Raw genomic sequence first — 144,179 nt, 5'->3', positions numbered from 1 at the left:
CCCTGTCTGTTTACGTGGGCGACTGCCGTGATGTTTTTCCCACTGGATCAATACCGGCTGACCTTGAAGCAGAGGTCTTGCTAAGCTTAGAGCATTATAAATTTACCCTTAGCTCCAGTATATTTATGTGGAGAAAAGTCTCCATACTTGATCACACTCCCTGGAAATTTTTCCCTTGTGTGACTGCTCCCCAGCCTCTCGGGCTGGGCTCCGTGGTCACCAGCATCCAATCCTGAATGCCGAATCTGCTGCCCTCTAGAAGATGAGCACTCTATAACCACCACAGGAGAGACACCCTTGTCCTTGGATATTGGGTTATCCGCTGATGCATCTGAAGATGCGATCCGGACCATTTGTCCAGCAGATCCCACTGAAAAGTTCTTACGTGAAATCTGCCGAATGGAATTGCTTCGTAGGAAGCCACCATTTTTACCAGGACCCTTGTGCAATGATGCACTGTTTTTAGGAGGTTCCTGACTTGCTTGGATAACTCCCTGGCTTTCTCTTCCGGGAGAAACACCTTTTTCTGGACTGTGTCCAGAATCATCCCTAGGCACAGCAGACGTGTCGTCGGGATCAGCTGCGATTTTGGAATATTTAGAATCCACCCGTGCTGATTGTAGCAGTATCCGAGATAGTGCTACTCCGACCTCCAACTGTTCCCTGGACTATGCCCCTATCAGGAGATCGTCCAAGTAAGGGATAATTAAGACGCCTTTTCTTCGAAGAAGAATCATCAATTCGGCCATTACCTTGGTAAAGACCCCGGGGTGCCGTGGACAATCCAAACGGCAGCGTCTGAAACTGATAGTGACAGTTCTGCACCACGAACCTGAGGTACCCTTAGTGAGAAGGGCAAATTTGGGACATAGAGGTAAGCATCCCTGATGTCCCGGGACACTATATAGTCCCCTTCTTCCTGGTTCGTTATCACTGCTCTGAGTGACTTCATCTTAATTTGAACCTTTGTAAGTGTTCAAAAAAAATTTTTTAGAATAAGTCTCACCTAGCCTTCTGGCTTCAGTACCACAATATAGTGTGGAATAATACCCCTTTTCTGTAGTAGGAGGGGTAATTTAATTATCACCTGCTGGGAATACAGCTTGTGAATTTTTTCCCATACTACCTCCTTGTCGGAGGGAGACCTTGGTAAAGCAGACTTCAGGAGCCTGTGAAGGGGAAACGTCTCGACATTCCCATCTGTACCCCCGGGATACTACTTGTAGGATCCAGGGTTCCTGTACGGTCTCAGCGCCATGCTGAGAACTTGTCAGACGCGGTGGAACGCTTCTGTTCCTGGGAATGGGCTGCCTGCTGCAGTCTTCTTCCCTTTCCTCTATCCCTGGGCAGATATGATCTTATAGGGACGAGAGGACTGAGGCTGAAAAGACGGTGTCTTTTTCTGCAGAGATGTGACTTAGGGTAAAAAACGGTGGATTTTCCAGCAGTTGCCGTGACCACCAGGTCCGATGGACCGACCCCAAATAACTCCTCTTCCTTTATACGGCCCTACTGTGCCGTTTGGAATCTGCATCACCTGACCACTGTCGTGTCCATAACATCTTCTGGCAGTTATGGACATCGCGTTTATTCATGATGCCAGAGTGCAAATATCCCTCTGTGCATCTCGCATATATAGAAATGCATCTCTATAGTCAATAAAATACTGTCCCTGTCAAGGGTATCAATATTTTTAGTCAGGGAATCCGACCAAGCCACCCTAGCTCTGCACATCCAGGCTGAGGCGATCGCTGGCCGCAGTATAACACCAGTATGTGTGTATATACTTTTTATTATATTGTCCAGCCTTGTCAGCTGGTCCTTGAGGACGGCCCTATCTATAGACGGTACCGCCACTTGTTTTGATAAGCGTGTGAGCGCCTTATCCACCTTAAGAGGTGTTTCCCAACGCGCCCTAACTTCTGGCGGGAAAGGGTATACAGCCCATAATTTTCTATCGGGGGGAACCCACGCATCATCACACACTTTATTTAATTTATCTGATTCAGGAAAAACTATGGTAGTTTTTTCACATCCCACATAATACCCTCTTTTGTGGTACTTGTAGTATCAGAAATACGTAACACCTCCTTCATTGCCTTTAACGTGTGGCCCTAATAAGGAATACGTTTGTTTATTCACCGTCGACACTGGATTCAGTGTCCCTGTCTGTGTCTGTGTCGACCGACTAAAGTAAACGGGCGTTTTAAAACCCCTGACGGTGTTTTTGAGACGTCTGGACCGTACTAATTGTTTGTCGGCCGTCTCATGTCGTCAACCGACCTTGCAGCGTGTTGACATTATCACGTAATTTCCTAAATAAGCCATCCATTCCGGTGTCGACTCCCTAGAGAGTGACATCACCATTACAGGCAATTGCTCCGCCTCCTCACCAACATCGTCCTCCTACCTGTCGACACACACGTACCGACACACAGCACACACACAGGGAATGCTCTGATAGAGGACAGGACCCACTAGCCCTTTGGAGAGACAGAGGGAGAGTTTGCCAGCACACACCAAAAACGCTATAATTATATAGGGACAACCTTATATAAGTGTTTTCCCTTATAGCATCTTTTTATATATAAGCATATCGCCAAATTAGTGCCCCCCCTCTCTGTTTTAACCCTGTTTCTGTAGTGCAGTGCAGGGGAGAGCCTGGGAGCCTTCCCTCCAGCCTTTCTGTGAGGGAAAATGGCGCTGTGTGCTGAGGAGATAGGCCCCGCCCCTTTTTCGGCGGCCTCGTCTCCCGCTCTTAATGGATTCTGGCAGGGGTTAAATATCTCCATATAGCCTCCGGAGGCTATATGTGAGGTATTTTTAGCCAAAATAGGTATTCATTTGCCTCCCAGGGCGCCCCCCTCCCAGCGCCCTGCACCCTCAGTGACTGCCGTGTGAAGTGTGCTGAGAGGAAAATGGCGCACAGCTGCAGTGCTGTGCGCTACCTTTAGAAGACTGAGGAGTCTTCTGCCGCCGATTCTGGACCTCTTCTTACTTCAGCATCTGCAAGGGGGCCGGCGGCAAGGCTCCGGTGACCATCCAGGCTGTACCTGTGATCGTCCCTCTGGAGCTGATGTCCAGTAGCCAAGAAGCCAATCCATCCTGCACGCAGGTGAGTTCACTTCTTCTCCCCTAAGTCCCTCGTTGCAGTGATCCTGTTGCCAGCAGGACTCACTGTAAAATAAAAAAACCTAAGCTAAACTTTCCTAAGCAGCTCTTTAGGAGAGCCACCTAGATTGCACCCTTCTCGGCCGGGCACAAAAATCTAACTGGCTTGGAGGAGGGTCATAGGGGGAGGAGCCAGTGCACACCACCTGATCCTAAAGCTTTACTTTTTGTGCCCTGTCTCCTGCGGAGCCGCTATTCCCCATGGTCCTTTCAGGAACCCCAGCATCCACTAGGACGATAGAGAAATGGCTGCTGAGCGTCTCTGAGTGGGAGGAGAGTGAAGACGGAACAGCTCAGATGTGGGAAGCCGCAGTGGAATCACCCTTTGAGCTGGGGGAAGGGCTGCCGGAGGAGTGGTGACCTCCCCTTTGTTGTCATTAACCTTCAGGGGCCACCGGCCTCTAAAATACCCCAGTGCCAGTATTCATTTGTCCTGGTGGACTAGTGGGGCAGTGGAGAGACTGCAATAGAAGATGCACAAGCGGGAACCCGCCCTACCTGTCCCCTCATTCTCTGACTGCAGCCTGTGGGTCCCCAGGGAGCTTGCTAGCTGGGCTCCGTCACGACTGCCGTAATCACCAGCCCACTCACTGGTGTTACTGTGCCGGGGAGGTTGAAGGGGCAGCATAGGTGGCATCCTCAGGACAGCCTAGCGCTGCCTGCTCTAAGTTGCAAAATAGGACAATAAAATAACTCCTAAAATAAAAAGCTTGGGGCTGCTTTAAATGATGCATCTGGCACCAAAGCAAAACTGGAAGCTTGGGCTGGGGGCGGGACATAGGGGAAAAGACCAGAGCATCCTGGGAGCTTAAAAGCTTAAACGGTTTGGTGCCCAGACCACACTGCAACCGCCTACACCCCAATGTCTTCCCTGTGGAGACTATGGACCCTGTCGAAGTCAAAAATATTACATAAAAAGAACATACAAACTACACACATAAGTCACTATACTTGAATACTTGCAGCGAGCACAGCAATATATGGTAACACACGCATTTACACGGACATGCCACAGAGATGTATTCGAAATTTATTTCATACAGTACATAACTGTAATAATATCAAGCGCCAGACATCATGATGATTTAAAATTACATATATTGAAGTAATGTCATGTATGTGTATTATTTGAACAAAACCAGATAGACCTGTCATATTAAAGCAACCAGATTATTGTGTAGATTAATTTGATACTTGTTATTAAGTTATAGGACATTGCAACAAATAGTTATGATTACATGTATGAAAGCTAAAAATCACTCTTATTAGGACAGTGGACAGGAAGCTCAGGCCAGCCCCTTTGGATGTCTTCAAGGCTGAACCCGATTAGCACATACAAAGAGACTAGTGACTCATCATGAATGAGAGAGTCCCCTCCCCCAAACTAGATAACACTTGCTGATCACACAGGAGGGCAGTTCCTGTTTTGGTCTCAGTGGAAGATGGAGTCCCAGCATTACTTTACAGAGAGAGAGAGATAAGATACATTGAGGGAATGGTATTGTATGCTGGCATGTAACTGTAACTGTATGTAACTATGTTTTAACTGCTTACTGTGTGAGTGTAACCATGTAACTATAGGTATACTGTACTTTGTAATATATTGAATCCATATCCTTTTAATAACAAATATATACATCAATGAGCTTTGGAATTCAGATAATGTGTGGGTGTATTGTTTTCTCTTATGGGATGCAGTGTTTTGCTATGTATAGTGCACATTCATGGCACATGGTAATAAGAGGTGCAGGCGTCTGCAATATATATTAGAGCGGGCATTTTAAATATTTGTGAGAAAGCAATTTGGCATTCACAGATGGGGGCTCGTCCGGGATATCAGGGTCTTAATGATGCACCGTACATTACAAACTCGGCTGTAATCGACCGGCTCCGATGGACGCATCACGAAGCTGATGAAAATAACATCCACGTGTATTGTTGTGGTATCAGTAAGCCAATGATATGAAATTTCAAGGGACAATGCGTTTCTCATAATATTTAAGATGCTAAAATGTATTTTTATTGTTGCAAAACAAGGTTCAAATAAACAATCCAATCTGAATCACACAATATGACTTATCTGTTAAGTAGGTTTAAAAGTTGCTGCATAGCCTTGATATAGTTTTTTTTTTAACTCAGGCCTAAAATAACTTCTGGTGCTTGTATGGTGTGTGATTTCTTTGTGACGAAGGAAGCTGCATGGTCTGTCCTCCATTTTGGACTAACCACATGGCCTGTTTACCATTGTGTGTAACCCTCATGGATGTGGAAGGGGGAGGAGCAGTGGCCATTTTAGGAAGGTATTTTCCTAAATGGCTGATATTCACTCTGCTCAGAATAATCAGCTTTCCTTGGTCACATCAAGCACCATTTATGAGTTACCAATGCATTTATTTAACCCATGCCATAGTCAATTACAAATAGTTTCAGTTGGGCCTAATGAGAGTAAATGGTGAGATAGATGCTTGGCTTGGTTTGAGAAATTGCACAGATAGAAAAAGGAAAGAAAGGGGTTTGGTTTTTTCCCCCCTCTTTTTCCTTGCAAGACTTGTAGAATCTGCTTGCTATAAGATAGCCATTGAAATGCAAATTAACCTGTGTAACTGCTTTTTCTTAGCAGTGAAAATCCACTTTTACAGGCAGGCAAAAGCACATAGCTTTGATATGCAAATTAGAAGCACTGAATGGGTAAATGAGTCTCATAGGAAACCAGTGAATGGTACATATATATATTATAATTATGTGTATATTTATATCAGTGTATGTTCTGCAAGATAGCTGTCCAATCTGAATCATATCATTTAAATTATTGATTATTGCTAGAGTCATTATAGATCTGTGAAATAGGATACATTTGTTGCTATATAGGTAAATTTGAAATAACAGTATTTTAAGGAAGTAAGTGTAAAGACACAAACGCAGGTCTGCATCAAAGTTTATACAGAACAAGTTGTGTCTAGTGGGCAATAGTAATTAGTATTGTTCACATTTATAGAGCTGGGTGATTTGTTTTATTGCGGACGCAGGGTTTTGTACAAGTGTCTCGGACAAAGTAAAGGACTGCGCACGCAGCGTAAGAGACACGCACGGTCGCGTGTGTACGCAAAGTGCGTAAGAGTTGGGCGCTAAGTACAAATTACACAATAGTGTCGTTTAGTTCAAAGGTGGGATAGTAGACATTTAATACAATAGCACATAACTATCAGATTTCAAAAGCAGATTAGTATAAAAAATTTTTAGTTTAAACTGTATTGCCTCTGGGGTAGGGCTGCCTATCTGAATGAATTAAAATTTTCTGTACAGAAAAACCAAAGTGTATTTGAGTGAGCGAATGTAGGAGTGAGTGGATATTCGAACCCAGGGAATTCGGGATCCCGTGGTGTGGTACACCGAGTGAGTGGAGGCTTGGTGGCGTGAGGCGGCTGACTCACGTTAGTATAAGGTTTAATACGTAAGTCGTGAGGAGACTTACACAGGAGCATGGTAGGGAATTGTGAATTGTGTTGTGACCCATATAGTTTTTGATACGCTCCTGCTGAGGTTTTGCAGCTTGTGATTCAATTCCAGTGGGGTATGGCAGATAAGTAACAAGTACCTATATGCTGTGCAATTGGACCGTGCGTTTGTGGGTGCAATATATAGCGCAACGGGATATCCTTTTTACGAGCTTTTGCGTAAAATCGCGGTATCATTAGCACTGTATAGAGCATACGCAAGCGTGATTTGTGTATAATAAAGCGCATAGGGAGTTTTCGCTGGTCTCTCTGGAAAATCTCCAACGACAGATACTTTACTGGAAAAGGTAAGTTATTCCTAAAAACTTCCAGTAAATATAGGTCAATAGGGGCCCTAAGTTGGGTACATTGACTTCGCTATCGACAATGTATGGTAGTACTGGCCAACGTGGGCGTGAGCGGGTGAAGAGCGCTCGGAGAACTTTCACCGTCACCTTATATTGAGTAATTTGGTGTTTGTGGGAAAAGGCCCACAATTATGGGAGCCAGTTGCTCAAGTAAGGGACGTTTAACCAGGGTTCAGGTTGAAGAGCCGCGGCCCAGGGGGTCAGCGAAGTTTAAAGTAAAAAGTATTATGTGTGGGAAATATGGTCCACACTCTGAAGACTTTTTGTCTGAATGGGAATGTATGACTGACAAAGATAGGGTACCATTCCCTAGGGTGGGCAGCTTTGAACCAGAGGTATTGCAGAACTTAAGGACAAGGATATGTCTGATAAAATCCCAAAATCAAAGGGTCAGACATACAAATTGTTTAAACCTGTGGCAGCAAGAGGGGTTGGGGAGTTTGATCCTAAGGTATTGCAGGTGGTATGTCTAACCAAAGTCATATAAGACAAGAATGGAAATATAAGAACTGTTTGAACTTGTAGCAACAATAAACAAGTAGGAAGAAAAAAAGAGAATGCAAGTACACCGCCTTATGTAGATGTGGAAGCAGTTACGGCCAGCATACAAACTATAGAAAATAATAAAAATATGAAAAATATGACTGTAACCTATATATGTACTAATGAATGTTGAAGTTTGATTTAGGAGGAGAAGGTGACCTGATTGTTTTCAGCCATTTCTCATGCACCCAGAGGAGTATCCAACCGGTAAAAGAAGAGCAGTAGCCTGTGGGGGAAGTGGCTGAGACCAGTGGAACAGGTAAGTATGGTATCATTCGTGTACATATATAGTAAAACTCAAAAATAAAACAAAAAAATCAAGAAAGTAACGTCAGAAATGGAGAAAAAAAAAACCTGTCCGCACATTAGTATTTGCCAGTAGGAAAGCGGACAGAGACAAGGTAACCCCAAGGTATTTCTTTCAGTTACCATATAAGAAGTATTCATTCCTAGTAATGCCCCTAGTCAAGATGAGCTCGGAAATGTTTGTTGGACCATGTACAGACCCTTAATACGGGATGAGAAGGATTGAATGAATACTTCGCATGACCAGCTTGTTAAACTTTTTTTTTTTTTTTGTCTCTTGCAGTAATAGAAAACTCTCCATTTGGATAAGACCACTGGTAAACACTAATTCGGCAAATGGGAGGTGGCTGTCTCTGTGCAAATGGACGGGCTCAATAAGGCATTGAGTGTCAGGGTGCAGACTTCTTTGCAAAATTGGAAAGGGGTCACAGTAGCTAATCTTAGATAGTGTGCTATTGAACATCACAAGAATAGTGCTAGGCGCAGAGAACAACAGGTGGAGAGGTTGAGGACGGTAAGTATACTGGCACATACAGGAAAGACCCATCAGTCCAAACCCCAGATCCCTAATGGTCAATAATATGTTACACTTGTAGGAAGGAAGGGCATTTTGACAGAGATTGTAGGAGTAGTAGGACACATAGTCAATATAGATCCCCTAGACAGAAAACACAAGCCACATTATTAAACACATAGACGGGACATATAGTAAGGAATCATAAGCCATATAGGAAACACAGATTCGGCTAATGGGAAGAACAAAATAAATGCAACATTACCCTTTGACAAAACTTGAAGACTAATGTCGCATTCTGCTGTTCTAGGTGCATGTCCATCACAGGTAGAGGAAGTTATCTCACAGATACCGGGTTCCCTATGAATTTAGGATGGACAGGACACTGGATTGATAGTCCCAGAAGAGATAAGACACACAGAATTTTTTTTTTAGGGGTATAGACCAAGTAGAGAATCACTTCCCCGTAGTGCCCAATCCAGTTGTCAAATTTTTATAAAATCTTCTTCACCTCTACAAACTCATCTGTCACCAACCTCTATTCTGTTTCTCTACAGTTTCCTCTTCATCTTTTGCGTTCACACAGGGTAGTACAATACATGGACCCAAGTACAGTTCAAACTCCACATGCCTAGGTCCTTCAGAGTTCTGCCCAAACCCAGTATATCTCAACAGCACGATGACACCAGTATTACTGCAGTGTGCCTTGTCATGCACAAAGGGTGGAGAATGGGAATACTGGTGAAGGGAAATTTTGTATAGACACTGATATGCCTGTTGGTGAATGGCAAACCTGACATTTTCTTTCATTTTCTTCTTTCTCTCCTCTAGAGAGGTTTCTTTTTTTTTTTTTTTAATTATGCTCATGGTACTCTACATTGCAAACACACGATAGTTAAATAAAGATACAAAAAAAATTGTGTTCCCTACAGGAAAAGGCAGTCTGGAGGACAAAGGGGTATGGCCAGGAGTCCTTAGGACTGTGGGCAGGTGGACACGGTAAGCCAGTAGCCCACAGAGCATACCTTCCAAGTCTAGCTGAGGTGGCACACGGTCCGACTCATCTAGGCAAAGAGGGTAGGTGCAGGCTGATGAGAGCCTACTGGTGTGCGCCAGGATTCTATTCTCATGCAGGTAAGAGAGCAATGACCTGTCTGGCTTGCTTGAGGAAGAATATTGGTAAAGCAATACCAACAGAGCCATCCTATATCCCTCCTGCAGACGTATCTTTTCAGGAAATACAAATCGACTTTGTACAGTTAACACCCTTTAGGAATTATTGTTATGTATTGGTGTGCACTGATGTTTTCTCAAACTGGGTAGAGGCATTTCCTGCCGCCTGGATGCTGCTGTGTTTACCGCAAAGAAAAATTGTGCAGAAATTTGTGTGTAGATAATGGTACCCCTAGAAGTAGGAGCAAAACTTGAAATTGTACTATTATGATCATAGATACTGCCACTAGTATTATGTAGCTTCGGAACCACTCCCAGATCTTCACTCAACGAATCACCCTCTTCGAAATTTGTTTTTGTTTTGGTATTTGTGTCTTTTTGGTTGTTTTTGGAAGACAACCTCATGTCATGATTGATCCGCACAATGATCAGTAATACACCAATGAGGTGACAGTACAGTACCTTACTGAGATGAGCCAGCATTTGAGAACTTGACAAAAGAACTTGAAACTGTTGATTGCTGGTATGCCAAATGCTAACTGTCTTGATTGTGAACCAAGAGACTGTGTGATTGCTCTTACGCTCAGGTTGCCTAATAGACAGGTGGGAAGGACCATACCAAGTTTTGTTGACCGCACTATCCCAGTGAAAGTAACCGAGAGACTTGGGTCCACAATTCCTATTGCAGGAAAGTCGGTAGTCCGGAAGGAACTTGTAAATGGAGTGAGATTGCAAAAGTATCACCAGAGACTCTGTTCCGTGAAGACTGAGAGGCGGCACTGTTGAACACTACCTGAGTGTACTAAAGGATTGCAGAAAGACCAGTCATTGTAATAGATTTGTTATGAACAAGAGTTGTTTTGTTCTATTTCTCTTTTCTTTCTTTCCCGCTGACAAACATTTATTTTTCAGGATATTCTATTTTTGCGCGTTTTATTTATGAGGAGTCGAGTGTGGGACTGGAACTGGTTCTGTAGAAAGGAGTGATCTCCTTATAGGATCCCAGGATTAGCCGATTAGTTTGTTAAAGTCAGAGAAAAATCAAAGTTCTAATAGTTATGGAGTTCAGAGGTAATCAGGAACAATCAGACCATGGCTATTCACACATTGCAGACAAAGAGCTCATTAATATATGTGGAAGAAAGGTTTATGAGTGGCTCTCCCCGAACTACGAAGGTTTATGTTATTTAGGAAGGACACTACTTATAACCCTTGTTCAATGATTAAACAGACCTAGCATATGTTCCAGAAATGGAAACAATGTTCAGAAAATGATAGGAATATGTAGATTGTGAAAATTTTATATGTCACTGTCACGATTTGTTTGTGTCTTCTTCATCTACCCAGCAGAACCTCAAATCGAATCCAAACATCAGTATACAAAGACGTAGGTACATGTATGTGTGAAATGTTCGGCGCAAATCAGACATTATAGGCCAAAGCACTGTCCCAGCATACTCTATAGGTTGAATGTTGTCCCACACCCAACCAGTAGTCCGGTGACCGCCGAGTGCATATAGAGGATGTCTCGTCCTCCTCCCTGTCTTCCCCAAATATAGTCAAGTGTCTGATTTGTGAAATGCATACATACTTGTGTCTAGATCACCGATTAATGTATGAAATATTTTTTCTTATGTTAATAATTGATGGCAGTTATTGTTTGCTGCCAAAGGGTGGACTGTCGAAGTCAAAAATATTACATAAAAAGAACATACAAACTACACACATAAGTCGCTATACTTGCAAATACGCACAGCAACACACGCATTTACACGGACATGCCACAGAGATGGATTCGACAATTTATTTCATACAGTACATAACTATAATAATATCAAGCGCCAGACATCATGATGATTTAAAATTACATATATTGAAGTAATGTCATGTATGTGTATTATTTGAACGAAACCAAATAGACCTGTCATATTTACTATTAAAGCAACCAGATTAATGTGTAGATTAATTTGATACTTGTTATTAAGTTATAGGACATTGCAACAAATAGTTATGATTACATGTATGAAAGCTAAAAATCACTCTTATTAGGACAGTGGACAGGAAGCTCAGGCCAGCCCCTTTGGATGTCTTCAAGGCTGAACCTGATTAGCACATGCAAAGAGACTAGTGACTCATCATGAATGAGAGAGTCCCCTCCCCCAAACTAGATAACACTTGCTTATCACACAGGAGGGCTGTTCCTGTTTTGGTCTCAGAGGAAGATGAAGTCCCAGCATTACTTTACAGAGAGAGATATAAGATACATTGAGGGAATGGTATTGTATGCTGGCATGTAACTGTATGTTTTAACTGCTTACTGTGTGAGTGTAACCATGTAACTATAGGTATACTGTACTTTGTAATATATTGAATCCATATCCTTTTAATAACAAATATATACATTAATGAGCTTTGGAACTCAGATAATGTCTGGGTGTATTGTTTTCTCTTATGGGATGCAGTGTTTTGCTATGTATAGTGCACATTCATGGCACATGGTAATAAGAGGTGCAGGCGTCTGCAATATATATTAGAGCGGGCATTTTAAATATTTGTGAGAAAGCAATTTGGCATTCACAACCCTTTAGAAGAAAATCTTTTTATCTATTTTTATTTAAAAAAAATAAGCTCAACAGTTCAATTATATAAAATATCCAAAGTTCTTTAAATATTTGATAACATGAAGTTCTATAGAGTTAACACTTAAAAAGGTCATAACAGTCTTGGAAGAGCAATAATTATAGGTCTCGAAGTCTCTTTGCTAATATGCTTTGTACAAGTGTCAAGTCCTCTCCAGTAATATCACAAATTAACTTTTTGTACAACAACTTCATTATTGGCTAACAGTAACAGTATGTTTTTATTTTAAACTTACTAGGTGTTTCATCGTGCCCTACGGGCGCTCTTCACAGCATCGTAAGGGGCTACGCCCCCTTAACCCTTGCATGCCCTTGTGGCGTGCAATATTTTTATTATATGGAGTATTACGTCCAAACATAATTGTGTGAGTGGTTAAATATTGCATGGACAAAGGGTGTGCAATGGTTAAGGGGTCGTAGCCCCTTGCAACGGCGTGAACAGTGCATGCAGGGCCTGATGAATCACCTAGTAGGTGCTGTGGTATGGGGGAGTTGTGGATGGGCGGTTGTGGGGGTGCCGCGCGTGGGGGAGGGGGTCCAGTGCCACCAAGGGTGGGGGAGGAGTAGTTGTAGGAGTGCTGCGGGTGGGGGAGGGGGTCCGGAGCCACCGCGGGTGGTGGAGGGGAGTGTGAGGGGGTGCCGCGGATGGGGCGGGTAATGCTTCTCATGGAAGCAGCTAAGCTGATGTCCTCCCTTTGGCAGTGGCTCTCCCGGAGACTCGTACAGCAGCTAGTCACTATTGTTAGCCCCAGTGTCCCAACGCGCCGCATTACAGGGAAGAAGATGCACTCAAACTACAGCTCCCAGCAGCCTTTAGCGTGGGAATGCTTCGGCGCTAAGGGCTGCTGGGAGCTGTAGTTTATTTAGTGTGTCTACTTCCCTATAATGCGGCGTGTTGGAACACAGGGCTGAAATCTGGACCTTCACAGATCCCAACCTCAGACCCATATCAACTCCTGCTTGCAGAAAAAGAAGAAAACGTCCCAGTTGAATTCCACCACAGGAAATTTCTTGTACTCACACCAAGAGACATATTTTTTTCCAAATATGGTGGTAATGTTTAGACGTTACCCCATTTCTGGCTTGGATCAGGGTTGGCACAACCTTATCCAGGATCCCTTTCCAGGCTAGAATTTGACGCTCAACCTCCATGCTGTCAAACGTAGCTGTGGTAAGTCTTGATAGACGAACCCCACTGTTGGAGAAGGTCCTTGCGACGAGGGAGAGGACACGGGTCCTCTAGGAGCATCTCCAGTAGATCCGCATACCAGGTTCTTCTTGGCCAGTCCGGAGCAATGAGAATTGCTTGAACCTTTTCCCTTTTTATTCTTTTGAGAATCTTTGGGATCAATGGGCGTGGTGGAAACATGCACACCATCTAGTAGACCCATGGAGTCACCAGAGCGTCCACCGCCACTACTTGCGGGTCCCTCGACCTGAAACTATACCACTTGAGCTTCTTGTTGAAATGAGGCCATCATGTCGATTTGTGGCATTCCCCACCGACGTGTCAAGCACCCAAACACCTCCGGGTGAATGCCCCACTCTCCTGGGTGGAAGTCGTGTCTGCTGAGGAAGTCTGCTTCCCAGTTGTCTACTCCCGGAATGAAGTTCGCAGACAACGCCACAGCGTGTCTTTCTGCCCAGAGGAGAATACTTGTTACCTCTGACATTGCTGCCCTGCTCTTCATTCCGCCTTGTCGGTTTATGTACGTTACTGCCGTCACATCGTCCGACTGAACCGGAATGTCTTTATCTTGAAGAAGATGCGATGCCTGTAGAAGGGCGTTGTATATGGATCTTAGTTCCAGAATGTTGATTGGAAGAAAGGCTTCCTGACTTGACCATTTTTCTTGGAACTGTTCCCCCTGGGTGACTGCTCCCCAACCTCTGAGGCTTGCGTCTGTGGTTAGCAGAATCCAAATTTGAATCCCAAACCTTCGGCCCTCGGTCAGGTGAGAAGTCTGAAGCCACCACAGAAGAGTGATCCTGGCTTTTGGCGACAGACAGATCCTCTGGTGCATGTGAAGATGCGATCCAGACCATTTGTCCAACAGATCCAGCTGGAAGGGCTTCATGTGAAACCTTCCATATTGCAGCGCCCTGTAAGCGACTACCATCTTTCCCAGAAGGTGAATACATAGATGCACCGATGTCCGGGTTTGTCTCAGAACATCCCGCACCATTGACTGGATCACCAATGCCTTTTCCAACAGAAGGAATACCCTTTGTGCCTCCGTATCCAGTATCATTCCCAGGAACGGAAGCCTCAGTGTTTTTTTCCAGATGAGATTTTGGTAGGTTCGGAATCCACCCGTGATCCTGGAGTAGTCGGGTTGAGGGGGCAATGTTGAGTAACAACCTCTCCCTGGATGGAGCTTTTATCAGCAGATCGTCCAGGTACGGTATTATGTTCACTCCCTGTTTGCGGAGGAGAATCATAATGTCTGCCATTACCTTGGTGAACACCCTCGGTGCCGTAGAGAGGCCAAATGGCAGGACCTGGAACTGGTAGCGACAGTCCTGTAAGGCAAACCTTAGATAAGCCTGATGAGGCGGCCAAATCGGAATATTAAAAGGTACGCATCCTTGATATCCAGAGACACCAAGAATTCCCCCTCTTCCAGACCTGGGATCACTGCTCTCAGAGACTCCATCTTGAACACCCGTAAGTACGGGTTCAACGACTTGAGATTTAAAATGGGCCTCACCGAACCATCTGGTTTCGGAACTACAAATAGGTTGGAATAATAACCCTGGTTTTGCAGTTGAAGTGAACTGGAACAATGATCCGAGTCTGTACCAGTTTTTGAATTGCTTCCTGTAAAGTCATACTTGCTTCTTGAGAAGCTGGTAAGCCTGATTTGAAGAATCTGTGAGGTGGGAGTTCCTGAAACTCCAGTCTGTAGCCCTGGGCTATAAGATCTTTGACCCAGGGATCCTGGCATGACGTTGCCCATATGTGACTGAAGAATCCTAAATGGGCTCCCACCTGCCTGTCTTCCAGGCAGTGCGGACCACCATCATGCTGAAGGCTTAGACTAAGCAGAACCGGGGTTCTCTGCCTGTGAACCTGCAGGTGCTAGTTTTCTGTGTTTACCTCTGTAGTCTTTGAATGCCATAGAAGAACCTTTGTTTTTAAACTTCTCTGTCCAAAAGGACTGCAGAGTTGGAGCAGTGTAGGATTTTCTAACCGGGGAGCTGCGGAAGGAAGATATGTAGACTTAGCCGCCGTAGCCTTGGATATCCACGTATCCAGGTCATCTCCAAAAAGGGCTTCACATGTGAAAGGTAGACTTTCCATGCCTTTCCTGGAGTCCGCGTCCGCAGTCCACTGGCGTAGCCACAAGCCCCTGCGTGCTGACACTGCCATGGCAGTGGTGCGTGCATTGAGTAAACCAGTTTCCTTTATGGCCTCCAGCATAAAGTTAGCAGAATCCTGTATATGTTGTAGGACTAAAATTATCTCCCCCATGGATAAAGAATCTAACCCGTCAATTAGATTACCTGACCACTTTGCAATGGCCCTAGAGATCCATGCACAAGCTATAGTGGATCTCTGGGCCACCCCCGCAGCTGTGTACAGAGATTTGAGAGTGGTCTCATTCTTGTGGCCTGCAGAATCCTTCAAGGAAGCTGCCCCAGGAACAGGTAAAACTATTTTACGAGACAGCCTAGAAACCAAAGCGTCAACTATCGGTGGATTTTCCCATTTTTTCCCCATCATCCTGAGGAAACTGAAAGGATGTGAGTAACCGTTTTGGGACCTGAAACTTCTTGTCAGGATTTACCCAAGTTGCGTCAAATAGGGAATATAATTCCTTAGATGAAGGGAAAGTAGCTGAGGATTTCTTTTTCACATTAAAATAAGATTCCTCCTCGTCCTCTGACACCTTATCAGGAATGTGCAGGACCTCTCTAATAGCTTCTAGCAGGGCCTGTATTCCCTGTGACAAAGCTGCATCCCTCTCCTGAGTCCACCTCACCCTCCTCTGGGTCTGATGCATCATCATCATCGGTATCAGCCTGCATGATTTGGGCCAGAGTACGCTTATGTGGACAAATGGCAGGGGTCCGAGACGCTGGAATGACCACTGAATCTCTATTCACCAGGTCATCAACTGATTGCCATAAGTATTGCGTCTCCTTCTCATTTTGGGATAATTTATTCAAAATATTTTAAATAATCCCTTTTAATGAATCTAACTGGTTCAGATCCACTAGCCTGAGAATGTATACTATCCTGAGTACACGGTAATGATCCCCCAGATTGAGAAAAACACTCTGATGTGCATGATACACACTCTTTAGACATAGTAAATGTGAAAGAACACACACACACTGGAAATAGGTTAAGAACACAGTAACCCACACAGAGCCCTCCTAGGTAGACACAGAGAATAATGGAGCCAGCTACACAGCGCCCCTATAGCTAAATAACCAGTGTAGCTGGGTCACAAACTTAAGTACCCTTAATAAGGCTTAGTACACCAAATATTGCTTCCCCCCCCCCCCTCTGCTATGATCCCCTGGTACTGCTGAGGTGTTTTGGAGTCCTTGTGGAGGAGCTACGCTTCCCTGTCAATCTGCCTGCGTATAGCTGCAGAGGGAAAATAGCGCTGGTGAGATGCTGGATCCCCTCAGAGTGAAGCCCCGCCTCCTTAATGGCACGCTGTCTTCCCGGGTTTTTATACTGGCTGAGGTAATTATTCTGTTCTACAGTGGGTTAAAACCCCTGTAATGCACTGTCAGTGTGGATATCAGTAGTGGCTTCAGCTTGCCCCTCACAGCGGTCACTACAGTGTCTCTGAAGCCTGGAGCGCAGCCTGCATGTCAGCGCTGAGCTCTACACTTGTGCCGCCATTACAGCCAACAACCCGCTAACCGTGACGCCGGCTTTCTACTCACCACTCTTCTGACTCTATTAGGGGTGATGGCGTGCTACGGGTCTGTGCGCTCGCGGTGGTGGGGCTTGTAAATAGGACCCTCAGGTGCTCAGTGTCCTGTCAGCGGGGAACGGGACCATTAACCATAGGGAGGTTGGGCCATTCCACCCCTAAGTCCCACGAAGCAGGCAGTCTGGTCCCAGCCAGACCTGCCTAAAAACAATAAAAAAGAGAAAATAAATGCAGAAAACTTCAGGAGCTTCTCAAGCTTGACCGGCTCCTCCGGGCACCTTTTCTAAACTGAGTCTGGTAGGAGGGGCATAATAGGAGGAGCCAGCCCACACTATCAATTTCTTAAAGTGCCCATGGCTCCTAGTGGACCCATCTATACCCCATGGTACTGTGGACTCCAGTATCCTCTAGGACGTAAGAGAAAATGAGCGATATAGTTCACTATATCGCTAAGTGTGTACTCACTTTAAGTTGTGTGTGTGTGTGTTCAGGATAATAAATATTGTTTTATTTGTATAAAGAGAAGCCTCCTTTCAATTTTATCAATAAGCAGATATACAGCAACAATATTTTGCACAGTATTTTTCACCCTTTTCAATGTGTTTTGTGTAGGGACAGTCAAACAGGCCATCAGTCTGTCATTATAAAACTATTTTTTAAGATACGGATATTCTATACCACGGCCGGCACCAGGAATAGATGCTACTAGTGAGCAATGACTTGTTGCTCTTGATCTCTGCGTTGCACCCCCTGTCCATTATTATGCCCCACCCACCCCCTCTGCCCATTTTTAGCCCCCTTCTGTCTATTATGTCTCCCCCCTCTCTGTCCATTATTAGTCCCACCTGTGCCAATTATTAGTCCCGTCCCCCGTGCACATTATTATTTTCTCCCCCCACTCTGAGTCCATTATTAGTCCCCCCCTCTGTGCCCATAATTATACCCCCCTCCCTCTGTGCCCATAATTATACCCCCCTCCCTCTGTGCCCATTATTATGCCCCCTCTGTCTACTATTATGTCTCTCCACTCTGTGCCCATTATTAGTCCCCCTACCTCTGTGCCCATAATTAGTCCCCCCTCCCTGTGCCCATAATTAGTCACCCCTTCAATGCCCATTATGCTGCCCTCTCTGTCTACTATTATGCCCCCCCACTATGTGACCATAAGCCCCCCCCCCCCTTTGTGTGCATTAGTACTGTATGTTCTCCCACACTGCTATGTCTATTATGTATTTCTCCCCTCCCCCTTTCTGTGTTTAGTGTGTGGTCTCTCAACCTTGAAGGTTACTTACGTTCTCAGGTCTTCTCTCCACTGAAAAACGCTTACAGCCGGGAAGGTCAACTGCTGCCAGTGGTACAGCAACACACACCACTCCGGCAGTCAGGGGCATCCAGTGTGTGGCTGCTCCCGTCCTCAGTCCTCCCCCATGATCTTCAGCGTCACCCATGCAGAGCCCTGCCCAGTGGCACCTATGTGACGCTACCCGGAGTGCCGCAACATCACATGGCGCAGAAAAGGGGCTGAGGCAGGCACACTAGTATGCGGCGGAGGGAGGGTCTTGTGAAGTCTTCCGCTGTGCCGCCCTTTGAATGTATGTTCGGCCACCGGGACTCAGAGGTTCCCCAGGTGGGGTGCGGAGGCGCTTTTGGAGGTGGGGTTTGTATGGGCATATTTTTTCCCGTCTCCAGCAGATCCTCCTTGGTAGTTTGGGCCTATTTTCATGGGGGGGCCTGCAGCTCCAACCGCCCCATTGGTAATCCAGCCCTGGGGCTGATGGAGCTGCAGCTCCAGGTCCACACCCCAAAATAGGCCCACTGCATCTGCAGCAACATACCCTCCAACAATTTACATAGAAAAAGCGGTACAAATTCGAAAAGGGGACGTGGCTACAGGTTAAGAACCGTGGCCACGCCCCTTTTCCTATACTTTCAATGGAAGTTTGGAGAGCCTAAAAACGGTACAGACCATAAAAAAAAGGTACTGTACCTGGCAAAAAGGTACAGTTGGAGGGTATGCCACTGCATCTGCAGCAAGTCTCTGCGCTGCAGATAGGGGGAAAAAAAGAAGATTTTAAACCTACCCGTAAATCTTTTTCTCCTAGTCCGTAGAGGATGCTGGGGACTCCGTAAGGACCATGGGGTATAGACGGGCTCCGCAGAAGACATGGGCACTCTAAAGACTTTAGATGGGTGTGCCAAGGCTCCTCCCTCTATGCCCCTCCTCCAGACCTCAGTTAAAGAACTGTGCCCAGAGGAGACAGACAGTACGAGGAAAGGATTTTTGTTAATCTAAGGGCAAGATTCATACCAGCCCACACCATCCACACCATATAACATGGAATATACGCAACCAGTTAACGGTATGAACAAAACAGCATCAGCCAAAGACTGATCTTAACTGTAACATAACCCTTATGTAAGCGATAACTATATACAAGCCTTGTAGAAATATGTCCGCACTGGGATGGGCGCCCAGCATCCTCTACGGACTAGGAGAAAAAGATTTACCGGTAGGTTTAAAACTTATTTTCTCTTACGTCCTAGAGGATGCTGGGGACTCCGTAAGGACCATGGGGATTATACCAAAGCTCCAGACCGGGCGGGAGAGTGCGGATGACTCTGCAGCACCGATTGAGCAAACACGAGGTCCTCATCAGCCAGGGTATCAAACTTATAGAACTTTGCAAAGGTGTTTGACCCCGACCAAGTAGCAGCTCGACACCGTTGTAATGCCGAGACACCTCGGGCAGCACCCAAGAAGAGCCCACCTTCCTGAGATAAAGCCGCCAATTCGGACACCCGCCTTGCAGATGCCAAGGCCAACAACATGACCACCTTCCAAGTGAGAAATTTTAATTCAACTGTTTGAAGAGGTTCAAACCGGTGAGATTTTAGGAACTGTAACACCACGTTTAAGGTCCCATGGTGCCACTGGGGGCACAAAAGGAGGCTGGATGTGCAGCACTCCCTTTACAAAAGTCTGGACTTCTGGAAGAGAAGCCAATTCCTTCTGAAAGAAAATTGATAGGCTCCATTAAGGTACAGCTTTCGGCCCTAACTTTAGGCCCATATCCACTCCTGTCTGTAGAAAGTGGAGAAAACAGCCCAGATGGAAATCTTCCGTAGGAGCATTCTTGGCTTCACACCAAGATACATACTTCCTCCAGATACGGTGATAAATGTTTCGCCGTCACCTCCTTCCTAGCCTTTATTAGAGTAGGGATGACTTCCTCCGGAATACCTTTCCCAGCTAGGATTTGGCGTTCAACCGCCATGCCGTCAAACGTAACCGCGGTAAGTCTTGGAACACGCAGGGCCCCTGCTGCAACAGGTCCTCCCTGAGAGGAAGAGGCCATGGATCTTCTGTGAGCATTTCCTGAAGATCTGAATACCAGGCCCTTCGAGGCCAATCTGGAACAATGAGTATTGTCTGCACTCTTTTTCGTCTTATGATTCTTAATATTTTTGAGATGAGCGGAAGAGGAGGGAACACATAGACCGACTGAAACACCCATGGTGTCACCAGGGGCGTTTACCACTACTGCCTGAGGGTCCCTTGACCCGGCACAATACCTCCGAAGCTTCTTGTTGAGGCGAGACGCCATCATGTCTATTTGAGGAAGTCCCCAATTACTTTTTATCTCTGCAAAAACTTCTTGATGAAGTCCCTACTCTCCTGGATGGAGATCGTGTCTGCTGAGGAAGTCTGCTTCCCAGTTGTCCACTCCTGGAATGAAGACAGCTGACAGAGCACTTAAGTGATTTTCCGCCCAGCGAAGAATCCTGGTGGCTTCCGCCATTGCCACTCTGCTCCTTGTCCCGCTTTGGCGGTTTACATGAGCCACGGCTGTGACGTCTGATTGAATCAGAACCGGTAGGTCGCGAAGAAGATTCTCCGCTCGTCGTAGGGCGTTGTATATGGCTCTCAACTCGAGTACGTTGATGTGTAGACAAGCCTCCTGGCTTGACCAGAGTCCCTGAAAATTTCTTCCTTGTGTGACTGCTCCCCATCCTCGCAGGCTCGCATCCGTGGTCATCAGAACCAAGTCTTGAATACCGAACCTGCGACCCTCGAGAAGGTGAGCACTCTGCAGCCACCACAGGAGAGAGAGACCCTGGCCCTGGGGGGACAGGCTTATTTTCTGATGCATTTGTAGATGGGACCCCGACCACTTGTCCAGAAGGTCCCACTGAAATGTCCTCGCATGGAACCTGCCGAAGGGGATGGCCTCGTAGGCCGCCACCATTTTTCCCAGTACTCACGTGCATTGATGGACTGACACTCTTATTGGTTTTAGCAGGTCCCTGACCATGTTCTGGAGTTCCTGGGCTTTTTCCACTGGGAGAAAAACCCTCTTCTGTTCCGTGTCCAGAATCATGCCTAAGAAAGATAGCCGAGTCGTTGGAATCAACTGTGACTTTGGTAAATTTAGAATCCAGCCGTGCTGCTGCAGCACTCTCAAGGAGAGCGACACGCTTTTCAGCAATTGATCTCTCGATCTCGCTTTTATCAGGAGATCGTCCACGTACGGGATAATTGCGACTCCCTGCCTGCTCAGGAGCACCATCATTTCTGCCATTACCTTGGTGAAAATCCTTAGGGTCGTGGAAAGCCCAAACTGCAACGTCTGAAACTGGTAATGACCGTCCTGTACAGCGAATCTCAGGTACGCCTGATGAGGAGGATATATGGGGACGTGAAGGTATGCGTCCTTTATGTCTAGTGACACCATAAAATCCCCCCCTTCCAGGCTGGAGATAACTGCCCGGAGCGATTCCATCTTGAATTTGAACTTTTTCAAGTACAGGTTTAGGGATTTTAGATTCAGAATGGGTCTGACCGAGTCATCCGGTTTCGGGACCACAAACAGGGTTGAATAGTACCCTTTCCCCTGTCGGACCAGGAGAACCTTGATAATCACTTACTGTTGATACAGCTTTTGAATTGCAGCTAAAACTATTTCCCTCTTTGGGGGAGAAGCTGGCAAAACAGACTTGAAAAATCGGCGCAGAGGCACCTCTTCGAATTCCAGCTTGTAGCCTTGGGATATAATTTCCATCGCCCAAGGATCCACGTCTGACAGAACCCAGACCTGGCTGAAGAGTCGAAGACGTGCCCCCACCGGCGCGGACTCCCTCAGTGGAGCCCCAGCGTCATGCGGTGGATTTAGTAGAAGCCGGGGAGGACTTCTGCTCCTGGGAACTAGCCGTAGTAGGCATTCTTTTCCCTCTACCCTTACCTCTGGCGAGGAAGGAAGAGCCCCGACCTCTTCTGGACTTATGCAACCAAAAGGACTGCATCTGATATTGTGGTGTTTTCTTTTGCTGTGGAGGAACATAAGGCAAAAAAGAAGATTTACCCGCGGTAGACGTGGAAACCAGGTCCGCGAGACCCTCCCCAAATAAGACCTCACCCTTGTAAGGTAAAACTTCCATATGTCTCTGAGTCGGCATCACCCGTCCATTGGCGGGTCCACAGGGCTCGCCTAGCAGAAATAGCCATGGCGTTGGCTCTTGAACCTAACAGCCCAACGTCTCTCGCAGCATCTCTCATATATAAGGCTGCGTCTTTAATGTGACCCAAGGTCAATAAAATGCTCTATCTAGGGTGTCAATGTCAGATGACAAGTTATCTGCCCATGCTGCTACTTCGCTACATGCCCATGTCGACGCTACTGCCGGTCTGAGCAAGGCACCCGTATGTGTATAAATTGATTTTAAGGTAGTTTCCTGTCTGCGATCAGCAGGATCCTTGATGGCTGCCGTGTCCGGGGATGGTAGCGCCACCTTTTTGGACAAGCGCGTTAAAGCCTTGTCCACCCTGGGCGAGGATTCCCACTGTAACCTGTCCTGCGCTGGGGAAAGGGTACGCCATAAGAATTCTCTTGGGAATCTGCAGTTTCTTTTCTGGAGTTTCCCAAGCCTTTTCAAATAAAGTGTTCAGCTCATGAGACGGGGGGAAAGGTTACCTCAGGTTTCTTTTCCTTACACATGCATACCCACGCGTCAGGGACAGAGGGGTCATCTGTGATATGCAAAACATCTTTTATAGAAATAATCATATAATGAATACTTTTGGCTACCCTTGGGTGTAACCTCGCATCATCGTAATCGACACTGGAGTCGGGATCCGTGTCGGTATCAGTGTCTGCTACGTGGGACAGGGGACGTTTCTGAGACCCTGAAGGGCCCTCTGACACAGCCAACTTTGTTCAATCTCTTATGTAATAAAGACACATTTGCATGTAATACATTCCACATTTCCAACCAATCAGGTGTCTGCGTCGCCGACGGAGACACCACAATCATCTGCTTAACCTCCTCCTTAGATGAGCCTTCCGCTTCAGACATGCCTACACACACATACCGACACCCCCACACACTCAGGGATATATATCTATATGGAGACAGTCCCCAAATCAGGCCCTTAGGAGAGACAGAGAGAGTATGCCAGCACACACCCAGCGCCACTGGACCCTGGAATAAAATCCCAGTCAGTACAGCGCTTTTATATACAGTGCCGTCAGTGTGTGTGAATGTGGGAGCAATGGCGCGATGCGTTACCGCTGCGCGGTACCTCAGTGAAGATCAGAAGTCTTCTGCCGCCTTTGAAGTCTTCTTTCTTCTTATACTCACCCGGCTTCTATCTTCCGGCTCTGTGAGGAGGACGGCGGCGCGGCTCCGGGACGAACAACGAGGGTGAGACCTGTGTTCCGACCCTCTGGAGCTAATGGTGTCCAGTAGCCTAAGAAGCAGAGCCTATCATTTAAGTAGGTCTGCTTCTCTCCCCTCAGTCCCACGATGCAGGGAGTCTGTTGCCAGCAGTGCTCCCTGAAAATAAAAAACCTAACAAAAGTCTTTTTCAGAGAAACTCCGTAGAGCTCCCCTGCAGTGCATCCAGTCTCCTCTGGGCACAGGATCTAACTGAGGTCTGGAGGAGGGGCATAGAGGGAGGAGCCAGTGCACACCCATCTAAAGTCTTTAGAGTGTTCATGTCTCCTGCGGAGCCCGTCTATACCCCATGGTCCTCTAGGACGTAAGAGAAAAAAAAAAACCTTTCCCCCTCCTGAGCGACATAGTTTATTATATCACCCAGTGTGTATGCTGCCGCCGACGAGCGATGTGCAGCCCAGTGGGTTATCGACCCTTGGTCTCGGCCGTGCATGCAGCTCAATTTGGACTCATCGGCCAAAGCTGCATGCTCCGACCAGCCGCGGCATGACGTCACTGTGCAATATCATTAGTGATATCGCACAGTGTGTATGCCCAGCGTCGGGCAGCCTGGCCTAGGAGGGGAAACCCTAGGTGATGACACTCAGCCGCTCCGATCATTCGCAATTACAGAATGATCGCAGTGGGTGGGCGTTGGGTAGCATACTGGGCGGCCATGTCCTGCAATGGGCGGGCCCCAGGATGCATTTGAAAGGATTGCAGATTGTGCTAATAAGCAGAATCTGCAATCCTTACTCAATAAGGTCCATAGTCAGTTACTATTACTTGACCCCATTTACCTTCATTATGAGATGTTTTGAGGTTAATATTAATATTTTTTGAATACGTAGCCTTTATACTATTACTACAATCATAATATATATTATTTTATTTACGTTTTCTTATATAGCGCAGCAAATTACGTTGCGCTTTACAATATTCCCCTGTGTGTATTTATATACTGTATATGCATTTTTTTCTTTTACCTTTTATGAGCCCTCCTTGTCCCAGGCCAGTGTTGGATAACAGCAACAGCCCAAACTAAGAAGCATCTGTGTAATACATCCGGCGAGAGGATATATGAACAACAGGTCCACTGAGAGGTAGGGTCATTTAATTAAAGAAAATTTAAATATTTTTACATATTTCTTTTGGTGTTTTTTTTTTTTTTTGTGAGATCTTGGAAAGGGTATAAGTGTATCTGTTGTATGGTCATTGCATGATGGTGAGCCAGGGCTATATGTGTGTCTGTTATGTGGTCAGGGCATGATGGTGAGTGAGGGATATATGTGGGTCTGTTGTGTGGTCAGGGCATGATGGTGAGAGGGATGTGTGTATGTTGTGTGGTCAGGGCATGATGGTGAGAAGGATGTGTGTGTCTGTTGTGTGGTCAGGGCATGATGGTGAGAGGGATGTGTGTGTCTGTTGTGTGGTCTGGGCATGATGGTGAGCAAGGAATGTGTGTGTGTCTGTTGTGTGGACAGGGCATGATGGTGAGTCAGGGATGTGTGTGTGTGTCTGTTGTGTGTTCAGGGCATGATGGTGAGAGGGATATATGTGTGTCTCTTGTGTGGTCAGGGCATGATGGTGAGAGGGATATGCGTGTGTCTGTTGTGTGGTCAGGGCATGATGGTGAGAGGGATATATTTGTGTCTGTTGTGTGGTCAGGGCATGATGGTGAGCGAGGAATATGTGTGTGTCTGTTGTGTGGACAGGGCATGATGGTGAGTCAGGGATATGTGTGTGTCTGTTGGGTGGTCAGGGCATGATGGTGAGTGAGGGTATTCGTGCGTCTATTGTCTGGTCAGGGCATGACGGTGAGTGAGGGGTATTTCAGTGAGTCAGTTACAGGGTCAGGGAGTGGTGGTTAGAGGAATTACAGATGGTTACAAATGGGGTTGGGGAGTGGTGGTGAGTGAGGGGTATTTCAGTGTCTGTGGTATGGGGTCATGGAGCGATGATGAATGAGGGGTATTGTAGCGTTTGAGGGATGGTATCTGTGAGTAGTAGCAGATAATAGGTTCTGTATACAGGACTGATGGTCGACAAAGATTTAAGTGGGTGGTGAGTAAGGTAGTGTAGCACAGGCAGCAATACTTACCCCTGTGCCTACACAAAGGTGGTGTAATTTGTGCCTATCACCATAGGTGACTACCATCAGCCTACCAGAATATGTTTGCCGGGCCATATCTATCTATCTATTGTATATGTGTGGATATATATGGCCATAGCCCCATGAAGCTAGTCACACCCCTTGTAATGGCACGCAATAGGCCCTTCATAAATTTCAGCTCCAGGCCCATGTGGACCTTAATCTGGAACTCATCAGCCCCATTGTTAATCCTGCTCTGGGAACACACAGCAGCCAAAGGGTACAGCCTCCCATTAGATGTAACCTGTGTGGGAGGGCGTTTCTCGCCCAATCAGCTGTGGACTGGTTGTGATAGACCTGCTACTAACCTAATGAGAGCTCCTAGCCACGCCCAGCATTATACACACAGTCACTCTGGGCTATTAAAAATGTCTGATGGACTGACTGCTGCAGGTGGCTAATCAACTATGGTGTCACATATTACAGAGGTGTATGCGGACGTATGCACTCTGGAGGCCAGGCCGTTTTCACTAACTAGCAGTGTGTCACTTTCAGCAGGAATAACTTTGCCCACCCAAGTTAATCCTACAATTTTTATTTGCACAGATAAGGTTTAATATCATCTTTAAATAACTTTCATTTATTGACATTCTATAGGGAAAATATTTTACACAAATATTTTAACTCACAAAATATACTTAAATTCAATTCTGCAACTTGTACGGATTGCAATTAAATACAAATATTTGGTATTCTGTGTTTCAATTTTGTGCATGGCTCATAATAAAAAGAAAGCACACACAATTTTTCAATGTGCGCATATTTTTTTCCTTATTCTACAGTGAAAATGTTATTAATGTCCAGTGGCACACCTGTTACAAAATACTCTTGGGTGTCAGGGACATCTAAACTGTGTTAGCTCATGTTAACACTGGGGGTGATGTGGGAGGCTGCTCTTTGAAAACTAGCACCCCAGCAATTATTCCTGTTGTAGAAGACAGGGCAGACTAGATGGGCCATGTGGTTCTTACCTGCCCTCAAATTCTAAGGTGATCAGTGTTTTAACCATTCATAAAACAAGACGTGTAAGAACCAGTTTCCGCATACTATTGAAAGCTGTGGCACTGGCTGTTGTTGATTTAACACTCACAGCATTCTTTGCCAGCCAATTCTCAGTACAATTTCACCTTGCCAGCTCTCAGTGAAAAGTAAAAATAGGATTTTAATTACCTACCGGTAAATCCTATTCTCGTAGTCCGTAGAGGATACTGGAGTCCACATTAGTACCATGGGGTATAGACGGGTCCACTAGGAGCCTTGGGCATTTTAAGAAATCAATAGTATGCACTGGCTCCTCCCTCTATGCCCCTCCTACCAGACTCAGTCTAGACACTGTGCCCGAGGAGATGGACATATCTTGAGAGGATTTAGAAAAAGATAGTGTTGAGATTCGAACCAACACACACACACACACACACACACACACACACACACACACACACACACACACACACAAAGAAGAAAACCATGTTAACACAACATGAACAAGAACAGCAACAGCTGATCCAACAATAATACTTAACCAAGTAACCCTGCAGGAAACACCAAGCACTGGGCGGGCACCCAGTATCCTCTACGGACTACGAGAAAAGGATATACCGGTAGGTAATTAAAATCCTATTTTCTCTTACGTCCTAGAGGATACTGAGGTCCACATTAGTACCATGGGGATGTACCAAAGCTCCCAAACCGGGTGGGAGAGAGCTGAGGTTCTTGCAGAACTGATTGACCAAACTTAAGGTCCTCAGAGGCCAAGGTATCGAACTTGTAGAACTTCGCAAACGTGTTCGAACCTGACCAAGTAGCTGCTCGGCAGAGCTCTAAAGCAGACACACCCTGGGCAGCCATCCCGGAAGAACCCACCGACCGAGTAGAGTGGGCATGAACTGATTTAGGAACCAGCAAACCTGCCGTAGATTAAGCATGTTGGATAGTCAGTGTGATCCAGCGAGCAATAGACTGCTTATAAGCAGGACACCCAATTTTGGGGGGATCATAGAGCACAAACAGCGAGTCCGATTTTCTGTGACGAGCTGTCCGTTTGATATAGATTCTCAAAAGCCCTCACAACACCCAGGGGCTTTGAAGTAGAAGAGGTGTCGGTAAGCACCGGAACCACAATAGGCTGGTTGATGTGAAACACAGACACCACCTTTGGAAGAAATTGCCGACGAGTTCAATCCTCATGAAAAATCAAATAGGGGTACTTGTGAAACAAGGCCCCCAATTCCGAAACACACCGTGCTGAAGCCAAGGCCAATAGTGTGACGGTTTTCCATGTAAGAAACTTTGCATCAACCTCCTGTAAAGGCTCAAACCAATCCGATTGCAGAAAATGCAACACTACGTTAAGATCCCAAGGTGCCGTGGGAGGCACAAAGGGTGGTTGTATTTGCAGAACTCCTTTCAAGAAGGTCTAAACCTCAGGAAGGGACGCCAACGGTTTCTGGAAGAAAATAGACAAGGACGAAATCTGGACCTTTATGGAGCCCAAACGAAGACCCACATCCATACCAGACTGCAGAAAAAGCAGAAGACGACCCTGCTGAAATTTTACCGCAGGAAATTTCCTGTTCTCACACCAAGAGACATATTTTCTCCAAATCCGGTGGTAATGTTTAGATGTTACCCCTTTCTTGGCTTGGATCAAGGTAGGAATTACCTTGTCCAGAATCCCTTTCCGGGCTAGAATTTGACGCTCAACCTCCATGCCATCAAACGTAGCCACGGTAAGTCTTGATAGACGAATGGCCCCTGTTGCAGAAGATCCTCCCGAAGAGGCAGAGGCCACGGGTCCTCCAGAAGTAGTTCCAGTAGATCTGCGTACCAAGCCCTTCTTGGCCAATCCGGAGCAATAATAATTGCTTAAACCCTTTCCCTTTTTATTCTTTTCAGAATTCTTTGGATCAACAGAAGTGGTGGAAAGACATACACCATCTGGTAGACCCACGGAGTCACTAGAGCGTCCACCGGCTGTGAACTCTTGACCTGGAGCAATACTGCTGGAGCTTCTTGTTGAGACGAGAGGCCATCATGTTGATCTCCGGGTGAAGGCCCCACTCTCCCGGGTAGAGGTCATGTCTGCTGAGGAAGTCTGTTTCCCAGTTGTCCACTCCCGGAATGAAGATTGCGGACAGTGCCACGGCGTGTACATCTGCCCAGAGGAGAATCCTTGTCACCTCTGACATTGCTGTTTTGCCCTTTGTTCCGCCCTGTCGGCTTATGTACATCACCGCCGTCACATTGTCCAACTGAACCTGGATGGCTCGATTTTGAAGATGATGAGACGCCTTCTGAAGGGCGTTATATATTGCCCTTAATTCCAACACGTTGACTAGAAGAATGGCTTCCTGACTTGTCCATCTTCCTTGGAAGCGTTCCCCTTGGGTGACTGCTCCCCACCCTCTGAGGCTTGCATCCGTGGTTAGCAGAGTCCAATTTTGTATCACGAACCTTTGGCCCTCGGTCAGGTGAGAAGTTTGTTGCCACCACAGAAGAGAAATCCTGGCACTTGGGGACAGACAGATCCTCTGGCACATGTGTAGATGTGATCCGGACCATTTGTCCAGAAGATCCAGCTGGAAGGGTCTTGCGTGAAACCTTCCGTACTACTTTCCCAGGAGGCAAATGCACAGATGTACCGATATCCGCGGCGGCCGTAGGATGTCCCTTGCCATTGACTGAATTACCAATGCCTTTTCCAGAGGAAGGAACACCTTCTGTACCTACGTATCCAGTATCATCCCTAGGAACGGAAGCCTCTGTGTTGGTTCCAGGTGAGATTTTCCCTGGACGGTGCTTTTATCAGTAGATCGTCCAGGCACGGTATTATGTTCACTCCCTGCTTGCGGAGGAGAAACATCATCTCCACCATAACCTTGGTAAACACCCTTGGTGCCATGGAGAGCCCAAAGGGCAGGGCCTGGAACTGGTAGTGACAGTCCTGCAACGCAAACCTTAGATAAGCCTGATGAGGCGGCCAAATCGTTATATGAAGGTACGCATCCTTGATATCCAGAGACACTAGGAATTCTCCCTCCTCCAGACGCGAGATCACCGCTCTCAGCGACTCCATCTTGAAATTGAACACCCGTAAATACGGGTTCAGTGACTTTAGGTTTTAAATGGGTGTTACCAAAGCATCCTGTTTCGGTACCACAAATAGGTTGGAATAGAAACCCTTGTTTTGTAGGTGAAGTGGAACTGGAACAGAGTCTGTACCAGTTTTTGAATTGCTGCTTGTAAGGTGATACTTGCTTCGGATGAAGCTGGTAAGCCGGATTTGAAGAATCTGAGGTGGGAGTTCCTGAAACTACAGTCTGTAGCCCTGGACGATAAGATCTTTTACCAATGGATCCAGGCTTGAGGTGGTCCATACGTGACTGACATATCGTAACTGGGTTCCCACCTGCCTGTTGACCAGGCAGTGCAGTCCACCATCATGCTGAAGGCTTTGCGGAAGCAGAACCGGAAGTCTGATCCTGTGAGACTGTATTTGCAGGTTTTCTGGGTTTATCTCTATTGCCTTTAAAGGCAGTAGAAGAACCCTTGGCCTTACCTTTAAACTTCACCGTCCGAAAGGATTGCAACGTTGGCGCAGAATAGGATTTCCTAGCCGGGGGTGCTGCGAAAGTAAGGTATGTAGACTTAACGGCTGTAGCCTTGGATATCTACGTATCCAGTTCATATCCAAAAAGGGCTTCACCTGTGAAAGGTGGGCTTTCTATGCCTTTCCTGGAGTCCGCAGTCCACTGGCGTAGCCACAAGTCCCTGCGTGCCGTCACTGCCATGCAGTGGTGCGTGCATTGAGTAAACCAATTTCCTTTATGGACTCCAGCATAAAGTTAGCAGAATCCTGTTTATGCTGTAGGAGTAAAATAATCTCCCCTCTGGACAAGGAATCTGACCTGTTAATTAGATTACCAGACCACTTTGCAATGGCCCTAGTGATCCATGCACAAGCTATAGTGGGTCTTTGGGCCACCCTCGCCGCAGTGTACAGAGATTTGAGAGTGGTCTCATTTTTGTGGTCTGCAGCATCCTTCAACGAAGTTGTGCCAGGAACCGGTAAAACAATCTTACGTCACAGCCTAGAAACTGACGCGTTCACTATCGGCGAGTTTTCCCATTTTTTCCTGTCATCCTGAGGAAACGGGAAGGATGTAATCAACTGTTTTGGAATCTGAAATTTCCTGTCAGGATTAACCCAAGTTGCTTCAAAAAGGGAATTTAATTGGAAGCAGGAAAAGTAGCAGAGGATTTCTTTGTTTTACACTTAGAGGACGAGGAGGAATCCTTTTTTTAACACCTTGTCAGGAATATGCAAAACCTCTCTTATATAGCTTCAATCAGGGCCTGCATTCCCTGTGCTAAAGCTGCATCCCCACCCCCACCAAGTCCACCTCCCCCTCCTCTGGGTCTGATACATCATCTTCGGTATCAGCCTGCATGATTTGGGCCAGAGTACGTTTCTGTGGACAAACAGCAGGGGTCTGAGACACCAGAACGACTACTGAATCTCTATTCATCAAACCATCTACAGATTGCCTTAAGTATTGCGTCTCCTTCTCATTTTGGGATAATTTATTTGAAATATTTGAAATCATCCCTTTTAATGAATCTAGCCATACTGGTTCAGATCCACCAGCCTGAGAATGTGTACTATACTGAGTACACTGTAATGATCCCCCCAATTGAGAAAAGCTCTCTGCTGTGCATGATACACAATCCTTTGACATGATAATGCAAAAGAACACACACCCCTACAGTGAGGAATAGGTTAAAAGCACAGTGAACCCACACAGAGCCCTTCTAGGGAGACGCAGAGAAATGGAGCCAGCCACACAGCGCCTCTATAGCTAAGGTATAGACCTAGCTGGGTCCCCCTAACCCCCCCCCCCCCCCCCCTCGCTATGACCCCATGGTACCACTTTGGAGTCCGCGTGGTGGAGCTGCGCCATCCAGTCAAGCTGCCTGTGTAAGCTTGCAGAAAGGAAATGGCGTTGGTGAGCCGCTGGATCCGCCCCTTAATGGCACGCGGCCTTTCCGCTTTTATACTGGCTGAGGTAACTTGAATTAAAAGTGTTACAGTGGGTTAGAACCCCTGTAAACAGTGCCAGTAGTGGGTAATAAGCATGGCTTCAGCCGCCCCTCACAGCGGTCACTACAGTGTCCCTGAAGCCGGAGCACAGCGTGCATACAGCGCTGCGCTCTACCCTCATGCCGCCATTACAGACGGTTACCCGCTAACCGGGACGCCGGCCACCTACTCACCACTCTTCAGGCTCTGTTAGGGGTGGCGGCGTGCTACGGGTCTGTACGCTCGCCGTGGTGGGGCTTACGAATAGGACCCTCAGGAGTGTCCTGTCAGCGGGGAACGGGACCATTAACCCTAGACAGGTTGGCCCGTTCCCCCCCCCCTAAGTCCCACGAAGCAGGCAGTCTGGTGCCAGCCAGAGCTGCCTGAAAATAATAAAAAATAAAATAAATGCCGAAAACTCTTCAGGAGCTTCCCAAGCGTTAACCGCTCCTCCGGGCACATTTTCTAAACTGAGTCTGGTAGGAGGGCATAGAGGGAGGAGCCAGTGCACACTATTGATTTCTTAAAGTGCCCAAGGCTCCTAGTGGACCCGTCTATACCCCATGGTACTAATGTGGACCCCCAGTATCCTCTAGGACGTAAGAGAAAAGTCCGGGTTATTGTTCGGTCTAGCCCAACATCCATCTAGAATGGTGACTGAATCTATACCCCTAGTAAGATATGGACATACTGTACATCTCTGGGCATATTACTTGACAAGTTTTTTTTTTAGAGAAGTCACATAAAAAGCATGGAACAATATAGAGCTTATCATTCATCACATATAGGGCATTTAATACAAGCTAACCTGAGCACCAATGTGAAAAATGCATACACGTTAACACTAGGGTCAAAGTGTGAAAGATAAATACTGTAAAATTTATATATATATATTTATATATATTATATTATATTATATATTAGTAAATCAATATTTAAAAAAAAATAATGGAAAGTGCTTTGAATATTTGGGTCTTTCCATTCCAGCTCTAAAGTAAAGCTGACAAATAGGAGATTTGTTTACTCAGGAATTTGGCAATTATATGAATTACAGAATGAACAGTAATACAATTAAAATAAGAATAATAAAAAAGGAAACAAGGCGTACATTTAATTGGAGACTTTCCTACAAGTCTGTTCCAACACAAAAATACTATTAACCTTTTCAGACAGAAATCCCGGCAATATACCGGCATTTCAGTGCCGAGTCGTTTTGCCAGTCTCTGCCTTGACCCCCGTCCCCCCACCCCCCCTCTCTTTCACACAGAGAAGGAAATTACAGAGTCAAGAATTTCTATCCGGTAATTTGCGGATCAACATGGATATTTTGTCTGTGTGAAAGGGTCAACCAAGGCAGAAATTCCTTGGTTTCTGACCCTGGTAAATTCCTGGGTCGAAGTCCCGCTAATCTCAACCCAGGTTGACCCTTTTACACAGAAAAAAGACCCGTGTTTATCTGCAAATTACCGGGTAGAACTGCTTCACCCGGTAATGTGATTTTCTGTGTGAAAGGGGTATTAGTAACAATAAAGCTGGGATTTAACCCCACGCGCAGACTCCTCACATTGCAAGTAGTCCGATTCAGCATCGTTAATTACAAACCCCTGCAGTGAGCCATCTCGTGTGAGGACAGCCTGGTCAAAGTTTTGCGCAAAGTCATTTTCAGATGCCAAAAGGATTTGGTTCCATGCTGATGTATCCAGTTTCCCTGCAGTGCCTCCATATTCCTCTGGCAAGATGGCTTTGGGTACATTGTGATGAAGAGAGTTTAAGTCTGACCCATGCAGGAAAAACTGAAAGTAAAGAGGATACAAATGAAAGCTGTGCAGAGGCAACAGCTTTGGTTAAATGATCACCAGTAACCAATAACATAATTTGCAACTACACTTCTCATTATTCTCTGCTTGCCATACGTGTATAGTTGCATAATAGTACAATGTACAGTATATACAGTATAACATTTCTGTTTTCTAGTTAAAGGAATTAATTTGATGCAACAACAACATTGCTGTTCATATCTGGAAAATCTATATTAGTAATGCTTACTGCACACACAGGATCGCAGTCACTTGCGTGGCCACGTTTGAGGACACTCTGCCGCTGAAACACATGGGTGCCTATGAGCGTCCCCATGGAAAAGGACTGCTCACATAGGCTGGTATTCCCAATAATTTTTCGCACACAAAACAAAAAAGACGATTTTTGACCGAATGTCATTATCAGGCTATTTAATTAAAGCCCATTTTTTTCGGGAGAAAAATGTTCTGTTTTCATGAGCGGACACATGGGATCCAGGATAAGTATTCGGACCCATGTGTTATCTCGAAGTCTCTGAAGGCTGCATATTGGGGATTATGCTATGCGTGCCTGAGGCACCAGAAGCATGATCCCCGATAAATGCCCATTATCTGGGCAAACTGAATATCCCCTGTCGAATCAATTTGCTGTGGTCAATTACCACAGCTAATTGAATACCCCCCATAGTGTAAAAGTGTTCTTATTCCAACTGCACTAACAACCTCAAAATTGAGAATATTATCATCAAGCATTGTGTTTTAAGCACTAGACTAGAACAATCTCAGCCAAATTGGAACGACATATCGGCTGTTCAGTGTGTACCCGCAATTGCACGCTCCCATGGGTTGTTAACAGTGTCTTCTGATAGGCACTGCTGCAGCAGCAGACATCGCTAACAATGCATCTGTATCTAGCACTGATAGTACAGCCCGAGATAAAGCTTAATAGCAATGTACAGTTAAAACACAAATAAATATTTGGAAAATCAACAAGATAAACGGTGTCACCCTGAGCTCATGTGAGCACTCAGAGGGCTGAAAGCTGGTAAGCAGATGTCACAGACTAAAGGTGGGTACACACTGACAGATATCAACTGATCGGCAGATATATCTATGGACAGATCGGGCAGTGTGTTGAGCATACACACTGTCCGATCAGTCGGTGACTGATGTCATGAACTGGGCGGGCGTGTGTTCAGCTGTCAATCACCGCCGGCTGCCGCAGCATGTGTATGGGCGGTCGGCCGACCGCCCGTACACACACAGCAACGCGCCAATATATCGGTAGATATATTGGCCATCGGCTGTGCTACGGGGCCGACGCGATATGTCTGAACGACGGAGTTCACAGACATATCGGCCGTACACACTGGCCGACGGACCCGCGATATATCGCCCGTTCAAGAGAACGGCCGATATATCGCATAGTGTGTACCCACCTTGAGAATGCTTCTACCAGTACATGGTTGTTCACTCTCATGAATAGTTAGTAATATTAACAGACTGTAGATGGCTAATTTCATGTTGGCATGGTAAAAAGAATAAACACTATACAGCTGTAACTCTAATGTAGGTATAATTATGTTTTGCCGGTTCAGATATCATATTCTCACGCTGCATGTCCCAACAACACAGCCTATGTTGGCAGCATCTCATTTACAAGCTCACAGCCAAAGAAAATGGGAAGAAAGAATGTGTGATATATACAGTGAGAAGGAGAGCTGTAAATTCTAATTAGGCAGAGAGTACTGCAATATATCACAGAGAAGACAAAATATGGTGAGTGAATATCCCATTGCTGTGATAGAAAGGGATCAAAACACAGTGCGATGCAGCTTGCACTCTGATCTAAAGTTGCTGGAGAAAGCTCCAGCACAACAGCAGGAACAATGTATGCAAGTTCACAATGTGCACAGGTTCCAGAAATAGATTAGTGTTGCTCGACCACTAACCAGCCGGAGCAGGATATACAAGTTTTGCAAATTGAACAGTATCACTTTCTTTCCGGATAGACGGCTTGGTAGCATAGGCTAACATGCTCAAGGTACTGTACCAATCAGCCTTAATGCATTTCTCTGAGGTGCAACCCGCGTTTTCAGCAGAAGTCTGTGCATGGCTCTCGCTATTCTGCACTCGAATTCCCTCCAGCAACTTCAGATCTTCGTATATGCCACAGTCTCTTAACGGATTCAGTATTACATACCGGCGGCCAGGATGCCTGACGTCACTATACAGACAGTAGCATCGCCAAAGGTTATATGGGTGTCGTGGAAACCCACGGAGGAAGAAGAGCCTGTCACGCCGGTATTCCGGCGTCTGTATAGTGAACGCCGGGATCCCGACCGGCGATATGCTACCCGCTTCCCCTGTTAACACCTTGTCACTATACTATAGGAAGATCTCACGTTAACATATCATGGAAATTTCAGAAAGGATTCCACATCAATACATTTGGTCATGTAATTTCCATAATCTGTGGAACAACTACATATGTGACAGTTTTGCCTTGTAGGGACTTTATCCCAGAATATTTCGATTTCAAGTTTAATAAACACTTATTTGTAACGGGATATTGACTCACCACATTCTGTGGCAAACCAAAGCACTCTTACATTTTCTTTGTACTGTTCAATAGAGACCTACTAAAGTACTTTGACTGAGTCCTCCTCCACACACACTACAACCAGTGGCGTCATCGGGCTCCTGGCTTCAGGTAAGAGAAGTCCCGGGGGGGCCAGGTTAATTTATGATGCTGGAGAGTATATTTTCCCCCAAGCCATGCAACTAAAGCCTTGAGTACATGATCCAGCCCCATTTCAATGCTGAAAATATAGTTGCAATATAAGCAAAAAATAATTCACTTACCCGCTTAACTATTTTTTCTTTCAAAAATGGCCTTAGTATAGCGAAAATACCTTTAAATATCCTTGGTTCATTTATAACATTAACAGCCTTTATCCTAATTGGAAAACCATCCTGTTGTACACACAAAAACAAATAACTGCATTAGATGAGAGAGCAGATTATCAGATATGTCTATGTCTGGGGCAGAGCAAGGTGGAGAATATCAGTCTTAAGGCCCATACACACTAGCCGATTTTTGAGCTCACAGTAGCTCACTTTTGGCATTTTGAGTTACTTTGAGCTCAAACTCGGCCAGTGTGTATGGCCGGGTGGTGAGCGCTGATGCGTGCTCCCGCATAATCGCTGGCCGCCACCATCTGTCAGGCTGTTTTACCAGCCGAGTGAACCAGTCTCCTACTGTCGAAAGTGGTTCACCCCCTGTGAACATCGCTGGGCACAGTGAAAATCGCTCAGTATGTATGCACCGAGCCATGTTCCTGCCAGCGATGTTCACATCATCGCGCAGCATACACACTGGGCAAAAACACCCAGGGCGAAATGTAATAGAGTGAGAGTTTCAGAAGGTGAGAGATTTGGTAAGGTTTTTCAGTTTTTTTTTTTTTTTAAGTGGCAATCATTTACACTGCAAAACCAGGTTGAGCTTGCTGTGTATATGATTGCCACTTTAAAAAAAACCCTGAAAAACCTTACCAAATCTCTCACTTTTTGAAACACTCAATCTATTACATTTGGCCCGCAGTGTGTATGGACTTTTACATTGGCTTTCAGTAGACACGCACAGTGGGGCTGATGTATTAAGCCAGGAGAAGTGAAAGCAGTGATAAGTGGAAGGTGATAACACACCAGCCAATCATTACAGGTTTGAAAAATAAGAATTTACTTACCGATAATTCTATTTCTCGTAGTCCGTAGTGGATGCTGGGACTCCGTCAGGACCATGGGGAATAGCGGCTCCGCAGGAGACAGGGCACAAAAGTAAAAACTTTATGATCAGGTGGTGTGCACTGGCTCCTCCCCCTATGACCCTCCTCCAAGCCTCAGTTAGGATACTGTGCCCGGACGAGCGTACACAATAAGGAAGGATTTTGAATCCCGGGTAAGACTCATACCAGCCACACCAATCACACTGTACAACCTGTGATCTGAACCCAGTTAACAGCATGATAACAGCGGAGCCTCTGCAAAGATGGCTCACAACAAGAATAACCCGATTTTTGTAACAATAACTATGTACAAGTATTGCAGACAATCCGCACTTGGGATGGGCGCCCAGCATCCACTACGGACTACGAGAAATAGAATTATCGGTAAGTAAATTCTTATTTTCTCTGACGTCCTAGTGGATGCTGGGACTCCGTCAGGACCATGGGGATTATACCAAAGCTCCCAAACGGGCGGGAGAGTGCGGATGACTCTGCAGCACCGAATGAGAGAACTCCAGGTCCTCCTCAGCCAGGGTATCAAATTTGTAGAATTTTGCAAACGTGTTTGCTCCTGACCAAGTAGCAGCTCGGCAAAGTTGTAAAGCCGAGACCCCTCGGGCAGCCGCCCAAGATGAGCCCACCTTCCTTGTGAAATGGGCATTTACATATTTTGGCTGTGGCAGGCCTGCCACAGAATGTGCAAGCTGAATTGTACTACACATCCAACTAGCAATAGTCTGCTTAGAAGCAAGAGCACCCAGTTTGTTGGGTGCATACAGGATAACAGCAAGTCAGTTTTCCTGACTCCAGCCGTCCTGGAAACCTATATTTTCAGGGCCCTGACAACATCTAGCAACTTGGAGTCCTCCAAGTCCCTAATAGCCGCAGGTACCACAATAAACTGGTTCAGTTGAAACGCTGACACCACCTTAGGGAGAAACTGGGGACGAGTCCGCAGCTCTGCCCTGTCCGAATGGACAATCAGATATGGGCTTTTGTGAGACAAAGCCACCAATTCTGACACTCGCCTGGCCGAGGCCAGGGCCAACCGCATGGTCACTTTTCATGTGAGATATTTCAAATCCACAGATTTGAGCGGTTTAAAATGTGATTTGAGGAATCCCAGAACTACGTTGAGATCCCACAGTGCCACTGGAGGCACAAAAGGGGGTTGTATATGCAGTACTCCCTTGACAAACTTCTGGACTTCAGGAAGTGAAGCCAATTTTTTCTGGAAGAAAATTGACAGGGCCGAAATTTGAACCTTAACGGACCCCAATTTGAGGCCCATAGACACTCCTGTTTGCAGGAAATGCAGGAATCGACCGAGTTGAAATTTCTTCGTGGGGCCTTCCTGGCCTCACACCACGCAACATATTTTCGCCACATGTGGTGATAATGTTGTGCAGTCACCTCCTTCCTGGCTTTGACCAGGGTAGGAATGACCTCTTCCGGAATGCCTTTTTCCCTTAGGATCCGGCGTTCCACCGCCATGCCGTCAAACGCAGCCGCGGTAAGTCTTGGAACAGACATGGTACTTGCTGAAGCAAGTCCCTTCTTAGCGGCAGAGGCCATGAGTCCTCTGCGAGCATTTCTTGAAGTTCCGGGTACCAAGTCCTTCTTGGGCAATCCGGAGCCACGAGTATAGTTCTTACTCCTCTACGTCTTATAATTCTCAGTACCTTGGGTATGAGAAGCAGAGGAGGGAACACATACACCGACTGGTACACCCACTGTGTTACCAGAACGTCCCCAGCTATTGCCTGAGGGTCTCTTGACCTGGCGCAATACCTGTCCAGTTTTTTGTTCAGGCGGGACGCCATCATGTCACCTTTGGTCTTTCCCAACGGTTCACAATCATGTGGAAGACTTCCCGATGAAGTCCCCACTCTCCCGGGTGGAGGTCGTGCCTGCTGAGGAAGTCTGCTTCCCAGTTGTCCACTCCCGGAATGAACACTGCTGACAGTGCTATCCCATGATTTTCCGCCCAGCGAAGAATCTTTGCAGTTTCTGCCATTTCCCTCCTGCTTCTTGTGCCGCCCTGTCTGTTTACGTGGGCGACTGCCGTGATGTTGTCCCACTGGATCAATACCGGCTGACCTTGAAGCAGAGGTCTTGCTAAGCTTAGAGCATTGTTTTATGTGGAGAGAAGTCTCCAGACTTGATCACACTCCCTAGAAATTTTTTCCCTGTGTGACTGCTCCCCAGCCTCTCCGGCTGGCATCCGTGGTCACCAGGACCCAGTCCTGAATGCCGAATCTGCGGCCTTTTAGTAGATGAGCACTCTGCAGCCACCGCAGAAGAAACACCCTTGTCCTTGGAGACAGGGTTATCCGCTGATGCATCTGAAGATGCGATCCGGACCATTTTTCCAGCAGATCCCACTGAAAAGTTCTTGCGTGAAATCTGCCGAATGGAATCTCTTCGTAAGAAGCCACCATTTTTCCCAGGACCCTTGTGCAATGATGCACTGACACTTTTCCTGGTTTTAGGAGGTTCCTGACTAGCTCGGATAACTCCCTTGCTTTCTTCTCCGGGAGAAACACCCTTTTCTGGACTGTGTCCAGAATCATCCCTAGGAACAGCAAATTGTCGTCGGAAAGAGCTGCGGTTTTGGAATATTTAGAATCCACCCATGCTGTCGTAGAACTACTTGAGATAGTGCTACTCCGACCTCCAACTGTTCTCTGGACCTTGCCCTTATCAGGATATCGTCCATTTTCTTTGAAGAAGAATCATCATTTCGGCCATTACCTTGGTAAAGACCCGGGGTGCCGTGGACAATCCAACCGGCATCGTCTGAAACTGATAGTGACAGTTCTGTACCACGAACCTGAGGTACCCTTGGTGAGAAGGGCAAATTGGGACATGGAGGAAGCATCCCTGATGTCCCGGGACACCATATAGTCCCCTTCTTCCTGGTTCGCTATCACTGCTCTGAGTGACTCCATCTTGATTTGAACCTTTGTATGTAAGTGTTCAAATATTTCAGATTTAGAATAGGTCTCACCAAGCCGTCTGGCTTCAGTACCACAATATAGTGTGGAATAATACCCCTTTCCTTGTTGTAGGAGGAGTACTTTGATTATCACCTGCTGGGAATACAGCTTGTGAATTGTTTCCAATACTGCCTCCCTGTCGGAGGGAGACGTTGGTAAAGCAGACTTCAGGAACCTGCGAGGGGGAGACGTCTCGAATTTCCAATCAGTACCCCTGGGATACTACTTGTAGGATCCAGGGGTCCTGTACGGCCCCAGCGTCATGCTGAGGACTTGGCAGAAGCGGTGGAGGGCTTCTGTTCTTGGGAATGGGCTGCCTGCTGCAGTCTTCTTCCCTTTCCTCTATCCCTGGGCAGATATGACTGGCCTTTTGCCCGCTTGCCCTTATGGGGACGAAAGGACTGAGGCTGAAAAGACGGTGTCTTTTTCTGGTTAGATGTGACTTAGGGTAAAAAAAGGTGGATTTTCCAGCTGTTGCCGTGGCCACCAGGTCCGATGGACCGACCCCAAATAACTCCTCCCCTTTATACGGCAATACTTCCATGTGCCGTTTGGAATCTGCATCACCTGACCACTGTCGTGTCCATAAACATCTTCTGGCAGATATGGACATCGCACTTACTCTTGATGCCAGAGTGCAAATATCTCTCTGTGCTCTATAGTCAATAAAATACTGTCCCTGTCAAGGGTATCAATATTTTCAGTCAGGGAATCCGACCAAGCCACCCCAGCACTGCACATCCAGGCTGAGGCGATAGCTGGTCGCAGTATAACACCAGTATGTGTGTATATACTTTTTAGGATATTTTCCAGCCTCCTATCAGCTGGCTCCTTGAGGGCGGCCGTATCTGGAGACGGCAACGCCACTTGTTTTGATAAGCGTGTGAGCGCCTTATCCACCCTAAGGGGTGTTTCCCAACGCGCCCTAACTTCTGGCGGGAAAGGGTATACCGCCAATAATTTTCTATCGGGGGAAACCCACGCATCATCACACACTTCATTTAATTTATCTGATTCAGGAAAAACTACATGTAGTTTTTTCACACCCACATAATACCCTTTTTTGTGGTACTTGTAGTATCAGAAATATGTAACACCTCCTTCATTGCCCTTAACATGTAACGTGTGGCCCTAAAGGAAAATACGTTTGTTTCTTCACCGTCGACACTGGAGTCAGTGTCCGTGTCTGTGTCTATGTCGACCGACTGAGGTAAATGGGCGTTTTAAAGCCCCTGACGGTGTTTGAGACGCCTGGACAGGTACTAATTTGTTTGCCGGCCGTCTCATGTCGTCAACCGACCTTGAAGCGTGTTGACATTATCACGTAATTCCTTAAATAAGCCATCCATTCCGGTGTCGACTCCCTAGAGAGTGACATCACCATTACAGGCAATTGCTCCGCCTCCTCACCAACATCGTCCTCATACATGTCGACACACACGTACCGACACACAGCACACACACAGGGAATGCTCTGATAGAGGACAGGACCCCACTAGCCCTTTGGGGAGACAGAGGGAGAGTTTGCCAGCACACACCAAAACGCTATAATTATACAGGGACAACCTTTATATAAGTGTTTTCCCTTATAGCATCTTAATATATAATCATATCGCCAAATAAGTGCCCCCCCTCTCTGTTTTAACCCTGTTTCTGTAGTGCAGTGCAGGGGAGAGCCTGGGAGCCTTCCCACCAGCAGTTCTGTGAGGGAAAATGGCGCTGTGTGCTGAGGAGATAGGCCCCGCCCCCTATTCCGGCGGGCTCTTCTCCCGGTTTTTCTGAGACCTGGCAGGGGTGAAATACATCCATATAGCCTCAGGGACTATATGTGATGTATTCTTTTTAGCCAGAAAGGTATTAACATTGCTGCCCAGGGCGCCCCCCCCAGCGCCCTGCACCCTCAGTGACCGCCGGTGTGAAGTGTGCCTGAGCGCAATGGCGCACAGCTGCAGTGCTGTGCGCTACCTCATGAAGACTGAAAAGCCTTCAGCCGCCGGTTTCTGGACCTCTTCTTACTTCGGCATCTGCAAGGGGGTCGGCGGCGCGGCTCCGGTGACCCATCCAGGCTGTACCTGTGATCGTCCCTCTGGAGCTAGTGTCCAGTAGCCTAAGAAGCAAATCCATCCTGCACGCAGGTGAGTTCACTTCTTCTCCCCTAGGTCCCTCGTTGCAGTGAGCCTGTTGCCAGCAGGACTCACTGAAAATAATAAAACTATCAAAACTTTTACTCTAAGCAGCTCTTTATGAGAGCCACCTAGATTGCACCCTGCTCGGACGGGCACAAAAACCTAACTGAGGCTTGGAGGAGGGTCATAGGGGGAGGAGCCAGTGCACACCACCTGATCCTAAAGCTTTTACTTTTGTGCCCTGTCTCCTGCGGAGCCGCTATTCCCCATGGTCCTGACGGAGTCCCAGCATCCACTAGGACGTCAGAGAAAAATGGCAGTTAGGAGCTGACTGGCTGGTTATCACCTTCCACTTAGCACTGTTTATCACTTTTCCAGGCTAAATACATCTGCCCCACTATCTCCAATGAGTGTCATGAGGGAACAAGTCCTCCCCTCTTATGAGGTACAGTTATGATGTAACAGAACCAAACTATACAAGGTCTTTGTTATGTAAGGTCAACCTTTCAAATCACATATGCAGCAACAAATATGTTAAAGAGGTCTATTACAAGCTAGAGAGGATTTTGGTACTTACCGATAAATCCATCTCTCTGAATCCACTCTGGGACACTGGAGTTAGTCAGCTAGGGTGTGAAGATTGCAGACCGGAAATAGCACAATGTAGTTATAAAAAAAATTCACAGCTGGCTTCCCCCCCCCATCCAAACCCGATTGGAGAAATCTCAACAATCTAGCAAGTCGGAATTCTCTAGGTTTCCAACCCTTAAGTTGGCACCAGTCCATGTATTTCTTCCAAATCCTACCAACATAGTGGGAATAGCTGATTTTGGGATACCCTTTTCCCTTAAAATCCTGCTTTCAAGAACCACGCCGTCAAACCTAGGCAGTTCAGATCTAGGTGCAGGAATAGGCCCTGTGACAGCAGATCCCCCCTCTGCGGTAGCTTCCAAGGCACATCCGCCAGAATACTCTTCAGATCTGAGTACCAACTCCTGCAAGGCCAGTCTGGGGCTTTTAAAATTACCCATGCTCTTTCCGGTTTCACCTTTTTTAACACTCTTGGCAATAAGGGAAACGGTGGAAATATGTATACCAGGTTGTAGTTCCAGTGAATCGCTAGTGCGTCCACTGCTTCTGCTGCTGGGTCCCGCGTCCTGTCCACATAACTCGGCAGTTGATGGTTGTGTCGAGAGGCCATTAGATCTATCTGTGGTAAGCCCCATCTTTGTACCACTGCGTCGAAGAACTTAAGGGTGCAGGCTCCACTCTCCTGGGTGCATATCCTGATGGCTGAGGTTGTCTGCCTCCCAATTGTCTACTCCTGGGATGAAAACTGCCGACAGGATTATGTTTTGTTTTTCCATCCAGGACAGAATCTTTGTAGCCTCCCTGAAGGACATGCGACTTTGTTCCTCCCTGACGGTTTATGTATGCTGCTGCTGTCACATTGTCCGTTTGTATTCTCACGTGTTGAGCTCTTACTAGGCTCTCTGCCTGAAGGAGTGCATTGTAGATGGCTCGAAGTTCCAATACATTTATAGGTAAGCTGCTCTCGTACGGTAACCATCTCCCCTGAAATTGATGGTTGTCTAGTACTGCACCCCATCCTCTGAGACTGGCATTAGTCGTCAAAATTATCCAATCCCAGATTCCAAACCTTTTTCCCTTCGACAGGTTCCTGTGAACCAACCACCAAATCAACAAAGTTCTGGCTTGAGGTGATAAGCGAATCCTTCAGTGAAGGAGTAGGTGCCTGCCTGCCCCTTGAGCAATCAGATTTAACCAAAAAGGTCTTGAATGGAGTCTGCCGTATTGGATCGATTCGAAAGACGCCACCATCTTTCCCAGAAGCCGTATGCAAAGATGCAGAGACACCATCTGATTCTGTAAGACTTGTCGAACCATTTCCTTGAGGTCTCGAATCTCGTCTTCCGGAAGGAACACTCAATTGTATTCTGTCTAAGACGAGACCCAGGAATTGAAGTCTCTGTGTCGGTTGTAAATTGGATTTTTTGAAGTTAACAATCCAACCGTGTTGAATTAGAGTCTGATGAGCAATCCGAGCATCCCGGTTCAATAGATCCTGAGATGGAGCCTTGATCAGAAGGTTCGCCCATATAAGGTATTATTGTAACCCCTAATGATCTCAACTTCGCTACCATGACTGCCCTGATCTTGGTGAAGATTCTTGGGACTGATGATAGGCCGAGCTTTGAATTGGTAAGGATTCTTGTTCACTGCAAACCTTAAGTATGCCTGGTGTGGTGACCAAATTGGGACATGTAGGTACGCATCCTTTATGTCCATTGGTACCATGAATTCCTGTTTCTCCAGTCCCGCAATGACCAACTGTATCGATTCCATTTTGAATTTGTAAACCGTCAAAAATTGATTCAACACCTTTAAATTTAGGAACCATTTGGTTTCGGTGCTACAAAAAGATTTGTATAAAAACCTGTTCCTCTTTGTGGATTAATTACCTCTGTCAGAAGTAATTTTTGAATAGCCGGGGTCTAATGTCCTAGCTGTTTGAGGGCACTGAGGTAGGCCTGTGGTAAAGAACTGACTGAGGTCGGGTCTATCCTGTATCCCTGGTAGATAATACTGTTGATCCAAACTTCTGGGGAGGTTTCGGCCCAGGCTTCCTGAAACCTTATCAACCTTGTGCCCACCTTGGGTGACCCAATGTGAGCTGGGAGACCGTCATGCCATGGTTTTGTCAATAGGTTTAGTGTCCTGTTTTCGGGCTGTGGACTGGGAACGGCCTCTACCTCAATTTCCACGAGTCTGTCCCCCGAAACCTCTACCTCTGGCACGAAAGGACTGCGTCCTGAATGAATTGAACACCAGACCAGAATAGTTTCTTCTTACCGGTGGTGTGGTTCTAGGATATGTAGTAGGCAGAAACGTAGACTTCCCCGCCGTGGACTGTGAAATCCACTTGTCCAATTCAGGACCAAATAGTGCTTCCCCCACAAAGGGAATCGCTTCCACTGCCTTCTTTGAATCGGAGTCCACCTGCCAGTCTCTGAGCCATAGAATTCGCCTGGCGGATATAGCCGAAGCTGAAATGCGTGATGCTATCCAGCTAGCACCTTTTGTAGCCTGGCAAAAGTAAGTGGCTGACTCACGAATATGTTTCGCCAGTCGAACTATTTCCTCCTGATTATTTTCCTCCGCCGCTGCTCGAACTATTTGTCCAGCCCAAGCGCCAATAGCCTTATTATTAACCCAATGTGCTGACAATAGTAGGCCTATGTGATGCACCTGCCACCACAAACATGGATTTAAGGACCGTATCTAACTTACGATCTTACCCATCTTTTAGTGTAGTCACGTTCAGTATTGGTGTAAGATCGTCTCTTTTAACAATCTAGCCAGGGACGCATCCACAATTGGAAGGGTTTCCAATTTGGACATGACTCCCTTAGGTAAGCGTCTATCCAGTTCCTTCCATGCTTCTCCCATCTGATTCTGGAGTGTTTGAGGAAATCGGGAATACTGCCGTTTGCAGTTTTTGCGACTGAAACAGATCAAAAACCTCAGGTTCCTTAATCTCATCTTCCTTAAAGTTAAGGACCTGCATCACAGCCTCAATAAGGGTGATCTCTGAATCCTCCTCTTGAGGACTAGCATCAAATATCTGCTCAACTGACTCCCTGTCTTCCTCATCTGCCAAGAGACCTTCCTCCTCTTCAGACTCTTCTTGTAGGACAAGGTAGAGGTATCTTGACAGATTTACGCACACTTTTTTCTACCTGTGCGGCTGGAGTAAGTTTAATTAAGAATTCCTCCATAGTCTTGCAGGCCATTTTAAATGTTGCTTGTGAGATTCCACCATTTCTTTAGAAATATCTGCTAGGGCATTCTCCCATGACCCTGAAGGACCACTGCTCCCAGGTTGAGCATCCATTCCTAAACATATGTCGCACACCCCAGACCAGCCAACACTTATGCTCTTTTTCTCACATTTAGAGCAAACATGAAATTTTTGTGGTCTTGGTTAATGCTTTAGACGCCACGTTAAAACACAGACACACACACACACCAACCAGCAGTGCTTCAACCCTATTAATATAGATTGAGAAAGACCATGGGGAGTCACACAGCCGGAATTGTATATAAAACTGTTGTAAAAAAATATTTTTTTTTTTTTTTTTTACCAGCCAGACGTTTTACCAGCCAGACGTTTAAAAACCCCACACCACCAACGTCCTTTGGAACAGATTATATAATAGGATTTTAATACCTACCGGTAAATCCTTTCCTCTTTGTCCGTAGAGGATGCTGGGGACTCCAAAAGGACCATGGGGTATAGACGGGATCCGCAGGAGACATGGGCACACTATAAGACTTTGAATGGGTGTGAACTGGCTCCTCCCTCTATGCCCCTCCTCCAGACCTCAGTTATAGGAACTGTGCCCAGAGGAGACGAACATTTAGAGGAAAAGGATTTTGTTAATCTCAGGGTGAGATAAATACCAGCTCACACCACACCACACCGTACAACATGGCATTTATTTAAACCCAGTTAACAGTGTGAACTAAAACAGATCAGCAACAGCCTGACCCTTACCAAACACAACCTTTGTGCAACTTAAGCAATAACTATATACAAATACTGCAGATAGAGGCCGCACTGGGACGGGCGCCCAGTATAGTCTACGGACTAAGAGAAAAGGATTTACCGGTAGGTATTAAAATCCTATTTTCTCCTTCGTCCTAGAGGATGCTGGGGACTCCAAAAGGACCATGAGGTTTATTCCAAAGCTCCAAACCGGGCGGGAGAGTGCGGATGACTCTGCAGCACCGATTGAGCAAACATGAGGTCCTCATCAGCCAGGGTATCAAACTTGTAGAACTTTGCAAAAGTGTTTGACCCCGACCAAGTAGCTGCTCGGCAAAGCTGTAATGCCGAGACGCCTCGGGCAGCCGCCCAAGATGAGCCCACCTTCCTAGTGGAATGGGCTGTCACCGATTTCGGTAACGACAATCCAGCCGTAGAATGAGCCTGCTGAATCGTATTACAGATCCAGCGCGCAATAGTCTGCTTAGAAGCAGGAGCGCCAACCTTGTTGGCCGCATACAGGACAAACAGCGCCTCTGTTTTTCTCACCCGAGCCGTTCTGGCTATATAAATTTTCAAAGCTCTGACCACATCAAAAGACTTTGGCTACTGAAGCCTTGACTGATTCACAGGCACCACAATAGGTTGGTTCATATGAAACGAAGAGACCACCTTCGGTAGAAAATGTTGATGAGTTCTCAACTCCGCTCTATCCTCATGGAAGATCAGATAGGGTTTTTTGTAAGACAAAGCCGCCAATTCGAACACCCGCCTTGCAGATGCCAAGGCCAATAGCATGGCCACTTTCCAAGTAAGAAATGTCAACTCAACCGTTTGTAAAGGTTCAAACCAATGTGACGTAAAGAACTGTAACACCATGTTAAGGTCCCATGGAGCCACTGTGGGCACAAATGGAGGTTGAATGTGTAGTACGCCTTTCACGAACGTCTGAACTTCAGGAAGCGAGGCCAATTCCCTTTGAAAGAAAATTGATAAGGCCGAAACCTGCCCTTTAATGGAGCTTAACTTCAGGCCCGCATCCACACCTGCTTGCATAAAGCGGAGAAACCGCCCCAGGTGAAACTCTTCTGTAGGAGCCTTCTTGGATTCACACCAAGACACATTTTCTCCAGATACGGTGATAAGGCTAGAAAGGAGGTAACGGCGAAGCATTAAGTAGGGTGGGATGACTTCCCCGGGAATACCCTTCCTAGCTAGGATTTGGCGTTCAACCGCCATGCCATCAAACGCAACCGCAGTAAGTCCTGGAACACGCACGGTCCTTGCTGTAACAGATCCTCTCTTAGAGGAAGAGGCCAAGGATCTCCTGTGAGTAATTCCTGAAGATCCGGATACCAGGCCCTCCGAGGCCAATCTGGAACAACGAGTATTGCCTGAACCCTTGTTCTTCTCACGATCCCTATCACCTTTGGGATGAGTGGAAGTGGAGGGAACACATAGACCGACTGAAACACCCACGGTGTCACCAGAGCGTCCACTGCTACTGCTTGAGGGTCCCTCGACCTGGAACAATATGTCTGAAGCTTCTTGTTGAGGCGAGACGCCATCATGTCTATTTGAGGAATTCCCCAACGACTTGTCACTTCTGCAAAGACCTCTTGATGAAGACCCCACTCTCCTGGGTGGAGATCGTGTTTGCTGAGGAAGTCTGCTTCCCAGTTGTCCACGCCTGGAATGAAGACCGCTGACAGGGCGCTTGCATGTTTTTCCGCCCAGCGAAGGATCTTGATGGCCTCCGCCATCGCCGCTCTGCTCTTTGTTCCGCCCTGGCGGTTTATGTGCGCCACGGCCGTTACATTGTCCGACTGAATCAGGACGGGCAGTTCCGCTTGTAGCAGGCCATTGTAGATGGCCCTTAATTCCAGAATGTTTATGTGCAGACAAGCTTCCTGGCTTGACCATTTTCCCTGGAAATTTTGTCCCAGTGTGACTGCTCCCCAACCTCGGAGACTCGTGTCCGTGGTCACCAGAATCCAATCTTGGATGCCGAACCTGCGACCCTCTAGAACAGAGGTTCTCAAACTCGGTCCTCGGGGGCACACACAGTGCATGTTTTGCAGATCTCCTCACAGAATCGCAAGTGAAATAATTAGCTCCACCTGTGGACCTTTTAAAATGTGTCAGTGAGTAATTAATACACCTGTGCACCTGCTGGGTTACCTGCAAAACATGCACTGTGTGTGCCCCCGAGGACCGAGTTTGAGAACCTCTGCTCTAGAACGTGAGAACTTAGGAGCCACCACAGGAGAGAAACCCTGGTCCTGGGGGACAGAGTTATTTTCCGGTGCATCTGCAGATGGGACCCTGACCACTTGTCCAGTAGGTCCCACTGAAACGTTCTTGCATGGACCTGCCAAACGGAATGGCCTTGTAGGCCGCCACCATTTTCCCCAGCACTCGAGTGCATTGATGAATAGACACTCTTGGCGGTTTCAGAAGTTTCTTGACCATGTTCTGGATTTCCTGAGCTTTTTCCAACGGGAGAAAAATCCTCTGCAGTTCCGTGTCCAGAATCATGCCCAAAAACGACAATCGAGTTGTCGGAATCAACTGCGACTTTGGCAATTCAGGAGCCAGCCATGCTGTTGCAGCACCCGCAGTGAGAGCGCAACGTTCTTTAGTAACAGCTCCTGTGATCTCGCCTTTATCAGGAGATCGTCCAAGTACGGGATAATTGTGACCCCTTGCTTGCGCAGGAGCACCATCATTTCCGCCAGTACCTTTGTGAAAATCCTTGGGGCCGTGGAAAGACCAAACGGCAACGTCTGAAATTGGTAGTGACAATCCTGAACAGCGAACCTCAGGTACGCCTGATGAGGAGGATAAATGGGGACATGTAGGTAAGCATCCTTAATGTCGACTGGCACCATAAAATCCCCCCCCCCCCCTCCAGACTGGAGATCACCGCTCGGAGAGATTCCATCTTGAATTTGAAACTTTTCAAATACACATTGAGGGATTTTAAATTCAGAATCGGTCTGACTGAGCCGTCCGGCTTCGGGACCACGAACGGGCTTGAATAAAACCCTTCTCCCTGCTGTGACGGGGGAACCTCGACAATGACTCGCTGCTGACACAGCTTTTGTATCGCCGTACACATTACCTCTCTTTCCGGAAGAGAAGCTGGCAAGGCCAATTTGAAAAATTGGCGTGGGGACACGTCTTGAAACTCCAGCTTGTATCCTTGGGTCACAATTTCCAGCACCCAAGGATCCAAGCCAAGAGAACCCAGACCTGACTGAAGAGTTGAAGACGCGCCCCTAGCGTCATGCGGTGGATTTGGTAGAAGCTGGGGAGGACTCCTGCTCCTGGGAGCCTGCGACAGCCGGCGATCTTTTTCCTCTACCTTTACCTCTTGCCGCAAGGAAAGATGACCCACGTCCTTTCCGGAATTTCTGCGACCGAAAGGACTGCAGCTGATATGGGAGCGTTTTCTTTTGCTGAGGAACAAAAGGCAGAAAAGAGGACTTACCCGCGGTAGCTGTAGAAACCAGGTCCGCAAAGCCTTCACCAAACAAAACTCCACCCTTGTAGGGGAGAGCCTCTATAGCCTTCTTAGAATCCGCATCACCATTCCACTGATGAGTCCACAATGCCCTTCTAGCCGAGACCGCCATGGCATTGGCCCTTGATCCCAAAAGGCCAATATCTCTCGCCATCTCTTTTAGATAGACTGCAGCATCCCTGATATGACCCAGTGTCAAAAGCACGCTATCCCGATCCAGGGTGTCTATATCCGATGACAAGTTGTCTGCCCACTTTTCAATCGTGTTACTCACCCACGCCGAAGCCACAGCCGGCCTGAGCAGTGTACCTGTCATGACATAAATAGATTTCAAGGTAGCTTCCTGCCTCCGATCAGCAGGATCTTTAAGGGTCGCCATTTCAGGAGACGGTAGCGCCACTTTCTTGGACAATCGCACTAGAACTTTGTCTACCGTTGGTGTTGCCTCCCACCCAACCCTATCCTGAGAAGGAAACAGGTATGCCATAGCAATTCTCCTGGGAATGTGCCACCTTTTGTCGGGCATTCAGTTCATGAGAGGGAGGAAACGTTATCTCCGGTTTCTTGCCCTTATACATACAGACCCTTGTCTCAGGGACAGCGGGGTCTTCAGTGATATGTAACACGTCTTTTATAGCCACAATCATGTACTGAATACTCTTAGCCACCTTAGGATGCAACTTTGCATCATTATAGTCGACACTGGAGTCAGAATCCGTGTCGGTATCAGTGTCTGCTACCTGGGTAAATGAACGTATTTGGGACCCCGAGGGGGCCTGAGTGTGTGGTACCACGTCTCCCATGGATTACCTCCATGCTTGGTTCTGAGACTCAGATTTGTCCAACCTCTTATGTAACAAAGCCACACTGCTATTCAACACATTCCACATGTCAACCCAATCAGCAGTCGGCGGTGCCGACAGAGTCACACCTTCATTCTGCTCAGCTCTCACACTAACCTCCTCCTGGGAAGAGCATTCAGTTTCTGCCATGTCGACACACACGTACCGACTCCCCCAAACACACTGGGCTAAAGGGGACAGACCCACAGCAAGGCCTTTCAGAGAGACAGAGAAGGAGTTTGCCAGCTCACAGCCGGCGCCACACCTGTCTGAAAAGCACAATGCCCCAACCTATAAGCGCTTGTAATATAATACAACCAACACCAAAATTAAGTGCCCCCCCTTTTGTTTTCAACACCCTGTTACTTGTGACAGCAGTGGAAGGGCCAGGAGCAGCGTCTCTGCAGCAAGCTGTGGAGAGAAAATGGCGCAGGTCAGAGCTGAGGAGGAAGCCCCGCCCCCTACAAAGCGCGCTTCGGTCCCGCTGAGATTATACTGGCGGGGGTCACAAATAATGCCTATGCACCTTAAAATAGCCAGATGGTGTCTAAAAGAGGTTTTTATTGCAGCCCAGGGCACCCCCCCTGCGCCCTGCACCCATGCAGTGCCTGTGTGAGCGGGAGCAATGGCGCGCTGTGCGGTACCTCAGGAAGACTGAGTCTTCTGCCGCCTTCGGTTACTCACCTGTCTTTGATCTTCTGGCTCTGTGAGGGGGACGGCGGCGCGGCTCCGGGAACGAGCAGCTAGGCGACCCAAGTGATCGGACCCTCTGGAGCTAATGGTGTCCAGTAGCCTAAGAAGCAGAGCCTATCAGTCTCACATAAGTAGGTCTGCTTCTCTCCCCTCAGTCCCACAAAGCAGGGAGCCTGTTGCCAGCAGTGCTCCCTGAAAATAATAAAGCAAACAAAAGTCTTTTTAGAGAAACTCAGTAGAGCTCCCCTAGAGTGTGACCAGTCTCCTCTGGGCACAGAATCTAACTGAGGTCTGGAGGAGGGGCATAGAGGGAGGAGCCAGTTCACACCCAAAGTATTATAGTGTGCCCATGTCTCCTGCAGATCCCGTCTATACCCCATGGTCCTTTTGGAGTCCCCAGCATCCTCTAGGACGAAGGAGAAAAATTATTACTAATATAAAAAATAAGTTCAGTTGGATCTCCAATAAACAGTGCTCCTATCCTATCACTGTAATGTCTGGGTCAAGAGCCAGCGCAAATAGGACATTTATAGTGAAAACCTAAAATCAGATATGGCTGCCGGTATAACACTATATAGGTTGAGTATCCCATATCAAATATTCCAAAATAGTGAATATTCCGAAATATGGAATTTTTTTGAGATAGTGAAACCTTTGTTTTCTGTTGGCTCAATGTACACAAACTTTGTTTAATGCACAGTTATTAAAAACATTGGCTAAAATTACCTTCAGGCTGTGTGTACAAGGTGTATATGAAACATTAATGCATTCTGTGCTTAGACTTGGGTCCCATCGCCATGATATCTCATTGTGGTATGCAATTATTCCAAAATACGGAAAAATCAGATATCCAAAATACTTCTGGTCCCACGCATTTTGGATAAGGGATACTCAACCTGTATATACAGGGCACACAGCTCCTCACATCTCCTTCCCCTTCCCACCCTGCCAGCGCGCCTAAAGTGAAAGTAAAATGTCCGCAACTGGGATTTTTTAATAACCTCGCCTCAGCCCCTTAAACAGAGAGTGTACCATTGATGAATGCTGCTGCTCCCTTATGTCCGCGTCCCCTATTATGAGACCCCAAGCTCTATTAGCAGTTTTTGCTCCCCCTGCCTTGTACGCGTCTCACCGCTTAAGCACAGCTCTGCCAGCGCGCCTCATTGCTATGGGACCTGCCGCTCACCGCTGCTCCATCTCCGGCTAGCGGAGCTTGCACAGCAAACTATGGGACCCACGCTGCTGACCGCCGCTCCGGAGTTCAGTCTCCGGCTAACGCAAACACCAACCACACTGGTAGGGCAGCTTAACTAGGACCCTTAGAGGAGAGCTACTCAATGTTTAGAAGATCCCCTGGGTAAGCCTCTGATCCCTTCCTCCGGGCTCGTTGTCTCACAAGTGCAGAAGTGTACTTTTGGGATAAAGCCTGCACCCTCCTTTCAGATACGTGGGATTGGGCTACAGATCATCTAGAAAAACAAAAAACTCTTTCTGGAGCAAGCGTTCCTTTCGCGTGCTTCTGTCCTCCTAGCACAATTTTTAAAACTGGAGGGATTGGGGGGGGGGGGGCGTGAAGGGGAGGAGCCAGCTGTGAATAATTTTTTTATAACTACATTGTGCTACCCCCGGTTTGCAATCTTCACACCCCAGCTGACTAACTCCAGTGTCCCCTAGTGGATGATGGAGAATAAAAATGCATTTTTAAGTCATAATAAAATACATTAGTCTTAATTTTTTTTGCAGTAATGTTGAAAATGTACAATGCAAAATAAGATTTTACTCACCATTAAATCTATTTCTCGTAGTCCGTAGTGGATGCTGGGAACTCCGTAAGGGCCATGGGGAATAGACGGGCTCCGCAGGAGACTGGACACTCTAAAAGAAAGATTAGGTACTATCTGGTGTGCACTGGCTCCTCCCACCATGACCCTCCTCCAGACCTCAGTTAGGATACTGTGCCCGGAAGAGCTGACACAATAAGGAAGGATTTTGAATCCCGGGTAAGACTCATACCAGCCACACCAATCACACCGTATAACTCGTGATACTATACCCAGTTAACAGTATGAAATATAACTGAGCCTCTCAACAGATGACTCAACAATAACCCTTAGTTAGGCAATAACTACATACAAGTATTGCAGACAATCCGCACTTGGGATGGGCGCCCAGCATCCACTACGGACTACGAGAAATAGATTTACCGGTGAGTAAAATCTTATTTTCTCTGACGTCCTAGTGGATGCTGGGAACTCCGTAAGGACCATGGGGATTATACCAAAGCTCCCAAACGGGCGGGAGAGTGCGGATGACTCTGCAGCACCGAATGAGAGAACTCAAGGTCCTCCTCAGCCAGGGTATCAAAATTGTAGAATTTTGCAAACGTGTTTGCCCCTGACCAAGTTGCAGCTCGGCAAAGTTGTAAAGCCGAGACCCCTCGGGCAGCCGCCCAAGATGAGCCCACTTTCCTCGTGGAATGGGCTTTTACTGATTTAGGATGCGGCAATCCAGCCGCAGAATGCTCCAGCTGAATTGTTCTACAAATTCAGCGAGCAATAGTCTGCTTAGAAGCAGGAGCACCTATTTTGTTGGGTGCCTACAGGATAAAAAGCGAGTCAGTTTTCCTGACTCCAGCCGTCCTGGAAATATAAATTTTTAAGGCCCTGACTACGTCCAGTAACTTGGAATCTTCCAAGTCCCTAGTAGCCGCAGGCACTACAATAGGTTGGTTCAAGTGAAAAGCTGATACCACCTTAGGGAGAAACTGGGGACGAGTCCTCAATTCTGCCCTATCCATATGGAAAATCAGATAAGGGCTTTCACATGACAAAGCCACCAATTCTGACACACGCCTGGCCGAAGCCAAGGCCAATAACATGACCACTTTCCACGTGAGATATTTCAAATCCACAGTTTTAAGTGGCTCAAACCAATGTGATTTTTAGGAAACTCAACACCACGTTGAGATCCCAAGGTGCCACAGGAGGCACAAAAGGGGGCTGAATATGTAGAACTCCCTTTACAAATGTCTGAACTCCAGGCAGTGAAGCCAGTTCTTTCTGGAAGAAAATCGACAGAGCCGAAATCTGGACCTTAATGGAACCCAAGTTTAGGCCCATAGTCACTCCTGACTGTAGGAAGTGCAGAAAACGACCCAGCTGAAATTCCTCTGTTGGGGCCTTCCTGGCCTCACACCACGCAACATATTTTCGCCAAATACGGTGATAATGGTTTGCGGTTACTTCTTTCCTGGCTTTTATCAGCGTAGGAATGACTTCCTCCGGAATGCCCTTTTCCTTTAGGATCTGGAATTCAACCGCCATGCCGTCAAACGCAGCCGCGGTAAGTCTTGGAACAGACAGGGCCCCTGCTGTAGCAGATCCTGTCTGAGCGGTAGAGGCCATGGGTCCTCTGATATCATTTCTTGAAGTTCTGGGTACCAAGCTCTTCTTGGCCCATCCGGAACCACGAGTATCGTTCTTACTCCTCGTTTTCTTATTATTCTCAGTACCTTTGGTATGAGAGGCAGAGGAGGGAATACATAAACCGACTGGTACACCCACGGTGTCACTAGAGCGTCCACAGCTATTGCCTGAGGGTCCCTTGACCTGGCGCAATATCTAGTTTTTTGTTTAGGCGGGACGCCATCATGTCCACCTGTGGCCTTTCCCAACGGTTTACCAACAGTTGGAAGACTTCTGGATGAAGTCCCCACTCTCCCGGGTGTAGGTCGTGTCTGCTGAGGAAGTCTGCTTCCCAGTTGACCACTCCCGGAATGAACACTGCTGACAGTGCTAAGACGTGATTTTCCACCCATCGGAGAATCCTTGTGGCTTCTGCCATCGCCATCCTGCTTCTTGTGCCGCCCTGTCGGTTTACATGGGCGACTGCCGTGATGTTGTCTGATTGGATCAGTACCGGCTGGTTTTGAAGCAGAGGCCTTGCCAGACTTAGGGCATTGTAAATGGCCCTTAGTTCCAGAATATTTATGTGTAGGGACGACTCCCGACTTGACCAAAGTCCTTGGAAATTTCTTCCCTGTGTGACTGCCCCCCAGCCTCGAAGGCTGGCATCCGTGGTTACCAGGACCCAGTCCTGTATGCCGAATCTGCGGCCCTCTTGAAGATGAGCACTCTGCATGCATGGAACCTGCCGAATGGAATTTTGCTTCGTAAGAAGCTACCATTTTTCCCAGGACTTGTGTGCAGTAATGCACCGATACCTGTTTTGGTTTCAGGAGGTCTCTGACTAGAGATGACAGCTCCTTGGCTTTCTCCTGCGGGAGAAACACTTTTTTCTGTTCTGTGTCCAGAACCATCCCCAGGAACAGTAGGCGTGTGGTAGGAACCAGCTGTGACTTTGGAATGTATAGAATCCATCCGTGCTGTTGTAGCACTTCCCGAGATAGTGCTACTCCGACCAACAACTGCTCCTTGGACCTCGCCCTTATAAGGAGATCGTCCAAGTACGGGATAATTAAAACTCCCTTTTTTCGAAGGAGTATCATAATTTCTGCCATTACCTTGGTAAAGACCCTCGGTGCCGTGGACAGTCCAAACGGCTGTGTTTGGAATTGGTAATGGCAATCCTGTACCACAAATCTGAGGTACTCGTGGTGAGGATGGTAAATGGGGACATGTAGGTAAGCATCCTTGATGTCCAGGGATACCATGTAATCCCCCTCCTCCAGGCTTGCAATAACCGCCCTGAGCGATTCCATCTTGAACTTGAATTTTTTTATGTATGTGTTCAAGGATTTCAAATTTAAAATGGGTCTCACCGAACCGTCCGGTTTCGGTACCACAAACAGTGTGGAATAGTAACCCCGTCCTTGTTGAAGTAGGGGCACCTTGACTATCACCTGCTGGGAATACAGCTTGTGAATTGCCTCTAGCACAGCCTCCCTGCCTGAGGGAGTTGTCGGCAAGGCAGATTTGAGGAAACGGCGGGGGGGAGACGCCTCGAATTCCAGCTTGTACCCCTGAGATACTACTTGAAGGATCCAGGGATCCACCTGTGAGCGAGCCCACTGATCGTTGAAATTTTTGAGGCGGCCCCCCACCGTACCTGGCTACGCCTGTGGAGCCCCCGCGTCATGCGGTGGACTCAGAGGAAGCGGGGGAAGAATTTTGATTCTGGGAACTGGCTGACTGGTGCAGCTTTTTCCCTCTTCCCTGTGCAGAAAGGAAGCGCCTTTGACCCGCTTGCTTTTCTGAAGCTGAAAGGACTGTACCTGATAATACAGTGCTTTCTTAGGCTGTGAGGAAACCCGAGGTAAAAATTTTTCTTCCCAGCTGTTGCTGTGGATACGAGGTCCCAGAGACCATCCCCAAACAGTTCCTCACCCTTATAAGGCTCTATGTGCCTTTTAAAGTCAGCATCACCTGTCCAGTGTCGGGTCTCTAATACCCTCCTGACAGAATGGATATTGCATTAATTCTGGATGCCAGCCGGCAAAATATCCCTCTGTGCATCCCTCATATATAAGACGACGTCTTTAATATGCTCTTATGTTCGCAAAATAGTATCCCTGTTAGACAGGGTCACAGACCACGCTGCAGCAGCACTATCTGCAGGTCTCAGTCTAGTACCTGAGTGTGTAAATACAGACTTCAGGATAGCCTCCTGCTTTTTATCAGCAGGTACCTTCAAAGTGGCCGTATCCTAAGACGGCAGTGCCACCTTTTTTGACAAACGTGTGAGCGCCTTATCCACCCTAGGGGATATCTCCCAGCGTAACTTATCCTCTGGCGGGAAAGGGTACGCCATCAGTAACTTTTTAGAAATTACCAGTTTCTTATCGGGGGAACCCACGCTTTTTCACACTTCATTCACTCATTTGATGGGGGAACAAAACACTGCCTGCTTTTTCTCCCCAAACATAAAACCCTTTTTTAGTGGTACTTGGGTTAATGTCAGAAATGTGTAACACATTTTTTATTGCCGGGATCATGTAACGGATGTTCCTAGTGGATTGTGTATATGTCTCAACCTCGTCGACACTGGAGTCAGACTCCGTGTCGACATCTGTGTCTGCCATCTGAGGGAGCAGGCGTTTTTGAGCCCCTGATGGCCTTTGAGACGCCTGGGCAGGCGCGGGCTGAGAAGCCGGCTGTCCCACAGCTGTTACGTCATCCAGCCTTTTATGTAAGGAGTTGACACGGTCGGTATATACCTTTCACCTATCCATCCACTCTGGTGTCGGCCCCACAGGGGGCGACATCACATTTATCGGTATCTGCTCTGCCACCACATAACCCTCCTCATCAAACGTGTCGACACAGCCGTACCGACACACCGCACACACACAGGGAATGCTCTGACTGAGGACAGGACCCCACACAGCCCTTTGGGGAGACAGAGAGAGAGTATGCCAGCACACACCAGAGCGCTATATAATTTAGGGATTAACACTATATTGAGTGAATTTTTCAATAGCTGCTTGTATATACAATATTGCGCCTAAATTTAGTGCCCCCCCTCTCTTTTTAACCCTTTGAGCCTGCAAACTACAGGGGAGAGCCTGGGGAGCTGTCTTCCAGCTGCACTGTGAAGAGAAAATGGCGCCAGTGTGCTGAGGGAGATAGCTCCGCCCCTTTTTTGCTGACTTTTCTCCCGCTTTTTTATGGATTCTGGCAGGGGTATTTATCACATATATAGCCTCTGGGGCTATATATTGTGATATATTTGCCAGCCAAGGTGTTTTTATTGCTGCTCAGGGCGCTCCCCCCCAGCGCCCTGCACCCTCAGTGACCGGAGTGTGAAGTGTGTATGAGGAGCAATGGCGCACAGCTGCAGTGCTGTGCGCTACCTTGGTGAAGACTGATGTCTTCTGCCGCCGATTTTCCGGACCTCTTCTTGCTTCTGGCTCTGTAAGGGGGACGGCGGCGCGGCTCCGGGAACGAACACCAAGGCCTGTTCCATGCGGTCGATCCCTCTGGAGCTAATGGTGTCCAGTAGCCTAAGAAGCTCAAGCTAGCTGCAAGCAGGTAGGTTCGCTTCTTCTCCCCTTAGTCCCTCGATGCAGTGAGCCTGTTGCCAGCAGGTCTCACTGTAAAATAAAAAACCTAAAATAAACTTTCTTTCTAGGAGCTCAGGAGAGCCCCTAGTGTGCATCCAGCTCGGCCGGGCACAGAAATCTAACTGAGGTCTGGAGGAGGGTCATGGTGGGAGGAGCCAGTGCACACCAGATAGTAACTAATCTTTCTTTTAGAGTGCCCAGTCTCCTGCGGAGCCCGTCTATTCCCCATGGTCCTTACGGAGTTCCCAGCATCCACTAGGACGTCCGAGAAATGTAGAAGCATCACAGCCACACTAAGGTGGAGCTTCATTTAGCACAAAGTCCTGTAGGAGTATTGCGATCCTGCGCGATTGTTTATCACGGTATTATAAACTGTGCTTAATTGTAGCACTGTAGCATCCAGTAGAGGCACATGAAGACTCCAACGGAAAGTTAAATTTAAGGAGAGCCGCAATATTGTTTTAACAAAAAAAACATTATGTCTCGTGACTATGTGCTACTGGTAAATAGGGAAGGTTCTTTGAGAGCTATGACCACCATATTTACAAATTAGTTTATACTTGCCAACAGATATTTTCAGCTCACAAGTAAAGTAGCTAGCTTACAAATAATGCGGTTGATTCAATTCAGCGCAATGTGAATAGTGCCAGGAAGGAGGTCCTGGAGCTATTCAACTCAGCAGGATGTTATGTCTGAGAATGCCGGTATTTGCGCCTTAAACCGGGTGTTCAATCGTGGGAATGGGCTTTCTGCGCAGCACTGGGGCACAAACCAGCATCACGGCACAAGCTGTGTCGGATTTCTGCTAGCCCCCCAGGAGGGGTGCGAGTTAGAAATCCTGTAGTCAGATTTAACAGCACACTGAATTGAATAGCTCCTTCCTAGCACTATTCAGATTGCGCTGAATTGAATCGACCCCAGTATATGCTTATTTAATGTCTAAATTGTGGAATGTGAACGTTAACACAAATTTGTGTAAGCTCTCTAGCATTGTCAGACTGCACACCACATACAGGAAGTGGCATCACACGCCCTTGGTGCAATACATGTGTGAAATCCTAGCCTGTATTCTACATTCTCTGCTGAAAACAAAGACAAATAATGCTGAAGGTAAATAGAAAACATTTTCCAGACATTTCAAGGATTTAGTTTTCCTATTACCTGAAGAATTCCAATAGTTTTTCTTGCCATAAATGGGCCAAAATGAGACGCCTGTGACAAACCAACCCCCTCGTAATCTGCAAGAATCACAATACCGTTCACTTGCGTTTCTTCTGATTCTATCATTTTTTCCAGCAATAGATACATGGCACGCACATTATCAGTAATTGGATAATTCCGGGGATTCCACAGACCTATAGATAAGAGAAAAGGAAAAGCAGCGATTGTAAATGCAACCTACTGTTAACAGTTTAAATCAGATCAATTCTGCTAGTTAATATGTGCTTTACTGATATTGCCATCAATAAGAGGAGTGCACCAATAGAAGGTTGCAAATAAGACATAATGTACTGGTCCCTTACGCACTTTGGAGAATGCCATTTTGATCCAATAACCATGAGAATGCAGGCTACTGGGAACTCGCACCTCAGGAGGCGTGTGAGCAGAAGTCCTGTAGTTGGACTTAACAGTACACTGAATTGAACAGCTCTGGGGCCTCCTACCCGGTGCTATTAAAAGTGCGTTGAATTGATTCAACCCACTGAAATCATACTATAAAGACACATAACATTATCATGGAGATACAACGATAGCGAACAACGGTCTCGATATTAATAGGTTCAAAATAGCAAAATGGCGAGACAAAAGGAGTCATTGCCATTAAAAGGTACACTGGGGAAAGAACAAGGGGGAGGGCTGCAACACTTGGAGATTACAGATGGCAGGAAAATACAAGCACATGGGAGAATATTGTTACCACAGTTTAAATGCCAGCCATTGTTCTCCGTTATCAGTCATTTTAGCCAACAAAAGATGTTGATTGGTTGTACGTATCAAGAGATGGGGATAAAGGAAGTCTCCACTAACACTACTCTACATGGAAATGTAATGTCAGAAGACCACAGGGAAAATTAAGAATCACTGTCACTTAAGGGGGGTACTCACGGAGCGATCGCTGCTTAAAATCTAAGCAATGTGACTACATTGCTTAGATTTTAAGTCTGATTGCTCCGTGTGTACCCCTCACAGCGATAGCGATGCGCAGCCCCGCGCATCGCTATCGCTGGTGCTAGATTGGCCTGCCGTGCAGGCCAATCTAGCAGGTCGCTCATTTCACCCGCTGGGTGAAATGAGCGGCCCCCCCGTCTCCCCCCGCACGCTCAGCACAGATCGCGCTGTGCTGAGCGGCGGGAGAGATGTGTGCTGAGCGGTTCGCTCAGCACACATCTCTCCACACATCTGCCAGTGAGTACTGGCCTTTAGTGATCTCTATGCCATGCTGCCTGGGCCGTTCATACAAACAGCCGTGATATTCAGGACTTTGGCTTTACTATAAGCAAATCTTGCAGATGTCAATTTATCACAATAAACTCCAGACTTTACGTATCACTGCTGTCTACATGTGACAGAAACTCAACTGCACAGGAACCAATGATCATGATTATGATCTCAATGTAGTCTAATTTTAATGCTGCTTTCAGTCTCATGTGTACATGCACTGCAAATGTTAAGTTTTAAGATGCTGAAATTATTAAGATAGGAATATTTTTATATACATTTAGTGATTCTCCAACTTCAAGCATGTTTCAGATAGGCCACAAATGTAAAGCAGGGATGCACTGTAAAATATTTGTCCACTGTCAACTACATCTAGAAAATTATTAGCAATTATAACATCTGGAAATGCTAGACACAGACACACGTTTCATACCCGGGCGAATGCATACAATACGTCTTCCCTCTGAGTCTGCATGAGGTAGGACAGTCAAGAACCCACAGTCCAGCACTGGCTTAACTGCAGAAGGTCTCAAATCTGTAAACACCTCTGGCCAGCCTTTCCGACAACTGTAATAATTGACCAAGAGTTGCAGAGCCCGATCATAGTCAAACTTGCGAGCTCTCAAAAAACGGAGCAGGAAGGAATCATCAACTCGAGTCTTTAAGTTTGGATATTCCTTCCATATCATGTCTCGTAGTGCCTGGACATCACGTAATCTCCATTCTGGCTTCTCCTGCAATTCTTCACGTGCCTTGAGGACAAGCTCAGCGCTCAGTGTGCAGACGTAGGCCTCATGGAAAGCAGAGTCTACTTCCAGTGAAGAGGAAACAGAAGAACTTCCTACAGATGTCTCATTCTCTTGTGCCATTGAACAGGAGGCAGCTGTCAATGAAAAGATGTGTGTTAAGTTTTTAAATGACTGCTTAATATAGAAGAGTTGTACATAACATGTAAAAGTTTCAAGTACCTTTGAGAATCCCAACATTTTAGTACACTGCATTATACCTCTGGATTCCTTTATTGCATGCATTTATTTATTTCTATAATACGAGTAGACATGTTAATTTTCCTTTGCCCCAGGAAAACAGAAACGAAAGCCTTACAATATAAGCAAGACATAAAGGCACATAATGAGAATTAAAATTGCAACGCGATTGTATACAGTAAAAGCTGCAGGAAAGTGAACTCATTAAAGTCAACTGAAGGTGGAAGTAGCCAGCTTCAGTATAAATATACTGTAAATCAAATATAGAAAAAAAAAAAAAAAATCTCTCTATATCTAGTTAATTATTAATAAACTCCTTTATTATCACTTGGAAGAAGTTCAGTAAAATCCATGCTAAAACGGTACTACTACTACGCTGCGTTTTGCTGCCTGTTATTCATGGACCACACTGAGTGACCACCTAAAACCTTTGATGCAGCATTTCATAAAACGTAGAAAAGGAGGAAAGGTTTTTGTATTTGGCACCCAGGATATCAAGCTATGCCTTGAAAGTCACACAAATGGGGAACAGGGAAATAGCATTATGATGCATGGCTGGTAACATATGCTGCATTCAGACTGCAAATGCCGGATCCTACCTGGTAAGACAAACGTGTACTTACCGGGTGGGATCCGGCATTTGCACTCCGCTGCTGGCTTTCCGACCCGGCAATATACCGGGTCGGTTGCCATAACAACGGAGCGCGCAGCAGCAGCAGGGGCGGGGGTGGAGGCGGCGTCGGGAGATGAGCTCATCTCCAGCGCCGCCTCTCCCTATCTTGTGAATGGGAACCGTGTCGCATCGACACGGCTCCCATTCACACCGCACCTGACCCGGTAATCAACCCGGGTAAAACCCTTCTTTTTTACCGGGTTGATTTACCGGGTCAGGCGACCCGCTAAATCGGCCAGTGTGCTTTCACATCGCACACTGACCCGGTTCGACACGGCAATATGCCGTGTCGGTACCGGGTTATTTGTGCGATGTGAAAGGGGTAATAGTAACATAGTATCTAAGGTTGAAAAAAGACAATTGTCCATCGAGTTCAACCTATTTGTGGTCTCCTATGCAAGATTATTTTGTATAAAATTTTGACTGAAGTTGATGACTGCCGTTACGTTTTACCCCTCTTTTTTTATAATAACCATAGTGCGTGACTATGCCCCGTAACCCTGGATATCCTTATCCATTAGGAATTTATCTAACCCATTCTTAAAGGTGTTGGCTGAGTCGGCCATTACAACTCCCTCAGGCAGGGAATTCCAAACACGTATCGTCCTTACCGTAAAAAAGCCTTTACGCCGTATTGTGCGGAATCTCCTCTCCTCTAACCTGAGCGAGTGTCCACGAGTTCTCTGTGTTAATCTAACCAAAAACAGGTCCTGCGCAAGATCTGTATATTGTCCCCTTATATATTTGTAAATGTTGATCATGTCCCCTCTTAATCTCCTCTTTTCCAGTGTAAACATGCCTAGTCTTGCAAGCCTTTCCTCATATTCCAGCGTCTCCATACCCTTAATTAGTTTGGTCGCCCGCCTCTGAACCTTTTCTAGCTCCCAGATATCCTTTTTGTAGTAAGGTGCCCAGAATTGTACACAGTATTCAAGGTGTGGCCTCACAAGTGATTTATATAACGGGAGTATAATACTCTCGTCCCTAGCATCAATTCCCCGTTTTATGCATGCTAATATGTTATTAGCTTTCTTTGATGCAGTCCTACTTTGGGTACTACTGCTGCTGCAGTCCTACTTTGGGTACTACTACTGGTCCTTTCAACTCATCACCCATCTCTTACCATAGTATTCATTTAGGTCAGGTTTTTCCGCCTAGGCGAAAAAACGTGACTTTGCTATTTTTAGGGTGAATGCGGATTCGCCCTATCCAATAGTAGAGCCGTTTTTTTCGCCTAGGCGAAAAATTCAGCAGGAGCGAAAAACATGTGGATGGGCTAATCCACAGTTTCCCTCCCTGTGCTGGCGAAAACATGGGATGTTTTTTCGCAGATTTTGAGGCCATTTTCCGCAATGCCTTTTTAACAAAAACAAAAAAACAAAAAAAGGAAGGTGAAAAGGCATTGGCGAAAATGCCATAAAAACGGGTGAAAACGGGCCTCAATTGAATAGGCAGGGGGCAAATTCAGTAGCTCCGGGAATACCAGAGCTGGTTAAATACCTCCTCACCACCCCCGTGTCTTTGCATGGTAGTCTGCAAAAGGAACTGGACATGTTCAGGCTACTATAACACTTTTCTGATACAGGACAGAAAAGTCAACAACTCCATAGACAAAGACATTTACAAGGTTCAGTAACAATCATTCGAGGATATCCTCAAAATTGTCAGAAATTTGCAGGGTTGGGGCACTCATGGGCAACTTGGTTATGAAATCATCCTTCACACTACTCCCCCTTGTCCCAGAGCATTTCAGATTCATGAACTTTATATTCAACAAGAGTAGTGCAACAGACAAACAATTACTCGCAGCCTGCACTAAGGCTACTGCAACAGTAAGTCCACACATGTGTAATCCGGAACATTACTTTTAAGGGCAAAAACTTACCAGGCACTGAGAATGACACATGTCCAGTGAAAGGCATTTAGGAGGGCCACCCCCACCACTCAAACCATTCTCTCATGGCAGATCAGCTGTGAACCATATCCTCCTCATATAACAGTCACTAGCACCGTTCCACCTGATCATTATACATGTGGTACACATGGCAAGCAAACAACAAAACAGGAGCAGGGTGCAATAAACTTATTTCTCCCTATGTTAGCACATGCTTATTGCATATTTGTTTATAAATATTACTAGAGGTTTCATTTAATGCAATTCAAACCATGAATCCATTTTAACAGTGGTTAAATTAAGTCGAACAGGTTACAATGGAAAGGAATAGGTTGAAGCTGTTAATTATTTACCACACTAAAACATGAAGTATTTAGGTACACTCACAGGAGTTAGGACATCCCAGAACGCACTTTATTACAGCACAACTGCATTTCTCATTTTAGGGAAATTGTTAGGTCACTCGCACTGCCACAGCAACCAATGAGGGAAAAACAAACAGCTTCTGCTAATATCTTCTGACATCAAAATGATCCAAAGCAAATATATTATGAAATGTGATCAATAGATTTGGCAGCCTATCTGACAAACATTTCTCAAAACAAACAGAAATGTGATGGTCTCAGAGGCATAACTGTGGGAGGCAATGAAGTCGGCTGCCGCTGGGCTCCAGCTCTGTAGGGGGGAACCTCTCCTCCTGTGAGGACACCATTCAATTAAATTAATTGACAGCCATCGCTGTCTCTTCCTTTCTGCACCTTACAAGTCACAACCTTTTTATTATAGATACACAGTTTACAAGTGTCATACTCAAGATTAGAACCTACTACCTACTGCAATAGAAGCAGACACCTTATTGATGAAGCTATTTGCTCCTATATAGATAGTATGAGAATTATAACTATATGAAGTTACTTCTCTAACAATTACAACTAACTTTATGTAGTTAGAATTCTCATGCTTCCTATACAGGAGCAAATAGCTTCATCAGTAAGGCGCATGTTTCCAGTGTATTAAGTCGTGGGTTCTAATCGTGGGAATGACACTTATAAAATAATTGTCAGAGAAATAATCAGCATTGTGAGTGACTGAGCAGATCTATATAGTGTGTGGCTGTACAATACAAAGATCTGCCTAGTTGCAATGGTTTTGAACTGACAATTCTATGTACCAGCTTCAAATAGCTAGAATCTGCAATCTTGTAGTGCAGTAACAAATAGCTCTATCAGTAAGGTGTCTGCCTTCAATGTAACAGGTCATGGGTTGTAATCCTGGGTATGAAAGCGAAGAAATTTGATTATATATATATATATATATATATATATATATATATATATATATATATATACATATACACACACATATATATATACACACACCGAGAAATTTTAAAAGAAGCAGGGAGCGCCAATAGTGCATTAAAAGTGTAAGAATTTATTTTTAACACATCCAAATACGATGATCAAATAAAACCCGTACCATAAAAGGCGGTTAAACCACCGCTTGTATAACCAGCATGAAATTATCCCACAATACAACTCAGCATACGTGATTCAGTATCCATACGTCAGACCACGCCCATACGCGTTTCGTCATCAGACTTCGTCAGTGGGCTTGGTCTGAAGTCACAATCTCATTATTTAAATACACCCTGCAGCACTCTGATTGGCCTGTGCAAGGTGTCTTAGAACAGCTACAAATCATCTATACAGCAGCTGATCCATATTAAACCAATGGATTCATTTATCAAATAGTACATTTTATACGTGTCTAAACGATTAACAGAGAATTCATAAAGGCATCAAAGTACATGAATATGTACGGAATATTAGAAAATAAAACATATATAAAAAAATTTTTTTGTTAAAATGTAATCATGTAAATGCAATGTAAAAATATTAATGCACTCTAATAAGTAATATTCACACTACCCATAGACACATTGTTATTCATAAACTAATAACTATATTAGAGTAAAATAGGCAATATTCCAAACTTCTATATATCACATAGTGACCAACTCTATATTCATTGTATTCTTGTTACCATTGGCAACCACAACAGGGTAATTAAGTAGACAGAAGTTTTTCCCAACACCAACAGGTTTAGATGATGGACTAATTATGATGGCACAGCAACTATGCACATACTAAAAAGCCTCTTGTTTGTATGGTATATATCGACTCAAGAGGGAATTAAAAGGTCAATTCAAGCATCTTATAAAGAAATTTTTAGTTTGAAACATGTTATTAGAACAAATGATACTAATAGGGACACCACATGAAACTGGCTATTTAGGCCAGCTGCACACTTAACGGAGAGATGTAACCTATTTGAGAAACGGAGTAAGTTCATACCCCTCATTCAATCCCTTTGGATGCAAGGTGTTCAATGTAAATATCCAGAATGTCTCTCTTTTATTCAATATGTTTTCTCTATCTCCGCCACGCTTGTCAAGTGGTATGTGTTCCAGCCCTAGAAATTTTAATGAGGCTGGATTGCTGCAATGATGCTGTTTAAAATGACGTGGAACACTATGATTTTCTACATTGTTCCTAATGTTTCTTAGGTGCTCTAAAATTCTCAACTTTAGCACTCTCTTCGTCTTACCAATATAACGCATCCCGCATCCACATGTGGATGCGGGATGCGTTATATTGGTAAGACGAAGAGAGTGCTAAAGTTGAGAATTTTAGAGCAGCCAAGAAACATTGATTAATTATAACTATTGGCTAATTAAAACTTGCTGCTTGGTACAAATTATCTATATATAAAAGGTACATTTTTTGAGTAATATATATAATGATTCTTTTCAAAAGATACATGTCGTGTTCATTTGATGTATAACAATACTTGCTTGTACTATATGGTATATTTGGGTTTAAGTAGGTGTAGTGTCCCATGGTCCGTTTTTATTCATATATATGTTTTTCTTATTTTTTGTTTATTCTTTATGTGTTGTTTGTAAGATTTTATGCATGCATATGCACTTAAGATATCGATGCTTTGCACTGATTATAAATAGTATGTTTTATGTATATTATTTCGTGTTCGGTTACCTAGGTAACCTAATCGTTCTTTGACACACCTCCCCTTGCGGGCGCCTTCCGATGACGTCACCCGCTACAAGGAAGCAACTACACAGTCTGTGTTAGCGGCGGACAGCGTGGCGTGGTGAGCGGAGGTCGGATGCATAGGTGAGGTGAGTTAAACTTGATTATTGTTTGGGGGAAGGTCTTGTGAGGGTATATATTGTCTGTCATTTTTGTATTGTACATCCCTGATGACGGGCTGAGGCCCGAAACAATTGTTGGATGTGACTCCAATAAAGAAAGCTGCTTAACAAGTCTCCGGAGTGCCGCCTGTTCTCCTATCTACAAATTGGAAACTTTTCCTAGGGAGGGCACCTGGAGCAGATGTGACGCAAGCAAAGGGAGTGCTGGCTGTTCAGGTGATTTGTGATTTGGGATATGTTGCAGTAACATTCCTTATAAGCCAGGCACCCCACGCTACTATACTTGTTGTATCACAGTGGATGCTTCTCTGTTTTTAACGCATGGGACACTGGTTTTTTGTGGTATTGTTCACATCAAAGAATACTGCATATTATGGAGGATGATTCTGAGCCGGGGTGTGCTATTGCCCAGCTGAATACAAGAGAATGCTTCAGTTACTCTGATGCCGAGGCTGAACACATACTCAATACCTGCAAAGTGCAAGTTGACTCTTCAGAACCTGATAATGCTGATTTGTATAAAGACCTGTATTTTCTTAAGAAACGTGAACTGGACTATATGTATCATGCCATGACCCTATCGGATTACTATAAAGATAAACAAATCCCTAGGGGTTTTAGGGTGAGGAACACCCCTACAATTGGTCGACATAGTGTGCCTTTTTGTAAAAAATGGGTCGGCATTCTCAATAAATGCTCCATGGACCTTCTTTTATTGGTCATTGAAGAATCCTCTAAGGAGCTGTCAGCTGTGAAAATTAAAATATCTGAATTTGAGTCCAAACACAAGCCGGTGTTGATACAGGATACTCAAACAAATTGGTTCGAAAAGTTATCTGCACAGATGGACCAATATAAAAAAGATCTAATTAAGTTCAAGCGTGACAAAAAACGTGTGGTCCAGCAGGATTATGAACAAAATAGAGTCTATATGTGGTTAAATGCCCTGGCGGCACGTAATCAACAGAGGCCATTTAACCGGAATCGTAGAAGAAGGGCACAGTTCACCGATTATGAGGGATCAAGTACCTCCGCTAGTGATAATGATGTACAAATTGCAACAGCATCTCGCCAGGAGCACCCTTTAGGGGTAAAAACCCGGGCCACGTATGGCAAACCGCCAAAAGGACGAGGAGAGGTGGCCAAAGAAAAAGGCAAAGCAAAAGCAAAGACTTGCAAATAAGGGACCTGGTCTTTAACCTTTCAAAAATTCCACTTGATGATCTAGAATATCAGGTGTTGGCGAAGGGACTTTCGTTCATTCCCACTGTCCGCCACGATCCTTTCCAGTGGAAGGTGGAATCGTTTAAATTCAACAGGACATTAAAGTTACGAGAACATTTTAAAACGACTTCTGCAGCAACATCTGTTGTTACCACTGATATACCAGAACAACTTAGGAGTATACAACCTAAATCTAAATTTGATCCTGTGTCTAATAGTCCATCAATTAAAACTTTTTCACGCCTTATGGATAGGTTGGGTAATGATTGTGACCATACTGGTGGGGGTTACAGTAATTTGACAGGTCCTGAACGACAGGCACTAAAAAATTTACAATCTCGCACTGATATTATAATCAGAAGTGCTGATAAAGGTGGAGCGATAGTGGTGCAGGACCTGTCTGATTATATTGTTGAATGTAATAGGCAATTAACAGATGTGGACATTTATGAAAAATTGACACGTGATCCTACTGATGATTTCAAAAGGGAGTTGGATGGAGTGTTATCTAGGGCTGTTACCAATTCTTGGATATCTAATGAATTGTCTATTGCACTAAGAACAGCTCATCCGGTGGTACCCCTATTTTACACTCTGCCCAAGCTCCACAAGAATAGTCAGAGACCCCCTGGCAGACCGATCATCTCTGCCAGGGGTTCTCTTTTTCAACCTATTTTGGTTTACTTGGATGCATTGCTTAATCCATGTATCCAGCACACTACATCGTATCTCAAGGATACTAATGATTTATTAACTCGGCTGGATTCCTTGGGTTCGCTTCCATTGGGTACAATATTCTGCAGTGCAGATGTTGTAGGGTTATATACTTGTATTCCCCATGACTTAGGGCTGCTTGCAGTAGCGGCTTTAATTGGAGAACAATCCTCACTATGTTGGTCCACCCAAGGAATTATTTTTGGAGTTGTTAACTCTTGTGTTGACTAGAAACTATTTTTTGTTTAATGGTGACTTTTATCTGCAGCGGCTTGGCTGTGCGATGGGGTCCAATGTGGCCCCATCGTACGCCAATGCGTTTATGTACTGGATTGAAAAACCCCTTTTATATGATAATCCTATTAGCCATCATATCATCATGTACGTTAGATACATAGATGATTTACTAATTGTGTGGGGTGGCCCCCAGGAATGCCTACGTGATCTCCTGGATAGACATAATGCATCCTCCAGTGTTGTAAAATTCACCTATGATTTAAGTACAACTAGTGTGAATTTTTTGGATGTTAATATTGCATGCAGTGAGGGCCAGATTATTACATCCCTATATGTTAAGGACACGGATCGTAATACTGTCCTTAAAGCTGATAGTTTTCATCCACCTTCACTAAAATATGGTTTGCCGTATTCCCAAATGCTTAGAGCACGGCGGATCACTAGTGATCCCTCTGAAATTGATCATGCTCTGGATAACATGGTGTCTAAATTTAAGCAGAGGGGTTATGAGAATGAATTATTATTGGCTACCAAACAGAAGGTTATGCAAATTCCCAGGGAAGCCTCTCTTAAGGGCAAAATGTCTGTCAAAAGATACCTTGGGTTAATAGGTACACGAAGGCGAGTTTGAAAACAAACAAGGAAATTAAGAAACTCTGGCCCATAATAAATACTGATAAGGACCTTCCGGGTCTTTACAACACTCGCATTATGCCAGCTTATTCCAGGGGTAAAAACTTAAAAGATCTTCTAGTCAAAGTTGATGTGACGGAGTTAATGAAAGTAAAACCTGTACCACATTTCCTGTCACGTAAACCAGGATGTTTTAGATGTATAGGATGTGTCACTTGCCGCTCTATGTTGGTGGGAGATTTTATCTCTCACCCTAGGTCTGGAAAAAAGTTTACTATCAATTTTCCCCTTACCTGTACCTCAAGGTATGTGGTGTACGTTCTGTCTTGCCCATGTGGTCTTTACTATGTGGGCAAGACGGAATGTCAATTTAAAGAAAGAATGGCTAACCACAGATCTGCGATTAGAGCAGCCTTGGAAATTGGTACTAGCGACCAACCCATGGCCCGTCACTGTGCCCAACAATCGCACAGTATTGCAAGTATTAGAAGCAAAATAATAGATCATGTTCCAGCCTCTTCTCGTGGTGGAGATAGAGGCAAAAGGCTTCTTCAGCTAGAAAGTCGGTGGATTTTTAGGTTGGACACATTATCCCCGAGAGGGTTAAATGAACAGCATGGACTGCATAGTTTTTTGTAGTTCAGGCAATATAATTATAACTATTGGCTAATTAAAACTTGCTGCTTGGTACAAATTATCTATATATAAAAGGTACATTTTTTGAGTAATATATATAATGATTCTTTTCAAAAGATACATGTCGTGTTCGTTTGATGTATAACAATACTTGCTTGTACTATATGGTATATTTGGGTTTAAGTAGGTGTAGTGTCCCATGGTCCGTTTTTATTCATATATATGTTTTTCTTATTTTTTGTTTATTCTTTATGTGTTGTTTGTAAGATTTTATGCATGCATATGCACTTAAGATATCGATGCTTTGCACTGATTATAAATAGTATGTTTTATGTATATTATTTCGTGTTCGGTTACCTAATCGTTCTTTGACACACCTCCCCTTGCGGGCGCCTTCCGATGACGTCACCCGCTACAAGGAAGCAACTACACAGTCTGTGTTAGCGGCAGACAGTGTGGCGTGGTGAGCGGAGGTCGGATGCATAGGTGAGGTGAGTTAAACTTGATTATTGTTTGGGGGAAGGTCTTGTGAGGGTATATATTGTCTGTCATTTTTGTATTGTACATCCCTGATGACGGGCTGAGGCCCGAAACAATTGTTGGATGTGACTCCAATAAAGAAAGCTGCTTAACAAGTCTCCGGAGTGCCGCCTGTTCTCCTATCTACAAATTGGAAACTTTTCCTAGGGAGGGCACCTGGAGCAGATGTGACGCAAGCAAAGGGAGTGCTGGCTGTTCAGGTGATTTGTGATTTGGGATATGTTGCAGTAACATTCCTTATAAGCCAGGCACCCCACGCTACTATACTTGTTGTATCACAGTGGATGCTTCTCTGTTTTTAACGCATGGGACACTGGTTTTTTGTGGTATTGTTCACATCAAAGAATACTGCATATTATGGAGGATGATTCTGAGCCGGGGTGTGCTATTGCCCAGCTGAATACAAGAGAATGCTTCAGTTACTCTGATGCCGAGGCTGAACACATACTCAATACCTGCAAAGTGCAAGTTGACTCTTCAGAACCTGATAATGCTGATTTGTATAAAGACCTGTATTTTCTTAAGAAACGTGAACTGGACTATATGTATCATGCCATGACCCTATCGGATTACTATAAAGATAAACAAATCCCTAGGGGTTTTAGGGTGAGGAACACCCCTACAATTGGTCGACATAGTGTGCCTTTTTGTAAAAAATGGGTCGGCATTCTCAATAAATGCTCCATGGACCTTCTTTTATTGGTCATTGAAGAATCCTCTAAGGAGCTGTCAGCTGTGAAAATTAAAATATCTGAATTTGAGTCCAAACACAAGCCGGTGTTGATACAGGATACTCAAACAAATTGGTTCGAAAAGTTATCTGCACAGATGGACCAATATAAAAAAGATCTAATTAAGTTCAAGCGTGACAAAAAACGTGTGGTCCAGCAGGATTATGAACAAAATAGAGTCTATATGTGGTTAAATGCCCTGGCGGCACGTAATCAACAGAGGCCATTTAACCGGAATCGTAGAAGAAGGGCACAGTTCACCGATTATGAGGGATCAAGTACCTCCGCTAGTGATAATGATGTACAAATTGCAACAGCATCTCGCCAGGAGCACCCTTTAGGGGTAAAAACCCGGGCCACGTATGGCAAACCGCCAAAAGGACGAGGAGAGGTGGCCAAAGAAAAAGGCAAAGCAAAAGCAAAGACTTGCAAATAAGGGACCTGGTCTTTAACCTTTCAAAAATTCCACTTGATGATCTAGAATATCAGGTGTTGGCGAAGGGACTTTCGTTCATTCCCACTGTCCGCCACGATCCTTTCCAGTGGAAGGTGGAATCGTTTAAATTCAACAGGACATTAAAGTTACGAGAACATTTTAAAACGACTTCTGCAGCAACATCTGTTGTTACCACTGATATACCAGAACAACTTAGGAGTATACAACCTAAATCTAAATTTGATCCTGTGTCTAATAGTCCATCAATTAAAACTTTTTCACGCCTTATGGATAGGTTGGGTAATGATTGTGACCATACTGGTGGGGGTTACAGTAATTTGACAGGTCCTGAACGACAGGCACTAAAAAATTTACAATCTCGCACTGATATTATAATCAGAAGTGCTGATAAAGGTGGAGCGATAGTGGTGCAGGACCTGTCTGATTATATTGTTGAATGTAATAGGCAATTAACAGATGTGGACATTTATGAAAAATTGACACGTGATCCTACTGATGATTTCAAAAGGGAGTTGGATGGAGTGTTATCTAGGGCTGTTACCAATTCTTGGATATCTAATGAATTGTCTATTGCACTAAGAACAGCTCATCCGGTGGTACCCCTATTTTACACTCTGCCCAAGCTCCACAAGAATAGTCAGAGACCCCCTGGCAGACCGATCATCTCTGCCAGGGGTTCTCTTTTTCAACCTATTTTGGTTTACTTGGATGCATTGCTTAATCCATGTATCCAGCACACTACATCGTATCTCAAGGATACTAATGATTTATTAACTCGGCTGGATTCCTTGGGTTCGCTTCCATTGGGTACAATATTCTGCAGTGCAGATGTTGTAGGGTTATATACTTGTATTCCCCATGACTTAGGGCTGCTTGCAGTAGCGGCTTTAATTGGAGAACAATCCTCACTATGTTGGTCCACCCAAGGAATTATTTTTGGAGTTGTTAACTCTTGTGTTGACTAGAAACTATTTTTTGTTTAATGGTGACTTTTATCTGCAGCGGCTTGGCTGTGCGATGGGGTCCAATGTGGCCCCATCGTACGCCAATGCGTTTATGTACTGGATTGAAAAACCCCTTTTATATGATAATCCTATTAGCCATCATATCATCATGTACGTTAGATACATAGATGATTTACTAATTGTGTGGGGTGGCCCCCAGGAATGCCTACGTGATCTCCTGGATAGACATAATGCATCCTCCAGTGTTGTAAAATTCACCTATGATTTAAGTACAACTAGTGTGAATTTTTTGGATGTTAATATTGCATGCAGTGAGGGCCAGATTATTACATCCCTATATGTTAAGGACACGGATCGTAATACTGTCCTTAAAGCTGATAGTTTTCATCCACCTTCACTAAAATATGGTTTGCCGTATTCCCAAATGCTTAGAGCACGGCGGATCACTAGTGATCCCTCTGAAATTGATCATGCTCTGGATAACATGGTGTCTAAATTTAAGCAGAGGGGTTATGAGAATGAATTATTATTGGCTACCAAACAGAAGGTTATGCAAATTCCCAGGGAAGCCTCTCTTAAGGGCAAAATGTCTGTCAAAAGATACCTTGGGTTAATAGGTACACGAAGGCGAGTTTGAAAACAAACAAGGAAATTAAGAAACTCTGGCCCATAATAAATACTGATAAGGACCTTCCGGGTCTTTACAACACTCGCATTATGCCAGCTTATTCCAGGGGTAAAAACTTAAAAGATCTTCTAGTCAAAGTTGATGTGACGGAGTTAATGAAAGTAAAACCTGTACCACATTTCCTGTCACGTAAACCAGGATGTTTTAGATGTATAGGATGTGTCACTTGCCGCTCTATGTTGGTGGGAGATTTTATCTCTCACCCTAGGTCTGGAAAAAAGTTTACTATCAATTTTCCCCTTACCTGTACCTCAAGGTATGTGGTGTACGTTCTGTCTTGCCCATGTGGTCTTTACTATGTGGGCAAGACGGAATGTCAATTTAAAGAAAGAATGGCTAACCACAGATCTGCGATTAGAGCAGCCTTGGAAATTGGTACTAGCGACCAACCCATGGCCCGTCACTGTGCCCAACAATCGCACAGTATTGCAAGTATTAGAAGCAAAATAATAGATCATGTTCCAGCCTCTTCTCGTGGTGGAGATAGAGGCAAAAGGATTCTTCAGCTAGAAAGTCGGTGGATTTTTAGGTTGGACACATTATCCCCGAGAGGGTTAAATGAACAGCATGGACTGCATAGTTTTTTGTAGTTCAGGCAATATAATTATAACTATTGGCTAATTAAAACTTGCTGCTTGGTACAAATTATCTATATATAAAAGGTACATTTTTTGAGTAATATATATAATGATTCTTTTCAAAAGATACATGTCGTGTTCGTTTGATGTATAACAATACTTGCTTGTACTATATGGTATATTTGGGTTTAAGTAGGTGTAGTGTCCCATGGTCCGTTTTTATTCATATATATGTTTTTCTTATTTTTTGTTTATTCTTTATGTGTTGTTTGTAAGATTTTATGCATGCATATGCACTTAAGATATCGATGCTTTGCACTGATTATAAATAGTATGTTTTATGTATATTATTTCGTGTTCGGTTACCTAATCGTTCTTTGACACACCTCCCCTTGCGGGCGCCTTCCGATGACGTCACCCGCTACAAGGAAGCAACTACACAGTCTGTGTTAGCGGCAGACAGTGTGGCGTGGTGAGCGGAGGTCGGATGCATAGGTGAGGTGAGTTAAACTTGATTATTGTTTGGGGGAAGGTCTTGTGAGGGTATATATTGTCTGTCATTTTTGTATTGTACATCCCTGATGACGGGCTGAGGCCCGAAACAATTGTTGGATGTGACTCCAATAAAGAAAGCTGCTTAACAAGTCTCCGGAGTGCCGTATGTATGTATGTATGTATGTATGTATGTATGTATGTATGTATATATATATATATGTGTGTGTGTGTGTGTGTGTGTGTGTGTGTGTGTGTGTATGTATGTATGTATGTATGTATGTATATATATATATATATATATATATATATATATATATATATATATATATTCCTCCTGACGGCTTCTATTCCAACCCCCTGGATTTCCGGGCTGTGGAGTCAGTGACACGCACGCTGTGCGTAACTATGGCAACCGCAGCGTCAGAGGAAGGGGGAAGTGAGCGGTGATTGCCGGAGGTGAGGACCCGGTGTGCAGCAGCGGGGACGGCGCTGACCTTGTCAGGTATTTAAATGTCTGTATGTATCTACACATGTTGTTTGTATTTGGTACTGAGGACGGGGCGTGAGCCCCGAAATGTCTACCTTGTAATACACTTTCTACATTTGAAATCAGCCTCCAGTGCCGTTATTGATGGATGTGTATATGTGTGTATATATATATATATATATATATATATATATATATATATATATATATATATATATATTTTATATATATATATATATATATATATATATATATATATATATATATATATATATATATATATATATATATATATATGTATATATATATATATATTAAGAATTTACTTACCGATAATTCTATTTCTCGTAGTCCGTAGTGGATGCTGGGGACTCCGTCAGGACCATGGGGATTAGCGGCTCCGCAGGAGACAGGGCACAAAAGTAAAAGCTTTAGGATCAGGTGGTGTGCACTGGCTCCTCCCCCTATGACCCTCCTCCAAGCCTCAGTTAGGATACTGTGCCCGGACGAGCGTACACAATAAGGAAGGATTTTGAATCCCGGGTAAGACTCATACCAGCCACACCAATCACACTGTACAACCTGTGATCTGAACCCGGTTAACAGCATGATAACAGCGTAGCCTCTGAAAAGATGGCTCACAACAATAATAACCCGATTTTTGTAACAATAACTATGTACAAGTATTGCAGACAATCCGCACTTGGGATGGGCGCCCAGCATCCACTACGGACTACGAGAAATAGAATTATCGGTAAGTAAATTCTTATTTTCTCTGACGTCCTAAGTGGATGCTGGGGACTCCGTCAGGACCATGGGGATTATACCAAAGCTCCCAAACGGGCGGGAGAGTGTGGATGACTCTGCAGCACCGAATGAGAGAACTCCAGGTCCTCCTCAGCCAGGGTATCGAATTTGTAAAATTGAGCAAACGTGTTTGCCCCTGACCAAGTAGCTGCTCGGCAAAGTTGTAAAGCCGAGACCCCTCGGGCAGCCGCCCAAGATGAGCCCACCTTCCTTGTGGAATGGGCATTTACATATTTTGGCTGTGGCAGGCCTGCCACAGAATGTGCAAGCTGAATTGTACTACACATCCAACTAGCAATCGTCTGCTTAGAAGCAAGAGCACCCAGTTTGTTGGGTGCATACAGGATAACAGCAAGTCAGTTTTCCTGACTCCAGCCGTCCTGGAAACCTATATTTTCAGGGCCCTGACAACATCTAGCAACTTGGAGTCCTCCAAGTCCCTAGTAGCCGCAGGTACCACAATAAGCTGGTTCAGGTGAAACGCTGACACCACCTTAGGGAGAAACTGGGGACGAGTCCGCAGCTCTGCCCTGTCCGAATGGACAATCAGATATGGGCTTTTGTGAGACAAAGCCGCCAATTCTGACACTCGCCTGGCCGAGGCCAGAGCCAACATCATGGTCACTTTCCATGTGAGATATTTCAAATCCACAGATTTGAGCGGTTTAAACCAATGTGATTTGAGGAATCCCAGAACTACGTTGAGATCCCACAGTGCCACTGGAGGCACAAAAGGGGGTTGTATATGCAGTACTCCCTTGACAAACTTCTGGACTTCAGGAACTGAAGCCAATTCTTTCTGGAAGAAAATCGACAGGGCCGAAATTTGAACCTTAATGGACCCCAATTTGAGGCCCATAGACACTCCTGTTTGCAGGAAATGCAGGAATCGACCGAGTTGAAATTTCTTTGTGGGGCCTTCCTGGCCTCACACCACGCAACATATTTTCGCCACATGTGGTGATAATGTTGTGCGGTCACCTCCTTCCTGGCTTTGACCAGGGTAGGAATGACCTCTTCCGGAATGCCTTTTTCCCTTAGGATCCGGCGTTCAACCGCCATGCCGTCAAACGCAGCCGCGGTAAGTCTTGGAACAGACATGGTACTTGCTGAAGCAAGTCCCTTCTTAGCGGCAGAGGCCATGAGTCCTCTGTGAGCATCTCTTGAAGTTCCGGGTACCAAGTCCTTCTTGGCCAATCCGGAGCCATGAGTATAGTTCTTACTCCTCTACGTCTTATAATTCTCAGTACCTTAGGTATGAGAAGCAGAGGAGGGAACGCATACACCGACTGGTACACCCACGGTGTTACCAGAACGTCCACAGCTATTGCCTGAGGGTCTCTTGACCTGGCGCAATACCTGTCCAGTTTTTTGTTCAGGCGGGACGCCATCATGTCCACCTTTGGTCTTTCCCAACGGTTCACAATCATGTGGAAGACTTCCCGATGAAGTCCCCACTCTCCCGGGTGGAGGTCGTGCTGAGGAAGTCTGCTTCCCAGTTGTCCACTCCCGGAATGAACACTGCTGACAGTGCTATCACATGATTTTCCGCCCAGCAAAGAATCCTTGCAGTTTCTGCCATTGCCCTCCTGCTTCTTGTGCCGCCCTGTCTGTTTACGTGGGCGACTGCCGTGATGTTGTCCCACTGGATCAATACCGGCTGACCTTGAAGCAGAGGTCTTGCTAAGCTTAGAGCATTGTAAATTGCTCTTAGCTCCAGTATATTTATGTGGAGAGAAGTCTCCAGACTTGATCACACTCCCTGGAAATTTTTTCCTTGTGTGACTGCTCCCCAGCCTTTCAGGCTGGCATCCGTGGTCACCAGGACCCAGTCCTGAATGCCGAATCTGTGGCCCTTTAGTAGATGAGCACTCTGCAGCCACCACAGAAGAGACACCCTTGTCCTTGGAGACAGGGTTATCCGCTGATGCATCTGAAGATGCGATCCGGACCATTTTTCCAGCAGATCCCACTGAAAAGTTCTTGCGTGAAATCTGCCGAATGGAATCGCTTCGTAAGAAGCCACCATTTTTCCCAGGACCCTTGTGCAATGATGCACTGACACTTTTCCTGGTTTTAGGAGGTTCCTGACTAGCTCGGATAACTCCCTGGCTTTCTCCTCCGGGAGAAACACCTTTTTCTGGACTGTGTCCAGAATCATCCCTAGGAACAGCAGACGTGTCGTCGGAGACAGCTGCGATTTTGGAATATTTAGAATCCACCCGTGCGGTCGTAGAACTACTTGAGATAGTGCTACTCCGACCTCCAACTGTTCTCTGGACCTTGCCCTTATCAGGAGATCGTCCAAGTAAGGGATAATTAAGACGCCTTTTCTTTGAAGAAGAATCATCATTTCGGCCATTACCTTGGTAAAGACCCGGGGTGCCGTGGACAATCCAAACGGCAGCGTCTGAAACTGATGGTGACAGTTTTGTACCACGAACCTGAGGTACCCTTGGTGAGAAGGGCAAATTGGGACATGGAGGTAAGCATCCTTGATGTCCAGGGACACCATATAGTCCCCTTCTTCCTGGTTCGCTATCACTGCTCTGAGTGACTCCATCTTGATTTGAACCTATGTATGTAAGGATTCAAATATTTCAGATTTAGAATAGGTCTCACCGAGCCGTCTGGCTTCAGTACCACAATATAGTGTGGAATAATACCCCTTTCCTTGTTGTAGGAGGGGTACTTTGATTATCACCTGCTGGGAATACAGCTTGTGAATTGTTTCCAATACTGCCTCCCTGTCGGAGGGAGACGTTGGTAAAGCAGACTTCAGGAACCTGCGAGGGGGAGACGTCTCGAATTTCCAATCTGTACCCCTGGGATACTACTTGTAGGATCCAGGGGTCCACTTGCGAGTGAGCCCACTGCGCGCTGAAACTCTTGAGACGACCCCCCACCGCACCTGAGTCCGCTTGTACGGCCCCAGCGTCATGCTGAGGACTTGGCAAAAGCGGTGGAGGGCTTCTGTTCCTGGGAATGGGCTGCCTGCTGCAGTCTTCTTCCCTTTCCTCTATCCCTGGGCAGATATGACTGGCCTTTTGCCTGCTTGCCCTTATGGGAACGAAAGGACTGAGGCTGAAAAGACGGTGTCTTTTTCTGCTGAGATGTGACTTGGGGTAAAAAAAGGTGGATTTTCCAGCTGTTGCCGTGGCCACCAGGTCCGATGGACCGACCCCAAATAACTCCTCCCCTTTATACGGCAATACTTCCATGTGCCGTTTGGAATCTGCATCACCTGACCACTGTCGTGTCCATAAACATCTTCTGGCAGATATGGACATCGCACTTACTCTTGATGCCAGAGTGCTCTATAGTCAATAAAATACTGTCCCTGTCAAGGGTATCAATATTTTCAGTCAGGGAATCCGACCAAGCCACCCCAGCGCTGCACATCCAGGCTGAGGCGATCGCTGGTCGCAGTATAACACCAGTATGTGTGTATATACTTTTTAGGATATTTTCCAGCCTCCTATCAGCTGGCTCCTTGAGGGCGGCCGTATCTGGAGACGGTAACGCCACTTGTTTTGATAAGCGTGTGAGCGCCTTATCCACCCTAAGGGGTGTTTCCCAACGCGCCCTAATTTCTGGCGGGATAGGGTATAACGCCAATAATTTTCTATCGGGGGAAACCCACGCATCATCACACACTTCATTTAATTTATCTGATTCAGGAAAAACTACAGGTAGTTTTTTCACACCCCACATAATACCCTCTTTTGTGGTACTTGTAGTATCAGAAATATGTAACACCTCCTTCATTGCCCTTAACATGTAACGTGTGGCCCAAATGGAAAATACGTTTGTTTCTTCACCGTCGACACTGGAGTCAGTGTCCGTGTCTGTGTCGACCGACTGAGGTAAATGGGCGTTTTAAAGCCCCTGACGGTGTTTGAGACGCCTGGACAGGTACTAATTGGTTTGCCGGCCGTCTCATGTCGTCAACCGACCTTGCAGCGTGTTGACATTATCACGTAATTCCCTAAATAAGCCATCCATTCCGGTGTCGACTCCCTAGAGAGTGACATCACCATTACAGGCAATTGCTCCGCCTCCTCACCAACATCGTCCTCATACATGTCGACACACACGTACCGACACACAGCACACACACAGGGAATGCTCTGATAGAGGACAGGACCCCACTAGCCCTTTTGGGAGACAGAGGGAGAGTTTGCCAGCACACACCAAAACGCTATAATTATACAGGGACAACCTTTATATAAGTGTTTTTCCCTTATAGCATCTTAATATATATAATCATATCGCCAAATAAGTGCCCCCCCTCTCTGTTTTAACCCTGTTTCTGTAGTGCAGTGCAGGGGAGAGCCTGGGAGCCTTCCCACCAGCATTTCTGTGAGGGAAAATGGCGCTGTGTGCTGAGGAGAATAGGCCCCGCCCCCTTTTCGGCGGGCTTCTTCTCCCGTTTTTCTGAGACCTGGCAGGGGTTAAATACATCCATATAGCCCCAGGGGCCAGGGAACCACTCTGACCTTCTCTGAGGCAGAAGCTGAAATCATCCTACGTGATCGTGGACTGAAAGACGACACTGATGCACAATCTACTGACATGCTGTACCGTGAGTGGCTTAAATTAAAGCAAAAAGAAGTTGATTATCTGTATCACGGGATAACGTTGAGTGACTATTATAAAGAGAAACGCATACCACGTGGTTTCAGAATACGGAATGCCCCGACGATCGGGCGATATAACACTGCATTCTGTAAACGTTGGATAGCAATCCTCAATAAATGCAGTTTTGATCTCCTGCTACTCGTGATTGAGGAATCAACCCGTGAGCTAACTGTTGCCAGAGACAAGATTTCAGCGTTTGAACAGAAACATAAAAATGCTATTGCTAGTGACACACGCTGCAATTGGCTGGAGAAGTTAGAAAATCAAATTACAGCCTACAGGAAAGACCTTATTCAATTTAAAAGAAACAAGCTTGCCAAGGTTAATGCCGATTATGAGCAAAATCGGGTATACCTTTGGGCTTGTGGCACACGTAATGATCGACCACGGCACTTTCGACCACGGAACTACAAGCAACTGTGGCAGTCAGACTCATCAGCGGATAAAAACACGAATAGTGACTCTGACATTACTTCGGATGCTACTACATCGTCCTCTCGGTCCCCTTTAGGAGTACGGAGCCGTACCACAGGTGCCGACAAAGGCGGTGGACGCGCAGAGGTGGACAGTGGAAAAGGTCGAGGCCGGGGCAGAGTGGGTCGCCCTCCACTGTACCGCAAGAAATAGTATTCAACTTGTCGACACATAACTTCACTCCCACGGAACTACAGGTACTTAGAAAGGGACTGTCGTTTGTACCTACAGTGAAGTTTGATTCGTTTAAGTGGGAAGTCGAGAAATACAAGCTTAATCGGCAGTTGAAATTACATGAACACTTCCATGGCACTAAACAGACTGCAGCCCCAGTTGAGGCAGACTCATTACCTCCTAAATTAGCTAAATTACAAGGACGCAGTAAGTTTGACCCCATTTCTAATAATGCTACCATCAAGACTTACAGTCGGTTATTGAGTAATGATGTGTCTAGTGTAAATGATTTCAATTCTAATTTAAGGTGTCACAATAACTTAAGTAAGGCTGAATTTGAGGCTCTTAGAGATTTAGCATCCTATTCTGATATCACAATACGCCCCGCAGACAAGGGTGGGGGTATTGTGATTCAGGATCTGGATGCATATAAAAATGAATTACATCGGCAATTGAATGATGCATCTGTATATAGGTTGTTGAAGGGGGATCCTACGCAGACCTTTGCTCAAAGTTTGCATGACAAATTACAGAATGCTGTAGATCTTGGTATGATTTCAAAATCACTTATGAAAGCATTAATTGTTGAACATCCTAAGGTCCCCCTATTATACTCATTACCCAAGATACACAAGCGGTTGGACAATCCGCCGGGTCGTCCTATTATCTCTGCCCGGAGTGGGTTGTTTCAGAATGTTGCTACTTATCTTGACTCTCTTTTGCAACCTTGTATAGTAGATAGGGAGAGATATTTATTAGACACCACCTCGTTCATCAGGCAGTTACAAGCTCTTGGAAATATCCCACATAATAGTGTGCTGTGCAGCATTGATATTTCTAGTCTATATACAGTGATCCCTAATCAGGCTGGGCTACAAGCCGTACGTAAATTAATTTTGGGTAATTCCCTATACGATGGGCCTGATGTCGACTTTGTAATAGATTTGTTAGCCATGACTCTCACACATAACTACTTTCTATTTGACGGCAGATTTTATCTGCAAACTTCTGGGTGTGCGATGGGGTCCCCGGTGGCCCCGTCATATGCAAATTCATATATGTTCATGGTGGAACAAGAAATCTTTTTTGATAGGGTTGATGTGCGTGAACACATTATCCTATATTTACGTTACATCGATGACGTCTTCGTCATCTGGACGGGAACTGAGGATCAATTAAGTGATGTCATCAATGCACACAATTTATCAGAACATCCCATTAAATTCACGTGTGAGATGAGCAGGGAAAGTGTTAAATTTCTAGATGTATTGGTGAGATGTAATAATGGTATGATTTCTACAGATCTGTATTACAAAAACACTGATCGGAATACACTACTCCATTTTTCCAGTTTTCACCCCCTTCCATCAAAATATGGGTTACCATATTCTCAGTTCCTACGAGCCGTGAGAATTTGTAGCGATAAGAATGATGCCACTGCCCAGATCGATGATATGATCTCTAAATTTAGACAAAGGGGTTATCCTCTTGAGAAACTGATATTGGCCAAACAGAAGGCACTCAATATGGATAGACGAGTATTGCTTTCTCAGAAACAAAAGAAAACTGGCAGTTCTCGATTACCATGGGTGAATCACTTTAACACCAAAAGTGGGGTAATTTCGAAAACTGCCAAATCATTATGGCCCATGATTCAATCTGATCATGATTTGAATCTGTCGGAGACATCTATCATGCCGACATACACGAGAGGCAAAAACCTGCGTGATTGGTTAGTGAAAACTGACATCACGGGGTTATCTTCTGCACAAAGCGAACAGAACATGTTTCTAGCTTTACGCAAGGGGTGCTTCAGGTGTCTAAACTGCACCACCTGTAGATCACTACTTACGGGGAATACTTTCAATCATCCCTTTAGTGGCAAGAAATACACTATCAATTTCAGAGTGACGTGCACGACCAAATACATTATTTATTTAATTAGTTGCCCCTGCGGACTCCATTATGTCGGCAAGACTGACTGCACACTAAGGGAAAGAATGGCCAACCATAAATTGGCCATTAGGAAGGCTATACTGAATGGCACTAGTGATCAACCAGTGGCACGGCATTTTGCCGTAGCAAGGCATAGTATAGCCTGTTTAAAGTATATCATCATTGATCACGTACCATCAAATATTAGAGGTGGAAATAGATCATTGCAGTTATTGCAACGAGAATCTAAGTGGATATATGAGCTCCAGACTTTGGCACCCAGGGGGTTGAATGAGAACTTAGGATTACATTGTTTCTTATGAATAAATGTGTGGTTCTTTTGTGGCGAGATGATATGTAATTTTATAGTAACCAGCTGCAACATGTGGTATCATGTTGCTCACATTTGATACATGCGCACATCATCTGTGTTTATGCTACATTTTGTGGAATGAAAACTGTTTTTAACTGTTTCTGTGTATGTTTTACATGTGTAAATGTCTATTTTTGTTTGGGAGCACAGTCACACCTGTTTTAACTATGCCCCGGGCAGGTAGGACGGCGGGATGACGTCACTAGTGGGCGTCAGAAACGCCAGGTCCACGCCGGGTCTCTCTGCACACTGGGAAGGGATAAAAGGTATGTGTTGTTTAATGTTTGTATAACCTGAAGACGGAGTAAATAAACTTCGAAACGTTGTTATTTTTGCAAACCTGCTGTTGTCTTGTTTATGACACCGGAGTGCCGCCGACAATACGCTATATATACATATATATATATACATACATACATACATACATACACACACACATATTTGTAATCACATTTGTATAGAGAAAGAGCGCGAGATTTATAGTGGACTTACCATTGTTAAATCTCTTTCTGTGAGGTACATTGGTTCCACAGGGAAAACATCAGGGTGTAGAGATGGATCTTGATCCAGGCACCAACAGGATAAAGCTTTAGAATGTCCCAGGATGCATTGGGGCCTTCTCTATAACCCCTCCTCCAGGCACTGTGAGCTCAGTTTTGTTGACCAGTCCAATGCAGGAGCAGGTAAAAGAGAAGGCAGATGTTAGTCACATAGAACCACATTCTCACGACAAGAGAAGGGACTAGCAGCTAATGCCATACAAGCCCACAGAAGCTAGGTGCGTCAGGGTGGCCGCCCTGTGGAATCAATGTACCTCGCAGAAAGAGACTTAATAATGGTAAGTCTACCATAAATCTCCTTTTCTGCAGCGGGGTACTTTGGTTTCCACAGGGAAAACATTGGGGATGTCCTAAAGCAGTTCGTCATGGGTGGGGACGCGCCGTAGCGGGTATAAGAACCCGGCGTCCAAAGGAAGCATCCTGGGAGGCGGAAGTATCAAAGGCATAGAACCTAATGAATGTGTTCACTGAGGACCACGAAGCCGCCTTGCACAATTTTTCAGCGGACGAGCCTCGGCGGGCCGCCCAAGAAGGTCCAACAGACTGAGTAGAATGAGCTTTAACAGCAGCAGGAGCTGCAAGACCAGCTTGTGCATATGCTTTTGCAATCACCATTCTAATCCATCTGGCCAATGTTTGCTTGTTTGCAGGCCAACCACGTTTGTGAAAAGCAAAAAGTACAAAAAGGGTGTCTGACCTCTTAATAGGGGCAGTCCTCTCCACGTAAATACGGAGAGCACTTACCACATCCAAAGACCGTTCTTTGGAGGACAAACCAAAAGAGATAAAAGCCGGAACCACAAACTCTTGGTTAAAATGGAAAGATGACACCACCTAAGGTAGATAACCAGGGCGAGTTCTAAGAACTGCCCGGTCACGGCGAAATACCAGAAAGGGTGGACGACAGGACAAAGCGCCTGAGTCCGACACCCTCCTGGCAGAGGCAATAGCCAGTAGGAACAGGACCTTGACCATAAGCCATTTAAGGTCATGTGACTCAAGAGGTTCAAATGGAGACTCTTGTAGGGCATTCAGGACAACAGACAGATCCCATGGAGCCACAGGAGGGACATAGGGAGGATGAATCCGTAAACACCCTGAGTGAAAGTATGAACGTCAGGAATAGATGCAATTTTTCTCTGAAACCACTCCGACAAGGCAGAGATATAAACCTTGAGGGAGGCCAGACGAAGGCCTAGTTGTAGAAAAGCCAGAAGTCTGGAAGTACTGAATTTGCAAGTATCGTAATTCTTGGCAGCACACCAGGTGAAGTAAGAATTCCAGACCCTGTAATAAATCCGCGCAGATGCCGGTTTGCGGGCCTTCAGCATAGTTTGAATAACCGCCTCGGAGAATTCTTTGGTCCTCAGGAGTGAAGCTTCAAGAGCGACGCCGTCAAAGCCAGTCTGGCCAGGTCCGGGTAGACACAAGGGCACTGAACGAGGAGGTCTGGGCGTTGAGGAAGTAGAAGAGGATGCTTTATCGATAGACCCTGTAGGTCTGAGAACCAATGCTGTCTTGGCCACGCTGGAGCGACTAGAAGTAGTATTCCTCCTTGTTTGAACTTCCGCAGTACCCTGCGCAAGAGTGACACTGGAGGGCATCCGAAAGCTCCATGGAATTGCCAGTGCGTCCATGAATGCTGCTTGGGGATCCCTGGTTCTTGATCCAAAGACCGGAACTTTGTGATTGTGTCGAGACGCCATCAGGTCTACATCTGGTAGGCCCCACTTGTCCACTAGGAGTTGACTGACTTCCTGATGAAGACTCCACTCTCCGGTGTGCACGTCCTGACGACTGAAGAAAACCGCTTCCCAGTTGAGGACTCCCCGAATGAACACTGGCAATATTGCCGGCAGATGGCGTTCCGCCCAACAAAGGATTTTTTACACTTCCATCATTGCCATGCGGCTTCGAGTGCTGCCTTGATGGTTTATCTACGCCACTTTGGTGGCGTTGTCTGACCATACTTGAACAGGCCTGTTCTGTATCAGAGGCAGGGCGAGAGACAAAGCATTGAACACTGCCCGCAATTCCAGAATGTTTATTTGGAGGAGTGATTCCTCCATGGTCCACCGACCCTGGAAAGAGTGTTGCTCCAACACCGCGCCCCAACCCCTCAGACTGGCATCCATAGTCAGTAGGACCCAGTTGGGTGATCCAGAAGGGACAGCCCCTGCTCAACTGCTGGTCCTGTAGCCACTAGGTCAGCGACAGACGTACCTCCGGAGTCAAGGAGATTATGTGAGACTTGATCCAATGAGATAGGCCGTCCCACTTGGAAAGGATTAACCTCTGCAGAGGGCGGGAATGAAATTTAGCGTACTCTACCATGTCGAACGCCGACACCATGAGGCCTAGTATTTGCATCACTGAGTGTATCAACACTCTCGGGCGAGATAGGAAGTATCTGATCCTGTCCTGAAGTTTCAGGACATTCCCTGGAGACAGAAACAGCCGTTGACTGTGTGTTTCCAGTAGTGCCCCGAGGTGCACCATGCTCCGAGCAGGGACCAGCGAGGACTTCTTCAAGCTGATGAGCCACAACGGCCATAACCTTGGTGAAGATCCGAGGGGTCGTGTCCAGTCCAAATGGCAGAGCCTGGAATTGATAGTGAAGGTTGCCAATAGCAAACTGCAGATATTGCTGATGCGATATGGCATTAGGTATATGCAGATAAGCATCTTGTATGTCCAGGGATACCATGTAATCTCCGGGTTCCATATTCAGTACAATTGAACACAGTGTTTCCATACGGAACTTGGACACTCTCACAAACTTGTTCAGTGATTTGAGGTTGAGTATAGGCCGGAAAGACCCATTGGGTTTCGGGACTAGAAACAGGGTTGAGTAGTATCCTCTGCCCCTCTGGGACATAAGTACCGGCACTACCACTCCTGTATCCAGGAGGGAACGCACAACCAGACGTAGAGCTTGCGCCTTCAGCAGATACGAAGGGATAACTGTTGTGCAGAACCGGCGAGGGGGGACGTCTCTTGAAAGAGACTGCGTACCCGTGAGAGACAACTTCTTGCACCCATGTGTCTAAAGTGATCTTTAACCAGACCTGGGTGAATCATAGAAGTCGGCCTCCCACCCTGGGGTCCCCCAGGGGGAGGCCCGCCCCATCATGCAGCAGGCTTGTCTTATTTAGAAGCAGACTGACGGGCGACCCAGGATTGTTTTGTCTTGGGCTTGGTGGTTTTGGGAGAGCGAGATTGTCCCGGGAATGCCTGACCTTTTGCTTTCCCTTGAGGCCGAAAGGAGCGAAAAGTGGTACCTCTTGCCTTCTGTGCAGAAGGATTAGTATTACGGGTGAAATGCAGTCTTAGCAGCCGCTACGTCTAACCAAAGACTGATTCAATTGCTGCAACTGGGTAGACAAATTATGCACCCAAGGCGGATTTACCATAGGGACAATATGTTACTGCAATGGCATAGGAGGTCCCATAGGAGGCGTAAGGTGTGTCACAAGTGTATTGAGCATAGATGAGAACGCCGTCCAAGGTGGCTCCTGATTGGTTACTGGAACTGCGGACTGACTGGGAGATGTATGGCACATATTACACAGACCATCATACACAGCTTCCCCCTCAGGCAAATCCCTGGTGCATGCACTGCATGATACAGGAGCGTCCGTGGATTTCCCGCCCTTTGTGTTAGACATTTTAGTGAATGTAACCGCAGAGCGTATGAGTACGATACAGCCAGACAGAGTACACTACCTGCGAATAAATCCCCTAGTATGTGACAGCGTACACAGTACACAACACCAGCGTCTTAATCCGGTACTATGTGACTACGCACACAGTACACAACACCAGCGAATAAATCCGGTAGTATGTGACCGAGTACACAATAGAATACACTTGACGGTAAATATTGTGTAGCACTATATAGGAGACCCTGATGCACCTAGTCCCCTATAGTACAAAATACAGTGATCGATATAACCGTGATACACTGAAAGTGAAATCCACACAGCAGATACAGGCACACACAGTCACAATGCAGATAATTATTTTAGTAAGACAATAAAACTGCACCGGACTAGTGTGTGTGTGTGTGTGTGTGTGTGTGTGTGTGAAGTCCTCATGCTAGGACGAAACGCGTTGGAACAGGGACTTGATGCTTACCCCTTGGACTTCCCACTTACGGACAGATAAGCTGTTTTTTAATTTCATTCCTGTACGTTTGATACCTGCTATTACAGATAGAGAATCTGCCTGAATACCCCTTTTTTATGGTTTTTCCATATGCGGACAGATAAGCTGTTTATAATTTTTTATTCTGTACGTGCGCTACCTACATTTATGATCAGACGAGCTGTTTCTTAATTGTTTTTACCTGCCACCTGCGTTTGTGGCAGGATTGTTGTCTAATAAATTGTTACTGTTTTTACTGTTTTTATTACATCAAATTATTGGAACCGGCAAAGTTCCTAATGCTTGTACCTTTGCAAAACGTTTGAAAACAGTACACACTATGTTGCTTTTATCTCTCTTTTACTTCTGAGAATCATCAGGCTGAAAGTTTTATGAGCTAAGTTATCTTTTATATATAAATTTCCACACTAACACTATTAGGCGCTCTTATTTACTTCATATATATATATATATATATATATATATATATATATATATATACATACATATACATACACACACACACACACATACATATACACACACACACACACACAATGCACGGCCTGAGACCAGATGTATATACCAGAGTACTCGTACAATATACTCTGGCACAGGTACACTAATGCTGTTTTACAGGCAGATTTACAGTGAGACCTTGCCCTGCAGTTCCGGAGACCAGTCGCAGCTAATTCTAGAAGATGGCGCCCAGCGTCTCAGTCAGGGAGTGAGGGAGAGCGTGAGGCAGCTCCAGGGCAGGAACACCAGCAATAGATGGCGCCCAGAGCTGGGGGAGGGGCTAGAAGTCCTCACCACCTGGTACTATGGAGTCTTAATAAAGTGGATATTAATATATCCGACCTGTACTCCTATGCCCTGGTGAATATAGTGGGGCCCCTGCTCTGTTACAGTGTCCACGCCAGCATCGCAGTCAATCTCCTTAGACTGCGACCGGAACGCGATTTAATGGCGGGTCCCGTCTGGGGGATCCTCTTACCTCCTCCCTTCTGTAGCAGCCACAAGAAACAGGAGAGCGCCTGCGACCGTGTGCCTAGAGCCGCAAGGACCAAGGAACAGAGCCAGCGGGAGTATGCGACGCCGCTTGGGAGAATGTCACTCTGCTGCGTCCGTTGAAGTCTTCTAAAAGCTTTTACAGGGCTGCCCAGTGCAGCCCCCCTGGTAAGTGACCTGCTTCTGCAGGCACTAACTCGAAACTGAGCTCACAGTGCCTGGAGGCGGGGTTATAGAGGACCCAATGCATCCTGGGACAGTCTAAAGCTTTAGCCTGTTGGTGCCTGGATCAGGATCCATGTCTAAACCCCGATGTTTCCCTGTTGAAACCAATGTACCCCGCTGCAGAAATATTATATAAGAACACTCCATACACACATATTCAGGGTGATTCAAAAGTTGCAGTACACCCCTTTGTTCAAAAAACTGTGCAGGAAAACTGAATACTCCAGTAAGGTATGGGTGAGGTGGGCTATCTTTTAGGGAATGTACCGAACATGGGCGCCATCTTGAAATTGGCCATCTTGAATCTAAGTCAGTTTTTTCAAATGGAAAGGGGGTCGCGTAAAATGTCACACCCATTGTAAGTTTAAGTAACAATTCATTTATCATAATACTTAGCACACATTCTCTGCAGGAAGACTTGCTTAGCACACAGGGCTAGGTGTACTACAGTGGCACTTATCGTATCGCTATAGCTCTTCCTGCTTTGCCTCTTACCAAGACGAAGCAATACCAATGAGATGTGTTAACATCTTGTCGCCGTTGTGTGATCCGGTGATCACTGCCAGGCCCGCAGCAATCAGCCTAGTGCTGATGTGAGGGTCTCACCTCCTGTCAGCCGTGTGTATATACGAGATCTTGCAACATCTCCAGTGTGCAAAAAAACCCACAATATTACAGCGCACAGGAATTGCATAAATTCAATTTATTTAAAATGTAATAGAAGGATTATATATTTATAATCTTCTTCAAAAAATATATGTATATAAACAACAATGGATCACACCACCGGCCGGTAATATTTCCACACTTAAAAAATTACAAACCATAAGCTATACATCATAAATCTGAAGCCAAGAGTGTAACAAAAGGAGGAGCTCTAGTTCGGCATATTATGCTACTTTGTAGCTTCTTTACAATATGTATCAGCAATGTTGCTTTTTAATCTCTATTAGTTTCCCATGAGCTATTTCTAAATGTTACACTCGCTGCTCTATAAGAATCTGAAAGCTTAATTAAAATATAATAATTTATCCTAATTAAGGAGCCACAGAAAAAAATCAATTATTGCAGATGTTAAATAAACATTCCTTATAGAGACGGTGTCCACCAAAGAGGATATATGAATCTCAACTGTAATGTTGTAGGTAATTAAAATTTGTATTTGTGTTTTATACATATATTTTTTGAAGAAGATTATAAATAAATCTATAATCCTTCTATTACGTTTTAAATAAATTGAATTTATGCAATTCCTGTGCGCTGTAATATTATTGTTTTTTTTTTAGCTTTTTCTGTATTGTAGGGTTGAGTAACCTCTATTTACTAGCTGCGCAGAAATTGTGTTTGTTAAGCGCTGGGTCAATTTGTATACATCTCCAGTGTGCAGCCCAGACCCAGAGAAGCCGCCGCAGGTTAGCACACATATCGGCATGTAACATTTGCCAATATGTAAAAAAACGATCTGCAGCAAAGGTATGCTTATCTTTTAATACATCTGAATGATATTCTGCTGCCATACAATAGTATGGTGAAATAGTTAGATGATAACATAGGGGAAAAAAGGTGATTTTTCCCTATGTTATCTCGTATCGCAGGCAAAGAATCCCGGCACAGCATGGCGTTCATGGGAGCATGCGTATGCATGCGCCTGCTACAGAAAGCATAAATAGCTCTGCAGTCGCAGGCAGCGGGATTAAGACGCTCCTGCTGCCGTACATATGGAGGGTAGTGATCAGCATTGTATGGGCATGGGTAACCGGCCGGTATGCTCCCACTACCTGTAGTTACACGTGTGTTTCCGCGGTGGCAGTTGCGGGTGTGTGTGTACACACGCACCCAAGAATAGTAGCAGAACAAAGTACTGCTACAGGTATGAATTACAGCGATCGCGGCCATGCCATGCTGCCCTTTTTAGCAAAGATGTACGAGGACACATCAGTACATGCAGAGGTTAGTGTCAAATAGCGCTGGATATAGCACATATGACGCTTACCACCTCTTCTGACATCTCCCCCTCTGTCACTGTAGAGGGACTTTTTGAACAAACTGTCTGGAAGATATTTAATTCTTAAGGCCCCTACACATTTAGCGATCCGCTGTCGAGCTGCCCGACAGCGTATACGGCTTATAAGTTTCTTCACTCCCCCCGTCACCCGGCTCCATAGCAGTGCATGCTAATATGGACAGTCTTGTCCATATTGGCCTGCATGCATAAGCGACTGAGCATCAACGATGAACGAGCGCGGGGCTGCGCATCCTTCATCGTTGGTTCCTACACACTAAATGATATGAACGCGTTCTTGTTCATTAATGAACGAGAACATTCATATCGTTTATTAAAATCTATTAGTGTGTAGGGCCCTTTACTAAACTTTTTTTTTTTTGATGGGTGAAACACAACAGAGCATTACATTTGTTGAAGCTAGATTTCTCAGAGAGCAATTACAAAGTGATGTTTTCCTGCAGACAAACACAGTCGTTCTGATCAAACAGTATGGAATGAGTCATACAGCACATACTGCAGAAAGCACTGTGGGGGGGTTAACCAATAGCAGCCATGAGCTCACTATTTCATAATATAGAGCAAGTAGCACAATATGCTATAACCCACAGCAACTAGACCTTTTATCAGTACACTGCAAGTCATACTAATGGGCACTATCTGCTTAGTAGCAGAGCTCCAACTTGTGGGGGTTATATAACAGAGCTAATAAAGACCTCCACAAACATATATGTAAAAGTTGTCAGCATGTGAAATGTTTAACATTTTCATTTGCTGTGAAGCAAATTGCAAACATATCAACCAAATGAGACAAAAAAATAAGCTGAAAAGAGAATGAACGCATTGTGTGGTGGACTGAAGACAAAACATCACACAATTGTACACATAAGCCCCATACACAATAGGCGATGACACTGGACGATATGAACGAAGACAAATCTTTTTTGAAAGATCTATTGTTCATGTTGTCCAGTGTATATACCAGAACGATGAGCTGCTTGTTGTCGTTCATTTATAGTCTACTGAACCTGCAGCTCAATTTTGACTATATCGTTGAGCTGCATGTTCGGGGAATGCAGGGGATGACGTCACTGAACTATGTCGTTCAACGATATCGTTCAGTGGGTATGCGCTATACCGTTGAATGATATATCGTTCAACAACATAGGGCGATATTCAATTGTTATATCGTGCCCGATACCCCACCTAAAGTGACGGGAGATTGCGGAGCGATATTCAATTGTCCCCCGTTTTCGCGACCATAGCAGCCAGGTTTAGACGAGTAAAGTGGCTAAACCCGACTAAACTATTAGGTGTGACGTGGAAAGTCCCATTTGGGTCACTTTTTGCGCATTTTTTCTCGCCAACCTCAAGGGTTAGCGAGATGAAAGGTTGATATCGAACCCGTTGGCAACATTTGAATAGCTGCCGGTGGGCGTGATTGGTGGGACATTTGAATTCCGCCCATAGTGCTAAACACTCATCAGGGGAACTCGACCAGTGTGTATGGGGCTATATCTTCATAACGTCTTATTTTTATTTTTTTACTTTTTTAAGTCTACATAAAGTAAGTAAATTTTTTGTCACAGGAGAATAAGCTGGGTACACACTGGGGCGACTTGTCCCTCGACCCCACCCCCACCCCACGCAGCCAATTCAGGTAAGCATATACAGTAAACCTACCAATCGGCTGCTCAATAGGTCATCCTGGCGTCACAACTGGGCTGCGCCAACCCACTAGCTACATATCATCCGTTAGGACTTGGTGAAAACTAGATGATTGCTAATTATGCCCAGGTATGTAAAAATATGGGATGCAATTGATATGCTGGCGGTTGGGGTCCCGGAGATCAGGATACAGACGCTGGAATCCTGACCGCTGACAATAAAATACAGGTTCTTCACAGCTGTAGATCACATTTATAATACACACCTCTTGTAACAATGCAAGCAAACACCCATAATTATATAAAGTTGTAACAGGTATAAACAGTAGAAGTCTAATCCTATCTGAATGCACACTGTTAGCACAGTGGAAAGAATTTCCTTTATAAAATGCAACTTCCCTTACTAAAAAATAAAAAAACAAGTTGCTTTTTAGAATTGCAAAAGCCAACCTCAAAAATGCTCTTGGATCAATTGAGCAGGCTCAATTGATCCAAGAGCATTTTCAGAAGAAAGCATATTTTACGTTCTGTCTCTATGAAGAAATTAATGTAGATGCACCTGTCACCTCCCTACCTGCTCCCTGTCATATTTTTGGGACCACTCCTGTTAAAGCCTACCTTCAACGATAGCATACCTATTCCCTTTCCATATGGCATGCCCACAAGTTGCTGCTGTGTGTTAGGATTGCCATGGGATGCGGTTAAGATACTGGCTGTCTGGATCCAGGTACCCAGGGGGGTTAGGGTTAGGCTGCCAGGGGGGGTTAGGGTTAGGCTGCCAGGGAAGGTTAGGTTTAGGCACCGCGTCCCCTCTCAGCTACGGATAAGGTGTCTTACTCTGCTCCGCTTGGCACAGGTTACCATTCTGAATTGTAGTCCAAGTGTATGGTAAAGTATGAAAAATGGTGAAACAAAAATAATAATAAATAACGTATGTCGACCATATACTGTGCTGACCATTGCCATGTTGACTTTCACAAACTGTCAACCTTTTGACCATGTCAACCATATGCATGTCTACCATTTGGTGTCGACCTATTAACTGTCAGCCTATTATTTGGATACTTGGAATAATGTAGGTGGTGCAGTGCTTTGCAGTAACATTATTCATGTCACAGCTAACTGGTCTCTTGATATATGTACTGTATTACATAGATCTACTCTGTACGGTGGATTACTGCATACTGGACTATGGAGGTCATTCAGACCTGATCGCTGGGCTACAACTTTTGCTGTCCTGCGTTCAGATAGTCGCCGCCCACAGTGAGAGTGTATTTTCGTCGTACAAGTGTGCGATCCTATGTGTAGCTGAGCTGCTAAAATCCAGTGTGTGCAGTCTGTGCGCAGCCCAGGACTTACTCCTCCAGTGCGATCACAACAGGCTGATCAGGGCCGGAGCGGACGTCACACACCCTCCCTGAAAACGGTTGGGCACACCTGCGTGTTCCCAAACACTCCCAGTAAACGGTCAGTTACCACCCACAAACGGTCTCTTCCTGGCAATCAACTTGTTAACGCCCGTGGGAACGGATTTTTCACACCATCCTGTCACTGACCGGCGATACCCATTGTTGTTGTACGACGCACGTACGCATTGCGGTGTATACGCATGTGCTGTTAAGACCTGATCGCCCGCTGTGCGAAAGCGCACAGCAGCAATCAGATCTGAATCATCCCCAATGTGTAGGAGGCAATGGCTCTGACACCAGTCTTCCTTCATTACTCTATCCGTGTGTGGCTTACATGGGCAGGTGTCAAAACTTTGGGAATGGCGAATGTAAGGACAAAACATTGTCTTGTATAGTTATTAGCAATTATATACATTATGTGTACAGCCATGCATTTGCAGCAGAGATACACAGTGTATACACTGCCGGTGTGGTTAATACAAGCTGCAATATATTTTGGCACACAGGCATGAAATAATTATAGAGAGCACTGTCCTCACACCCACCCCTACCCAGTTGCCTCCTAATGTACTCAGACGTAGGTGATCATATCTGGTCGCACAGCTCTACAGAAGCACAGTATACAATGTTACATGCCATGTACTGTACAGAGAAATAGCATACAGTATGCCTGGTGTGTGTGCTGTTCTAGCTAATATCTACATGTGGAGGAATGATAGTGGGCATGCATAGGGCATTTATCATGATGAGATGCGGCAGAAGCTGGCAGAGGGACACACACGGTGTAACACTACATGTGCAGTAAGAAATAATAATGTATAGTTACCAGTGGTAGATCGCGGAGGGCGTCGCTGGGAATGCGCTATGCTGCAGCATCAGGCGGAACAGGTCTCCCCTTCCTCAGCACCACCGGGCCAGCGTCTCCCTGACCAGGCGGCTCCCTCACCTGCGCGCTCATTCCATAGGCTCCCGGGAATCACGTGCACCCGACCAGCGACCGCCTCCCACCTGTCCTGGACAGCAGCTCTGCCTCCAACCCTTCTCAACTACTGGAAGCGACTTCTGGCAACAGGGGCGCGCTCAGCGCAACAACGTCACATACGTGCGCGCACCCGACTACTGCGTTCCAGCCGGAGTCTAGTACTAGGGATGGGATATTGAAAGAAAACAGGTTAAATCATGTTTTTTTTCAACATTGGTTGCAAAACATTGTTTCTCTAACGTCCTAAGTGGATGCTGGGGACTCCGTAAGGACCATGGGGAATAGCGGCTCCGCAGGAGACTGGGCACAAAAGTAAAAGCTTTAGGACTACCTGGTGTGCACTGGCTCCTCCCCCTATGACCCTCCTCCAAGCCTCAGTTAGATTTTTGTGCCCGAACGAGAAGGGTGCACACTAGGTGGCTCTCCTGAGCTGCTTAGTGAAAAGTTTAGTTTTAGGTTTTTTATTTTCAGTGAGACCTGCTGGCAACAGGCTCACTGCATCGAGGGACTAAGGGGAGAAGAAGCGAACTCACCTGCGTGCAGAGTGGATTGGGCTTCTTAGGCTACTGGACATTAGCTCCAGAGGGACGATCACAGGCCCAGCCATGGATGGGTCCCAGAGCCGCGCCGCCGGCCCCCTTACAGAGCCAGAAGACAGAAGAGGTCCGGAAAATCGTCGGCAGAAGACGTCCTGTCTTCACCAAGGTAGCGCACAGCACTGCAGCTGTGCGCCATTGCTCTCAGCACACTTCACACTCCGGTCACTGAGGGTGCAGGGCGCTGGGGGGGGGGGCGCCCTGAGACGCAATAAAACACCTTGGATGGCAAAAAATGCATCACATATAGCTCCTGGGCTATATGGATGAATTTAACCCCTGCCAAAATACATAGAAAAACGGGAGATAAGGCCGCCGATAAGGGGGCGGAGCCTATCTCCTCAGCACACTGGCGCCATTTTCCCTCACAGCTCCGTTGGAGGGAAGCTCCCTGGTTCTCCCCTGCAGTCACTACACTACAGAAAGGGTTAAAAAAGAGAGGGGGGGCACTAATTACGCGCAGTATTAAAGATACAGCAGCTATAAGGGGAAAAACACTGATATAAGGTTATCCCTGTATATATATAGCGCTCTGGTGTGTGCTGGCAAACTCTCCCTCTGTCTCCCCAAAGGGCTAGTGGGGTCCTGTCCTCTATCAGAGCATTCCCTGTGTGTGTGCTGTATGTCGGTACGTTTGTGTCGACATGTATGAGGAGAAAAATGATGTGGAGACGGAGCAGATTGCCTGTAATAGTGATGTCACCCCCTAGGGGGTCGACACCTGAGTGGATGAACTGTTGGAAGGAATTACGTAACAGTGTCAGCTCTGTATAAAAGACAGTGTTTGACATGAGACAGCCGGCTACTCAGCTTGTGCCTGTCCAGACGTCTCATAGGCCGTCAGGGGCTCTAAAGCGCCCGTTACCTCAGATGGCAGATATAAACGCCGACACGGATACTGACTCCAGTGTCGACGGTGAAGAGACAAATGTGACTTCCAGTAGGGCCACACGTTACATGATTGAGGCAATGAAAAATGTTTTACACATTTCTGATAATACGAGTACCACCAAAAAGGGGTATTATGTTCGGTGAGGAAAAACTACCTGTAGTTTTCCTGAATCTGAGAAATTAAATGAGGTGTGTGATGATGCGTGGTTTTCCCCCGATAACAACTGATAATTTCTAAAATGTTATTGGCATTATATCCTTTCCCGCCAGAGGTTAGGGTGCATTGGGAAACACCCCCTAGGGTGGATAAAGCGCTCACACGCTTGTAAGAACAAGGGCTCTACCCTCTCCTGAGATGGCCGCCCTTAAGGATCCTGCTGATAGAAAGCAGGAGGGTATCCTAAAAGGTATTTACACACATACTGGTGTTATACTGCGACCAGCAATCGCCTCAGCCTGGATGTGCAGTGCTGGGTTGGCGTGGTCGGATTCCCTGACTGAAAATATTGATACCCTAGATAGGGACAGTATATTATTGCCTATAGAGCATTTAAAAGATGCATTTCTATATATTCGTGATGCACAGCGGAATATTTGCCGACTGGCATCAAGTCTAAGTGCGTCGTCCATTTCTACCAGTAGAGGGTTATGGACACGACAGTGGTCAGGTGATGCGGATTCCAAACGGCATTTGGAAGTATTGCCTTATTAAGGGGAGGAGTTATTTGGGGTCGGTCTTTCAGACCTGGTGGCCACGGCAACAGCTGGGAAATCCACGTTTGTACCCCAGGTCGCCTCTCAACATGAGAAGACGCCGTTTTATCAGGCGCAGTCTTTTCGTGGGCAAGCGGGCAAAAGGTTCCTCATTTCTGCCCCGTGACAGAGGGAGAGGAAAAAGGCTGCAGAAATCAGCCAGTTCCCAGGAACAGAAACCCTCTCCCGCCTCTGCCAAGCCCTCAGTATGACGCTGGGGCTTTACAAGCAGAATCAGGCACGGTGGGGGCCCGTCTCAATGAATTTCAGCGCGCAGTGGGCTCACTCGCAAGTAGACCCCTGGATCCTTCAGGTGATATCTCAGGGGTACAAATTGGAATTCGAGACGTCTCCCCCTCGCCGTTTCCTAAAGTCGGCTTTACCGATGTCTCCTTCTGACAGGGAGACAGTTTTGGAAGCCATTCACAAGCTGTATTCCCAGCAGGTGATAATCAAGGTACCCCTCCTGCAACAGGGAACGGGGTATTATTCCACACTGTTGTGGTACCGAAGCCGGACGGCTCGGTGAGACCGATTCTAAATCTAAAATCTTTGAACACTTACATACAGAGGTTCAAATTCAAGATTGAGTCACTCAGAGCAGTGATTGCGAACCTGGAAGAAGAGGACTACATGATGTCTCGGGACATCAAGGATGCTTACCTTCATGTCCAAATTTACCCTTCTCACCAAGGGTTCCTCAGGTTTATGGTACAGAACTGTCACTATCAGTTTCAGACGCTGCCGTATGGATGGTCCACGGCACCCCGGGTCTTTACCAAGGTAATGGCCGAAATGATGATACTCCTTCGAAGGAAGGGAATTTTAGTTATCCCTTACTTGGACGATTCCCTGATAAGGGTAAGATCCAGGGAACAGTTGGAGGTCGGTGTAGCACTATCTCAGGTAGTGTTGCGGCAGCACGATTGAATTCTCAATATTCCAAAATCGCAGCTGATTCCGACGACTCGTCTTCTGTTCTTAGGGATGATCCTGGACACAGTTCAGAAAAAGGTGTTTCTCCCGGAGGAGAAAGTCAGGGAGTTATCCGAGCTAGTCGGGAACCTCCTATAACCGAGCCAAGTCTCAGTACATCAATGAGATGGTTCTGGGAAAAATGGTGGCTTCCTATGAAGCAATCCCATGCGGCAGATTCCACGCAAGAACTTTCCAGTGGGACCTGCTGGACAAATGGTCCGGGTCGCATCTTCAGATGCATCAGCGGATAACCCTGTCACCAAGCACAAGGGTGTCTCTCCTGTGGTGGTTGCAGAGTGCTCATCTTCTAGAGGGCCGCACATTCAGGACTGGGTCCTGGTGACCACGGATGCCAGCCTGCGAGGCTGGGGAGCAGTCACACAGGGAAGGAATTTCCAGAGCTTATGGTCAAGCCTGGAGACATCACTTCACATAAATATCCTGAAGCTAAGGGCCATTTACAATGCTCTAAGCTCAGCAAGACCTCTGCTTCAAGGTCACCCGGAGTTGATCCATTCGGACAACATCACGGCAGTCACCCACGTAAACAGACAGGGTGACACAAGAAGCAGAAGGGCAATGGCAGAAGCTGCAAGGATTCTTCGCTGGGCGGAAAATCATGTGATAGCACTGTCAGCAGTATTCATTCCGGGAGTGGACGACCTCCACCCGGGAGAGTGGGGACTTCACCCAGAAGTCTTCCACATGTTTATAAAAATCGACAAGTATTGCGCCAGGTCAAGGGACCCTCAGGCAATAGCTGTAGACGCTCTGGTAACACAGTGGGTGTACCAGTCAGTGTATGTGTTCCCTCCTCTGCCTCTCATAACCAAGGTACTGAGAATTATAAGATGGAGAGGAGTAAGCACTATATTCGTGGCTCCGGATTGGCCAAGAAGGACTTGGTAACCGGAACTTCAAGAGATGCTCACAGAGGATCCGTGGCCTCTACCTCTAAGAAGGGACCTGCTCCGGCAAGGACCCTGTCTGTTCCAAGACTTACCGCGGCTGCGTTTAACGGCAGGGCGGTTGAACGCCGGATCCTGAAGGAAAAAGGCATTCCGGATGAAGTCATCCCTATCCTGATCAAAGCCAGGAAAGATATAACCGCAAAACATTATCACCGCATTTGGCGAAAATATGTTGCGTGGTGCGAGGCCAGTAAGGCCCCGACGGAGGAATTTTCAACTAGGTCGATTCCTACATTTCCTGCAAACAGGAGTGTCTATGGGCCTGAAATGGAGGTCCATTAAGGTTCAAATTTCGGCCCTGTCAATTTTCTTCCAAAAAGAACTAGCTTCAGTCCCTGAAGTTCAGACGTTTGTGAAAGGGGTACTGTATATACAGCCTCCTTTTGTGCCTCCAGTGGCACCTTGGGATCTAAATGTAGTTTTTGGGTTCCAAAAGTCACATTGGTTTGAACCACTTAAATATGTGGAGTTAAAATATCTCACATGGAAAGTGGTCATGCTGTTGGCCCTGGCCTGGGCCAGGTGCGTGTCAGAATTGGCGGCTTTATCCTGTAAAAGCCTTCATCTGATTTTCCATTCGGACAGGGCGGAATTGAGGACTTGTCCTCAGTTTCTCCCTAAGGTGGTTTTCAGCGTTTCACCTGAATCAACCTATTGTGGTGCCTGCGGCTACTAGGGACTTGGAGGACTCCAAGTTGCTGGATGTTGTCAGAGTCCTGGAAATATAGGTTTCCAGGACGGCTGGAGTCAGAAAATCTGACTCGTTGTTTATTCTGTATGAACCCAACAAGCTGGGTGCTCCTGCTTCTAAGCAGACTATTGCTCGTTGGATTTGTAGTACAATTCAGCTTGCACATTCTGTGGCAGGCCTGCCACAGCCAAAATCTGTAAAAGCCCATTCCACAAGGAAGGTGGGCTCATCTTGGGCGGCTGCCCGAGGGGTCTCGGCTTTACAACTTTGCCGAGCAGCTACTTGGTCAGGAGCAAATACGTTTGTAAAATTCTACAAATTTGATACCCTGGCTGAGGAGGACCTGGAGTTCTCTCATTTGGTGCTGCAGAGTCATCCGCACTCTCCCGCCCGTTTGGGAGCTTTGGTATAATCCCCATGGTCCTTACGGAGTCCCCAGCATCCACTTAGGACGTTAGAGAAAATAAGAATTTACTTACCGATAATTCTATTTCTCGTAGTCCGTAGTGGATGCTGGGCGCCCATCCCAAGTGCGGATTGTCTGCAATACTGGTACATAGTTATTGTTACCAAAAAATCGGGTTATTATTATTGTGAGCCATCTTTTCAGAGGCTCCTCTGTTATCATGCTGTTAACTGGGTTCAGATCACAGGTTGTACGGTATGATTGGTGTGGCTGGTATGAGTCTTACCCGGGATTCAAAATCCTTCCTTATTGTGTACGCTCGTCCGGGCACAGTATCCTAACTGAGGCTTGGAGGAGGGTCATAGGGGGAGGAGCCAGTGCACACCAGGTAGTCCTAAAGCTTTTACTTTTGTGCCCAGTCTCCTGCGGAGCCGCTATTCCCCATGGTCCTTACGGAGTCCCCAGCATCCACTACGGACTACGAGAAATAGAATTATCGGTAAGTAAATTCTTATTTTAGACCTAAACGTTGGTACTGTGAGACTGATGTTAAGTAATGTTAACCGATGTTTATTTATTTATTTATTTAATTTTTATGAACTAGATATGTGAGCATGTAATACATTAATAAACCCTTTAAATGATAAATCATCCTTCTTTCTCTGACGTCCTAGTGGATGCTGGGAACTCCGAAAGGACCATGGGGAATAGCGGGCTCCGAAGGAGGCTGGGCACTCTAGAAAGATTTATGACTACCTGGTGTGCACTGGCTCCTCCCACTATGACCCTCCTCCAAGCCTCAGTTAGATCTTGTGCCCGGCCGAGGTTGAATGCACACTAGGGGCTCTCCTGAGCCTCTAGAAAGAAAGTATAAAATTAGGTTTTTTATTTTCAGTGAGACCTGCTGGCAACAGGCTCACTGCAGCGAGGGACTAAGGGGAGAAGAAGCGAACTCGCCTGCTTGCAGCCGGATTGGGCTTCTTAGGCTACTGGACACCATTAGCTCCAGAGGGATCGACCGCAGGCCCAGTCCTTGGTGTTCGGTCACGGAGCCGCGCCGCCGTCCCCCTTACAGAGCCAGAAGCAAGAAGAGGTCCGGAAAATCGGCGGCAGAAGACATCAGTCTCCACCAAGGTAGCGCACAGCACTGCAGCTGTGCGCCATTGCTCCTCATGCACACTTCACACTCCGGTCACTGAGGGTGCAGGGCGCTTGGGGGGGGCGCCCTGAGCAGCAATAAAAACACCTTGGCTGGCAAAAATACCACAATATATAACCCCAGAGGCTATATATGTGGTAAATACCCCTGCCAGAATCCAGAAAAAAGCGGGAGAATAGGCCGCGGAAAAGGGGCGGAGCTATCTCCCTCAGACACACTGGCACCATTTTCTCTTCACAGTGCAGCTGGAAGAAAGCTCCCCAGGCTCTCCCCTGTAGTTTTCAGGCTCAAAGGGTTAAAAAGAGAGGCGGGGCACTAAATTTAGGCGCAATATTGTATATACAAGCAGCTATTGGGGAAAATTCACTCAGTTATAGTGTTAATCCCCACATTATATAGCGCTCTGGTGTGTGCTGGCATACTCTCTCTCTGTCTCCCCAAAGGGCTTTGTGGGGTCCTGTCCTCAGTCAGAGCATTCCCTGTGTGTGTGCAGTGTGTCGGTACAGCTGTGTCGACATGTTTGAGGAGGAGGCTTATATAGTGACGGAGCAGATGCCGATAAATGTGATGTCGCCCCCTGTGGGGCCGACACCAGAGTGGATGGTTAGGTGAAAGGTATTAACCGACAGTGTCAACTCCTTACATAAAAGGGTGGATGACGTAACAGCTGTGGGACAGCCGGCTTCTCAGCCCGCGCCTGCCCAGGCGTCTCAAAGGCCATCAGGGGCTCAAAAACGCCCGCTCATTCAGATGGCAGACACAGATGTCGACACGGAGTCTGACTCCAGTGTCGACAAGGTTGAGACATATACACAATCCACTAGGAACATCCGTGACTTGATCCCGGCAATAAAAAATGTGTTACACATTTCTGACATTAACCTCTAAAAATGGGTTTTTATGTTTGGGGAGAAAAAGCAGGCAGTGTTTTGTTCCCCCATCAGATGAATGAATGAAGTGTGTGAGAAGCGTGGGTTCCCCCTGATAAGAAACTGGTCATTTCAAAAAAGTTACTGATGGCGTACCTTTTCCCGCCAGAGGATAAGTTACGCTGGGAGATATCCCCTAGGGTGGATAAGGCGCTCACACGGTTGTCAAAATAGGTGGCACTGCCGTTTTAGGAACGGCCACTTTGAAGGTACCTGTTGATAAAAAGCAGGAGGCTATCCTGAAGTCTGTTTTTACACACTCAGGTACTAGACTGAAACCTGCAGAGCGTGCTGCTGCAGCGTGGTCGGTGACCCTGTCAAACATACTAGTTTGCTAACATGAGAACATATTAAAGACGTCGTCTTATATATGAGGGATGCACAGAGGGATATTTTGCCGGCTGGCATCCAAAATGAATGTAATGTCCATTCTGTCAGGAGGGTATTAGAGAACTGTCACTGGACAGGTGATGCTGACTTTAAAAGGCGCATAGAGATTCTGCCTTATAAGGGTGAGGAATTATTTGGGGAGGGTCTCTGGGACCTCGTATCCGCAGCAACAGCTGGGAAGAAATATTTTTACCTCAGTTTTCCTCACAGACTAAGAAAGCACTGTATTATCAGGTACAGTCCTTTCGGCTTCAGAAAAGCAAGCGGGTCAAAGGCGCTTCCTTTCTGTACAGAGACAAGGGAAGAGGGAAAAAGCTGCACCAGTCAGCCTGTTCCCAGAATCATAATTCTTCTCTCGCTTCCTCTGAGTCCACAGCATGACGCGGGGGCTCCACAGGTGTAGCCAGGTACGGTGGGGGGCCGTCTCAAAAATGTCAGCGATCAGTGGGCTCGCTCACAGGTGGATCCCTGTTTCATTCAAGTAGTATTTCAAGGGTACAAGCTGGAATTCGAGATGTCTTCCCCCCGCCGTTTCCTCAAATATGCCTTGCCGACAACTCCCTCAGGCAAGGAGGCTGTGCTAGAGGCAGTTAATAAGCTGTATTCCCATCAGGTAATACTTAAGGTGCCCCTACTTCAACAAGGACGGGGTTACTATTCCACACGGTTTGTGGTACCGAAACCGCATGGTTCGGTGTGACCCTTTTTTATATTTAAAATCCTTGAACACATACATAAAAAAATTCAAGTTCAAGATGGAATCGCTCAGGGCGGTTATTGCAAGCCTGTACGAGGGGGATTACATGGTATCCCGGGACATCAAGGATGCTTACCTGCATGTCCCCATTTACTATCCTCGCCAGGAGTACCTCAGATTTGTGGTACAGGATTACCATTACCAAGTCCAGACTCTGCCGTTTGGACTGTACATGGCATCGAGGGTGTTACCAAGGTAATGGCCGGAATGATGATACTCCTTCGAAAAAGGGGAGTTTTTAATGATCCCGTACTTGGACAATCTCCTTATAAGGGCGAGGTCCAAGGAGCAGTTGCTAGTCGGGGTAGCACTATTTTGGAAAGTGCTACAACAGCACGGTTGGATTCTAAACAGTCCAAAGACACAGCTGTTTCCTACGACACGTCTACTGTTCCTGGGGATGGTTCTGGACACAGACCAGAAATAAGTGTTTCTCCCGGAGGAGAAAGCCAAGGAGCTGTCATCTCTAGTCAGAGACCTCCTGAAGCCAAAACAGTTATCGGTGCATCATTGCACGCGAGTCCTGGGAAAAATGATAGCTTCCTACGAAGCAATCCCATTCGGCAGGTTCCATGCAAGAACTTTTCAGGGGGACCTGTTAGACAAGTGGTCCGGATCACATCTTCAGATGCATCGGCTGATAACCCTGTCTCCAAGGACCAGGGTATCTCTACTGTAGTGGCTGCAGAGTGCCCATCTTCAAGAGGGCCGCAGGTTCGACATACAGGGCTAGGTCCTAGTGACCATGGATGCCAGCCTTTGAGGCTGGGGGGCAGTCACACAGGGAAGAAGCTTCCAGGGACTTTGGTCAAGTCAGGTGACTTCCCTACATAAATATTCTGGAACTGAGGGCCATTTACAATGCCCTGAGTCAGGCAAGGCCTCTGCTTCAAAAGGCCGGTCCTGATCCAATCAGACAACATCACGGCAGTCGCCCATGTAAACCAACAGGGCGGCACAAGAAGCAGGATGGCGATGGCAGAAGCCACAAGGATTCTCCGATGGGCGGAAAATCATGTGTTAGCACTGTCAGCAGTGTTCATTCTCGGAGTGGACAACTGGGAAGCAGATCTTCTCAGCAGACACGACTTCCACCCGAGAGAGTGGGGACTTCATCCAGAAGTCTTCCAAAGGATTGTACACCATTGGGAAAAACCACAGGTGGACATGAAGGCGTCCCGCCTCAACAAAAAGCTATAAAAGATATTGCGCCAGGTCAAGGGACCTTCAGGCGATAGCTGTGGACGCTCTGGTAACACCGTGGGTGTACCAGTCGGTTTATGTGTTCCCCCCTCTGCCTCCCATACCAAAGGTACTGAGAATAATAAGAAGGCGAGGAGTAAGAACGATACTCGTGGTTCCGGATTGGCCAAGAAGAGCCTGGTACCCAGAACTTCAAGAAATTATATCAGAGGACCCATGGCCTCTGCCGCTCAGACAGGACCTGCTGCAGCAGGGGCCTATCTGTTCCAAGACTTACCGCGGCTACGTTTTGATGGCATGGCGGTTGAACGCCGGATCCTAAAGGAAAAGGGCATTCCGGAGGAAGTCATTCCTACGCTGATTCAAGCCAGGAAAGATGTAACTGCAAAACATTATCACCGCATATGGCGGAAATATGTTGCTTGGTGTGAGGCCACAAAAGGCCCCAACAGAGGAATTTCAACTAGGTCGATTTCTGCATTTCCTACAAGCAGGAGTGTCTTTGGGCCTAAAATTAGGCTCCATTAAGATACAGATCTCGGCTCTGTCGATTTTCTTCCAGAAAGAATTAACTTCAGTACCTGAAGTTCAGACATTGTAAAAGGAGTGCTGCATATTCAGCCCCTGGTTGTGCCTCCAGTGGCACCTTGGGATCTCAACGTGGTGTTGAGTTTCTTAAAATCACATTGGTTTGAACCACTAAAAACCGTGGATCTAAAATATCTCACGCGGAAAGTGGTCATGTTATTGACCTTGGCTTCGGCCAGGCGTGTATCAGAATTGGCGGCTTTGTCATATAAAAGTCCTTATCTGATTTTCCATATGGAGAGGGCAGAATTGAGGACTCGTCCCCAGTTTCTCCCTAAGGTGGTATCAGTTTTTCACTTGAACCAACCTATTGTGGTGCCTGCGGCTACTACGGACTTGGAGGATTCCAAGTTACTGGACGTAGTCAGGGCCTTGAAAAATTATGTTTCCAGGACGGCTAGAGTCAAGAAAATTGACTCGCTATTTATCCTGTATGCACCCAACAGGCTGGGTGCTCCTGCTTCTAAGCAGACTATCGCTCCCTGGATCTGTGACACGATTCAGCAGGCGCATTCTGCGGCTGGACTGCCGCATCCTAAATCAGTGAAAGCCCATTCCACAGGGAAGGTGGGCTCATCTTGGGCGGCTGCCCGAGAGGTCTCGGCTTTACAACTTTGCCGAGCTGTTACTTGGTCAGGGGCAAACACGTTTGCAAAATTCTACAAATTTGATACCCTGGCTGAGGAGGACCTTGAGTTCTCTCATTCGGTGCTGCAGAGTCATCCGCACTCTCCCGCCCGTTTGGGAGCTTTGGTATAATCCCCATGGTCCTTTCGGAGTTCCCAGCATCCACTAGGACGTCAGAGAAAATAAGATTTTACTCACCGGTAAATCTATTTCTCGTAGTCCGTAGTGGATGCTGGGCGCCCATCCCAAGTGCGGATTGTCTGCAATACTTGTAAATAGTTATTGCTAACTAAAGGGTTATTGTTGAGCCATCTGTTGAGAGGCTCAGTTGTTTTCATACTGTCAAACTGGATATAGTATCACGAGTTGTACGGTGTGATTTGGTGTGGCTGGTATGAGTCTTACCCGGGATTCAAAATCCTTCCTTATTATGTCAGCTCGTCCGGGCACAGTGTCCTAACTGAGGCTTGGAGGAGGGTCATAGTGGGAGGAGCCAGTGCACACCAGGTAGTCATAAATCTTTCTAGAGTGCCCAGCCTCCTTCGGAGCCCGCTATTCCCCATGGTCCTTTCGGAGTTCCCAGCATCCACTACGGACTACGAGAAATAGATTTACCGGTGAGTAAAATCTTATTATGTTTATCCTGTTGGAGGCTTATAGTTTTATACACACACACTTTAATATAGGTCCACAGAATGTCCGTGGTTTACGGATGGTGGAACGGGCCAGTGTGCCATCCCACATTTCCAAGTAACGTGGCAGCGGGATCACAGGCAGCGGTATAACATAGTTGCCTACCCTCCCTCATTCTGCAGGAGACTCCCTGAAATAGCAGCAATCTCCCTGACTCCCTGAATAGACCAGCAATCTCCCTGACCTTACCCATACCTCCAAACTGTCCCGATTTTGGCGGTACAGTCCCGTTTTTCACGGTCTGTCCCGCTGTCCCACCCGCGGGTCGTAGTGTCCCGCGTGTGGGGGGGGGGGCAGTTGGGAGTTTCCCCCCCCGTCACTCGCTGCTCTGTGGAGAGCAGCGATGAATAGATGCTGTGCGCATGCGCACAGCGTCTATTCACGGCAGAGAGGGACAGGGGGCATGACCAGCAGCTCTCACAGCGCTGTTCATGCCCCTATAATGCAGAAAACGGGGGCGTGGCTTGCATTCGCGGCACTTGTCGCGAGGCCATGCCCCCTTTCCGTTAGGCCACACACCCTAAAATCGGGTGCGCGCTGCTGTCTCTCCTCCACTCACATCAAAGTTGGGAGGTATGCCTTACCCTCATTATGTAGCTGTTACATTCTTGGTGGGGAAGAAAACAGAGATACATACATTCAAATGGGATCATCAGCGCCATTTCCCTGCATTGGTTATAAGGCACAATGATCCCTATGGCTACATGCAATTTAGATAAGGTTTTCTCTGGGACACTTACATACCTCCCAACATTGAATCTTTATAAAGAGGGACACACGCGCGGCTTCGCCGCGCGCGCTCCCGAAAAAGGGGCGAGGCCTAAGAAAAGGGGATGTGGCTTCGTGGGAGGGCCCGCGAACGCAAGCCACGCCCCCATTTTCGTCACTGAGGGGGCATGCCCAGCGCTCTGTGAGCCGCTGGCATGCCCCCTCTCCCTCTGACTTCAGAGAATAGACGCTGTGCGCATGCGCACAGCGTCTATTCACCGCTGCCCTGCTAAGCAGGGCAGCAAGTGCATGAGCCTCCCAACTGCCCCCCCCCCCCCACCGCGGGACAGTGCGGCTCGCGGGTGGGACAGCGGGACAGTCCCCTAAAAACGGGACTGTCCCGCGAAAATCGGGACAGTTGGGAGGTATGCACTTACAGTATATGGAACCTCTTATTAAACACAATACACAAACAAATCATGCAAAATATCAGTGTCTTTTCTTCAACAAGTAGATCTTACTAACTTTGGGGCTCATTTACATTTGGCTGTAACTCATTTGTATGACACGTCCGCGCTGATAGGTGTTACTTTCACAATCTCCCTGAAATGCTTTTTAGAAAGTAGGCAAGTATGCATATAAAAACCAAAAAGATCCTCAATCAAAAAGGACGTATCAGGCGCTCCTAAACATTAATTAATCTCAAATTATCTAGTACACCTGTATTTTAAATAACAGCTGCTCTCATACGGTGTTCTGAACACCAAGAAACACAAAACAATAATGTCTATATAGATAAACAATTCAGAGAGCGCATGGATGCAGAAAAAAGAATGACAATTTAATATAATATAGAACAATTAAAATGCAATATTGCTATATATTAGAAACATATATCGTAAAAAACCGCACTAGTGGAAACCTCTGAACTACTAGTCAGAAATGTCTATAAGTCCAGATAAATCCGGTAAGTGAAGAAATCCTGGATAAGAGTGGTGAAGCAAAGTTCAATGTCCCACCAATCAGGTGATAATGCTTAAATACCACAATAGAACCGTAGCAGGTCCACTTATATCCTCTTAAATGGAGATGATGAAGTTCTTTAGTTTAAACATGCAGAATAGACTGGTACTTCCCACAGCCTGTGGTTAGGTTGCAAACCCCCCACCGCTATCCGACAAAGATGGTATCTCACCGGAGCAGATGTATTGCCCTGCCGCTTCCAGAACCCCTGGGCAGTTGCGGCTGTATAGATGAGGCTGTCAGACGCGGAGAGTCCCGATGGATAAGGGAGGAGGAGGGGGGAACCTTGAACCACGGCAAGGTGCTGAGTACTCCGTATGTAAAGATCAGCGCTGCGGCTGTAAGCTGTAGTAGTCTGGGCACCAACAAGTGCGGTTAAAATCCCTGAACCTTAACGCGTTTCTCCGACATAGGGCAAGTCGGTTTCATCAGAAGGAAACCGACTTGCCCTATGTCGGAGAAACGCGTTAAGGTTCAGGGATTTTAACCGCACTTGTTGGAGCCCAGACTACTACAGCTTACAGCCGCAGCGCTGATCTTTACATACGGAGTACTCAGCACCTGGCCGTGGTTCAAGGTTCCCCCCTCCTCCTCCCTTATCCATCGGGACTCTCCGCGTCTGACAGCCTCATCTATACAGCCGCAACTGCCCAGGGGTTCTGGAAGCGGCAGGGCAATACATCTGCTCCGGTGAGATACCATCTTTGTCGGATAGCGGTGGGGGGTTTGCAGCCTAACCACAGGCTGTGGGAAGTACCAGTCTATTCTGCATGTTTAAACTAAAGAACTTCATCATCTCCGTTTAAGAGGATATAAGTGGACCTGCTACGGTTCTATTGTGGTATTTAAGCATTATCACCTGAGTGGTGGGACATTGAACTTTGCTTCACCACTCTTATCCAGGATTTCTTCACTTACCGGATTTATCTGGACATAGACATTTCTGACTAGTAGTTCAGAGGTTTCCACTAGTGCGGTTTTTTACGATATATGTTTCTAATATATAGCAATATTGCATTTTAATTGTTCTATATTATATTAAATTGTCATTCTTTTTTCTGCATCCATGCGCTCTCTGAATTGTTTATCTATATAGACATTATTGTTAAGTATGCATATACATCATATACCTCCCAACTGCCCCGATTTCCGCGGGACAGTCCTGTTTTACTGAATATATTTACCTGGAGAGAGGGGGCATGCCAGCAAACACAGCAGTTAGTGTCCCTCCTCCCAGCTTCTAAAAGTTGATGTTGTCATCTGGGAAGACCATACCCTCCAACTGTACCTTTTTGGCAGGTACAGTACCTTTTTTTATGGTCTGTACCGATTTTTGGCTCTCCAAACTTCCATTGAAAGTATAGGAAAAGGGCTGTGGCCACGCCACTTTACCCCGTGGCCATTCCCCCTTTTCGAATTTGTACCGATTTTTATGTGTAAACTGTTGGAGGTTATGGGAGGCTATCAGTGGCAGAACCTGTAGCAGTAGAGGAGCATAAGAGGGCATACATGGGAGGCAGTACAAAACAATAGGGGGAAAGGACAATTCAAAATAGCGGGAAGGCAGAGGAGAGAGGGAGAGGACAATACAAAGCCTCAGGGGGTGAAGAGGACAATACCTAGAGGTAATGTATCAGTGAGACCAGGTAATTCCAAGATGTCAGGGATGGTAGTGTGCAGGATCTGGCAGTGCCAATGAGTCAGGGTTTGCGGAGCACACACATGACAGCACAATGCAGGACATACAGATGGGGAGGGGGTGGACAGCACAATGCAGAACATGTCGGTGGGGGTCTGCACAATACAGGATGATGAAATGGGGAGGGGGCAGGCAGCACAATGCAGAAAAGAGTTGGGAAGGGAGTGGACAGCACAATGCAGGACATATCAGAGTAGAGGACAGGATGGGGCAAAATGGGAGGTGGAGCCTGAAGTGACCCAGCATATACTGGGTCCAATAACTTAGATTATGTCTATATATAATACCTACACCCTCAACATCACTAATCACACCCCTACCTACTGCCTTGTTCACACACCCTGCTGTAGCACAGATTATGGCCCGCCCATCCATCTGTCTGTCTGTCTGTCTGTCTGTCTAGCTAGCACATGCAGTGAGTTACTGACATTGGGGTCTAAACCAATCAGCTGCTTCGTATATTTTTATAGAATGCATTTAATAAATGTTATCTCAACAGGGAATGGTTACCATGGGCAACTTCTCACTGCTTCATGAATAGACTGTCACTCACTGCTGAATTCACAATGGGGGTCATTCCGAGTTGATCGCTCGCTGCTGATTTTCGCTGCGCAGCGATCAGGTGAAAAAACTGCATTTCTGCGCATGCGTATGCCCCGCAATGCACACGCGCGACGTACGGGTACAAAGCTCTTTGTGTTTGTGCTCAGGTTCTAGCAAAGTTTTCCTTCGCACTGGCGGCCGCAAGAAGATTGACAGGAAGGGAGCGTTACTGGGTGTCAACTGACCGTTTTCAGGGAGTGTTTGCAAAAACGCAGGCGTGTCTGAAAAAACGCAGGCGTGGCTGGGCGTTCGCTGGGCGCGTGTATGACGTCAAAACTGGACAGGAATAGGCTGAAGTGATCGCAAGCACTGAGTAGGTTCAGAGCTACTCTGAAACTGCACAAACTGTTTTTGTAGAGCTCGGCTACACATGCGTTCGCACTTCTGCTGAGCTAAAATACACTACCCAGTGGGCGGCGGCATAGCGTTTGCACGCCTGCTAAAACTAGTTAGCGAGCAATCAACTCGGAATGACCCCCAATAGCCGCTAACCAGCCAGCCCCATGTCCTATGTGCTGCTGCTGATCGGCTGACCAGAGTGTCTATCACTCTGTCAGCTACCACCCCCAGCAGCAGCAGCAGCAATGCACACACAGAAGCCCAGTCAGTGGCAGTGTCACCAGTGTGTGTTACTGTTTTGTATCAGTCTCTTAAGTTATAATTGAATATAAAACAAGGGGAGAGTGAGCTGGCTGCCCAAACCAGTGAAAGCACGACACAGTGACATAAAAAATAAAAACATTGGAAAATTTAGAAAAGTATTGGTGGAGAAATCTAGCGATGGTGAGGAAACATTGGATCCTCAACATTGCAGGGTTAAACATCGAACATTGGGGGTCATTCCGAGTTGTTCGCTCGTTATTTTTCTGTCGCAACGGAGCGATTAGTCGCTAATGCGCATGCGCAATGTCCGCAGTGCGACTGCGCCAAGTAAATTTGCTATGCAGTTAGGAATTTTACTCACGGCATTACGAGGTTTTTTCTTCGTTCTGGTGATCGTAATGTGATTGACAGGAAGTGGGTGTTTCTGGGCGGAAACTGTCCGTTTTATGGGTGTGTGTGAAAAAACGCTACCGTTTCTGGGAAAAACGCGGGAGTGGCTGGAGAAACGGAGGAGTGTCTGGGCGAACGCTGGGTGTGTTTGTGACGTCAAACCAGGAACGACAAGCACTGAACTGATCGCAGATGCCGAGTAAGTTTGGAGCTACTCAGAAACTGCTAAGAAGTGTCTATTCGCAATTCTGCTAATCTTTCGTTCGCAATTTTGATAAGCTAAGATTCACTCCCAGTAGGCGGCGGCTTAGCGTGTGCAAAGCTGCTAAAAGCAGCTTGCGAGCGAACAACTCGGAATGACCCCCATTGAAACCACATATCCGATGGTTCTGATGTAGCATCAAATGATACCCATTCCTACCTAGTACCGCTAGGTGTCAGTAGAGGAAGAAGCACTTAATAGCAGCTTAGTGTGTCGTTGCATTAACAAAGTAATCACGCTGAGTGTCACTGAGGTAGTATACAGTGTACAGTCAGCACCAATATGTACATGTAGTGTACAGTAGGCAGCCTGTCTAAACGGTCTAGACGACTTAAGTGGACGATATGCACGATAAAGATATTAGGGGGGACACACACTAGGCGATTTCTGCCTAAAAAATAAACAATAAATGTCATTATCATTTGAAATTGTCCTGTGTGTATGGGAGTGATATTGGTGAACGCTGAACAATGCGCATTCCCGCACGTCTTGCAGCGGTTACCAATATTGAGCTGACATGCAGCTTAACCCATCGATGTCGGGCTGAGCTGAATGTTCGGGAATGATGGCGATGACGTCATTGATCGTTATCGCTGAACGATAACTTTCAGTGTGTGCGCACTATGGGGGTCATTCCGAGTTGATCGCTAGCTGTTTTCGTTCGCAGCGCCCCGATCAGGCAAAAATTCGGCACTTCTGCGCATGCATATGGGGCGCAATGCGCACGCGAGACATACTTTCACAACAGCCGATGCAGTTTCACACAAGGTCTAGCAACGCTTTTCAGTCACACTGCTCGCCGCACAGTGATTGACAGGAAGTGGGTGTTTCTGGGAGGTAACTGACCGTTTTCGGGGAGTGTGTGGAAAAACGCAGGCGTGTCAGATACAAACGCAGGCGTGCCTGGGGTAATGCTGGCGTGGCTGGCTGAACGCAGGGCGTGTTCGTGACGTAAAAACAGGAACTGAATAGTCTGTAGTGATCGCAAGCTAGGAGTAGGTCTGGAGCTACTCTGAAGCTGCACAAAATTATTTTGTAGCCGCTGTGCGATCCTTTCGTTCGCACTTCTGCTAAGCTAAGATACACTCCCAGAGGGCGGCGGCTTAGCGTTTGCACGGCTGCTAAAAGCAGCTAGCGAGCGAACAACTCGGAATGAGGGCCTATATCGTTTAACGATATAGTCGTTCATCGTCGGCATTTCTCCATTGCCTAGTGTTTACCCGACTTTATTGTGCATATCGTCAAGTGTGAATGTATGATAACAATGCGCGCTCCTGCGAGTCGTTATCAGTGATGGCTGCTGATCACACTACATCATGCAGGGGAAGCAGGATAGCACATATGACCATACATGTAGGGATGTAAGTAACATGTGTGCTGGTTGCAGGTCTTCGGGAATCGGTAGCGCTGAGTGTCTTATGGTGGGTACACATTATGCGATACGCTCTATGAGCGATATCGCATAGTTTTTCCCCTCCCGGGACAGGCGCCAACATAGTGCATACACATTATGCAAGCGATATCGCATAAAGACATCATGCTGAAGCCAGCCCGAACATGCAGCTCCTAACGATATAGTCAGATTGAGCTGCATGTACCAGGTGACAGCAGGGGTCCTTAACTACCCCCAGGAGTGCGCATCGACCATCGCTAGCAGCATACACACTGGGCGATATTGTAAACAATCTTACTAAGGAGGGCAAAAATTTGTGATATTGTTCACAAAATCTGCAAATGTGTACCCACCATTACAACCACCTCTGAACCCAGGATGCTGCATTCAGCATAACACCCTTCCACTCTCCTGTGAAGCCTGCCCCCAGGCTCCCATTGGCTAGTTTTCACAAGAGTCTGGAGGCGGGCTTTAAAGGAGAGTAGAGCTGAATGCTGAGTCCTGGGTTCAGCAGAGGCTGTAAGACACGCAGCGCTGCCGATTCCTGGAGACTTGCAGCCAGCGCATATGTTACATACATCCAGTGCTTAAAGTGGTCCTAGAGAGGTGGTGGAACTCACCCCCCTCCCCACGGTGCCCAAGTAATAAAGGTATTGCGTGCGCCATAGGCATGCGCCGCAAAAAAGGGGCGTGGACTCCAAAAGAATGGGGCGTGGTCACACAATAGTAATAATGCCCACAGTAGTATCACCCTGTAATACACATAATGCCCACCACAGTAGCGCTTTTTATACAATCCCCACAGTAGTAGTGCTCATTATGCACTGTCCACTGTACTCGTAGTGCCCACAGTGGTAGTGCCCCTTATATAGACCCCATAGTAGTGGTGCCCCTTATGTCCCCAGGATTGATGCCCCTTATGAAGTGCCCCCTTTACAATGCCCTCATTAGTAGGGCCTTTAGTAGTAATGCCCTTAATGGTAATGCCCCTGTGTAGTATTGCCCCCAGTAGTAATGTTGCCTGTAGTAATGCCCCCAGTCTTTTAGCACCCTAGTAGTTATGCCCCCAGTGGTAATGCCCCTCCAGTTATGGCCCCAGTAGTTTACCCCCCTTTAGTTTAGCCTCCCAGTGGTAATGCTCCCAGTAGTTTGCCTGCTTGTAGTTTAGCCGCCAGTAGTAATGCCCCCCTGTAGTTTGCCCCCTTGTAGTTTAGCCCCTGTAGTTATGCCTCCAGTAGTTTAGCCCCTGTAGTTATGCCCCCCTTGTAATTTAGCCCCCATTAGTTTGACCCCTGTAGTTATGCCCCCAGTAGTTTAGCCCCCCTGTAGTTTAGCCCCCAAGTAGTAATGCCCCTGTAGTTACGCCGCCAGTAGTAATGCCCTCCTGTAGTTTGCCCCTTTGTAGTTTTCCCCTTGTAGCTTGCCCCCTTGTAGCTTGCCCCCTTGTAGCTTACTCCCAGTAGTTTGCCCCCTTGTAGTTAGTCCCAGTAATAATGTCCCCAAATAGTTTGCCCCCAGTAGATGCCCCCCAGTAATAATGTCCCCCAGTAGTTTGCCCCCAGTAATAATGCCCCCTAGTAGTTTGCCCCCAGTAGTTTGCCCCTCTAGTAGTAATGCCCCTTGTTGATGACCCCAGTAGTAATGTCCCCACGTAGTTTGCCCCCAGTAGATTGCCCCTCAGTAGTAATGTCCCCCCCCCCCCCAGTAGATGCGCCGCTGCACTAAGGAAGAAAAAAACACACCATACTCACGAGCCCCGCTCCCGCCTCTAGACCGCTGCAGTCTTCCTCTCTTGGCGTCCGCTCCTCACCGCTATGAGAGAGACGTCATGACTGACGTCTCTCCCATAGCGCACGCCGCACAGTGACAGCGCCGGAAGCCGGAGCACAGTACTGAGCTCCTGCCTCCGGCTTTCGGTGTAGAGGAGAGACGGGAGCCCGTTGGTAACACAATCTCAGCGGGCGCCCGTCATCTCCCTGTGCGGCGCCGGGGACACATCGGGTTAGGTGATCCGGAGGAGGCGGAACTGCGTTCCGTCTCCAAGTGGAACTAACGGAACGCAGTTCCGCCCCATTGCGGCTCACTTTAACCCCTGCAAACATCCCTGCTAACCTGTTCCTCCCTGCATGTATGTTCATATATGCTATCCTGTTCCTCCCTGCGTGGTGTGGTGTGAGCTGCAGCCACCACTGGTCATTATCTTTATCAACTGAGCATGCAATTCAATTTAGGGTACTGTAGATCTTTCATGACTGCATGTTCAGGGATGGGAGGGATGATGTCACTGAAAGATATTGGGGGCTATTTAGTATAGATTGCAAATTCTGCTAAAAAGCATAATTTGCAATCCATTCTTTTGCATGCTAGGAGCCGCCAATCGCAGGGCAAGGCCGCCAAGTATGTAAATGCTTTCCACCAGCTGCAATCACAATGTCAGTAATTGTGGACGACTCCCTGCAGCTGCACCAAGGCTGTGTATGCAGGCGGTCAGCCAACATTTATCCCGTCAGTGCGGCTGTGTGTGACGTCACGCATCCGCTTCAAAAATGCTGCGGACCAGCCCCCGTTTTCACTGTGCCACCCCCGCAATGCTCCGTTGCCACCCCCACCAACCCCGCGAATGCCTCTGCCTGTCAATCAGGCAGAGGCGTTTACACCCGCTGTGACCCGAACGCATTCAGCGGCAAACATATGCGCTTGCACGTGTGCACTGCCACTGAGGACAGGGTTATTGTGGTCATATCGATTAGCGCTGCGACCTGAATAACCCCCATTGTTCACTATATCACTCAGTGGGGGTAATTCTGAGTTGATCGCAGCAGCAAATGGGCAAAACCATGGCCCTCATTCCGAGTTGTTCGCTCGCAAGCTGCTTTTAGCAGCTTTGCACACGCTAAGCCGCCGCCTACTGGGAGTGAATCTTAGCTTATCAAAATTGCGAACGAAAGATTAGCAAAATTGCGAATAGACACTTCTTAGCAGTTTCTGAGTAGCTCCACACTTACTCGGCAACTGCGATCAGTTCAGTCAGTTTCGTTCCTGGTTTGACGTCATAAACACTCCCAACGTTCGGCCAGACACTCCTCCGTTTCTCCAGCCACTCCCGCGTTTTTCCCAGAAACGGTAGCGTTTTTTCGCACACACCCATAAAACGGCCAGTTTCCGCCCAGAAACACCCACTTCCTGTCAATCACATTACGATCACCAGAACGAAGAAAAAACCTTGTAATGCCGTGAGTAAAATACCTAACTGCATAGCAAATTTACTTGGCGCAGTCGCACTGCGGACATTGCGCATGCGCATTAGCGACTAATCGCTCCGTTGCGAGAAAAGTATAACGAGCGAACAACTCGGAATGACCCCCCATGTGCACTGCAGGGGAGGCAGATATAACATTTGCACAGAGTATTAAGATTTGGGTAGGTTATTTCGTTTCTGTGCAGGGTACTGGCTGCTTTATTTTTACACTGCAATTTAGATTGCAGATTGAACACACCACACCCAAATCTAACTCTCTCTGCACATGTTAAATCTGCCTCCCCTGCAGTACACATGGTTTTGCCCAACTGCTAAAAAAATTCCTGCTGCGATCAACTTGGAATTACCCCCAGTGTGTATGCTCTTCACAGTGGCGGAACTAGCGAGCGGTGGGCCCATGTGCAAGAAAAAATGGCTTGCCCCCCCCCCCTATCCCATCCAAGTCCACCCCCTCACCCCTGGAGAGGATCTGGTGAGGGGGACCTGCTCAGGGAAGTGGATACCTAGCAACAGTGCCGTAAGTAGACATTTTAGCACTGTGTGCAAGAAACGGCATCGGAGCCCCACCCCTGCATGCAAAACAGGGGCAGTGTGCGCCGTAGGCGCGCACAAAAATACATAGTGGCGTGGCTTCGTGGGGAAGGGGTTTGGCCACAAAATAATACCAATTCATAAAACGGTGCACAGTAGTCTCCATTATTCAAATTACGCCGCACAGTAGCACCACTACACCAGGTAGAGACCCTTTTACACCTTATGGCGGACAGATTCCTCTTTTTACATATTACAGCAGACAGCGTCCCCTTTTTACACATTACGGCAGACAGCGTCCCCCTTTTTTACACATAGCGGCAGACAGCGTCCCCCTTTTTTACACATAGCGGCAGACAGCGTGCCCTTGTTACACATTACGGCAGGCAGATTCAAGAAAGAAAGAAAGAAAGAAAGAATTATACTTACCCTCTCCGCTGGCTCAGGCTCCTCGGTGCAGCGTCAGACGATTCCCGGGCAGGAGAGAAGGAGGAGGAGGGAGGTGGAGGAGGGAGCCGCAGCAGCGCTGTGTTATTGGTGGAGGCGCTGCTGCTGCTGCCCCTCTGCTTCACTATAGGCTGTTCTCGGAAGACAGCCTATAGTGAAGCAGAGGGGCAGCAGCAGCACCTCCACCAGTAACAAAGCGCTGCTGCGGCTCCCTCCTCCACCTCCCTCCTCCTCCTTCCCCCGTACCGCTGCTCCTCTCCTCTCTGGGCGGCTGGGCGCTGCGGGCAGCGGTTGCCCGCAGCGCACAGCGGCATGTAATGAGTCAGTTTGACTCATTACATGCTTTGGGCCCCTGGACAGAGGCGGGCCCCAGTGCAACGCACTGGTTGCACTGGCGGTAGTTCCGCCTCTGGCTCTTCATCTTTCATTCTGCAGCTGGGGAAATTTCGAGGGAAATCTTTATCTTTATTGGTTCAAAATTGTCTAGTGTGTACCTGCCTTAAAGATGCGTACAAATAAGAACGCTATCACAACGATGCGATATATCGTCTGCAACAGGACCCGACATCAGCAAGTGCGTATACACTTGCCAATGTTAGGTGCGATGGGGGGGAGCGGGGGCCATACTGCATGCGGCATCATGACCCTCGCAGATGATGCAGGACCGACGGACGATGTCGCAGTCAACGCGCGGGAGAGCGCATAGTCAGCCACATTGTGCACACACACACTGGATGATATCATGAACGATGTGTCCGAATCGGGAACATCATTCCTATATCGTTCTGGTGTGCACGCACCTTAAAGGTGCCTACATACGGCACGATGTATCACTGAACGACCCATCGTGACTGGCGGGGGGGGTGGCATCGGCAAGTGTATACATACTTGGGTATCCAACAGCAATTGAATACCCCCAAAAAAATTTAAAGTAAAATGACACACCGTGTCAGGGAACTGTCCAATGGTGTTTCCAAACTAGTGGGAAGAGGTACTGCCCCTATAGGTCTATCGTAACCAGGGCCGGTGCTAGGGTGTTCTGCGCCCCCCCCCCACCCCCTGCAAACTATAAATTTGCGCCCTCCCATATTTTACAAAGGGACAGTGTGCGTCAAAAAAGGGGTATGGTCTCTCAAGGAAGGGGCATGGCCACACAATAGTACACCCATTTCAAATTATACCACACAGTAGCACAGTCTGATTCACATTACCCCGCGCATAGTAGTGCCGTTTACACACACATAATGTCACCAGTAGTGGTGCCGCTTATATACATAATATCTGATGTAGTAGCGCCGCTTATGCACATAATACCTGCTGTAGTAGCGCCGCTTATACACATAATGCTCCCTGTAGTAGTACCAGTTACATATGTATAATGCCCACAGAAGTGCAACTTACACACATTATGTCCCCCACACACATACACAGATACACACACATACTGTAGGATACACATACACACATACATACACATAGATACACACACATAGATACACACACATACTGTAGATACACAGACACATATACATACACATAGATGCACACACACACATACAAACACACACACATACTGTAGATACACACACATATATACACACAGATACACCATACTTGCCTATTTTTGGAAACTAATTTCAGGGAGATTCTAGTCAGTAGTAGTATGCGTCATGGGGGTGTGCCATGCTCCGCCGAAAGGGCGTGTCTAGCTTCACCCACTGGCACTCAGGGGTCTTTTTTAGCATATTTTGCTGGTTACATCTGTGACTTTATGCCAATACCATTAAAATCCCTTTCCCTTGGTGTACAATGTGCGTCTGAATGCGCCAGTGCTGGGATGTCCTTTTTACGTGTCTTCAGTTGCAATCATCGGAACCAACAGTAGGACTTGCACCAACCCTATCCTAGGTGCAGAATATCTGTCAGAGTATGACTCCAATGTGCACAGTTCAGTCGCCTGAGTCCAAAACCACACTTGCTACGCTCCAATAAAACACCCATCACAAAATGATTGTGCATCTTATTAGTGTGCCCTTAGTACATGATAGACAGGTTAAACAACTATATATATATATATATATATATATATATACACATATATATACATACACACAGCCCTCTTTCCCCAGTACAAGGTCCCCTTTCCTCCTCCTGGGGACAGGCAGGTAAGAAGCACCCCTTTCCATGAGTAGAGCACACTGCAGGTGCAGGGAGCAGACACTGTACACACTGCAGACGTTCCATACTACCAGGGGCGGATTGGGAACAAAAAGCGGCCCTGGAAAAAATTTGTACTAGTGGCCCCACTTGGGCAGCACCAGAGGTGTAAGGTCTAGCCATGGGCCATGGCAGCAGCACCCTCCCCCCCAAGACTTTCCAGATAGTGGAGATGTCTAGCATCAAGGGGAAGTTAAAAAGAAATAAAATTAAATGTTCTGATTCACGTTATATGATACACCTTTAGAATATAGGGAACTATATAATTCTTTAGAAAGATATTTCTCTTATGTTCTAGAGGATGCTGGGGACTCCAAAAGGACCATGGGGTATAGACGGGATCCGCAGGAGCTTGGGCACACTGAAAAGACTTTGACTGCGTGTGAACTGGCTCCTCCCTCTATGCCCCTCCTCCAGACCTCAGTTAGACTTTGTGCCCAGGACTGAATGGACACTCACTAGGGGAGCTCTCCAGAGTTTCTCTAGAAAAGACTTTTGTTAGGTTTTTTATTTTCAGGGAGACCTGCTGGCTACAGGCTCCCTGCATCGAGGGACCGAGGGGAGAGAAGTCCGACCTACTTCTACTTAGTTAAGGGCTCTGCTTCTTAGGCTACTGGACACCATTAGCTCCAGAGGGTTCGATCACTTGGTGCGCCTAGCTGCTTGTTCCCGGAGCCGCGCCGTGACCCCCCTCACAGAAGCCAGAAGAAAGAAGCCGGGTGAGTATGCAGAAGGCAGAAGACTTCAGTGACGGCAGAAGACTTCAGTAACGAGGTATAGCGCAGCGGTAGCGCTGCGCACCATGCTCCCACACACTTCACCAACGGCACCTACAGGGTGCAGGGCGCTGGGGGGGAGCGCCCTGGGCAGCATGTTACTGGGTCTTGCAGGCTGGCAGAAGGCATTTTCGGTGCCTGGGCACCGTTTTCCGTACCCCCGCCAGCATTTTCATTTTAAATTTTAGCGGGCTGAAGCGCGCCGGGAAGGGGCGGGGCTTAGCCGCACAGCTCACCAGCGCCATTTTCTCTCATCCACAGCCGCTGCATGAGACGCTGGCCTGGGACCTCCAAGCTCAACTTCAAGTAACAGGGAGCAAATCGGGAGGGCACAGATATTTGGTGCATAATTATTGTAGTTACAAGCAGCGCTTTACACATATATTGTTTGGTGGGATATATGGGCGCTGGGGTGTGAGCTGGCATACTCCCTCTGTGTTTCTCTATCCAGACTTCCTTGTAGGTCTGTCCCCTAGCTGAGGCAGTGTGTGTGTGTCGTTGTGTCGGTAATACGTGTCGGCATGTCTGAAGCTGAGTGTTACTCCCCGGAGGAGATTGATGGGGGCGCAGATGCGGGTCTGTAGTTGGCTCTGTCGGCACAGCCAACACCTGATTTGCTTACAATGTTAAGTACACTTAATACAAATGTGGCCTCTTTGTCTAAAAGATTAGATAAATCGGAGTCTCAGACACAGGTGTGGAGGAAATCCATGGAGGATGCTTTGTCTCAGGTGCAGACCCCATCAGGGTCGCAAAAGCGGCCGTTTACCCAATTGGTAGATATGGATACCGACACGGATTCTGATTCCGATGTCTACTTCACTGAGGCTGCTCTACACCCACGGTTAGTTAAGAGTACTCAGTACATGATTGTGGCTATTAAAGATGTTTTACATATTTCTGACGAACCTGCGGTGCAGGAAACAAGGATTTGTTTGTTCAAAGGGAAAAAACCTGAGGTGAAGTTTCCCCCCTCTCATGAAATAAATACTCTTTGTGAAAAGGCTTGGGAATCGCCGGACAAGAGGTGGCAGATTCCCAAGAGAATTTTCACGGCGTATCCTTTCCCCTCTGATGACAGGGAAAAATGGGAGTCGTCTCCGAATGTCGACAAGGCTCTATCCCGTTTGTCTAAGAAGGTGGCGCTTCCGTCCCCTGACACGGCAGCTCTCAAGGATCCGGCGGATCGCAAGCTGGAGACGTCTCTGAAGTCCATTTTCGCTAATATGGGTGCATTGCTCAGACCTGCTGTGGCGTCGGTATGGGTGAGTAGTGCTATTGCTAAATGGGCTGAGAATTTAGCTGCCGATATGGATATCCTTGATAAAGATAATGTTCTTTTGACTCTTGGTTATATCAAGGACGCTGCAGATTACCTGAAGGATGCGGCAAGGGATGTTGGTCTCTTGGGATCAAGAGCCAATGCCATGGCGATCTCGGCCAGGAGGGCGCTGTGGATCCATCAATGGAATGCTGATGCCGACTCAAAGAGAGCTATGGAAGCTCTCCCCTTCAAAAGGTAGTGTCTTGTTTGGTGACGGCTTGGCTGACCTGGTGTCTACCGCGACGACGGGTAAGTCATCTTTTCTTCCTTATGTTCCCACGCAACAGAAAAAGGCACCACATCAGCAGATGCAGTCCTTTCGTCCAAATAAATACAAGCGTGGAAAAGGTTCGTCCTTCCTCGCTTCAAAGGGTAGAGGAAGGGGAAGAAAGTCGCCTGCAGTATCAGGCGTCCAGGACCAAAAGTCCTCCCCTGCCTCTACCAAGTCCACCGCATGACGCTGGGGCTTCCCTGGGGGAGTCCGGACCGGTGGGGGGGCGTCTGCGGATCTTCAGTCAGATCTGGGTTCAATCAGGCCTGTACCCTTGGGTCCTGGATATAGTATTTCAGGGATACAAGCTGGAGTTTCAGGAGATGCCCCCTCACCGGTTTTTCATTTCAGCCTTACCAGTGTCTCTTCCGGACAGGGAGGTGGTGAAGGCAGCAATACAAAAGTTGTCTACAGAGGTTCATTGTTCCCATTCCCCCGTCCCAACGGGGGGAGGGGTTCTACTCAAGCCTCTTGTACCGAAACCGGACGGTTCGGTCAGACCGATTCTGAAACTAAAATCCCTCAATCCATACTTGAAAGTTTTCAAGTTCAAGATGGAATCTCTTCGAGCTGTGATTTCCAGCCTAGAAGGGGGGGGGGGGGGATTTTATGGCGTCAGTCGACATAAAGGATGCCTACTTACACGTCCCGATATATCCTCCACATCAAGCCTTCCTCAGGTTTGCGATACAGGATTCTCATTACCAATTTCAGACGTTGCCGTTTGGGCTTTCCACGGCCCCGAGGATTTTCACCAAAGTCATGGCAGAAATGATGATTCTCCTTTGCAAGCAAGGGGTTACAATTATCCCGTACTTGGACGATCTCCTGATAAAGGCGAGGTCCAAGGAACGGTTGTTGAGAAATGTGGATTTGTCTCTGTCGGTTCTGCGACAACACGGTTGGGTGCTAAATTTGCCAAAGTCTCAGTTGATTCCGACCACTCGGCTGCCCTTTCTGGGCATGATTCTAGACACGGAGTTACGGAGAGTGTTTCTTCCAGGAAGACAAAGCTCTGGAACTGCAGACGATGGTCAGGAAGCTTCTGAGGCCGACAAGTGTGTCGATTCATCAATATACTCGGGTTCTGGGGAAAATGGTTGAACGTACGAAGCCATTCCGTTTGGCAGGTTTCATGCCCGGGTGTTTCAGTGGGATCTGCTGAGCAAATGGACCGGGTCTCACCTGCACATGCACCGGAAGATAAGTCTATCTTCCAGGGCCAGGATTTTTCTCCTGTGGTGGCTACAGAGTTCCCACCTCCTAGGAGGGCGCCGGTTCGGAATCCAGGACTGAGTTCTACTGACAACAGATGCAAGTCTCCGAGGCTGGGGCGCAGTCACCCAAGGAAGAAATTTCCAGGGGAAATGGTCGCTCCAGGAATCTTGTCTTCACATAAATGTTCTCGAGTTAAGAGCCATTTACAACGGCCTGCTACAAGCAAAGAGCCTTCTTCAGGGTCGACCTGTCCTGATACAGTCGGACAACATAACAGCGGTGGCGCATATAAACCATCAAGGCGGAACAAGGAGCAGGGCGGCTATGGCGGAGGCTACAAGAATCCTTCGCTGGGCGGAACAGCACGTGAGCGCTCTGTCAGCAGTCTTCCTTCCGGGAGTGGACAACTTGGAAGCAGACTTCCTCAGCAGACACGATCTCCATCCGGGAGAGTGGGCTCTTCACCAAGAGGTATTTGCAGAAGTGACGAAGCGTTGGGGAATTCTGCTGATTGACATGATGGTGTCTCGCCTCAACAAGAAGCTTCCGCGATATTGTTCCATGTCAAGGGACCCCCAAGCCAGTGCAGTAGACGCCCTGGTGACTCCGTTGGTATTTCAGTCAGTGTATGTGTTCCCTCCGCTTCCTCTCATTCCAAAGGTGCTGGGAATCATTCGACGAACAAGAGTTCAGGCGATCCTTGTCGTTCCAGATTGGCCAAGAAGGGCCTGGTATCCGGATCTTCAGGAATTACTTGTGGAAGATCCTTGGCCGCTTCCTCTAAGAGAGGTCCTGTTATTGCAGGGACCATGCGTGTTTTCATGACTTACCGCGGCTGCGTTTGACGGCATGGAAGTTGAGCGCCAAATCTTAGCTCGAAAAGGTATTCCAGGGGAGGTCATTCCCACTCTCCTTAAGGCTAGGAAGGAGGTTACGGCGAAACATTATCACCGTATTTGGAGAAAGTATGTTTCGTGGTGTGAGACCAAAGCTGCTCCTGCGGAGGAATTTCACTTCGGTCGGTTTCTCCATTTTTTGCAGGCAGGCGTCGATGCAGGCCTGAAATTGAGTTCCATCAAAGTGCAGATTTCGGCTTTATCTATTTTCTTTCAAAAGGAATTGGCTGTCCTTCCAGAGGTACAGACTTTTGTGAAGGGAGTGATGCATATCCATCCTCCGTTTGTGCCCCCTGTGGCGCCATGGGATCTTGAAGTGGTCTTGCAGTTTCTTATGTCTTCCTGGTTTGAACCTTTGCGTAAGGTTGAGTTAAAGTTTCTCACTTGGAAGGTAGTCATGCTGTTGGCTCTGGCATCTGCCAGGCGAGTGTCAGAGTTGGCGGCCTTATCTCACAAGAGTCCGTACTTGATCTTCCATTCGGATAGAGCGGAATTGAGGACTCGTCAATTTCTGCCGAAGGTGGTTTCTTCGTTTCACATTAACCAACCTATTGTGGTACCTGTGGCTACGGATGCTGTGGCGGTTCCAAAGTCTCTTGATGTTGTGAGAGCTTTGAAGATTTACGTCGCCAGAACGGCTGTTGCCAGAAAAACAGAGGCGCTGTTTGTCCTGTATACTTCCAACAAGATTGGTCATCCTGCTTCTAAGCAGACTATTGCACGCTGGATTTGTAGTACGATTCAGCAAGCTCATTCTTCGGCTGGGCTACCGGTGCCGAAGTCAGTAAATGCCCATTCTACCAGGAAAGTGGGCTCCTATTGGGCGGCTGCCCGAGGGGTCTCGGCACTTCAGCTTTGCCGAGCAGCTACGTGGTCGGGTTCAAACACCTTTGCTACGTTTTACTAGTTTGATACCCTGGCTGAGGAGGACCTCATGTTTGCTCAATCGGTGCTGCAGAGTCGTCCGCACTCTCCCGCCCGTGCTGGAGCTTTGGTATAGACCCCATGGTCCTTTTGGAGTCCCCAGCATCCTCTAGGACGTAAGAGAAAATAGGATTTTAGTACCTAACGGTAAATCCTTTTCTCCTAGTCCGTAGAGGATGCTGGGCGCCCATCCCAATGCGGACTGTTACTTACAGTGTTTTCTTGCTGGTTAAATTTGTTTACACACGGGTTGTGTATTTGTTGTTTTCAGCTTGTTGCTTTTGTTAATTCATATTGTTTTCTGGTTTACTGTTACTCCGATTGTACGGTATATTTGTGGTGTGGGCTGGTATGTTTCTCGCCCTTAGTTTAAACAAAAATCCTTTCCTCGAAATGTCCGTCTCTCCTGGGCACAGTTCCTATAACTGAGGTCTGGAGGAGGGGCATAGAGGGAGGAGCCAGTTCACACCCAGTCAAAGTCTTTTTAGTGTGCCCAAACTCCTGCGGATCCCGTCTATACCCCACGGTCCTTTTGGAGTCCCCAGCATCCTCTACAGACTAGGAGAAAAGGATTTACCGGTAGGTACTAAAATCCTATTATTCTCTTGCTTATTACACCAACCGTATCCCAATCACTATTCACTCAATCTTATATGTCAGCCAAGCAGGCAGACAGAGCATACACTAGATCATCTGCAATCACAGGCTAAGTGGCAAAGTCATTTTCATATATGCAAATTGTTTGGCATCTTATTCATTATGCCTATAAATAGGACCACATGTCCTCAAACAAAACAGGCCCCACGGGTGCGTCGGCCCACCGGGAGTCTTCCCTGTAGCCCAGTGGCGGAACTAGCGAGCGGTGGGCCCAGGTGCGACAAAATGCTTTGCCCCCCCCCCCCCCACATCCCCCCCGACACACATCCCATCCAAGTCCACCCCCTCACCCCTGGAGAGGATCTGGTGAGGGGGACCTGCTCAGGGCCAGAGAAATGGATACCTAGCAACAGTGCCGTAACTAGACATTTTAGCACTGTGTGCAAGAAACGGCATCGGAGCCCCACCCCTGCATGCAAAACAGGGGCAGTGCGCGCCGTAGGCGCGCGCAAAAATACATAGTGGCGTGGCTTCGTGGGGAAGGGGTGTGGCCACAAAATAATACCAATTCATAAAACGGTACACAGTAGTCTCCATTATTCAAATTACGCCGCAGAGTAGCACCACTACACCAGGTAGAGACCCTTTTACACCTTACAGCGGACAGATTCCTCTTTTTACTAGTGATGAGCGGGTTCGGATCCTCGGGATCCGAACCCGCCCGAACTTCACCTTTTTTTTCACGGGTCCGAGCGACTCGGATCCTCCCGCCTTGCTCGGTTAACCCGAGCGCGCCCGAACGTCATCATCCCGCTGTCGGATTCTCGCGAGATTCGGATTCTAAATAAGGACCCGCGCGTCGCCGCCATTTTCACACGTGCATTGAGATTGATAGGGAGAGGACGTGGCTGGCGTCCTCTCCGTTATAGTAGAAAAGACTGAGTGACTTAGTTATAATTGTGGGGAGGATTGGGGACGGGGAGCAGCTGTTAGGGAGTACAGTGCAGGGTTTTGATTATACCACCAGTGAGTTTAATCCGTTGTTTCTCTGCCTGAAAAAAAACGCTCCACCATATCTGTGCTCACTCAGTGTGCTGCACTGCTGCATATATCTGTGCTGAGTGCACTGCTCACACTGCCTAATTGTGGGGACTGGGGAGCAGTTATAGCAGGAGTACAGTGCACAGTTTTGCTGACAGTGACCACCAGTCCAGTATACGTTTGTCTGCCTGAAAAACACTTCTGTGGTGGCTTTTTTCTTCTTCATACTAGTTTAGCAGTCTGCTGACAGTGTCCACCAGGTCCGTTATTATTATATATATATATATATATAGCAGTACGGTAGGCCACGGCTGTACCTACCTCTGTGTCGTCAGTGCACTCGTCGTCCATAAGTAATATAATACTATACTATCCATCCATCTACATTGTATACCTGTGGTGGTTTTTTCTTTCTTCATACTAGATTAGCAGTCTGCTGACAGTGTCCACCAGGTCCGTTATTATTATTATACAGTATATTATATATATATATATATATATATATATAGCAGTACGGTAGGCCACGGCTGTACCTACCTCTGTGTCGTCAGTGCACTCGTCGTCCATAAGTAATATAATACTATACTATCCATCCATCTACATTGTATACCTGTGGTGGCTTTTTTTTCTTCATACTAGTTTAGCAGTCTGCTGACAGTGTCCACCAGGTCCGTTATTATTATTATACAGTATATTATATATATATATATAAGCAGTACGGTAGGCCACGGCTGTACCTACCTCTGTGTCGTCAGTGCACTCGTCGTCCATAAGTAATATAATACTATACTATAGTATATCCATCCATCTACATTGTATACCTGTGGTGGCTTTTTTTTTCTTCATACTAGTTTAGCAGTCTGCTGACAGTGTCCACCAGGTCCGTTATTATTATTATACAGTATATTATATATATATATATATATATATATAGCAGTACGGTAGGCCACGGCTGTACCTACCTCTGTGTCGTCAGTGCACTCGTCGTCCATAAGTAATATAATACTATACTATCCATCCATCTACATTGTATACCTGTGGTGGCTTTTTTTTTCTTCATACTAGTTTAGCAGACTGCTGACAGTGTCCACCAGGTCCGTTATTATTATTATACAGTATATATATATATATATATATATATATATATATAGCAGTACGGTAGGCCACGGCTGTACCTACCTCTGTGTCGTCAGTGCACTCGTCGTCCATAAGTAATATAATACTATACTATCCATCCATCTACATTGTATACCTGTGGTGGCTTTTTTTTTCTTCATACTAGTTTAGCAGACTGCTGACAGTGTCCACCAGGTCCGTTATTATTATTATACAGTATATATGTATATATATATATATATATATATAGCAGTACGGTAGGCCACGGCTGTACCTACCTCTGTGTAGTCAGTGCACGCGTCGTCCATAAGTAATATAATACTATACTATCCATCTACATTATATACCTGTAGTGGCTTTTTTTTTCTTCATACTAGTTTAGCAGTCTGCTGACAGTGTCCACCAGGTCCGTTATTATTATACAGTATATTATATATATATAAGCAGTACGGTAGGCCACGGCTGTACCTACCTCTGTGTCGTCAGTGCACTCATCATCCATAAGTAATATAATACTATACTATAGTATATCCATCCATCTACATTGTATACCTGTGGTGGCTTTTTTTTTCTTCATACTAGTTTAGCAGTCTGCTGACAGTGTCCACCAGGTCCGTTATTATTATTATACAGTATATTATATATATATATATATATATATATATATATATATATATAAGCAGTACGGTAGGCCACGGCTGTACCTACCTCTGTGTCGTCACTCGTCCTCCATAAGTAATATAATACTATACTATCCATCCATCTACATTGTATACCTGTGGTGGCTTTTAGTTGTGCGCATTAAAATATGGAGAACAAAAATGTGGAGGTTAAAAAAATAGGGAAAGATCAAGATCCACTTCCACCTCGTGCTGAAGCTGCTGCCACTAGTCATGGCCAAGACGATGAAATGCCATCAACGTCGTCTGCCAAGGCCGATGCCCAATGTCATAGTACAGAGCATGTAAAATCCAAAACACAAAAGATCAGTAAAATGACCCAAAAATCAAAATTAAAAGCGTCTGAGGAGTGTCATGACTGTGGTTTTGTGAACCCGGTGTTAGTGAAGTCTGTGCGGGCGACTGGAGGATTATATGAATACTACCACTGACCTGGTTTGGGAGTGTTGTGAACTCGGGGTTTCTTCCGGTGACTGGGAAGAGGAACCGCAGCAGAGATGGCCGAATCTAGGTTCTCCTCATGCAGGATTAGGTCGGCAGACAGGAGGCACGTGTGGACGCTGAAGGTCTCCTGAAAGACAGAACTGGAAAGGTGCTGATGAATCAGTGAAGATACCAGGTACAACTGTGCGAAAGTGCACTGTTGCTTGGAGACACTGAGATGCTTGGAGAAACTAAGGTGCTAGGAGGCGCTTGGAGACACTGAGGTACTAGGAGGCACGGAAGTGCATGGACGCACTGAGGTGCTTGGAGACACTGGGGTGCGTAGAGACACTGGGGTGCGTAGAGACACTGGGGTGCGTAGAGACACGGAGGTGCTGGAGGCACGAGGTGCTGAGGCACGGGATGCTGAAAGCACAGAGGCACTGGAGGCACGGAAGTGCTTGGACGCACTGAGGTGCTTGGAGGTACTGGGGTGCGTAGAGACACTGGGGTGCGTAGAGACACTGGGGTGCGTAGAGACACGGAGGTGCTGGAGGCACAGGATGCTGAAAGCACAGAGGTACTGGAGGCACGGAAGTGCTTGGACGCACTGAGGTGCTTGGAGGTACTGGGGTGCGTAGAGACACTGGGGTGCGAAGAGACACTGGGGTGCGAAGAGACACTGGGGTGCGTAGAGACACTGGGGTGCGTAGAGACACGAGGTGCTGGAGGCACGAAGATGCTGGGGGGAACGGAGGTGCTGAGGCACGGGGTGCTGAAAGCACGGAGGTACTGAGTCACGGAGATGCTGAAAGCACGGAGGTTCTGAGGCATGGGATGCCGAAAGCACAGAGGTACTGGAAGCACGAGGTGCTGAGTCACGGAGATGCTGGAAGCACGGAGGTACTGAGTCACGGAGATGCTGGAAGCACGGAGGTGCTGAGTCACGGAGATGCTGGAAGCACGGAGGTGCTGAGTCACGGAGATGCTGGAAGCACGGAGGTACTGAGGCACGGAGGTACTGAGTCACGGAGATACTGGAAGCACGGAGGTACTGAGTCACGGAGATGCTGGAAGCACGGAGGTACTGAGGCACGGAGGTACTGAGGCACAGAAGCCACAGGGATACGGGAGCTCTGGAGATCACAACTACAACAGCAGTAAAACTGAAACACGACAGCTGTGGTTTTCAGTGGAGAATACGGAATTCAGTACTGTGCCTTTAAATTGAGACTCATGGAAATGGTGAAAACAATGGCAACACAAAAGTAAACCAAACGGTAACAAGGGAACAGAGTTTCCACAGGAACTTAGGTACAAAGATTACCTTTAGAGAGCTCAGCTTGAAGACTCACACAAAGCTGTGTGTGACACGAGGAACTGGCCCAGTTTCTAACTCAGCCTCCTGATTTATACTTCCTGGTCCTTGGTGATTGGTGAGCAGGATTAGGTGATGCAGAGAGTCTCAGGCTGGCAGAGGATTGAACAACTCTGGGTCAGGTGAACAGTCACTGTCATGTGACTACTCTAGCCAAGGCTGTGATGTAGAATGAGGCCTAGCAGGCCGAGAGAACACTGAAGCCTGAACTTCTGCAAAACACAGGATGCTTGCTTTTAGACCTAAAGTTCAGATTACTGAATTCAGCCTCACACAGGAGATCACCACAGGTGGAGCTAATTAACTATTACCTCTCAGGCAGAGAACTCAGGAAAACTCATAGTGCTGACAAGCTGTTTAACTCCGTGAGTGAAAAGACACTGGATCCAGGACAGATGGCAGGGGTAAGTCACCAAATATAAAACCTACAGTCAGGATTGTGACAAGGAGAAGCGTAAACTTGCCAATATGCCATTTACGACACGGAGTGGCAAGGAACGGCTGAGGCCCTGGCCTATGTTCATGGCTAGTGGTTCAGCTTCACATGAGGATGGAAGCACTCATCCTCTCGCTAGATAAAAGAAAAGACTTAAGCTGGTAAAAGCACAGCAAAGAACTGTGCGTTCTTCGAAATCACAAATCCCAAAGGAGAGTCCAATTGTGTCGGTTGCGATGCCTGACCTTCCCAACACTGGACGGGAAGAGCTTGCGCCTTCCACCATTTGCACGCCCCCTGCAAGTGCTGGAAGGAGCACCCGCAGTCCAGTTCCTGATAGTCAAATTGAAGATGTCAGTGTTGAAGTACACCAGGATGAGGATATGGGTGTTGCTGGCGCTGGGGAGGAAATTGACAAGGAGGATTCTGATGGTGAGGTGGTTTGTTTAAGTCAGGCACCCGGGGAGACACCTGTTGTCCGTGGGAGGAATATGGCCATTGACATGCCTGGTCAAAATACAAAAAAAAATCAGCTCTTCAGTGTGGAATTATTTCAACAGAAATGCGGACAACTGGTGTCAAGCCGTGTGTTGCCTTTGTCAAGCTGTAATAAGTAGGGGTAAGGACGTTAACCACCTCGGAACATCCTCCCTTATACGTCACCTGCAGCGCATTCATAATAAGTCAGTGACAAGTTCAAAAACTTTGGGCGACAGCGGAAGCAGTCCACTGACCAGTAAATCCCTTCCTCTTGTAACCAAGCTCGCGCAAACCACACCACCAACTCCCTCAGTGTCAATTTCCTCCTTACCCAGGAAAGCCAATAGTCCTGCAGGCCATGTCACTGGCAAGTCTGACGAGTCCTCTCCTGCCTGGGATTCCTCCGATGCATCCTTGAGTGTAACGCCTACTGCTGCTGGCGCTGCTGTTGTTGCTGCTGGGAGTCGATCGTCATCCCAGAGGGGAAGTCGGAAGACCACCTGTACTACTTCCAGTAAGCAATTGACTGGCCAACAGTCCTTTGCGAGGAAGATGAAATATCACAGCAGTCATCCTGTTGCAAAGCGGATAACTCAGGCCTTGACAACTATGTTGGTGTTAGACGTGCGTCCAGTATCCGCCGTTAGTTCACGGGGAACTAGACAATTGCTTGAGGTAGTGTGCCCCCGTTACCAAATACCATCTAGGTTCCACTTCTCTAGGCAGGCGATACCGAGAATGTACACGGACGTCAGAAAAAGACTCACCAGTGTCCTAAAAAATGCAGTTGTACCCAATGTCCACTTAACCACGGACATGTGGACAAGTGGAGCAGGGCAGACTCAGGACTACATGACTGTGACAGCCCACTGGGTAGATGTATTGCCTCCCGCTGCAAGAACAGCAGCGGCGGCACCAGTAGCAGCATCTCGCAAATGCCAACTCGTTCCTAGGCAGGCTACGCTTTGTATCACCGCTTTCCAGAATACACACACAGCTGAAAACCTCTTACAGCAACTGAGGAAGATCATCGCAGAATGGCTTACCCCAATTGGACTCTCCTGGGGATTTGTGGCATCGGACAACGCCAGCAATATTGTGCGTGCATTACATCTGGGCAAATTCCAGCACGTCCCATGTTTTGCACATACCTTGAATTTGGTGGTGCAGAATTATTTAAAAAACGACAGGGGCGTGCAAGAGATGCTGTCGGCGTACAGGCACCGCGTACAGAAGACTGGAGCACCACCAAAAACACCTGAACCTGCCCTGCCATCATCTGAAGCAAGAGGTGGTAACGAGGTGGAATTCAACCCTCTATATGCTTCAGAGGATGGAGGAGCAGCAAAAGGCCATTCAAGCCTATACATCTGCCCACGATATAGGCAAAGGAGGTGGAATGCACCTGTCTCAAGCGCAGTGGAGAATGATTTCAACGTTGTGCAAGGTTCTGCAACCTTTTGAACTTGCCACACGTGAAGTCAGTTCAGACACTGCCAGCCTGAGTCAGGTCATTCCCCTCATCAGGCTTTTACAGAAGAAGCTGGAGGCATTGAAGGAGGAGCTAAAACAGAGCGATTCCGCTAGGCATGTGGGACTTGTGGATGGAGCCCTTCATTCGCTTAACCAGGATTCACGTGTGGTCAATCTGTTGAAATCAGAGCACTACATTTTGGCCACCGTGCTCAATCCTAGATTTAAAACCTACCTTGGATCTCTCTTTACGGCAGACACAAGTCTGCAGAGGTTCAAAGACCTGCTGGTGAGAAAATTGTCAAGTCAAGCGGAACGCGACCCGTCAACATCTCCTCCTTCACATTCTCCCGCAACTGGGGGTGCGAGGAAAAGGCTACGAATTCCGAGCCCACCCGCTGGCGGTGATGCAGGGCAGTCTGGAGCGACTGCTGATGCTGACATCTGGTCCGGACTGAAGGACCTGCCAATGATTACTGACATGTCGTCTACTGTCACTGCATATGATTCTCTCACCATTGAAAGAATGGTGGAGGATTATATGAGTGACCGCATCCAAGTAGGCACGTCAGACAGTCCGTACGTATACTGGCAGGAAAAAGAGGCAATTTGGAGGCCCTTGCACAAACTGGCTTTATTCTACCTAAGTTGCCCTCCCTCCAGTGTGTACTCCGAAAGAGTGTTTAGTGCCGCCGCTCACCTTGTCAGCAATCGGTTACTTCCAGAAAATGTGGAGAAGATGATGTTCATTAAAATGAATTATAATCAATTCCTCCATGGAGACATTCACCAGCAGCAATTGCCTCCAGAAAGTACACGGGGACCTGAGATGGTGGATTCCAGTGGGGACGAATTAATAATCTGTGAGGAGGGGGATGTACACAGTGAAAGGGGTGATGAATCGGACGATGATGATGAGGTGGACATCTTGCCTCCGTAGAGCCAGTTTGTGCAAGGAGAGATTGATTGCTTCTTTTTTGGTGGGGGCCCAAACCAACCAGTCATTTCAGTCACAGTCGTGTGGCAGACCCTGTCGCTGAAATGATGGGTTCGTTAAAGTGTGCATGTCCTGTTTTTACAACATAAGGGTGTGTGGGAGGGCCCAAGGACAATTCCATCTTGCACCTCTTTTTTCTTTCATTTTTCTTTGCGTCATGTGCTGTTTGGGGAGTATTTTTTTGAAGGGCCATCCTGCGTGACACTGCAGTGCCACTCCTAGATGGGCCAGGTGTTTGTGTCGGCCACTAGGGTCGCTTAGCTTAGTCCAGGGGCGGATTGGGAACAAAAAGCGGCCCTGGAAAAAATTGTACTAGTGGCCCCACATGGGCAGCACCAGAGGTGTAAGGTCTAGCCATGGGCCATGGCAGCAGCACCCTCCCCCCAAGACTTTCCAGATAGTGGGCATTTCCAGCATCAAGGGGGAAGTTAAAAAGAAATAAAATATAATAATATGAGCACATTGTATGATACACCTTTAGAATTTAGAAAACTATATCATTCTTTAGAAAGATATATTTTCTTGCTTATTACACCAACCGTATCCCAATCACTATTCACTCAATCTTATATGTCAGCCAAGCAGGCAGACAGAGCATACACTAGATCATCTGCAATCCCAGGCTAAGTGGCAAAGTAATTTTCATATATGCAAATTATTTTGCATCTTATTCATTATGTCTATAAAAAGGACCACATGTCCTCAAACAAAACAGGCCCCGCGGGTGCGCCGGCCCACCGGGAATCTTCCCTGTAAACCCTATGGCCAATCCCGCCTCTGGCTTAGTCACACAGCTACCTCATTGCGCCTCTTTTTTTCTTTGCGTCATGTGCTGTTTGGGGAGTATTTTTTTGAAGGGCCATCCTGCGTGACACTGCAGTGCCACTCCTAGATGGGCCAGGTGTTTGTGTCGGCCACTAGGGTCGCTTAGCTTAGTCACACAGCTACCTCATTGCGCCTCTTTTTTTCTTTGCGTCATGTGCTGTTTGGGGAGTATTGTTTTGAAGGGCCATCCTGCGTGACACTGCAGTGCCACTCCTAGATGGGCCAGGTGTTTGTGTCGGCCACTAGGGTTGCTTAGCTTAGTCACACAGCTACCTCATTGCGCCTCTTTTTTTCTTTGCGTCATGTGCTGTTTGGGGAGTATTTTTTTGAAGGGCCATCCTGCGTGACACTGCAGTGCCACTCCTAGATGGGTCAGGTGTTTGTGTCGGCCACTTGTGTCGCTTAGCTTAGCCATCCAGCGACCTCTGTGCAAATTTTAGGACTAAAAATAATATTGTGAGGTGTGAGGTGTTCAGAATAGACTGGAAATGAGTGGAAATTATGGTTATTGAGGTTAATAATACTATGGGATCAAAATGACCCCCAAATTCTATGATTTAAGCTGTTTTTTAGGGTTTTTTGAAAAAAACACCCGAATCCAAAACACACCCGATTCCGACAAAAAAAATTCGGTGAGGTTTTGCCAAAACGCGTTCGAACCCAAAACACGGCGCGGAACCGAAACCAAAACACAAAACCCGAAAAATTTCCGGTGCACATCACTACTTTTTACACATTACAGCAGACAGCGTGCACTTTTTACACATAACGGCAGACAGCGTGCCCTTTTTACACATAACGGCAGACAGCGTGCCCTTTTTACACATAACGGCAGACAGCGTGCCCTTTTTACACATAACGGCAGACCGCGTGCCCTTGTTACACATAGCGGCAGACAGCGTACACTTTTTACACATAACGTCAGACAGCGTGCCCTTGTTACACATTACGGCAGACAGCATCCCCTTTTTACACATAACAGCAGACAGCGTCCCCTTTTTACACATTACGGTAGACAGCGTGCCCTTGTTACACATTACGGCAGGCAGATTCCCCATTTTTACACAATGCGGCAGGTAGATTACCCCTTTTTACACATAGCGGCAGGCAGATTACCCCTTTTTACACATAGCGGCAGGCAGTCCCCCATTTTTACACATTGCGGCAGGCTGATTCCCCCTTTTTACACATTACGTCAGGCAGTCCCCCCTTTTTACACATTGCGGCAGGCTGATTCCCCCTTTTTACACATTACGTCAGGCAGTCCCCCCTTTTTACACATTGCGGCAGGCTGATTCCCCCTTTTACACATAGCGGCAGGCAGTCCCCCATTTTTACACATAGCGGCAGGCAGGCCCAAGAAAGAAAGAAAGAGAAAAAAAGAAAGAAAAAGAGAAAAAGAAAGAAAGAAGAATTATACTTACCCTCTCCGCTGGCTCAGGCTCCTCGGTGCAGCCGCGTCAGACGATTCCCGGGCAGTAGAGGAGGTGGAGGACGGAGGTGAAGAAGGGAGCCGCAGCAGCGCTTTGTTACTGGTGGAGGCGCTGCTGCTGCTGCCCCTCTGCTTCCCTATAGGCTGTTCTCGGAAGACAGCCTATAGTGAAGCAGAGGGGCAGCAGCAGCAGCGCCTCCACCAGTAACAAAGCGTCAGTTTGACTCATTACATGCTTGGGCCCCTGGACAGAGGCGGGCCCCAGTGCAACGCACTGCTTGCACTGCCGGTAGTTCCGCCTCTGCTGTAGCCCCTATGGCCAATCCGCCTCTGCATACTACTGTAGCTGCCTCACCTCCACGGGACCTCACTGCAGCTTGTTTCCCAGCCACAGACCTCCACACTAGCAGCAGCAGGAGACACACTGACCTCCCACCCATTATGTCCCACCATGACTCCTGCAGATTCTGGTGACCGCTAAGTTACATAACATTAATATTAGAGAGCGTCCACCATACATTTCCCTCACTTACTGTAGGAGGCGACACATTATATTTTGTATGTAAATGTTTTTTGTTCCATGGACGTGGCGCATGCGCAGTATCAGCAGATGCCAGCACTGTGCAGGCTCCAGCACGCCACAGTCTACATGTAATGTACACAGGGAAAGCAGCGGTGTGTATTGTTTGTCAGTATCAGTAGCCGGCTGCTGCTGGCCCGCGAGCTGCAACCAGAGAGGCAGCATATGGAAGTAGGACTGGCGTTTCTATAATGGGTGCAATGTGTGCGATGCACACGGGCCCCTGGGTCCAGGGAGGCCCACACCGCACAAACTGCACCCACTTCAATACTTACCTTACTTGAGTCCAGTGGCGGGAGCAGAGATTGCGGCGGAAATCAACGCCAAATTTGGTCTCTGGATCATGGTGGGCACCATGTTTCCGGAGACCTGCGGATGAGCAGTAGACTCCGGCACAATGCTGGAGTCTACAGTGCCGTACAGAGGAGGGGGCGCACTCGGAGGTGCACACGGGCCCCCTCCTCTGTAGAAATGCCCCTGGGAAATAGTCAATAGAGTAGGCAGCTGTAGGAGACATACAGCAAGCAGTATTGCAATGAGCACCTGTCACACAATATGCACGCCGCAGTAACACAGGGACGAGTGAGGTGGGGATCCTGTACCACCCTCGGTCCCTCCCTTTCCCCCACTTGTAGCTCACTTACCGAGACTGTGGCTGCAGGGTGCCGGTATCCGGGGGTATGGTGCCTAACCATCCCGGCGCCCAGGTTATCATGCTGACAGTCAGTACGGCGTTACAGAGGGATCAGTACGAGATTCCGCCGGACGGGATCCCGGCGATCAGAATACCAACAGCGGGATCCCGACCAGCACAATCCCGACAGGGGGGCGAGCGCAACGCAGCCCCTTGCGGGCACGTTGCCTCGCTGCGCTCGGCACACTAATTTATTCTCCCTCTATGGGTGTCGTGGACACCCACAGAGAGAGAATATGTTGGTATTGTGCCAGTCGGGATCCCAGTGTCGGTATTCCGACCATCGGGATCCTGTCCGGCGGGATCTTGACCGCATCCTGTTACAGAATAGCAGCTCCCACTGCCAGTGGGAGGAGCACAGGCTGGTACACGCTGTTGCATACACCTCTTATTAATACAGATAGGCTAAAGCTGAAGCAGGGGAGCACTACTCGACTCACTGGGGAATTCAGGAGATTTTTTAAAATTCCGGGGCAGCGGGAGCCTCCTTTGTAATCCGAGAGCTGCGGCAGGGTATGCAACTATGGTACACACATACACACACACACACACACACACACACACACACACACACTGTAGATGCACACAGACACACACACACACACACACACATCACTCTCCCTCAACTTACCATCTGGCTGGCAGGCTCTGTAGGTTTCATTTTCAGTCCTCCTCTGCAGCCTGACCTGGTCCCAAGTAGCCCCGCCTCTCGGCGCCATGTAGCACCGCCCCCTTTTCGGGCTTGACCGTGGAGTGGACTGTGGTACGGAACCTGAAGATGACGCTGTCAGGGCCAGGGGGTAAGAGGCGTTTCAAGCTGCCGGTGCTGCTGCCTGTCAATGTGACAGGCACAGCAGCTGGCAGCAGTAGGGAGGCCAGGCGCAACAGCGGGGATGCAGGGCAGCTAGAGCGCCTCTCCTGCCAGGCGCCTACCTGCACTGCATCCCTTTGCTGAGCGGGTAGCGCCAAGCCTGATCGTAACCTACATATGGGCCTACTTATAGTAAAGACCAAAAATACTACGATCATAGGAACTCTTGGTAATGAGATCAGGGGGTTGATGTATCAGCAATTTTATCATGAATATGTAACAAGGGCCAGTGTACTCGTGCGGTCACTGGCCCTGCTACTGACCTACACGACCCTCCTTACCTGGGATGGGCCGGTGCCGTGCCATGGGGCCGGAGGTGGCGCTGGCTTCGGGCAGTGTGGGGGACCGGGCCTGGTCCGGTCTCCGCCTGCCCAGCTGGATGCAGAGTTTGGCAGCGGGCGTGGGGGCGGCGGTGAATCGCCACCGCCGCTCCACATGGGTGATGGCGGCGGGCCTGCATCCTCCGGGACTCGGGCCCCGCCAATCACAGCGCGGCTTTTCGAATTTGGCGCCAGCTGTGAGCCAATCACGGCTAGCGAGCTGGCGGCCAATCAGGAGTGGCAGCGGTGAGCCAATCCCGGCTCGCCTTGTCATAGCCCCGCCCCCTAGCACTGGCTTGTATTAGCCAGCGCCAGGCGCGAGGGCTCAGTTCGGCGGCGGAGAAGGAGCAGAGAAGAGCTCCTGAAGATAGAAGAAGGAAGACGGCGCCGGAAGTCCCGGAGGGCGGCGGTAGTTGCAAAAGAGCTGAGACACGCCGCCGCCGGGTGAAGTACAAAGAGCCGACGCCTGTCGGTGAAGACGTCGGAAGCCCTAAGACAGTGGTGTGCAACGCAAAAGAGCTTGCACTGGCCACCGCTGCCCAGTCGAAGACTCCAGGAAGCCTGGAGGTGGTGGGAGTTATCCTGCCTCCGGCAAAGACAACGCGGTGGGCGTGGCCGGACCAGGCTTGGTCCAGCCGCGGCCCTTAGGACGGGTAAGTCCAGGTGGTGCCCCCTCCCCCTAGATCACCAGGGATTCGGGCACTAGGCCCGTGGGGACAAAACAGGCATCAGCCTGAGGCACCAGAGGCAGGCACTAGGCCTGTGGGGACAAAACAGGTATCAGCCTGAGGCACCAGAGGCGGGCACTAGGCCCGTGGGTACTACGGGCGTTAGGCCCCATAGGAGGTGGCGCTAGGCCACCAGGTGTGAAGGTTGGCCCCCAACGGCGACAGTAGGCCGGGGCAAGAAGGGCAATAGGCCCACACACTGTACAGAGTTAGATAGGTGGGCAACAGGCCTAATGCAAGTCCCCCAGATAGGCAGCAATAGGCCGGGGCACCCAGGGCAAGGAAGCCCAAAGCTATTGTGTATGGTAAGTTGGCGCTAGGCCGCAGCTTGCTTAAGTCGGCGCTCCGTCGCAGGTGTGGTAAGTCGGCGCTAGGGCGCAGTTTGCTTAAGTCGGCGCTACGTCGCAGGTGTGGTAAGTCGGCGCTAGGCCGCAGGTTGCTTAAGTCGGCGCTAGGCCGCGGGTCGCATAAGTTGGCGCTACGCCGTGTGTGTGATGAGTTCTCAGTTTTCCCCACAGCCAGGACCCCATGAAAGGTAGGCTGTCGGAAGTACGCGTTGGTGAGTACCACAAGGTCGAAACAGTATTACGGTATTGTGTGATAACCTCTGTATAAGTGTCTCTCCATCATAAAGCGTAAGCAGCGCCACGTCCCATAGCTGTGTTGTGTGTTCTCTTACAGGAGGAAGGGCCTGTCGTCTGGCAGGGATCCGAGGGTACAGCTGGTGAGCAGAATTGTGTTTCGTGGGTTCAGAGCCGGCCCTAACCAATATGGTGCCCTAGGCAAGATTTTGGCTGGTGCCCCCTAGCACCACCGCTAGTTCTGCAGGAGATGCCTGGCATGAGTCAGCTGGCAGCTCTGCTAACATTGGTGCGCCTTTTGTTTATGAAAATGCGTCCTATTTGCATTTATATGTGTCTTGGATGCACAAGCAGCTTTTGCTGATTAAAATCATATGCAGCATGCCTATGTTCTGTGTGCAACTGTGGCTGTATCTGCATACGAAATGCTATATTACAGTGATTTCCAGGAATATACTGCAACACAGCATTTCGTATGCAGATACAGCCTCAGTTACACACAGAATGTAGGCATGCCGCATATCATTTTAATCAGCAGAAGTTGCTGGTGCCCCTAAGCACACCAAATGCCCTAGGCAATTGCCTAGTTTGCCTATGCCTAAGGCCGGCTCTGCGTGGGTTGTCTGTGGTGTATGTGGCCCCTTCCCCTACCTCCCCTTTGGGCGTTTTCGTTCAGGGTCGCGACTGGTGCTCCGCACCGCTATGGGAGCACCCAGTCTGAGGCCACAAGTGCCAATGATGACCACCCACTGAATCCAGTGTAGGTTACCCCTGCGTAGTGTGTCCCTCATTCTTTTCAGGTCACCCAAGGAAGTTCTCCGTGTGTGGACGTGTGCCAGTATCGTCGGAATTGTCTCAACGGACTGAAGGTGGAGGATGGGAGCCGGGAGGTACGTAGGCCTGGTAAGTGAGCGCGCCGTATCCTTCCAGCAGGGCCCCACCCCCGTGCCTCTTACAAATACATGATAACAACTGAACAAAGAAAATTGCTCACGTTTTTTCAAAAACAGTACAATAACATTTGCCAGAGGCCAGATTTTCTCATGTTTTTTCGAAAACAATACAATAACATTTGCCAGAAGCCAGAAATGCCACCAAATGACAGGTAACATTAAAAAGGGCCTATCAAGTAGGAAAAATACAAGTGTGCATGTGACTAGAATTGGCAAAGAGTACAAGAATACTGTGAGATTGTGTCATTGGGAGCACAAACATATACAAAAAAAAATGGGTAAGGTAAGCTTAAATTGGAATTCATCTCCAATTTTCAAAGTTCAAGAATACCTGTAGAAAAGGGACTAGAAAACATCTTATTGATTGGTTGGACTGTTATAGATGAACCAGTCGCAGGGTATATATGTGGGATTTGTTATTCATATTCATATATGCAGAAAATATAAAATTATACTGTGGATCTGTGATCGAGAAGAGGGTTCTGATGTGTTTCCAATTATTCCCAACAATACACCTGGCTGGTTGAGGATCTGCATGGAAAATTTGCAGAATGTTTATCCAGATGCTCCAGTGGATATCCAATATGTAAAGGTCAGTGTCAGTTAGACTTGAGTCCTCAATAATATCATTAATTAGGCTTGCTGTGCCATCTCAAACCGAGCAATATTAGGATATCATTAAGAGATAAATGTCATTAAGATGGACAAAAGAACCTATCTCACCACTCCCCCTTCAGCATCCTTTTGATAATCCAGTTTATTGCTCCCTGCCTTTGGCATATATTATTTGAGTATTCACTATACCTTTTTTTAGTATAGTTATTTCTTGAGGTCAGTTATGTTAATTAACTTACTAAGAGCTTATTCTCGTTCTTAGGCGTTTTAACATAGGTTCTGACTATAACCACAAGATGGCAGACTTCATCCGGTATCTCCACTGTAGAAGATTAAAGAGGTGCATAAAATGAAAT

At 46.9% G+C, this 144,179-nt stretch overlaps 1 protein-coding gene across 1 annotated transcript; it reads right to left on the bottom strand.

Moving 5' to 3' along the window:
- Nucleotides 1-33,139: 33,139 nt before the first annotated feature.
- On the bottom strand, nt 33,140-97,569 carry TTPAL (alpha tocopherol transfer protein like). Its single transcript, XM_063959557.1, has 5 exons — nt 97,272-97,569; nt 62,282-62,731; nt 60,571-60,764; nt 36,710-36,820; nt 33,140-33,841 (listed from the first exon to the last, which is right to left on the bottom strand). The coding sequence occupies exons 2-5, from the start codon at nt 62,715-62,717 to the stop codon at nt 33,566-33,568; spliced, it is 1,017 nt and encodes a 338-aa protein (XP_063815627.1). The 5' UTR covers nt 62,718-62,731; nt 97,272-97,569; the 3' UTR covers nt 33,140-33,565.
- Nucleotides 97,570-144,179: the final 46,610 nt, after the last annotated feature.

The sequence above is a fragment of the Pseudophryne corroboree genome, chromosome 3 (assembly GCF_028390025.1).
Source record: "Pseudophryne corroboree isolate aPseCor3 chromosome 3, aPseCor3.hap2, whole genome shotgun sequence".
NCBI lineage: Eukaryota > Metazoa > Chordata > Amphibia > Anura > Myobatrachidae > Pseudophryne > Pseudophryne corroboree.
Note: the sequence above shows the minus strand (reverse complement) of the source record. Positions and strands in the feature narration are given on the sequence as shown.

Excerpts from the sequence above, each read along its gene's own strand:
- TTPAL (XM_063959557.1), bottom strand. The coding sequence starts at position 62,717 with ATGGCACAAGAGAATGAGACATCTGTAGGAAGTTCTTCTGTTTCCTCT. Across the intron at positions 60,765-62,281 it reads TATTGTATGCATTCGCCCGG|GTCTGTGGAATCCCCGGAAT; the intron begins GTATGAAACGTG and ends TCTTATCTATAG. Across the intron at positions 33,842-36,709 it reads AAGAAAAAATAGTTAAGCGG|TTTTTCCTGCATGGGTCAGA; the intron begins GTAAGTGAATTA and ends CTTTACTTTCAG.